At 41.2% G+C, this 112,046-nt stretch overlaps 2 protein-coding genes across 2 annotated transcripts; both read left to right on the forward strand.

The window, feature by feature from the left end:
* Nucleotides 1–8,469: 8,469 nt before the first annotated feature.
* Nucleotides 8,470–47,939, forward strand: ube2j1 (ubiquitin-conjugating enzyme E2, J1). Its single transcript, XM_075459693.1, has 8 exons — nt 8,470–8,849; nt 15,321–15,394; nt 16,641–16,772; nt 17,231–17,315; nt 23,744–23,849; nt 36,363–36,492; nt 42,503–42,631; nt 46,507–47,939. Exons 1-8 carry the CDS (start codon nt 8,819–8,821, stop codon nt 46,807–46,809), a joined length of 990 nt encoding a protein of 329 aa, XP_075315808.1. The 5' UTR covers nt 8,470–8,818; the 3' UTR covers nt 46,810–47,939.
* A 7,304-nt stretch (nt 47,940–55,243) lies between these two features.
* LOC142374965 (gamma-aminobutyric acid receptor subunit rho-2-like) lies at nt 55,244–84,098 on the forward strand. The gene is made up of 9 exons (XM_075458848.1): nt 55,244–55,469; nt 68,349–68,455; nt 73,428–73,495; nt 75,933–76,156; nt 76,233–76,315; nt 78,448–78,588; nt 80,863–81,015; nt 82,799–83,007; nt 83,097–84,098. The coding sequence occupies exons 1-9, from the start codon at nt 55,348–55,350 to the stop codon at nt 83,409–83,411; spliced, it is 1,422 nt and encodes a 473-aa protein (XP_075314963.1). The 5' UTR covers nt 55,244–55,347; the 3' UTR covers nt 83,412–84,098.
* The last annotated feature ends 27,948 nt before the right edge of the window (nt 84,099–112,046 follow it).

The following is a 112,046-nucleotide window of genomic DNA, read 5'->3' on the forward strand; positions in this document are numbered from 1 at the left end:
ATGGCAGACTCACCAGGTGTGGCCAATTGCTCATCAACCGTCCAGATCCAGATATAAGGCTCTCCTTCCTGGGCTCTCCCTGTTCGCCAGCCAAGCTGCATGCATTCGCTTCTCGCTCGTTGGTCGCACTCCGCAGACTTTATGATGTCCGATTCTGATTCTGACGCCTCTCAGGGGCCTCCGATCCGCCATTCTTCCGTTGCCAATCCTTCTTCCCTCGCTCCCTTCCGTCGGAGCGCCCAGCTCGCCCCTCACTCTGCTGCCTGCTCCCCGTCATCTGTTCTCCGGTCCAGGGGCATCCGCCCAGCCACCGGCCTCGGCTCCGATCAGCTCGCTTCTCTCGCAGAGCTTCTCCAATCCGGTGGTTCATCGCCTCCTTCCCCACCCACCGCTGGTAAAATATCCAGGAAACGATCCCCGCCTCCGGCTAAGCGGCGCCGGGGCCGTCCCCGCTCCTCCGGTACCTCCGCTCCGGCTTCGGGGCCCACCTCAGCCGCGAGCCGCCCGGATGATCCCGCCCCGGTTGGTTCCCCGCTGGCCTCGACTTCTGCCCCCCCCCCCCTCCTTGCTTCCCGACCTGTCTTCGGCTCTGCCTCCCCTGGACGCCCAGCTGTTCACGGCAGCTCTCATCTCCTCCATGGATATTCTTCATCGATCTATCTCCGCTCTATCCACCCACCGGTGGTTCAGCCGAACCAGCCAGCTTCTCAGCTCTTCCCGGGAGCGTTTTCCCTCGCCGACGCCCGCCCCGGCCCATCGCAGGGTAAGATGTGGTGCTATGTCTCCTTTGTTTTAATCTGTCTCGCTGCAGCACGCTTCCCCTAACCCCTTTCTTTTCCCGGTCTCACGCTTGCTTCTCTCTTCTAGGCCAGCCGTATGTGCCCGCTCACGCCCATGTCTCGCCTCGTCTTCGCTCCAAGATCCTGCAGGGGCAGTACATGGTCTCCCTGTTGCTCCCCTCTCCTGTGGTCGACCGGCAGGTCGCTTCCTCTTCTGATTTCACGGCCGTGTTCCGCTCGGCCGATCCCCGCCTGTCCAGGGATCTTTTCATCGGCGAGTTTGTAGCTGCATTCGGGGTCTACAGGGACGTTATTTGCTCTGTTTATCCCGAGCGCCGAGTCGAGCTGGACTCTTATCTCGCTCTGATTGCCGATCTCAACCTAAAATACGGCCGGTCCCTATTTTACCATTACCACAAGGCGTTCTCCTCTAAAGCCGCCTCTGTTCTGTCACAGTCGGGTGTGCGCCTGGACTGGTCCGTCCTGGACACCGAGCTCCTGGTTATGTTGACTCACGCAACCCCATGCTTCTACTGCTCGGCCGTCGGCCATCGTAGCGCACTCTGTCCCTCCATTCCGTTAAGCCGGCCCCCTCCGCTCCTCCAGCCGGCTCACCGTACAGTTAACAGCCCGCCCACAGATCGCTATGGCCGGAAGGTGGAGGTATTTAACGACACGCCCATCTGCAATAACTTTAACTGGAGCGTTTGTTCCTTCCCTAATTGCTCCTTTCTTCATGTGTGCAGCTTCTGCAAGGACGCGCACCCAAGGTTCATCTGCCCTCGCCGGTTAGCCCCCCCAAGGCCCTTCGCGGGTCCAAACGTTGATCTCTCGTTCTCTGTCCACCCCCATCGTAGTTTCTGAGCTAGCCTCGTTGCTTCAGACCCACCCTGATAGATCTTTTGTCAATTTCCTCCTCACTGGTCTTTCCCAAGGATTTTTATCGGTGTTTCCCGCCCTCTCTCCACCTCCCTAGTGTGCCCTAACCTGCGTTCAGCGCTTGGGAAACCAGAAGTTGTGACCCAGCTCCTCCTTAAAGAGGTGTCTAAAGGCTTCTTGATCGGCCCCTTTGCGTCCCCCCCCCTTTTCCCTCTTTCGAGTTAGTCCCCTAGGCGTGGCCACTCGGAAGTTTTCCGGTAAAAAGCGCCTAATCCTTGATCTTTCCGCCCCTCATTCCGGCCCTCATCCTAGTATTAACTCCCTTATATCAAAACCCCCCTTTTCTCCTCCTACATCTGTCCAGACCTTCAATCCGTGCTCGCTGCTCAGCGCTCGCTCAGTTTCTAGATAAGCTCTCGCATCACTAACTGGTGGTGGAGTCTTTCGGCTCTAACTGTCGCTTCTCTCTCTCTCTGGCAGCATTATCTCTTTGGCAGCCCAAGGGGGCTTTCTATCTCTATGGCAACCCAAGCGGGCTCACTCTCCCCTTTCTCTCACTTCCCTTGCAGCCCAGGCGGGCTCACTCTCCCTTTCTCTCTCTCCTCTGGCAGCCCAAGCGGGCTCACTCTCCCTTTCTCTCTCTCCTCTGGCAGCCCAGGCGGGCTCACTCCCCTGCAGCCCAGGCGGGCTCACTTCCCCTGCAGCCCAAGCGGGCTCTCTCTCCCTGCAACCCAGGCGGGCTCACTTCCCCTGCAACCCAGGCGGGCTCACTTCCCCTGCAACCCAGGCGGGCTCACTTCCCCTGCAGCCTAGGTGGGCTCACTCCCCTGCAGCCCAGGCGGGCTCACTTCCCCTGCAGCCCAAGCGGGCTCACTTCCCCTGCAGCCCAGGCGGGCTCACTTCCCCTGCAGCCTAGGGGGGCTCACTTCCCCTGCAGCCCAGGTGGGCTCACTCCCCCTTTCTCTCTCTTTTTCTCTTTCTCTCTAAAAATGATATTTCAGACTGGAAAGCCTGTCGTGAGGGTTTCTTTTTTGGGGGGGCAACCTTTCTCACAGGCTCCTTCCTCACCTTCCAGCCAGTCCCTCGCCAGCTCGGCCCCTATGCCGGACTTTCAAGCTCACAGCGGTTCAGCTTGCATGTCCTCCGCCGGGGCCCGAGCGCCAAAGAAATCTTGTCAATAAAACCTTTCAATTGTCTCCTTCTCTCTCCGTGTGAGTCTCTCCAGGTTGAATTGCTGTTGTTAGTTCAGCGAGATCAACTGGACAGAAGCCGTCTAAATATAAATCAGGTTCTGAAGATACTTCTAAAGCTGCTGTACTTGATGATACATCACTGATAATAGTGGGAAGGACTCCATCAATCTGATAGAAATAATTGTATTGGTGAAGAAGCTCATGAAATCATCACTATTGAGAGTTAAAGGGATACCTGGTTCAAAAGAGCTCAGACTCTTTGTCAGACTGGCTACAGTGCTGAAAAGAAATCTGGGATTGTTCTTATTCTCTTCTGTCAATTAGATTCAATTTCAATTCAATTCAGTTTATTTATGTAGCACCAAATTACAACAAATGTCACCTCAAGGCACTTAAATAATATGGTCCAATTCAAGCCAATTGGAGTTCAATTCATTGGAATCATAATGAATGAAATCCAATTAATTAATTTGAAAATGATGAATAGTAAGCAGTTCTAGCTTTATAAAAGGGCTTTCTTATATGTTATTAGACTATCTTTCCAGACTATTTGATTCTCTAAATGTTGGGCTGTCAACAAGACAATCAAGTTCTGTGGGGAGCAAAATGTAGGTAGCCGTCCTCTGTTGTTGCACATGGCAGTGTAGAAAATGATAACGGAATTAATTTATTAAATTTGGTTCCATAATTCTCTGATAGACACCTACTATACATACATTTCTTCTAATGCAAACTCAAAAGTATTAAAAAATGGTCAGATAAGACAGGGTTATGAGGGATCACTGTTAACTGTTCACTCTCAATGCCATAAGTCAGCACAAGATCAAGGGTGTGATTAAGGCAGTGAGTCGGTCTGTGAACACTCTGAGAAAATCCAATAGAGTCTAATATAGAATCAAAGTTAATATTTAGGCTGTCATTTTCAACATCTACATGAATATTAGGGGTGGGTATTGGCAAAGAAGTCACGATTCGATTCGAATCACGATTCACATGCCACGATGCGATTCTATCACGATGCATCACGATACGTGAATTATTGCGATGCATCGCGATGCATTGCGATATTTTCACTGAACATACTTTTAAAAAAAAAATACAGCCATTACCAGTGGCTGACTGGCTGTGTATGGTCTGGATAGTGTCTTCAATTGATACATAACTCAAAGCAAATTGATGCAGTAGATCGCGAAAATTAGAATCGCGATGCATCGTCATGACGATTATTTTGCACACCCCTAATGAATATTAAAGTCATCCACTACAATGACTTTATCTGTACTCAGCACTAAGTGAGATAAAAAAAAATCGGAAATTTCAGACCCAAAATCAAAATAAGGGCCAGGGGTAGCAGCAGGTGGAAAGCAGTGTGTAAGTCTGTAACCCTACAACTCTAAACTCTGGGTTGTCATGTTTTTGACACATATATGTATGTGTGTGTGCATATGGTAAGTGGACTGTACTTGTATAGCTTTTCTAGTCTAGTTGACCACTCAAAGTGCTTTAACACTACATGCCACATTCACCCACTCACTCACACACCACAGCACGTTTTAGTCAGTGCTTTCTTCAATGCATTCATTCACATTCATTTATCAATAGACACATTGCTAGGCAACATGGGGTTCAGTATCTTGCCTACAAACCACTGACCTTCTGATAAGCGACTGCTCTTCCTCCTGAGCTGCAGCCACCCCGTATACATGCATGTGTAACTAAGACTAGCAACAGACTGCACAGAATCGTCACTTCGTCTCAAACTCCTGTGTTGAGCATAAGTGAAGTGCAAATGAAAGAAAAACTCCTCTTTAACAGGAAGATACACGTAGCACAACCAGATGCAGGAAGGCTGGAAAGGAAACACATAGAAAGTTTTTTATGTGCTTCATAAAAGAAGAATTTTACATTTTATTCTGGATTTCTACCCCCTAATGAGCCCCAACACTGGCAAACTGGAACAGGAACTGAATTAAAGCAGAATAACCCCACGTTTAAGACAGAGGCACCATCTCTGATCCTGCAAAAAAGCCAGAAATACCAGCATTACAACAAATCCAAAAACAACTTTCAGTCTATAACATGGCAAATGCACATTTTTAAATATATTTAAAAAATACACATTTATTTGACCAGGTATTGGTCTTTTCTTTGAGCTGTTCTCTTGGTTACTTTGTCCAACACAAGTGCTTTTTAGAAATCCAGAGACATTTATTAATTATTATTATTATCTTGTTTTTTCAGATTAAAATGTTTTAGAAATTAACTCTCTTTAAATCCTATGATTCTGTGTTGGTATGATGTCTACAAAATGTTCATGAAGTAAAATTTAAGTGTATTGCTGCTTCGCTTGGAGAGACGTTTGCTTGACGTTTCATATTGAAAGACAAATTAGAAAATGAGATGGACAGTAATGATGGTATGCAACTTATTCCTATTCTCTTTCATCTCTAAGTATCTTCAGCACCATCCATTTGTAATGAAACACCCATGAGACGGAAAGCATACAGAGAATTATTTTTTTTTTCAGAGGACTGAATAAGAATGAATTAAACATGATTTCAAGTTACAAAACTGAACCTGGGATCTAGGTTTGATACCTTGATCTTACAAAATTGAAATCAGTTACTTAGATTTTGATTACTGGGTACTTGTATGCTCTGCCTGAATTTATGATCAGGTCTGTTTTGCCATACAAAAATTGACTTCTGAATTTTTTCAAATGGTGGGATTTAGATCACATTATTTTTATTTAGCTTATTTCCAGTTTTCATGATGTGAGAGAACTATCATACATACCTAAAATCTCTCAAAGAGGTTCACTTGAGTTGAGATATGATGGTCTTCACATATGAATTATACCATTCTCAAACACAGAAAGGATAGTTACTTTTTTTGTATAAATGTGTATGCGGAATCACAAAAAAACAAAACAATTTAATTGTCAATCTAAATTAGCTATTCTTCCATCAAGATAGAAATATTTCTTTGTATAGGCAGCATGGTGGGGTGGGGGGAAGCAAATAAGAAAAAAATATGTATGTTGAATAACTTTGATCAATGCTCATTCTCTCAAATAAAAAAATGTTTAAAAAAAAGGTAGAAATGTTTCATCACAAAACAAGATTGATAGAACTATGATTCTCAATTACTATTCCTATATACATATTTAGAGCAAAAAGTCATGCCTTGTTTAAGCATTTGGCAGACCCTATTATCCAAAGCGACTTACATGTAGGCAAATAGGGTAAAGGTGTCTTGCATAAGGACCGGTACTACCTTTCATGCAGGGGATTCAAACCCAGGTCACCTACATGAAAGGTGGCGATCTTACCACTACACTATCCAGTCTTTGTGACTGTATCGCAACATCTGAATACGTGAAAACATTTGAATGCCTTCAAAGGTGTAAATGTGTTTAGGTAAAATGAACTAAAATATGTGAATGTGTATGAAAAATCGCAAGTGTATCAACATGGTAATATGCAGCAAGATACGCTGTCAGGAAGTACCCAATGACATGCCAAGTTGTCTAAAAGTGCGGCTGTGCTCGAATGGTCCACTCGTTCAATAAACAGTGCACTAAACAGTGAGCCAGCCATTTTTGCTAGCTACTTCTTTCACTTTTTAAAAAACTTTCAAGCGGCCCTTTGCTGCATGTCTTCCCCCTCTCTCTGCCCCCTGCTTCCTGTCTCTCTCCAACTGTCCTAAAATTAAAGGCATAAAAAGCCCCCCAAAAAATAAGATATAAATGTACAAAGAAACATATGAAACATCATGCATATAAAATGCATCACTGTAGAGAAAAACATTATTTCAATAAAACTTTTTCCAAAATAAAGTTTGTTTTTAAAGCCTTAGGCATTTCTAAACCATTGATGTCGGTGCTGTATTGATATAGTTCTTTAAAATAAAAGTGTAAAATTTGGTTTGCTGTCAGTCCATTTCCTTTTGTGGATATGAAATGTACCTTAAAAATAAAACAAGTTGTACAAAAAAATTAAATCTTCTTACATTTGGTAATTTTCAAAGTAAAGAAAAATGTCCTTTTCGTGCAAATGTTCTGAATGTCCAGTTTTCTTTTCAATAAAATGTTGTACATTCAACCAAAACATTTGACAATAAACAGTGAAAAAATAATTGTGCAATAGATTCATCATACAAGCCACAAAAATCACAAGAGTATTCAATATCAAGTTTAAATCTTTCTAATGTTTTTTTTACTGGATATATTTTGTGTATAATTTTGAAAGATACTTCCTTGATGCTACTTCTTAGTTCACCACATTTCCGTCACGTCGTACACTAAAGAAATAGTGAACAGAAGATCTGCACTCCGTAGGCATCATGGAGCTATGAGCAAACAGCGCGTGCTAATGCTACCTAGCTAACAGTAGCTCGCGCTAATGTTCGCAGCTAAATGTTGCAATTTTCTCACCCACTGAAAACGTGTGGCGAACAACTAATAATAATCCGACTCTACGGAGTCCGAGACGGAGCCCGGCAAGTGCCACCAGGAAAAAAAGAAAAAAAGGCCCGGAGAAAAACTGTGCGCACGGATTATTCAACTGTTCTCATGGTTTAGCAACCCGTCTGCACGGATTATTAGTGCAAAACCGAGAGCATAGTTTAATAATCCACGTGAACGGGTTTCCACCGTTTTTTTCCCCTCTCGTGGTGGCAGTCCCTGGATTCGGTAACATTGTGTCCACCTTCGCTCTAAAATCTTTTTTACATTCAGCATATTTTCAGGCGGTGCGACGGCCTGTTGAAATGCCGTCATTCTTCTTATCCTTCTTCATTTGCCAAATAATTTTTTTTTTTTTAATTATGTCACTGGGGTGATGGTTCTGTGAGGGACAGGACAACCTTGCAAAGCATATCTTTGATTTCAGTGAGACTTATTCCTGGTTAAATGAACACAACAACAACTATGATAAAATACTGATGACAATAATATAATATTACTTTATTACAGCACAGCTGTCAGTGATTGTAAAAGTCGATAGTGCAAATAAAAAAGGTTACAGCTGCAAAGCTGATGGTGTCATTGTTTCATGTCAAAGTTATAAAGAGAGATGTCGATTAAAACATGTTAAAATACAGCGCATACTTCACATTTGGTGTGTACGCCTTCGCAGTATTTGTACCTGTAAATAAAAGGCGCATAGTTATGAAGTACCGCTGCATTCAAATAGTGACCGGAGAAAAACATTAGTAAATCTAACTCCATCCACTATTGAATCCTCTATAAGTGAAAAACGTAAAACGAGTGCAGATTTTGAATACGGCAAACATTTCTCTTTTTCCTTCTTCTTCTTCTTCTTCTTGTAATTTATTGGCGGTTAGCATCCGTAATGTTGCATTATCGCCAACAACGGTACAATTATGTAACTGCGGGTGTGGAGCGTCAACGAAGGAGTGACAAAATAAAATAAAATAAAGAAAGAAAATAAATAAATAGACAAATGAATAAACAATTCACGAAATAAACTAAAATAAACTAAATCCTTTCAAAAAGTCCTGTAGTCTTTAAGAAATTAAACACAAATCTCCAAGCTGAGGGCAACATTTCTCTTAATGATGTGTCTGGTATTAAAAAAGGAAGGACAACCAGTACTCAGCCACTTCCTGTTTATGTTCCACAAATGACGTCACGTAGATAATATTTGACAAGCTGTTTTGAAACCAAAACAGCGGATAAACTTCAGAAACAACAACCCAGTGTTTTACTAAAGACTAGATTAATTTATCCTCCAAACCCAACCACGTATTGGACCACCGGGGAGGGAGGAACACCTTCGGTTTCAAGTTTTATACGCGAAGTTGCTCACCGAAGCAAGCTAGCCGGGCTGCTACATTAAGCTAACGTTAAGAGGGTAACGTTTGCTGTGAATTAGCTAGCAAGCGAGGAAGCAACCGAGGGACTGAACAAAACTTGATAATTTACCATTCCCAGCGTCTGTCAGCATGGAAAATAAGTACAACCTTAAGAGTCCAGGTAAGCTGACTTTAGAATGTTATCCAGGTGTTCTTTAGTTATCAGCGAATTTCGACAGACCGAACGGAAACCCACCACCTTTTTACATTTCCCTATTAACGTACAATAACTCTTAACAGCTTTCTCTTAAATTAATTGAACACGCTCAAAGCCCATTGACACGTTTTCTCAGCGTTTGTCTTCGCTGGCTTCTTTCAGTTGTGAACTTCACCTGGATGTACTTTGGTATGTCACTGATATGTAGTCAAAACTGAACATTCAGCCTTAGTCTGTAAAATCTTATCCGCACAGTCTATGGCTGTTGTTGCCATGTTCTTATATGTTATGAATCAGTTTTTACTGATGCATTCCTGTTTATTTTAGTTGGAGAATTTAGTAAAAACGATTTAATAAGCGGAAGACACATGGGGTACTTGTAGTACTGATTTGGGATTGTACTTAGAAGTACAGTAGATTGTTGTATTTTTTTTTGGTAACAAACAGAACCTGTCAAAAAATTTAAGGCAGCCACCTATTTATCCAAACTAGTTACTTGTACTGCATGTGATTTAGGCATTATTAGGACTTATAATATTTTTTCAGTAAGCAGAATCAGAGGACCGGGTTGTTGAGTTTATTGTATAAACAGTGGAAAGAACGCTCTCAGGCCTCTTTGTCATTTAAATGGTGATTTTGCAAAGAGTGGAGGATGTGACCTATAGACATGGCTTTGTAACACAAGAGCAGCTGCTGTTAGGAAATCTGTTGGATACCACGATGGTCTGACAGACTATTTGAAATAAGCTGCTCTGTCAAAAAAATTAAATCTAGGAATCCAAGTAGGGCTAATGTGGTCAAATAAGACAACATTGTTGTAATTTAGGTAAGCACAGGCTCTCAGCAAAGCAGCTGTGGGTGGATTTTTAGACACTTAAAAAGCTTTTCTTTTTCTAAACAACTCTGTCAAATCCTTATTTTTGGGGTAATGAACTTATTTTGAGTCTGTTTGAAATTTTGTTTATTATGTAATTAACTTTTTTTTTTAACAAATAAAGTATTTTACAATTGAATTAGTTTTTAAGGATTAAGCCACTGATCGTGGCAAAGAAATTACAATTTAAACACATGAGTGCACTCTTCTTAATTTTTGTTACATGCTTTTTGTGTTCTCCGTTGTGTAAACAGGCCTGTTTGACAATTTGAGGTTAGAACTTAAAGATGTGGCATGTTCCATCTGTTTGAATATTCAGATTGTTTGAACATTTTATATTATTGTAGTATGTTAGAATTAGGTTACATAAGACACTAGATTAAGAAACATTGATAGCTTTCTCAAAGCCTCTTTCACATGCGGTGTTGTCTGGCAATATCAGAGGGTTAGCTTTCCTCAGAGAACTGAAACTAAGAATAAAACCGCTTGTAACTTACTGAACGACTGAGTTTATGCCACGTATCAACAAGCACTCACCAGTATGTTAGCTTAGTGCTTAGTGTTTGCTCTTCTGGCGAACAGCTCTTGTTCCAGTTAGAAATGGAAGGACACACACACACACACACACACACACACAGGAGTGCGTCCTTGTGCAGGTGCTCGATACCCATACCCATAAATAGAAATAATGTGTTTAAGGCCATTGCGTTGGAATGTTTGTGCTGTTTTTTTTTTTTTTTTTCCAGTTCCCATAAATTTCGGAACAGATCTCAATAATTTTAGGAAGAGTTTTTGTTTGGTGCTCATGTTAAATCACAACTGACAATTGACCATAATCAAGGGAAGAATAATTCATTGTTCATTACTCAAAAGGATACCTGAGAACAAGATTGCAGTAGAACACAATCACTCTTAAACCTCTAAGCTGTGAGTGAGCAGGCCCTGCTGCCTGATAAGGAAAAAACTATTCTGCTCTAAAAGTCAAAATAAAAGAAACAAATAATGCCCGATGCTGAAGTGTATATTATGAGGGTTTAATGAACAACAAGTGCAACAAATAATGATCCAAAAATCTATTTATATTTCAAAGTCTCTTGCAATTAAATGTTATGGTGTACAAGCCATATGCTTCCCTTGTACCTCCGGAGGTTTGACTAATACCTGGAGCAGTTCTTACCACCCCGTGAAGTGCTAATGTTTTTTTTAAAAACTACATTAGAATACTACAGTTTTTACTGGATTTAAAGTACTGTCACATAGAGCAGGAGCAGCTCTCTTTCATACTCCTGTCTTTACCTTTTATACCTGTTGTGGAAGCAGCGGAACAATTAAAAATGCTCCGACTTGGCAGGAATTTTCTTCCCTTCTTCTCTGCGTTTCCTGTCTTTGATGTTGCTTTGTTATTATGCAACATTATCTCCTCTCTCCTCTCTGGACCTGCTATGAATCCTTCCCCGTGGCAGACACTCAAAATGTGCATTACATAAGATGATTAGGCATGCAGAGATTATCACCCGTTGCTGTAGGCCAGAGACCTGATTTCTCCAAATTCAACAGAGGCCATGGGGACATTTGCGGAAAAGGGCTTTTCCTTGTCCACTCTGCTTACTATCAGTTTAAGGAACAGCCAGACATGGACAATGGGAATGGAAGGCAGCCAAGGATGTGAAGCACTGGAACTCATAGTGCATTTCGGCATGCGTACAGGCAGCAATGTGCTGAGGAAGTTGTGCTGAGATTTGGAATGCCATTTCTTTCCCTCAGCATTCCAGCTCAGCCTTCTATGGAATTACTGCAATGTTCAAATCTTCAGTCCAGTAGTGTTTGGTAGTATCAGTGCAGGAAGCAGTGCGTCAGTTATCTCATTTACAGTGTTACACGTTGTAACTCACTTAAGGCATTTTCAGTCATGAATACCAGAGATGCACATGAGAATGTGCAAACAATTTGATCTGATCTGTTATGCAGTTGCCTTTCACACGAGCACATCTTTAAGGAAGGTCCGCTCTCTCGCTGGTATTGCTGGGGGGGTGGGGGCTATGGCACATCGTGCAGAAATTATATTGTGGAAATGTCTGTTTTCTTTATAACACGTTGACAACAACAGACAAGACAAGTACATGTATTTGTACTTTTCTGCAATAGTAGGGAGAAATATTATTTGACATACTCTCATCTTCTCATTTATATATATATATCTTTTTGTCTCTTTCTCTCAGGCTTCCCCATTTGTTTTAGTAGGAGATCTGCAGCTGCACAGACTGGTGCACAGTTAAGTTTCGTGTCCGTTGCTCAGTTAGTCTAATCTTCTATATAGCCACATAGCAGTGAATTCAATTCAATTCATTTTTATTTATATAGCGCCAAATACAACAAATGTCATCTCAAGGCACTTAGATAGTAAGTCCAATTCAAGCCAATTGGAATTCAATTAATTAATAATAATCATAATTCATAAAATAATCCAATTCGTTCAAATAGAGCCAATTCAAAAACAATTTCCTAGCTAAGAAAACCAACAGATTGCACTGAAAACTTTTTGTTTTTCGGTCCAATCTCCCGGCCTGAGCGTGCCTGAGGTGACTGTGGAGAGAAAAGACTCCCTTTTAACAGGAAGAAACCTCTGGCAGAACCAGACTCAGGAAGGGTGGCCATCCGCCTCGACCAGCTGGGGTTTGAGAAGACAGAAAGGGGGGGGGGGGGCCGCAGCGGCCGCAGCGGCGGCGGCACTGTAACACCATTCAAAGGATATCTGTTGGAACAGGGAAACACGAGTTAATGACCACAATAATGTCACATATACATAAAGAGAGTAAAGTGAGGAAAGGTGTGACAGATGAGGCCCCCCAGCAGTCTAGGCCTATAGCAGCTTAACTATGGGATGTTTCAGGATCACCTGAGCCATCCCTATTCAAGGTAAACACAAGAAACTTGTGCTAACGAAAAAATGAATAAATAAATAAATAAATAAATAAAGGACCAGACTCAGTGAGTAATTCCCTATACTCCCTATATAGATCTGCTCCTCACACCACAACAACCATCTTTTACAGCCACAAGCTACCTCAGCCTCTCACCAACTGCACACCAGTCACAGCGGGGTGGGGATGCAAACCCTGGTTTGGGTAGTGGGAGAAATAAAAGAGGTAAGAGAGGCGGGAATGGGATTCAAACCCTGGTTCGGGTAGGGGGTAATGAAAGTATAGAGGGTGCCAGAGGTGGAGGCAGAACAAGAGACACTAGCAGACACACTATCAGATTCAACAGACCTAACTATAAGCTTTATAAAAAAGGAAATTTTTAAGCCTAGTCTTAAAAGTGGAAAGGGTGTCTGCTTCCCGGACATTTACTGGCAGCTTATTCCACAATAGAGGGGCCTGATAACTGAAGGCTCTACCTCCCATTCTACTTTTAGAAACTCTGGGAACCTCAAGTAAACCTGCAGTTTGGGAACGAAGTGCTCTGTTAGGAAAATATCTTACAATGAGATCTTTAAGATGTGATGGAGCTCGGTCATTAAGAGCTTTATATGTAAGGAGAAAAATCTTAAATTCTATTCTGAATTTAACAGGGAGCCAATGAAGAGAAGCTAAAACTGGAGAAATATGATCTCTCCTGTTAGTTCTCATCAAAACTCTGGCTGCAGCATTTTGGATCAACTGAAGGCTTTTCAGAGAATATGTGGGACAGCCCAATAATAAAGAATTACAGTAGTCCAATCTTGAAGTAACAAATGCACGGACTAGTTTTTCTGCATCACTCTGAGACAAGATGTTCCTGATTTTAACAATATTACGAAGATGAAAGAAGGCAGTCCTAGAAACCTGTTTTATATGCGAGTCAAATGATAAGTTCTGGTCAAAAATAACTCCAAGGTTCCTCACTGTAGGACCAGAAGCCAAGGAAATACCATCTAGAGTAACTATATAGCTAGACAATTTCTCCCTGAAACGCTCAGGTCCAAAGATAACGACTTCAGTTTTGTCTGAATTTAGAAGCAGACAGTTCTGAGTCATCCAGGTCTTTATGTCTTTAAGACATGCTTGTAGTCTGACCAACCTATTGGGTTCATCTGGTTTTATAGATAAGTACAGCTGAGTATCATCAGCATAGCAATGGAAATTTATGCCATGCTGTCTAATAATGTTACCTAATGGAAGCATGTATAAAGTGAAAAAAATCGGTCCAAGCACAGAACCCTGAGGAACTCCATGACTTACTCTGGTGTGTGAGGAAGATTCTTCATTTACAAGAACAAACTGAAATCTATCAGATAAATATGACTTAAACCAGCCTAATGCAGTTCCTTTAATCCCAATAACATGTTCAAGTCTGTGTAATAAGATACTGTGATCGACCGTATCAAATGCAGCACTGAGATCCAACAGGACAAGCACAGACACAAGTCCGCTATCAGAGGCTAAGAGGAGATCATTGGTAACTTTCAGCAGTGCAGTTTCTGTGCTATGATGCACTCTGAATCCTGACTGAAACTCTTCAAACAGATTATTTCTGTGTAAATGATCACAAAGCTGAGCTGCAACTATTTTTTCAAGAACTTTAGACATAAAAGGGAGATTGGATATAGGTCTATAATGAGCCAACACTTCTGAGTCAAGAGTAGGTTTTTTAAGTAAAGGTTTAATTACAGCAACCTTAAAAGTCTGAGGTACATATCCTGTCAACAAAGACAGATTGATCAAATCCAATATGGAAGTGTCAATTAATGGGAAAACCTCCTTGAACAGTCTGGTTGGGATTGGGTCTAAAACACAAGTTGATGGTTTAGAAGAGACTATTGCTGTCGTTAGTTCAGAGAGATCAACTGGGCAGAAGCCGTCTAAATATAAATCAGGCTCTAAAGATAGTGAAGAAAAGGATGATGGAATTAACTCTTTAAATTTTGTCACAGCATTCTCTGATAGACACCTTCCATATGTAAATTTCTTCTCAGAAGCGGTCTAGACGAGTAATGTAAACTAAAAGGTTATCAGTAAATGTTCAGATAAGACAGGGTTATGAGGGAACACTGTTAACTGTTCACTCTCAGTGCCATAAGTCAGAACAAGATCAAGGGTGGGATTAAGGCAGTGAGTCGGTGTGAACACTGAGAAAATCCAATAGAGTCTAATACAGAATTAAAGTTCATATTCAGGCTGTCATTTTCAACGTCTACATGAATATTAAAGCCACCCACTACAATTACTTTAATGTAGTGTGTTGCCTTTACCAACTATATTGAAGCCCATTTTAAAAGAAAAAAAACAAAATCTTTTCATTAATTCCCATAAATTCCTGTTAATTCCCATGGAAAGTTTCCAACATTGAAAATTCCTGGAATTTTGCAACCCCATAAGCAGTACATAAGCAGACCCTCTGCATTTTTAAATTAGAACTTTTTACCTTTAAAAGTACTTTAGTTGAAATGTATGCAAATATTTTGGTGGTAATGTGTACAAGAAATGCTGGTGGAGGGCTATAAAAACACAACTGTGTTCTCATGTGAATTTAAACCTTTAACCTTTTGTTCTTTTATGTTTTTGTTTAATTCAAATGGCCAGCGGTAAAGAGGCTGATGAAAGAAGCTGCTGAATTGAGGGATCCTACCGAGCACTACCATGCCCAGCCACTGGAGGTAAGCTCACAACAGGATAAACAGTGCTGCAGCAAATGGTACATGGTCTGTTTTTATGGAGTGCCTTTTAACCTTATACAGGCTCAACAGAAATATTTCTCACTCACCCATTCACACATACACTGATGCAGCTCTGCTTACTTTTACTGCTCTTACTCCCCCTCTAGAACCGACCAAGAATTACATTTTCTGTATGTGTGTAACGAACCAGTGGATAGTTCATAGAGATGTCCTTTTTATGCAGGGTTTCCCACAGAATTGTAATACTTTGGCAGACTTTCCAGGTTTATCCATGACTGCTTATGTATATCAAACCCACTTGCATAGTTAGGGACCGAGCAGTGAAACTGCAAGGACCCCATTGTATCTGTAGGAGTTATTCTTATTCTTTGCAAAAGGTACTTGAAATTTTGCAAGCACCTCCTGCCAGTCGACGACATGGCAAATCTGGACTTAATTTTTTTGGGAGTTGCTCATTGGCTCTGTAGCGCCCCCTACGATACTTAAAAATGGTCCCCGCATCGGGGTTAGTTTCGCGTGGGATGATGAAATTCGGTACACTCATTCATCATGCCCAGACACACAAAAAAGTCTCTTTCCGCCATGGTCCCACGTCCACAGGAAGGCGGCCATTTTGGATGGAAAGTGCGTTTTGGTGCCATTTTTGACCGATTCCACGCCTTGTATATGATCAAACTCGTCCTACAGATTTAATGCTACAAGCTTCAAACTTGGCCAGATTACTCTTAAGACATAGGGGGAAAAAAAAGGTGGAGAAACTTTTTCAGACCTCAAAGGGCGTGGCCGTGGCGATGCCTCAAAGTGCAATGACTCGCCATCACTCGCCACAAAAAATGAAGTCGCTTATAACTCCCACATACATTATTCAATCTCTCCCAAACTTCATACGGTGATTGCTGGACCCAGCCTGAAGGCGCACATATAATCATAGTGACAATCACCTGTAGCGCCACCTGCTGGGGGTTGGAAACGTCTTATTATTTTTTTTTCCACACCAATTGATCGAACTCCTCCTACAGATTTAATGGTAACAGCTCCAAACTTGGCCAGGTTGCTCTTCAGCGCCTGCCCCGACATGCGCACAGGCTCGGTCCCGCTCAAGGCTGCTTGCAGCTTTAATTTGAGTTTTTACTGTTTATTTAAATAGTGAAATGTACTACCGCACAGCGGCAAGTATTCACACTGTGTAATACTTGTTCAATGGAACATTGACTTCTGTCTGCAGGACAACCTCTTTGAATGGCACTTTTCCGTTCGTGGGCCCCCAGATTCAGATTTTGATGGGGGAGTTTACCACGGCAGGATTGTACTTCCCCCAGAGTACCCCATGAAGCCCCCCAGCATCATCCTCCTCACAGTAAGTCACAGATAAGGCCATGTCTCAATTGTATCTGATTATTTTTCTACTGAAGCAGAAAAGGAGGACATCAGCTGTATAATATGTGTAAAATGGATTTCATTTAACCCTTGCTGAGGGTTAAATGAAGGGATAAATGAGGGATTTTTATTGCACTGTGAGAGGGAATTACACTGATTTTGTGAGAACAGCAGATTGCCTTATAAAAAGGTAATTGTATGACACCTGCTCCGATAACAGTGGAATTAAGATGACTCTGAATTATTGACCTTTTCATTTTTCAGTTCAGGCCAGCTGCTTTTACTTTGAGAAAATTTTTTTCATTGAAAACTCTAAAATCTGTTTTTATGTTCTCGACTACATAAAACTTATTCCATCTGCTACTATTCAGAACGTATATTTTTTAAATTAATCTCCTCGCACAATCACCTACAGCTTGTCATTATCTTTGCTCTCAGCCGAATGGAAGATTTGAAGTTGGGAAGAAGATTTGTTTGAGCATCTCTGGCCACCATCCTGAGACCTGGCAGCCTTCTTGGAGTAGTAAGTACCATCAACATACACATCCACAGTTTATAGTGTCCTATTTTCCTTTTCTACAGTTACAGCCTGTGTTTGAATGCAGATAGAAATATACAGACCCCTTCATAATGTTTGCGACAGTCACCTTTTTCTTTGATTTACCACTCTGCTTCTCAGTGTAAAATTGTAAATCAAATAATTGAGATATAATAAAAGTGCACACAGGCCCCCTCATTTCAGGGTATCATAATGTTTGGGATGTTGTCTTCCCAGTTTCTTCTACAATTTGGAGTCTGTAGTTGCAATTGTTCAACATGAGGAGAGAAGCCTACATGAGGAGAAAGTCCATCCATTCATCAATTTTCTATACCCGCCTAATCCAACTCAGGGTCACGGTGGGGCTGGAGTTTATCCCAGCTGTCATTAGGCGAGAAGCAGGGTACACCCTGGACAGGTCCATCACAGGTCCATCACAGGTCCATCACAGGTCCATCACAGGTCCATCACAGGTCCATCACAGGTCCATCACAGGTCCATCACAGGTCCACACGGAGTCAAACGAGACAAACAACCATGCATGCTCACACACACTTCTAGGGGCAATTTAGAGACACCAATTGACCTAACATGCATTTTTTTGGGCAGCGGAAGGAAGCTGGAATACCCGGAGAGAACCTACACATGCAAGATGCAAACCACTTGTTTCCCCCAAAAACAGGATGGCCAGATTACAAGTTTTGCGAAAAAGTCCTTAAAGAACCTGTAGAATTCTGGAAAAGGGTATTATGGACAGACAAGACCAAGATGAACCTGTATCGGAGTAATGGCAAGATAAAAAGTGAGGAGAGGAAAAGGAACTGCCCAAGATCCATTGCTAAGTTATTGCATGTAAGGAATATGCAACAAAGTACTTAAAGCTATGGTAGGTAATCCTAGAGAGCTAGCAAGAGAGCTAGCAAGATTCGAAAGTGTCCACTCCTCTAAGCTCCACCCCCCCCTCCCCATTCCGTCAGTGCTTCATCCAAAGCCGGTGGAACCGCATGCGCACATGGAGCAGGGAGCCGGCAGAGGGGGGCATAGGCAGAAAGCAGAGGCATCTGATTGGTTTTTTGTAGGCGACCAATCCGAGATCAGGGTCAGCTTTTTCTCAGTCCTGCAGCTGCCACAGAGGTCTGATTATTTTCGTCCCTTTTTCTAAATACATCTTGTATAGATTTCTCTCAGGATAGACGGACCATTTCACCCAGTATTACAAAATGTGTTTCTGAACAGGATTACCTACCATGTCTTTAACATGACTTGAACATGAATTTTACACTTAGGAGCAGAGGGGTAACTCAGAAAAAATGTGATTTTATCCCAGACATTATGGAGGGCACAGTATTAAAAGACAAGACCGTTTTTTTGACATTGGGCCCTTGATTTCACATTATAACATGATGTTGTACTCACCCCTGCTTGTTGTTGGTCATTTGGAGCTGTTCCGAAGATATTCGAGAGGCGTCTGGCTGCTCTCTTGAGATATTCGGCCATGAAACGGTTTCCTATGGGCAACGTTATACAGGCACAAACTATGCTGTTTATAATTTATTAATTACTGTACACTAGCACTGATAACGTGGAGGTGCGTCGTTTACTTAAAAAAATCCGGGTTACTGTCATTTTGAATTTTTGTCGTAAAATGGTTGTTACTGACGTCATCATCGTGCTACTACCACAGACAGCCCACAGACAAACACACACAGACTTTACGACAAAAATTGTGCCTGTATAACGTTGCCCATAGGAAACCGTTTCATGGCCGAATATCTCAAGAGAGCAGCCAGACGCCTCTCGAATATCTTCGGAACAGCTCCAAATGACCAACAACAAGCAGGGGTGAGTAGAACATCATGTTATAATGTGAAATCAAGGGCCCAATGTCAAAAAAACGGTCTTGTCCTTTAAGAATGATTATCATTATTTGTAGAGCTGGAAAATGAAATCTTATCAAAAGAACAATTGTAATGATCTACTTGCTCATTGATCATTAGTACAGAAACAGATGTCAGCCTACTTGTCAGCCTTTTCAAAAATGTATTTTGTCAGTATGAACTCCTAACTTCATGTCCAAGAAAGGTAGCAATGTATTTAAACCGCAGGTATGCTTTTAATATCAGATATTTCTGCAGCAAACATTGATCCTTAAATGACTCCTAACTTCAAAAAGGGTAAATGAGAAAGGCGCTGGAGAATATGATGTGCTATGAAATTCCTAAACCTACCGAAACAAGAGATCATCCAAACCCTTGGCAAAAATGATGGAATCGGCAGATTTAGAAGATGCTTTTTTTCCCTACAAAAATAAGCAAAACACAGATGTTACAAAAAATAGTTTAATTTAATAGCTGAACATTCTGGCTTTCTTATGCATAACATAGTCAAACTATTTTTTTCAGATGTAGTACAGAAAAAGTTATGGAATCATCTTGTAACTGCATTTCTAATACAACCTGCACAAGTCTAAATACGCAAATGAGTCTGCACTTTAAAGAGTGTTTGAAGACCTCAACAAGGTAGTACACCTGACTGATTGGCAGGAAACATGGTCCCAACAAGAAAGCTAAACGCTACTAGTGAAAACAGTGGAAAGCAGGGCTTAAAGTATTCCAGCTTGTGCCGTTTGACTGCAATTCTGAATAAAAAATAAACAAACAAACATTAAAACTGTTGAAGCCCCTCCCTCGAACCATCGAGCACACGCAATGACGTGCATAGTTACGATTGTTATCATGTCTATAGTTGTTGTGACCATGGATGTACAAAGAAGATTGTGACAGACATGGCAACAGTAACCACGGGGTGCCAGCAGTAGTTTATGCTGCATTCCAGACAACTTGGGAAAATACACGCTGTGAATTGGGGAAAATGAATTGAACAGCGTCAAACTCGGAAATTATACATATATTCATCTTCTTCCAAAAAAAGCATAAATTGCTGCTGCATATGTTTTCAGTGTTCAGCTGATAGCGACAATATGCCACACTCCGACTTAACCTGTAGCGTGTACCAATGACTCTTGGTTACCTCCGAGTGGTCTTGAACGCAGCATCCAGGCCGGCGTTTGTTTCACCGAAATCCAACGATGGAGGGAAAATTCATGAAGCCAGGGGAAGACGTCCTAACTGAGAAAGGCATGAAGAATAAATGGCGCTGGGCATGGATAAATGAAAGGGGCGGAGACGGCAAGCCTTTTAGTAGCTGGTGCCAAAAATTAAGAGAGCCAGGTGCTTGTTTTGGTGTGCTGTGCCCGAAGAAGCTAAAATATGCTACGAGCGGCAAAAAAGTTCTTCGACGTCATGAAGAAGACCCTGGCCATAGAGCTGCTGTTGCCTTTGAATCAATCAAGTGTGACTAATTAAAAAAAAAAAAAAAAAAGTACACTGTAAATATCTAGGGTGAATTGATTATTAGAGAATTTAGAAAAAATTGAATTATAAATGTTCATACCTTTGTTTATACATATTTTCCATGATAACTGTGGGCTGGACAGAGTGGAGAAAAGGTTAGATAAGTTTAGAATATTAGACATAAAATGTCTTTAGAAGAAGTGTTGTGGATTTGATACCAAATTTCATTGACAGGAATTCATTATATTTATTCATCATCAACTTTGAGGTCACTACTAACAGACCTACAAAGAAAGAAAAGAAAAGATCAGAAGCTTGGCCTGAGAGCAAAGTTTCTTACTCAAGATCAGCTGAGCAGCATCACAGTAAAGCATGACAGTTTTAACAGGGTCCCATGTTCATTGGTCGACCAATCAAGATTTCATATGAACCCAAAAATAAAACAACTGGCCAGTTGATAAAAACATAAAAACCATGTTTTAGGACAATACCTGTACCAACAGCTTAGGTTTTTAGGTTAGGTTATTTCTTTATTAAATCCCTAATAAGTGATTTCAGGGGGGGTTGTGTGGGAGAGCAGGGCCTTGACACTGCTCAAACCACATATTGTTTAGGACCAGAATAAACTCTGTCTAGACAATGACAAACATGTAGTAGCATTCTCAGACAGCAGGTGCCAGATAGAGATTGGATTTGGGCCACATACACAAAGAATGATATCAAGAGGTATAAGAAGATCTCACAAACTAAGGCCATTGGGAATTTCCGTGCAGATTCTCTCTGTGTCGTTCTGAACAATAATTTCCCCATAAGAGGCTGCTAAGGTGAGTCCGACTACTCTTTTCTCTACAACAGTTGTCCCTTCTGTTCTGTCTTCTCAAACCCCAGCTGGTCAAGGTAGATGGACCGAAGAGAAGTTTCGGTCTAATTTGTTGGTTTCCTTAGCTCGTAAATAGTTTTTTTGAATTGTCTCTGTATGTATGAATTTGACTAATTTTGAATTTAATTGATTGTATTTGATTAAAATGAAATTACTCTCATTGGCTTGAATTGGACTATATCATTGAAGTGCCGTGAGATGATATTTGTTGTGATTCAGACATATATTGTTATATATATATATAAAAACTGCATTGAATTAGTTTTGCTCACTGCCAATTGATAAGTAATTAGGTAACCTGTGCAGAGGCACTGCAGTTGCACATGTGCACTTATTACCTAAAGAATTAAAACTGATATATTCAAACCAAGAACTCAATTTAGTTCCCAAGTGGCATGGCATATTTTTTCTTAGTCTTACTTTCATGTTACTTCATGGGACTTTAATCAAAGGGAACTCAGTGGGAGATGATACATCTTCCTCAAAGCATTTTCCCTTACTGGATTCCTATCTTAACTCAAAACGGGTTTGAATCAATAACAGAATTAAATCAGAGCCAAAGGCTGCTCTAAACTTCTTTTTACAAGCGTACTGCAGGTCACATGGCTACCCATGCCTTTGAGATTTGGCTTCCCCTGCTGGGTTCTTAAAGTGTTGTGGACTAGCTTTCTCTGATTCTGTTTGGCTTGACCACAGGAGGCCTGGCTTGATAATTGTGAGTGCTGAACATCACAGGCAGGCCAGCTGTAGTGATTCCAGAGTAATGCCCACTACTGTTCACTGCCTTTTTAGTTTATATGTTATGCCTGCATATTAAATAGCCAATGAAAAAAAAGAAAGAATAGAGTTGCAAACTAATTCAAACGTTTTCTCAGATATCACTTTAGGCAAGAGTTAGATTTTTAGATTTCACATATTCCTATCTATTTAGCTTTGTACACCTACAAATAGTTCACACATTTCACCACTGCATCTGATGCTTTGCGTTGCACTTGGCGATGTATGGCTTTGATGCAGCTGCTCTGCCATGGAAATCCATTCCATGAAGCTCTCTACGCACTGTTCTTGAGCTAATATGAAGGCCACAAGAAGTTTGGAGGTCTGAAGCAATTGACTCTACAGAAAGTTGGCGACCTCTGCGCACTGTGCGCCTCAGCCTCCGCTGACCCCGCTCTGTCATTTTCCGTGGGCTGCTACTTTGTGGCTGAGTTGAATTCGTTCCCAATCACTTGCACTTCGTTATAATACCACTGACAGTTGACTCTGGAATATTTAGTCGTGAGGAAATTTCACGACTGGACTTGTTGCACAGGTGGCATCCTATCACCGTACCACGCTGGAATTCACTGAGCTCCTGAGAGCGACCCATTCTTTCACAAATGTTTGTAGAAGCAGTCTGCATGCCTAGGTGCTTGAATTTATACACCTGTGGCCATGGAAGTGATTGGAACACCTGAATTTAGCTATTTGGATGGGTGAGTGAATACTTTTGGCTATATAGTTTACCTTTGGTGATTGTGTTCATAGATCCTAATTGGACCAAACCTTTGCACATAGCTTTAATCATCTGCTTATTTTGTTATCCAATAGCTGTTGCCCAATGAGATGTGATTTTCGAGTACCTGGTCTTTATTGTAATTGTCAACAGGATTAACAAGGGTGGTAGAAAAAAAAAAGGAGGCCCTTTTTATTTTATTGTGTGTATTCAGTAAGATGTGCAAATCACATTCAAATGTTCTTGTTTTGTAATTATAATGTGGGTAACCTTTAAAGTAGGAATATCTTTCAAATACAACCATATAATGGGCTTCCAGATTCTTTATTAAGTATGTAGGATTAACTGGGGTTAGACAAAATACAACCAGTCTGAACACAAACCACTGACCCTATTCACTACCCATATACCCATAGAACCTGTCCTGTTCCCCTGTTCCAGCTGGAGAATGTGTGAATACATATGCATTGTGGATGTCCTCATGGAAGGTTATTTTCAGAAAACAAAGATGATCATTGTCATTTATGTAACATGGGTGCAGAACAAGTGCAATCTGTTCTATTATCACCATCTCTGTTTTAACAAGCCATGCTGAATGTACTGTGTTTTTCTTTTTTTCTTCTTCTCTCAAATGTTTTTCCTTCTTTTTTTTTTTCCATTTGTCTGTTTCTTGTCTGTCTAACAGTCCGGACTGCCCTAATCGCTATAATCGGATTCATGCCAACAAAAGGAGAGGGTGCAATTGGATCTCTTGATTATACGCCAGAAGAGAGAAGGGCCCTTGCCAAAAAGTAAGTTGCTTGATGAAAATCTTTCCAGTTTTTACTCTCTGCACAGCATGTGTTTTATTTGTAGTCCAATGGATTGAGAATTATAATGAACTGAATCTGTGGAGTGCTGTGGAACATTGTGTATCATTTAAATGATACGATGCGTAATGCTGGTTTGATAACATTAAAACAGCAAATTCAGTGTAAGTGTGTATGTTTGTGTCATCAACACCAGAAACTTGATGAAATACGCTTCCTGGTAATAATTGTTTTGTCACAAAGTGAAAGGAATATGCCCAAGCCAGTCTTAGTATATCAAGTTGATAAAGTCATTATCGCCACATAGCATACCCTCTCCAGAGTGTACATGAATGGGCATGTTGCTCTTCATTTCACTTTACATTGGCGATGGAGAGAATCCAGCTAAGTCTCTGTTTTACGAACAAATGAGATGAGGGTCATGATCAGCTGGTTGTTTCATTAGCACATGGAGACATGATAAACAAGACTACACACGTTGCTATAAATATACAGCCACTTATATTCTTACTGGAAAACACAATTATTTTGGCCTATTGCTCATTCAGAGGGCCGAAGCAGAACCCTTCAGTTAGTTAATATGTTTTGTATGTATGACAAAAAATTTTCAGCTTGTCACATAAATGGACAAACACAGTGAAAGATTTGGTCCCGTAAATCTGGTAAATTAATTTAAAAATGTCAAGTTCCTAACGTTCACTGGGGTCCAAAGTGTTACATCACCAGTGAGGATACTTGTGTTGTTTTTTTGTTTTTTTTATTCAATTCAAATCTTGTATAAAATTTGTCACAATAAATTGCACTACCAGATTAATAATTTGAAAAGTTAATCAATAGATGATTTGATGACTGTCAGAGTTGTTAATAGAGCATCGTTCAAAAACCAGTATTCTTGATGTGCAAATAATTTGCTCATCTGGGAATTTACAATATAGACACATTATGGAGCAACATTTACAAAATATGCCTTTTTTGAGAAAAATTGTGATTTCTATTTAATTATATCAATTGTATTATGCACATGTATAATCTTCACTCACATTCATGATGTCCAGCTGCTATTTTTTCCAATCTGCCACTCAACTGAACAGACTCGGGTTGAGTTGTCAGCTGCCACATGTGCTTGGTCTAATTAATTGCCCCTTATTTGAAGGGTGCCCATATCATCATTATATCAATGTACCGATACAAGATCTGAATGAAGTTTTTGAATAGTGGAAGATTATAAAACAAAAATGTGAATTGGTTGCGAAATATATCCTTTTTCTTAGCATCTTTATTTCATTTGTTCTCAGTAAGTTCAGCAATCTAGAGGAAAGGCACTATACACAACTCCTTATATTTTCAGACCATTCTGTTTTTTTAAATGGCCGCATTGAACATGTAAAGTTGAAAATCTCTAAACTTTTTGCTGATATTATCACTTTTATCGGGAACCAATCCTGTCAGTTGATGATGATTATTAATAATGTGATGGTGACAAAGCTGAAATAATCTGTTAAAATGATCGTGACCCTCAGTCTTACATGTGACCGCATACAGACACTCTGCAGGGCTAATCTCCCTAAACGTGGTGCTCTGGTACCGCCAATCATCTGAAAGGCATCCTACTTAAAGGGCACATATTATGGAAAATACACTTTTTTCTATGCTTAAGAGCACTTATTTGGGTGTGTGAAGTCACTTCCAACCCCAAATTATGGAAAAGTCCCTACCCTGGCATTGTGTTTTGGGCCCCCTAGCTTTCAAAATATCTCAGTTAATGAGCCTTTCAGATTTTCAGTCAGTTGGGTTACATGGCACTGTAAAGAACTGGATTAATGGCTAAATTACAATAAGACTGAGTTATTTAGTTCATGTACAGTAGCTTCAGCTTGCTCTTCGTTCGCCATCTTTCTCGAATGGCTGAGTTTGTCGTTGTTGTTGTCGGTGATGAGGTCAACCGGAAGTGGCTCTATTACCACTAGTTGAAATGGGTACAGCGCCACCTATGACATGCTTTGTGCCAATGATTCCATTTATTCATCGCCATATATACAGTACTTGGATAATTGCCCTTTTTCAAATAAGGAGCATAACCCAACTATAGCTATAATCGAATTAATCTCATCATGTAGAGCCACTCAGTGTAAACTTGCATCTTCAAGTTCACGCCGCCTCCTCTGCTAATCTTCAGCCTATGAGCCCTGCCTGCTCACATTCAACCTGCTAAACTGATGAAGCTATCTTCACATGGAAATGTTCTCCTGTAGGTTGTACTGAAGAGCATGTCTCTTACATCTCCCTAAAGCCTCAGAGGATATAAGAGCTCAGTGGAAAAACTATTTGAGTGTAATGTTCCAGCAAGAACAAGAATGGACAAATACACAAAACAATCACTCTAAAAATCAACATAACAAATTAATTCCATCATCTCTATCTTTCTGTCACAATTGCATAATTTAACAAAGGCTTTATTAACTATTGCACTTTAAGGGCACTTCTAATATTGTCTTCTGGACAGTTCACAGCAATTTGTTGACTGAGTTTTAGATGTTTGAGCATGCTGAAGGAAAAAAAAAAGATATCCTTCTGAATTATATTTTTAACAGATCCCTGTTTATGACTTACCCAGTCAAAGTGTGACACCTTAATAAATAAAAAATATAAAAAACTCCCTGTGCGCCGCGTACCCCCTGCAGTACCTCCTCGTACCACTAGGGGTACAAGTACCACAGTTTGGGAACCACTGTCTTAAAGGCATATAAACAAAGATTCTACACAAGGGGATTATTATGTCTTTAAGTTATTAAAAAAATTACTCAATTGATTAAAAACAAAAACCAGGAAGAAATAGTCATTTGTTCTAGGGAATATTTAGCAACCTTTTTATCCTGAGGGCCAAGATACAGTAAATATTACCACTTATATAAAGTAAACATTTAGTTCGTGGAATTATTAATCAAATGGCAAACATTAAGAGCTTTGTTTTTCTGTCTATATTCAATGATTGTCAACTAAAACAGAAATGAGTGCCACTTCCTAGTTTCTTGTGAACGTAAACAGATCAACCTAGATCCATGATCTTTATTTGTTATGGCAATTGTTTATGACCATACCGTAAAGTAAAACAATGTCAGCCCCCAAGAACTCCAGAGCAGTTAGATTAGAAGTCCATAGTTTTTATGGTTGACAAACTTCTCTTATGTTTTAGTTTAACTTGAATACAATCCAGTTTCACTATGTCTCCAAAGCAAGATTTGGATAATTTAAAACCAAAATATATAAAAATCTGTTCGTGCCGCCTTTACTCAGACTAGCTGTACATTAGTGATATGGTTTTCTTTAGAGTATAATTCATTCCTCATCACAGCTGTAAAATCAACCTGCTGCTGTAAGGGATGATTAGCTTTTCTAAGACAAACCAAGAGTAAACGTGTTGAATTTTAATTTTTTCATCCGCATCACTCCACTAAGGAAGTGTTTTAATCCTTTCCTCAGCAACATTGCACTTAATCCCACTGTCGGGGCTGATTTGAATGGCTGAAGATGCATGCAACATTTTGAACCCTTAGCATGTACATAAAATGTTACTGGGACACAAATTTTGAATGCAAACATAAACCTGTCAGCTGAGAACACACATCAATGCAGCCAATAGAACAACCAGCCAGTCAGCACTATGACCACATCTGTATATGCACAGATTTGCACAACTTTAAAAGCTGGATTCTCTGCTGTATAGACGATTTCACGCATTCCCTTGTAAAACAAAGGCGGTAGCTCAGTCTTTAGAACTTGATCATAAAGGTGTTGCAATGCAACTGTATGTTAGGGTGGTGGTTAGTACTGTCACCTCACAACAAGAGGGTTCCTGGTTCGAAACCCGGCTGGGGCCTTTTGCGTATTCTCCCCATACATGCGTGGGTTCTCTCTGGGTACTCCAGCCTTCTCCCACCATCCAAAAACATGCATTGTTAGGTTACCTGTTGATTCTAAATTGGCCCTAGGAGTGAGTGTGAGCGTTCATAGAAAATGGATAGATTGATTGATTGATTGATTGATTACACATTTGCCGGATGAAAATCAATTAAAGAGCCACACTCCACATGGTGTTATCTGTAAGAGGTGTAATGTTAAATGATTATACGGTTGAGAATTCTTTGTGTAGGTTCTCTTTCTTATTAAAGGATAAGACCGTTTTTTTGACATTGGGCCCTTGATTTCACATTATAACATGATGTTCTACTCACCCCTGCTTGTTGTTGGTCATTTGGAGCTGTTCCGAAGATATTCGCGAGGCGTCTGGCTGCTCTCTTGAGATATTCGGCCATGAAACGGTTTCCTATGGGCAAGTTTATACAGGCACAAACTATGCTGTTTATAATTTATTAATTACTGTACACTAGCACTGATAACGTGGAGGTGCGTCGCTTACTTAAAAAAATCCGGGTTACTAATTTTGAATTTTAGCCGAATGAATTAATAGGCAGCAGGTCTGTGGGCTGTCTGTGGCAGTAGCACGACAATGATGTCAGTAACACCCACTTTACGACAAAAAAATCAAAATTACAATAACCCGGATTTTTTTAAGTAAGCGACGCACCTCCACGTTATCAGTGCTAGTGTAGAGTAATTAATAAATTATAAACAGCATAGTTTGTGCCTGTATAAGCTTGCCCATAGGAAACCGTTTCATGGCCGAATATCTCAAGAGAGCAGCCAGACGCCTCGCAAATATCTTCGGAACAGCTCCAAATGACAAACAACAAGCAGGGGTGAGTAGAACATCATGTTATAATGTGAAATCAAGGGCCCAATGTCAAAAAACCGGTCTTATCCTTTAACTATGACACACTCTCTGGCCTAGCCACCCAGCCAAAAGTTAACAATCAATCAATCAATCAATCTATCTTTATTTCTAAAGCACTTTTCAGACAAATAAAATTGCAACACAAAGGGACACGGTGCCCATCCGCCAATAGACGGCGATTGTGTTCAGCTGTGCGTAGTAGCACTTACCGTTCCCAAAACGGCAGTAGGGGGGGGCCTAATGTTGCATGAGCCTGGGCGATAAGCGATGGAAAAATTCAAATGGCCAAAAAACAAGGACCAGCGGGCTTAATGGGAATTAAGTCTACTTAGCACACTGAATGTAGGAGAGGTTTTTATGATCAGTCCACACGATACAAAGGCGCATGGGTGAAGCTTCAGTGTCTGACCTTTGCAACATGACAGCACCCACTCCAGAGTCCGAAGCATTCACCTCCAGAATGAATTGTTGATCTGGGTTTGGAGAGAGTAGGGGTGCTGAGGTGAACCAGTTTGAGCACAACTACAGATATGCCTTGTAATTAGTTTTGTTCAAGGGGACTTCTGCTTTTTTGTTGTTTTTTATTTAAATTGAGCTAGATATTTTATGCTAGAAACTCTATTTTTTACTGAGATATTGTTTCTTTCTATTATTTTATTTCTATTTCTCCAATGGAACACACACATTTTCCCTTGGATTATTTTTTAAAATCTGATTTTCCTAATTGCCATGTCAAGAAACAAAAATTTTTAAAACCATTGAGTAATGATAATACTCTGACTAGCCAGGATCCCTGTTCTTCAACAACCTCAGATTGTAGATTAAGCAGCAGCTCTGTTTTATCTCATCTGAGATTAGCCAAGTGATCTTCCACCTAGGGCTGCACGATTATGGAAAAAATCATAATCACGATTATTTGGATCATAATTGAAATCACGATTATTAATCACGATTATGGAACAACGATAAACAACTGAATTTTATTGCACTTTTTTCCAAAAAAAAAAAAAAAACAATTTTCAGTGCAGAATGTAATTTAAAATCACGAATTGAAATCTAGCTAAGAATGTACTATGTAAGGAATAAACAAAATAAAACTGAAATGCAATTATTATTGCACAGTCTTTGCACAACACCTGCTTTTGTTTGTCATCACTAGCCCTGAATCCGAAGTAGCTCCACACAGCCGAAATGGAGCCCCTTCGAGGGACGAGCTCGTCCTTCTCACCAGAGAGACCGGCTGTGGGCTTACCTTCTGCCGCAGCTTCAGCTTGGCTCTCGGTCATTTATATCATCCTCACCACCAGTTTTGTCTTCCCTTATATCACTACTACTCTGCTCTCACCACTTGAACTTGACACCACTGCTGGCTGCACTAGTGAGGAGCTGCGCGCTTAACTTGCTTGTGGATCAGTTAGGCGGCGTAACGAATAGGTCCATGTTCGCCCCCTGGTTGTTGGCGGACTACTGGTTAAATGCTTGCATGCTAGAGTATAATGCAACTGAACCTGCATTAAGAAAAATATATGTAAAAAAAAAAATATATGTATATAAAAAATTTTTTTTTAAAAATCGCGATTTTCATTTTTCATAATCGTTGCGGCCAAAATCGCGATTTTGATTAAAATTCGATTAATTGTGCAGCCCTACTTCCACCTCATATAACCTCACTGTACCTCGTTGACTTTAAATTCACTACACAGTCTATGTACAACTTGACTGTAGTAAGCAGCCCGTAACCCTTTGTTGTGGTGTGCATGTGAGCCAGGCATATACAGTCTACGGTACCAGGAAGTGATAAGTATGTTGTTTGTAGAAAAAAGAGAGCGATCAAAACACAACATAGCATGCTTACTTCAAGGCTGCAGGTCTGAACGTCGAGGCCTAACTATGCCTTAAAGTCCGTTGGAGTCATATCTGTCATTCTCTCAAGGAAAGAAGTTGGTTCATCATGCAGCATTTCTTTGCGTTCTTTTGCTCTCTGTGGTGCTGCCTCTGACTACAGACATGCGATGAACCTTATTAGAGTTTTTTTATGAGATTTTATCGCTTTCAAATTCCGGGGTAATTTCCAGCATTATAAATTTTACATTCGCGGAATTCCATGAAATAATGTGGGTTACCTGCAATCCCACACCAAATGTCAAGCCATGGTTAACAAGCACTGCAATAAATCTCCTTTTGATCCCATGAGCATCAAAGGAAGACATGTTTTAAACTTCCATCATTACTTCTTTCTACATCTTGCCTCCACTCTCATCCATTGTTATTCCTTTTTAACTACACAGGTTTCTTTTTTCAAGCAGTAGTTGGCTTTTGGAAAGCTCAGTCAGCTGCTTAATGAACTGTTAAGCAAAAAGAAGCTCAATGAATACATGCAGGTCTTGACTTTGACTGAGCCATTGCAACACCTTCATTGAATTGAATTAAAAGATACTTTATTCCTAAAGGGGAATTTCATTGTGGCAGTATTATTTTAACAAATGATAGTCAAGTCATTCATCATTACAGGTGTTGCATAGAGCTGTTGCTGTTGACAGGAATGACTTCCTGTGTCATTCATTGTTGCGAGGGAGCTGAAGGAGCCTATTACTGAACGTAATCACTAGGGGTGCACCGATTGCAGTTTTCTGGCCGATCACCAATCTCGATGGCCTGACCTGCCGATTCCGATTTTGGTTGATACCGATTTATTTATTTATTTATTTTTTTAATTTTTTTTTTTTTTTTGTTAAAAACTGACACAACTGACACAGTCATGTGTTATAAGGTCGGTCTGACAGCATACACCTTCAATGTCCCAATCTTTTTTTTATTGATAAACACTGAACAATACTCGTGAAACAATGCAAACTTGTTTTAATTGCACATTGGGTAGTGCTCTCAAAAAAGGAAAAGTTAAGAGCATTGCTGCTCAAACTACTAAATTAAACTAAAATAAATCAGTTCCTTTAGTCTTTCATTTTTCACATTTAAAAAAAACGACTTCTGTCGTGTTTTATTTGACATTTTGTAAACCCCATTGAGTTCTATTGAAGACTGGATGTTCGTTGATATTACTATCTTACTAGTATAGCAAGTCAGATTCAACTGCTGAGTGGAAGTTTATCCACGGCTTTGAGGTGGCTAACAAAATAGTTCGAGCATGAACGAGCTGCCAAATAAAACACGACAAAAGCAACTTTTCGCAACGAAATTTGATATGGATTACCAGTGCACACCACTCCGGTGAGTTGATGATTTTGAAAACGGACGTTTATGGTGCTTTTACGGACCTTTTTGGACATGCACATGACTTGCCATTCTGCAGCAGGTTGAGATGAATCAAAATTAGGCAAATACCGGAGACAGCAGTAAACATCAAAAAAGCGGTGAGGGGGGTTCTAAAACATTGCAGACGAGGCTTAATGTTGAAAATACCGCAGTTATCCTTTAAAGTCAAACATTCTTCAAAAAATAAGGTGCAGCATGTGGAACATTTTCAAAAGTCAAAGGGTAATAACAAGAATTAACATTGGCACAGGTAAGTTGTTCTCACAGACTTATTGCAGTCAATTTTACATTAGTGGCAGGTTTTTCTTGATGAACAAAAGCCCATCCATCCATCCATTTTCTATACCCGCTTAATCCTGTCGATGGGAACCTCAGATAGGAAGTTCTGTACCTGCATAACTGAAGGGATGGCCAGCTGTTGCTCCTTATCAATGTTCTCCTTCAGGATTTCATTGTGTACTGCAAACAGTAGACGACACCTTTTGGCTGCAGGTGCATCTATATGAGGTGCCACCAGGGACATAAATCAGAATTAACTTCCATATACACATATGAAATTAAACTCTTCCACATACTATACTCAAAACCTTGCACAAACACTAGTGAAAAGCTCTCACATAAACTAGTGAAAACATTTACCTCTTATATAACCTACTCAAAAGCTCTCATACACACTACTGAAAAGCTTTACCTTGCATATATACCAGTAAAAACCTCTCATACACATATGTCAAACCTCTCATACACATATGTCAAACCTCTCATACACATATGTCAAACCTCTCATACACATATGTCATTACTCAACTTTATTTTGGCTTCAACGGAGACCCTGCAGCTGGCAAAGGCATGCTGCGCTGGCAGGACGGAAAAAGAGATGCTAAGCGGCTATCCACCGAGTCCGGAGCTGGAGTTGAAGTGATCGGTTGCTGCCCAAGCCTTGTAGCATTTGACAGGTTCCTGATCGTCTCCGTTGAAGCTAAAATACTGTAGACGCGCGCTCGATTTTCAAGTGTAGATAGCGCGACCGTGCCTTTCCGAAGCGCAGATGGCGTGACCGCAGTCTGCTGAACACCTCACACAAGCAGTGGCATTACTCAACAACATTTTAGCTTCAACGGAGACGATCAGGACCCTGTCAAATGCTACAACGGAGACGATCAGGACCCTGTCAAATGCTACAAGGCTTGGGCAGCAACCGATCATTTCAACTCCAGCTCCGGACTCGGTGGATAGCCGCTTAGCATCTCTTTTTCCGTCCTGCCAGCGCAGCATGCCTTTGCCAGCTGCAGGGTCTCCGTTGAAGCCAAAATAAAGTTGAGTAATGCCGCTGTTTGTGTGCGGTATTCAGCGGGTGGCTGAGCAATTGTCGATTATTTTATTTCATAAAATACCGGCAGGAGATTGCACAAAATGCACGAAGCTAACCAGAATGACTTCTGTTTAAAACTACAACTCCCGGTTTAATAAAACACCTTCCTGTTTCACTGAAATGCCTTCCGTTTCAACTGAAGTCCACAAATATTTGACATGTGTGTATGAGAGGTTTGACATATGTATATGAGAGGTTTGACATATGTGTATGAGAGGTTTGACATATGTATATGAGAGGTTTTTACTAGTATATATGAAAGGTAAAGCTTTTCACTAGTATATATGAAAGCTTTTCAGTAGTGTGTATGAGAGCTTTTGAGTAGGTTATATAAGAGGTAAATGTTTTCACTAGTTTATGTGAGAGCTTTTCACTAGTGTTTGTGCAAGGTTTTGAGCATAGTATGTGGAAGAGTTTAATTTCACATGTGTATATGGAAGTTAATTCTGATTTATGTCCCTGGTGGCACCTCATACATCTATGTCAGGAGATCCCAGCTCACTGGATGTTCCTGCAACAGGTTTCTCATCCACAGGTGTGAATCTGGTCTCCCCCTCTGCAAGTTTGGCCAAAGGGAGCAGTTTCACTTCATCCTTCACCTCTGTTGCGAAGTAACGACTCTTGTACCTTGTTTTGCATAAACAAAGAAAGATAGGTCAATCATTGTGTTTTGTATACACTATCAATTTTTATGACTGGCATGTAAATAAAAAAATACATTTCAATAAAGCAATTTTCATTTTTAATTTGGTTTTTAAAATGTAGTAATTAAATTACCAATTACTAATGGTAATTATGGCTAGGAAACACAATATTTATAGTTACTTGCCTTGGATCAAGAATAGTGGCCAAGCTGTTCAGGGGCTCAATGTTGCTGAATCTTCTCACAACAGCCTCCAACAGTGTGGCTTTGGCTGTAGCCACACCATGGTCCGTGTTCGCTTGCCTCTCCAAAAGCCGTTTGAGTGCAGTGACAGCTGGGAGGACATCTGCTGCTGTTGCTGTTGATGAGCTGATCTCCTTTAGGAGTCCGTAAAAAGGTGCGGGGATGGTCAGCACATTGTCCATTAGCTTCCACTGGTGTGCAGTGAGTGTAGCTGGTAACTCGTGCTCAGCAGCATACACGCCGATAGCACGTCTCTGCTCCAACAGCAACTGCAACATGTAGACTGTACCGTTCCACCTCGTTGAAACGGTCTTGTTGCAGTCGCATCCTGGGCTGACCTAACTGTGTCTGTATGTCTGTGGAGTCGGGAATAGGCAAGCGATGAATGCTTAAAATGCCCAACAATTCTCCTTACCGTTGCCACAGTATCTGAGATGCTGCGCTAGCTGTCCCTTGTTTACAACGAGTTGCAGAGGTAGGGCAAACTTTTCAAGTTGGCATCATCCAACGCTTTGGCCATATTACGAGCGTTGTCCCGTAAAATAAAGTGAACTCGATTTCCCACTGATCCAACATCGCCTTAAACTGCTGATAAATTGGCAGCAGTGTGAGAACCCGACATTCTTTCAGTAACACTCAACATGGACATTAAACTTACATCAGAAGTCCAGATGTCTGTTGTAAAGCTGAGTGTCTTTGCATTGGCTTCTAGCAAGCTGCTGGTGTGTCTCGAAACTTGGTCGAACAACTCAACTCAACTCAACTTTATTTCTAAAGCCCTTTAAAAACAGCCGTGGCTGAAACAAAGTGCTGTACATGAATAACAACACGAAGTATAAGGCATAAAACATAAGAACAATGTGAAAACAACAATAAACAATAACAATATTAAAACAATAACAGAAACCGAGTCTCATGCTGGGTTAAAATTAAAAACCAGGGAATAAAAATGAGTTTTAAGACGAGTTTTAAAAATGGAACAAATGAACAACTCCGGTAACGCAACGTCTGCAAAGTGTCTCCGACTCAGCACATTATATCGTGGGCTCAAACGCTGCATCAGGTTTCTGAAACCTTGGTCCTCAACGACTAGAAATGGGGGGTCGTCCAATGCCATGAGCTCCCTAAGTTTCCTCGTAGTAGCTTTGCTCTTTTCGCTGCTTAAGAGCTAACAGCGGGCCACTGACTGGCTCTTTGCTTCCGCTAGCTTTAGCTTCAGCCTTAACCTGATTGCTTTCTTCAAATGCTGCATACTCAGCGGCGTGGTGTTTTTTTTAAATGGCGAATGAGGTTTGTTGTATTTGAAGTTTTGTTTGCGGCTCCACCACGACTTATTTCAGTCTTACATGAATTATGAATTGCAAATTCCGATTCTTTGCTCTTTTTCTTTAACCGCATAATACTGCCAAACTGACAAACATGGCTGGTTGAAAGTGCTCCGGGTGACCACGCACGTGCAGACGTGACCTGGTGGGCGGGTCTGGCTGATTTTCAGACCTTTGCGGAGGTAGATAAGATTGGTGGATAACATGGACATACCTCTAACACATGCAAGTATCGGCTGATCGCAGAACACCCAAAATTAAGGAAATTCGGGCCGATCGGTGCAACTCTATTAATCACACAATTCATTGTTTAAACCACCATGTTGTGTCTACAAGGTGTGTTGAGCGAGTTGTTTAGCCTTCTTCTTTGGACAAAATGTAATGCTGTCTGTTGATTGCTTTAGCTGGGAAAGTTCTTTAATTGATGTAGTATGAATTGGACTAATTTATATTTTAATTAATTAGATTTTATTGGATTACGATTGGATTCTAATGAACTGGATTGTATTTGGCTTGAATTGGACAATATCTTTGAAGTGCCTTCGAAGACGATTTTGACACTGAACCCCTCATTACTACCAATATCTTCAAAGATATGTAATGGTAGAGTAAAGTATGGTGCTGCATACTGAAAGTACTGTGCTAAGTACTGTCTGTGTGAATAGGTTTACTTCTGACCATTCTCCCAACTTTTTGTGAGTGTTTTGCCAGATTTTAGATTTGTTTAAATTTAAACAGAACACCATCAAAAGTTAAGACAGGAAGGTGTATAAATATCTGAATTATATCATTGAAAGATACATTTGAAAGAAGATAACCACACTGTATCCAACCTGTTGTCTGGCAGATCCCAGGACTTCTGCTGTGAGGCTTGTGGCTGTTCCATGCGCTGTGCCCTCCTGGCTCTGACCCCCAACAGTAACCCCAGCGCTGAGGATCACAAGGCTAAAGAACTGGCCCAGCAAATCAACTTCAAGGTACACACACACCAGCGGTTCATGTGAGGTACGTTTTATTCACAGTTCAGTTGGCCATTTAAATGAAAAGAAACTGACTGAGACCATTTATAGGCCTTAGTATTTGTTCTTGTTTAACTGTGTTACTAAAATGCATTGTTAAAAACACATGGAATATTAAGTGTTCATCGCATATTTTGAATTACAGTGCCACTCATCACTCTACGTACACAATGCATTATGGGTCATTCATGACATAAAATGGCCACAATTAACACTTATCATTTCAATAATGGCATTAAAGATGTGGATTCAGTCCTACATTATACTGCTTTTGGTTCTAGTTGAAAGGCAACGAAGGCAGTAGGGATGTAAACGGCTAATCGACTATCGATTAATTGTCGATAAGAATCTACTCGACTAAATTCAATTAATTGTCGACTAATTGAACATTACAATGTTCTAAGACCGTTTCCCACAGGACGTACTTGAACGTGACCCGAGAGCTAGACCTGACACAAACTTGAGGCGGCAAAAAAACAAAAACAAACATGAGGCGGTCAAAATGGAGTGGCGTGTGGGAGCATTTTAGATTAATTAACGATGAAAAAGACGCACAATGCAAACTCTGCGGTGCTACATTGAAATTCAACAGCTCTACAAGTTTGTTAAGATACCACCTGAACAACTTGCATGTAGCCATTCCGTCGCCTTCACAACCTACAATCGCTGCTGTGGTGGGAAGGCGAGTGTGCGACCAAAGGAAAGCAGAGGGCATTACTCAGAGAATTTGCGGGATGATTGAAAGAGAGATGATGCCAATTAGCACCACCGAGGACGAGGGATTTCAGGAGCTAATACAATTCACGGAGCCAGGATATAATATGCCTTCGCGAGCGACCGTAACTTCCCACTTGGAAGCACGCTACGAAAATAAGAAGGCTAAGCTAAAAACATGTATATCCGCAGCTAATGTGGCTCTGACAACGGATTGTTGTACAGCACTGACAACTAGTGATGGGAAGTTCGGCTCTTTTCCGAGAGCCGGCTCTTTTGACTCGGCTCCCAAAGAAGAGCCGGCTCTTTCGACTCCCGAACGGCTCTTTAATTAGGATCTTTTGTAGCCTATATTTTACCTTAACTTTGCAAAAAAAAAAATCATGGTATATGTGTTGAAAACCCTTTTGCTTTCAGTGTTTTTATGAGATATCTTATATAATAGCCTAATTCTTTGCATTTATTCTGTGACAAAACCACTTTTACATTTGTTTATTTCAATTAAACCTTTTTATTGCACAAATTAACAATAAACTTCAAACAAATCCACAGAACAGAACCAAACTCAAGCTAGCATTAATAATGTCCTCAATTAAACTTTTTTTATTGCACAAATTAACAATAAACTTCAAACAAATCCACAGAACAGAACCAAACTCAAGCTAACATTAATAATGTCCTCAATTAAACTTTTTTATTGGACAAATGAACCAAAAAATTTCAAACAAATCCACAGAACAGAACCAAAACCAAAACCAGAACCAAACTCCTTAATTCTCACGTGAATACCGCATGCTGGTCCCATGCTGGCCAATCATAACAAAGCTCTGTCGTAACCAGAGCTGGAACTGAGCACTGAAAATGAAACCTAAGCAGCGAATGGAAAAAAACTTGGAGTCGGCTCGCACTTGATGCAAGCCGGCTCTTCTGATTCACTACAAAGAGCCGGCTCTCAGAGCCGATGCTTGTGCGCATGACCCATCACTACAGACAACAGATAGCTACATCAAGATTACCTCTAATGTTACTGTCACCTGCCTCAGGGATGATTTAAATTGTGTTCAGAATATATTTGAAGTTTTCAGGGCTAGAAATCTTACTGTTACCTTTCTCAGACCAAGGGGGATTATAAATGCTGCTGCTAATGTTTCAAGTTTTACATATGTAGTTTACCAGATTATTGTGTGTAGGCTTAATATTGTGTAGGCTAGCCCTACCTAGCCTAGAAATCTAGACGCCCCTAGCGACCGCAAATTGAATTTGGTCCCGGGCGCAGTCTAGTCACTTGTGGTCGTTTTGCGAGGCTGCAAATCGAAACTTAATCAGGCCAATCAAATCGTGAGGAGAGGGGTCGGAGGCCGGGCTACCTAGTGACGACAGAGGTGCGATGTTTCAGTGTGTAGTTCCAGAGAGAGGTAACAATGGCTGTGCCCAGCGAACATTCTTTCGATTTGGCTTTGGCAGCGACTCTAGAAAATTTAAATATACAGTTTTCTTTACAAGACGAACAGATAACTGCACTTAAGTTTTTTTTTAAAAAAGAGACGTTTTCGGAGTTTTGCCCACCGGGTACGGTAAAAGTTTAATTTACCAGCTTGCTCCATTGGTCCGTCGCGCTGACTACGTAATCCTTCTTCATCGCTCTGATTGGTTGTTGCGCCATCCTATTGCGTGGCGTTGAGTGCAGAGGCAACTTAACAGACAATCGTTTATCCCGCCCACACTGCTATCCAGTGTTGGGTAAGTTACTTTAAAAATGTAATCCGTTACAGTTACAAGTTACCTTGTTTAAAATGTAATTGTAGTGTAACTTTTTGGATTACTTAAAAAAGTAATGTAACTAATTACTTTTGGATTACTTTTACCTATTTATGGTAGCCTATTATCTGTATGATTCCATCTGTATTTATCACATTTATTTATACCATGCTATTTTTCTTTTCATTGTACTGCCATAACTACATTATACATTCTCTGCACATACATGCATTTTCCTAGGTAATTGATCTATTCTGCACATATCTATTAACCATCTTTCCTTACACTAGCTGTAAATAACTGCATTTTATCTCTAAATACTGCATGCTATACAATCTGCACGCGTTACACTTGATAAGATGACAAACTGCATTTCATTAATACATGTGCAATGACAATGAAGTGCTCTACTTTAGTAATAAATAAGCAAAGTAAGACTTTTACATCACATTTTATTTTTCTTTGCACACCCTTGCTTGTGTGTGTGCGCCAGTACTTCCGGTGAAAACTTCCGGTGATTTGACAGCTCGCGCGTCAGGTTAGGGCCAGTGGCCGTAAACAAAGGTTAACTTATAGCCTAGAAGAAAGATGATAATATAACGTAGCTAAAAAGACTAGCTTTCTTCAGTAGCCTAATGCTTACCCATTTAGCAAGCCTAGCAGCCTCGTTGCTAATGCTAGCCGCCGTAACGTTACCAACCATACCCAACGTCAAGGAGTTGGCTGAGCAGGGGCAAGAGTATGGGGCTGGCAGAGTTAACTTCATAATGGGTGAGTGCAGGTTTCATTCACTTGTTTTCATTCTTTCACAGGTTTAATTCACTTCATTGGTTTATCCGATTGCTGGCCGCCGAGCCATTATGTGTCTGGGTTTGTGTAGGTTACTGATCATGGTTGTTAGCAGTCGATAGTCAGGTTGTGTGACGTGTGTGTGAGTGTGTATTTTTTCTATGGGTACATGCCATTGACTGTATGAGCGGTCTGTGCTCGTTTTTTTATTTTTATTTAATTAGATTGGAGATACTAATTAATACTGAGGGGGGGCTGGTCCCGGGGAAAATTGCCAGGGCCGATTTTTTTTTTTTTTTTTTTTTTCCCCAGTCCGACCTGCCGCTCTGTAGGCTACTTCTGTCACTGCAACCTTGCACAAATTGTAATCCTGTTAAGTAGCCCCCATTCTCACTGAATGTAACTGTAATCTGAGTACATCGTTTTTGCTTGTACTGTAACGGATTACAGTTACTTTTATTTTGTATTCCTTTTACCGTAACGCCGTTACATGTAATCCGTTACTCCCCAACCCTGCTGCTATCCAGTGTCACTAGACCCCTGTACAGCTTTTTGCTGTACGGGTCTGGCTTGCTAGGCTAAAGCCTACCCATATTGTTTAGATTTCTATTTAGTATTTATTTTATTTTGCTTAATGTTTGAAATGCAACAGGTGAGCCAGTGCACAATTATTTTTTATGTATTTTAATTTTCTGTGCATAATTTATTTTGTTAAACTACATAAATGCCATTATCTGCACAGGTCTAACTGGTACAATAAAATATCAATTGTGCAATATAACATGCATTTTTATTTAGTAAATAAGCAATATTTTGCTTTTTATGTTAAAGACACTATTGATACTGTGAGAAATTTACATTCTCAGGAAAAAAGCCGCTTATCAGTTAATCGTTAATCTATCGATAAGGTCAATCAACTAATGATTAATGAATTAATCGATAATTTGCATCGCTAAAAGGCAGTAATGCAAGTGTTCACAGCTTTACTAAATTACAGAAGTTGTAAATACAGTTTCTAATGACCTGCTGTCATGTTCCCCTCTAGTCTTTCCTGATCTATTCAACAACTTTGTCAATCAGTGCAAACAGAAAAGAGATCATGAGTTATTCTTGTCATAATGGGGGGAACTATAACGAAATGTTATGTTGTCAATATATTATTTCCCACTCTGTTTCTGTTTACAATTGACAGACAAGCGAGCCCTGCTTTTAGAGAAGAATCATGAAATATATCCTTAATCCTTAAAGATCACAACAATCAAACTACAAACGCAACAAAGCAGAACCATAATTTAATTATATGTTAGAAATTTGCTGTCGAATATAACAAGCCCATTTGTTTTTGCACAAAAAATGTTAAATTCTTTTCAGTCAAAAACACCCCCTCCTATGGTCCTACCTCAGTCAGCTGTTGACAGAATGGGCAACACCTCCATTAGCATTGAATGGCAGCTGTTGAGCAGACACTTTGCCCCACTTCTGCCTTCCCACCTCTCTTATCTTGTTTGGCTTGTACGTTTTCAGTAATGTCTCCTAAATTTTGTTTTCACCTGGTATGCTGCACTCAAGTTCAAACTCGGGCTGAGTCTCATTTTAGGGACCGGAGCTGTGTCATGGCCATGTAACATCACAACTACCTATAATGCATAAAAGGGCATAATTCTTCAACTTCCCAATCAGTAAGGTGGGTGTGTGGCTCCACCCACATCTCAGCCTCTCACCACTTCTTTAAAGCATCCTCAGGTTTAGCAAAATGCACTCTGCAGCATTAATATTGTAAAGAATAAGAACCAATAGAAAAATGATCAGAACTGCTTACTGTCACTCAGTGAGTTTGAGAATCAGGGCCTTTTCACAGAACAGATGCTTATATTGATTCAATTTTTAGCGACAGTCAGTCAGAAATGCCTAGGTTCAATTACTGTGCCTGCAAAAGATTTAGTCTCTGGCCAAGACTCATCACTTCAGAAGACCATGTGAATTTGTTAGGGACAGACACGGCAAGTTTTTTTGCCAGTGAAATGGTGAACATAGCTGGGAAACACAGCTCGTGTCACAGACTGGGTTGCTGGCAGGGCTGCTTGTGGCTCATTCACCAATGACTTTATTTCCAATGGCTGCAATTGCAAAGGAGTGAAAACACATTTAAGAATATGAAAAACAAAAATTGCCAACAATCATCTCATACTTTTATAGTCTTCTAGATAAACAGATCTTCATATTTACACCCATTACTTCAGCTTGTCATTGCATGGGTTCCTTAATAGCTGTACAGCCCCACCCAGCAAGTACGTTAGTTTTACGTAGAACATTTAGGCTGACATCACCTGTCTGAGACAGTGATTTTGTTTGTGATATTTCCTGTAACACATAAATAACATGTAAATAAACATCATATGGACATCTGAATAGCTGAGTGGTGAGTACAACATGACAGTTTCTCATTCCAAATTCCTCCCTCACATGATTTATTTAAAATGACCTTTACTAGCACCTGACTTTGATTCAACTGGCCACATCCTGGAAATTGATTAGCAGCGCATTCTATTTTAGGAGAATGATAGTTAAAGATCCAGCCAGAATTTCACTCATTCTATCGGCTCATTGTCCAGTGGTAAATGTCCACCATTTATTATTGTATTATCCAGTACAATGACAGGTGCTAATGTACATTTAAGATGACTGTATTGCCTTTGTGTCCATGCAGGCAGAATCCAGCTTACCTAGACAAGCCAGTGCAAGCACAGGTGAAGATCCTGAGCCTTCAACACTCACCCAGGAAAGCACCTTTACTTCTATGGGCCAGGAAGATGCTGAAATGCCCCAGACTGAACAGGTAGGTGTTGGCTAGGGTCACAGGGGACAGTAGATAGCCCCCAGTCAGTTCCTGGTATAGAGAGCAAACATTTGCAGTAGTTTATGTATTTCTCCAACCTATATTTGTATTTAAGAAATTATTTAGATTAGCCTCTTTCACATAGGACTTTCCAAGCCAGGACTGATTGGACTGTATTGCACATTATGTCATGTGTGAAAGTACAGATTCAAAGCAAGGGTTTAAGTTGATCTGCCAGTGATGCGCCATCTTCAGTCATGTGTATAAGTATCCATCCATATCTGTGGTCGAGTTGCCGAGGCAGCAGATCCACCAGGGAAACACTCCAGCTCCTCCTAGGGGTTCCTGAGACGTTCGCAGACCAGATTTGATTTGTAATCCCTCCAACATGCTCTGGATCTGCCATGGCACCTCCTCTTAGTTGGAAGTGCCAGGAGGCATCCTAATCGGATGCCTGAACCACCTCAGCTGATGCCTTTTAGTGGGGAAGATCAGCGGGTCTACTCCAAGCTCCCTCCAGATGGTCAAACTTCTCACCCCGTCTCTAAGACTGAGCCCAGCCACTCTCCGAAGCAAACTAATTTCAGCTGTTTGTATCCGTGACCTCATTCTTTCGGTCACTACCCAGATCTTGTGACCATAGAATAATAGGGTTGGATTGAAGATGGACCAGTAAATCAAAACCTTCATCTTCTGTCTCAGCTACCTATCACAACAACGGACAGGCGCAGCGCCCCCATTATACTGTTGACAAAGGCCCAATCCATCTGTCCATCTCACTGCAACTTGCCTTCACTTGTGAACAAGATCCTGAAATTTTGGCATTTTATTATGATTAGCCAAAGCCAATAAAGGCTTTTTATTTATACCATCTTCCTGTTCTACTTTTGAGTGCCTGGGACTTATTTCTTTTAAGATCCTGAAATACTTCAATTCCTCCGCCTGAGACTGAGACTGATCCTTGAACCAATGGGAGCACCCTAACTTTTTCCAGTTGAGAACCATGGCCGTGGATTTGGAAGAACTGACTTTCATCTTGGCCACTTCACACTCAGCAGCAAACCACACCAGAGCACGCTGGCGGTCATGATTTAAAGAAACAAACGTAACCACATCGTCTGCAAAAAGCAGAGATTCAGTCCTGACCTTCCCAAACCAAACACCCTCCTCTTCTCGACTACGCCTCGATATCCTATTCATGAAAATCACAAACAGGATCACACAAGGGGGAACACAAGGAACAGCCCTGGCCGAGTCCAACATGCACCTTAAACAAGCTTTACTTTGTGTCAAGAATGTGATTGCAGCCCTTGTTTGGTCACACAAGAACCGAAGAGCTTGCAAAAGCAACTCCAGTACCCCATACACCCACAGCTTGCCCGACAGAATCCCTCAAGGGACAGGGTCATAAGCCTTCTCCAAATCCACAAAACGGATGTAGATAGTCAAATTCCCATTACCGCCTTAGTAATTCTGCAGGGGTGAAAATTTGGTGCACTGGCCCACCGCCTGGGTGAAAAGCACACTGCTCCTCCTGAATCCAAGGTTCGACAATCAGTCGGAGCCTCCTCTCACACTGGAGTAAACTTTTCAATGGAGGCTGAATAGTGCGATTCTCCCTACGGTTGAAACACACTTTCTAGTCCCCCTTTTTTAAAGATGGGAACCACCACCCCAGTCTGCCACACCACAGGTTTGGTCCCAGAAATCAATGCAAAATTAAAGAGGTGTGTCAACTGAGACAGCCCCACAATGTCTAGAGCCTTCAGCATCTGAGGGCGAATCTTGTCCATCATCGCTGGTGTCCACCAATGGCTCCTCGAGTTACGACCACGACAAGCACTGACGACCTTCTGGTCACAGCTCCTGGAAGACGCATCCTCAGTGGAGGTCCTCATTTCCAGTTCACCCTCACTACCCGTTGTGGCCATTTTTCCCGACCAATACATCCAGATGGTGATCAGTTGACAGCTCTGCCGCTCTCTTCACCTGTGTGCCCAAGACATATGGCCGTAGGTCTGATGATACGATTTCGAAGTCAATCATTTCTAGAATGGCGCTGCCCTACGTTGCACCCGACCTTGAACACTGTGCCTTGGGAGACCTTACCAAGGGCTAATGTCACAGACAACGCAACTCTTGGGATAATATGAGTACTCAAACCTCTCCTTCCATTAAGGTGGCAATTTTACGAATGGAGGTCGGGGGAAGGGGGGAGGTACACAGGCAAAATGGCCCCTCCTCACGTGTACTGCAGTAATTCTGCAGGGGTGAACCTGGCATCACAGAAATCTCTACTGTAACCAATGGTGCTGAGGCATTAAATTGTGTCTGAAGAAGTGTAGTACACAGGCTAGATTTCTATATTTTTATTTCTATATTTCTATTTTATTGAAGAATCCTGTTATAATATTGTTGTTGCATGCTTATTTTATCTTATCTTTTATTATATTTGGACAATCCAGTGCAGGCAACAAAGCAAAGAATTTAATTGTACAAGGAAATATGTTTCTAACTGCACATATGATAATAAACCTTTGAATCTTGAATCTAGTGGAGGGTCAGCTTTGGATTTGTAATTCTGTTTGGAAAAACCAAGTGGGGCCAACATAGTACTCACCCTCTGTGTCTGATGTTGTAAGGAAAAGTCTTTAAAATGCAGAATGAAACTCATCTGTTCACTTTCTTGCTCCAATTTCTGTAGTCTTCCTCCAGACATTCTCTATACTGTTCTCTATTCTCTAAATTTACCCATCCAAACTGCCGTTTGGTTACATATTGCTATTGTGTCCTGCCTCTCAAAGACTTCTGCTATTTAGAATTTTTAAAACCATTTTTATAACCAGTAGATTATCATATTCACCTTTAAACTAGAACTCAACACCAAGTTTTGAAAGTGAATCATAGTTTTGGTTTTTAATGTGCAAATTATTTCATTGTTGGGGCTGTAAAATACCGGTACTAAGTGAAAAAGGGGTCTCATTTTTTCCCAAAGCTTAACTGTCTTGTTCTGTGCAACCAGAAATTCAAAGATATTCAATAAGATCGTTAAGAACATATTTAAGAACTTAAGGGAGTTCATATTACATAAGGAAATTACGGAAATTAAAGATTTTGCTTATCAAAATTGCAAATTAAAAAACATCAGTCAACATTCATTAACATCATGAACATTGACACATTTTAACAAAACACAATATGTACATTAGATTATGCTGTTTTCAGAGATGTGAATATAGCTCCAACGCATATTATCCACATGGGCTGCTTTCCCTTTTTGTCATGACCTTTCCACTTTGCTTCTGCGGTTTATTAGTTTGTGAGCAAACGTGTTTGTGTCCAAATAATGCACTTTTGATTAATTGATTTAAAAAAAAAAAAAAAAAAAAAAAAAAAAAAAAAACAGATTCAATTGTGAACTCTCGTAAGTTAAATGTGCATTTGCTTACCGTTGTTTAGACAGCTACACATCTATGTGGCTCCTCACAAACGACAGAGTTCACAATTTGCATACATGAGAGCAGAAGTGCCATAATCCCTGTGAGAACCTGGAACATGATTTAATGTCATCCCCTGAAGGGGCTGAAATTGAACTCCCAGCAGTTGTATTTAAAGTATATTACCAACAAAAGCAGATCTAATATTGGCTCCAAACGGCAGTCAAGCTGCAGCAGTCTCACGACACAGCCGTAGGACAACCTGAAACACTCCAGCAAGTCAAGTGGACATAAAATATCCATCCATCCATCCATTTTCTATGCCCGCTGAATCCGTCGGTCGGGTCGCGGGGGGACATAAAATATATCTAATTAAATTCTGAATTGTTTCTCTCAGCTTTGCCTGAGTCATTTTCTCAATTCCGTTCTCCTCTGTAGGCAGAGACGTCACCAGCACCAGGAACAGGAGCAGAGCAACCCCAGACCCCCAGTGACACCAGCTCCAGTTGTTCCCTCAGCCCCCGGCAGCGCCGGGCCCAACAACACAGCCAACAGGGCCAGAGAGACGGCAGAGAAGCGCCAGCTGGCCGAGCTCTTTTCGTTCCTGCTCCTCACCAGCCTCAAGACCAAAGCCACGCAGGATCCGTGGCCCTCATCGTAGTGCTGACTCTGGCTTTGGCTGCACTTATCTTCCGCAGGATCTACTTGGTGAACGAGTTCAAGTTTAACTATGATTTGTGACATCAGCCCCTCCTGCTACAGACGGACCTGGAATCGGCTGAAGCGGAACTAGAGTTAGAGTGGATAACACTTTTCTTTCTACCCTTCCTGTTCAGCCGCGAAAGATTCAGCCTCCACTAAGGGGGAACTGTCATGCCTGTAGACGAGGCACTCCACTCACCGTGACACCTCCAGGGTGTCTTTTAAACAATGTGAATTTTACTCCCCAGAGCTTTGTGCATTTTTAAGAACGGGAAGCCTTTTTGTTTGTGATGAGTTCAGCAGTCACACACGCACCTTCCATATAATCGTCTTTGGTCGTACTTGTTCCCCTGTTTGATTAAAACTGTAAGTATAATATGTGAACATGTGTGGAATATGTGTGGATTTTTCTCACAGACTTAACTGTTTATCATAAAATTATTTACACCGAGTGCATGAATTGTACTGTCTTCACGTGTTAATCATTTCCTGCCAGTCGCAACCAAATTGCATCTGTTTTAATGGTGTTGGGCAAACAACCAGCAAGTGAGTGTGTTTCTTTTTAATTCTACTGTAAGATCAGCTTGTAAATTATGGAATTGTAATAGATTTTTTTTAAGAAAGAAAGCAGCAATGCAGAGGATTAATGAGTAATCTGACATCAATCATAGAGAGAATCCAGCATTATAAATGTATGTAGAGGTATGTGTGTATGGCAGAAGCTTTTAGATCCGGAGCTGAGGATTTATCAACGCAACGAGCCTTGATGGACTAAATTGAAGCTTTTCATATAGTCTTGGGCAGCTGTGGATAACAGCTTTTAAAAGAGTCACTCATAGTCATTTATAGAAACTCAACTGCTTTCACATATGTGTGCTTACACATATGCAAAAACACATGACGGCAAATATCTGCAACGTTTGTTCTTCTTGCGGAGGTTTTCCACACAGCCCTCTTGCAGAAAATCAGCAGGTGAGAAAATGTAAAAATGTGTCTGCAAATATTCCCGAGCATCTGCTGCCACTGTGCCAATGAGCATGTGTGTATGTGTGCTGGTGAGTTTCTGCTCGCTGCTTGCTCCCTGATATTTTGGATATGTGCAGATATAAGCAGTATTCATATGGAACAATAAAGAGGCTCAGCTGGTTATTGTCAAGGTGTAAAGAAAATGCATTGATTTTTCCAGAGCATTTTTTCTGCGTCTCGTGCCGTCTCCCTGGCGTGCTCGTCCCCCCTTCCCCCTGCTGGGATGGGCTTGTGTGAACAGCAACTTGGGAAAAAAAACGTATCAAATTGTGTCCCGAATAGCTCGAGTGTTCATGTGTGAACGTGGCTGCACGGAGTGCTTTGCTGCTCTGCCCCCTGTTCTTTGATCGTTGTCATGTGTGCTCACAGAAGTTCTACTGCAGGGATGTTATCGCACATCGTAAACGTTTGCAGTTGATCTTTTATCATTCACTTGCAAGAAAAGAAAAAGACCAAATAGTGTGAGTTACTTTACATTCTTTTTTTTGCTTACAACTTTCCCAACAACAAAACATTCTTTCAACTTACAGGGGGACAGCTCTGACTTTTTTTAGAGACTATTGCTTGATCACTGCCTTTTGTGGCTGCTGTTAAATCATAAAAGTGTGACAGTAAATCCTTGGTTCCTACTGAGGGCAAGCATAAAAGAGCATCCCCAGATTTTGTACATCATGGCGTTATAGGATATTCGGGAATACAACAATATTAAAACAATATTAAAAACAAAGTTTTGTGTCTCTAGAAGGAGGCGTGTGATCAGTCAGTGGGTCTCCGTGATGAGATTAATTCGATTATAGCTATAGTTGGGTTATGCTCCTTATTTGAGCAAGGGTAATTCTCTTTGGATATATGGCGGAGAATGAATGGAATCATTGGCACATAGCGTGTCATACCCCGGTATGATAGGTGGCGCTGTACCCATTTCAACTGTTACTAATAGAGCCACTTCCTGTTGACCTCTCCAACAACAACAACAACAACAAACTCAGGCATTGGAGAAAGATGGAGAACGCAGAGCAAGATGAAGCTACGTCCCTCTACATTTGGTCTGTGATGAGCTGCTTGTTGCACAAACGCAATGCACAACGGAGCATTTTCTGTTTCTTTCTGACGGCGACAACAACAGGAATATCGTCTCCTTTGACTTCCGGTTCACAATCCTGGCAAAGTCCAATTCACCATGTGCTTCACCGTCTACAAGCACGTTTAGTGTGACTTTCAACCGAGTTATTTCGGGGTCTTAATCTGATCGCGAGTAATCCGATCCGATTCAATTTCTTGTCAGATTAAGGTGTCTACATGAATTTAATAACTCTTAATAAGTCAATAAGTCTTGTTGTAATTTAGCCCTTAATCCGATTTTTAAAGTGCCATGTAACCCCACTGAGTGTCCTGTGATTTAGTTTTAGTTCTCAAACCTACCTGCCCCAAACCTGTTAATGGTTGGTCTTTCAATATTAAAACAAGGCCTCTTGAAGCACTGGAAAAGTTTTGGACCCTTCTGACTTGCTTAGAAGTAAAATGACATTTGTTATGCACATTTCCCGACCTGAAACTGCCCTAGAGTGCTCTGGGACTGAGATACCATGGTTCATGACTTTGTTTCCAAGCCCTGCATCATGCAGTTTTGCTTTAAGATCACTTGATGTATATATGGGCTGTTGGTGATGTCTTTGTTGCTAAGGGGAGCCAAAGAGTTAACATTTGCCAAATTCTAGAATTGGGGTTGAATTCTAGTTAAAGAACAAAACAAAGCTTGGCAGGTTTCTAAGGAAAAGGAGGTGCTCTGCTGGTTCCATTTCATGCAGCAGCTGCGGCCACCGCCATTTATTTTTACCACAGTTGGACAAAAGCCAGAGATCTTGGTTAAACCAGTCATTCAAGTCAAAGAGACACGTACTATATGAGTATGTTGTAAAAACCAAGTCAATACATAGTCAATGTTCCCCTTTAACTTTCTGTGTATACCTGTTATAGAGATGATACCCTGAATAGACTTACACAGCTGTACATGCTTAATAGATACACCTATGATCATTTGAATATGTCCCTTTTGGAGTTAGTTTTAAATGCACAACTTGGTTGGAGTATCTAAATAAAGATTTTAGGAATGTTTTTTTTCCTCTTCTATTTTTTTAAGAATGTAAATGTATTTTATTTATACAGCCCTTTACAGACAATCCTTACGATGTACCAAAGTGCCTTACAACGGGTAATAAATAAAGAGAAGAATAAGTTAAAACAAATAAAAACAATAAAAGAATAGTGAAAGCAATAAAATACAACATAATCGAATAAGATAAAAGTGTCATCATACTACTGGGTATTAAAAGCCATCCTAAATAAGTAGCTTTTTAGCCTAGATTTGAAGAGGCCCAGGTCAGAAATAAGACGCAGCTGGACGGGGGGCTTATTCCAGAGCCTGGGGGCAGCGACAGAAAGGCTCGGCCACCCCAGTGTTTGTATTCTGACCTGGGCACTTCCACCAAAAAATGATTTGTTGACCTCAGAGCTCTACCAATATTAGATACCAATACAGATGCAGAATAGCCAAAGACAGATTTCTTGTTTGACGCATCATGGCTGCTTAAAAAACAAGTAGATCTACTTTGTGCTGCTTGTGATCCCACACACACATGAAGTGTAATGAGCTGATTAAACCACAGTTAATTAAATACTTCCTGGTTTCCAGAAAAGTTGGAATGCAGTGTCAAATGTAAATCGAAAAATAATTGAAACCCTAAATTTAACCCACGCAAACATGATTCACCAATTGCTTGCTTTCCTCTCCCTTTCTTCCTAGATAGTGATAACAATGAAAAAGAAAAGAAATCCCAAAGGGAAACTATGATGTTGCAGCAATAACAGTCACAACAGCAATTTGAGCAATAACAGTCGTTGGTATTAAATTCAGAATTATTCGTCAGAATTCAATTCAGTTTTATTTATATAGCGCCAAATACAACAAATGTCATCTCAAGGCACTTAAATAGTATAGTCCAATTCAAGCCAATTGGAATTCAATTCATTGTAAGCAGTCATTGGGCATGGCTGCTTATTACAAAACTTGTGTAAAAACTTGAGAAAGGCCACACTGGCTGAAACGTTGTTTGTGAAATAAAATTCAGCATGATGGACAAGAGTGTGCGGTATCTTCCCCTTTGAAGTGCTTATTACATCTGGCAGGAATTTTCCTTTACTTTTCTTAGTTGAAGGGGAGCTGAAGAAGCTGAACAAACGCCATTTTTCATTTCCAATCGGCTCCAGAGCAACCCCAGCACAGAGCCAGCTTAAAAAATTGTCAATATCAGTTTGTTCGGTGTTCCTCCACATAAATAAATAAATAAAATATAAATAATATAGTCCAATTCAAGTCAATTGGAGTTCAATTCATTGTAATCATAATTAATTTCAAAATAATCCAATTCGTTCATACAGAGCCATGCCTCCTGGTCAAGTTTTCCAGTCACGTCCAACTGGGGGGAGACCCCGGGGCATACCCAGAACTTGCTGGAGGAATTATATGTCCCTTCTGGCCTGAGAACACCTTGGGATCCCCAGGAGGAGCTGGACAGTGTCGCTGGGAAGAGGGATGTCTGGGTTTCTCTCCTGAACCTGTTTCCTCTGCGACCTGACTTTGGATAAGTGGAAGACAACGGATGGATGACATTTGTTCACAGATTTATAGACTATATGCAACATCATGGTGACACTGAGGAAGCTACGCCTCCTCAAATAGTACAGGTATCTTGTGGACAGCCTGAGTGTTGTATTTCCACATTAGTCGGTTGTCCAGGTAAACTCGTAAGTATCTGTTGTCCTGCACCACCTCCACCTCTTCTCCCAGAGTGGAAATAATGTTTGACTTATTCATGATTCTCCCAAAATCCACAATCATCTTTTTGGTTTTGTTTGTGCTCAGGAAAAAAAAAAACATTTCACCTCTTTGTTGGTTTTAATGCTTCCAGTTGTTTCAAAGACTGAAATATGAAAGGTTTTCGTTAACAGTTTTTAGTTTTGCATAAAACTCTCATAAGCCAACGTTTAGTTCGTCGTTGGTAAATCAAAAATGGTGCAAAGACAACTTATCAAATGAGAAACCGAGACACATTGTTGCTGTTGGATTTTCGTTACCGAAGTGTTTCATCATAAAATATAAAGTTCTGTGTAAAAATACATCCGCAATAGTGAAGTGTCACTTGTTTACCTTCAGCTCGGCTGTGTGCTGCACCTCATTGAAGGTGGAGGCAACGTTTCGATGACAGACATAGGATGAAATTAGCGCTGGGCGAGTTAACTCGTTATTACCGCGTTAACTCGTTAATTATTTAACGCCGATAAATATTTTATTGCACATTAAAGTAATACTATGTTACTTCTCAAAAAGCCCATTATGGAGCTCCCCCTACAGGCTTGGAAGTAATGTACGATTACGGCACTGTCGGCCTCTCTCTCTCTCTTCCTTGCTTCATCAAGCCTGATTTATACTCGGAAACCAGGTCGTCTGCGTGTGTGTCGCAGTTAACGCAGACATGCCCCCCCCCCCCCCCCCCCCCCTACGCAGACACTACGCACTACGCACTACGACACTACGACACTCTGGTGCACCTCCTCAAAATTGTAACTCACCGCAGACATCGCCGCAGGGAGGAGAGAAAGGAGGCCTCTGATTGGCCAACTCTACATCCGCTCTACACTATGCGTATTTCCGGTTTGCTAACCGGCTGACGCTAACTGTGCTAACCATGACGATTCTTTCCCTCTCTGCCAGCTCCAGTAGTAGCAATATTTCTTCTATTTCTAGATCGATCAGCTGCATCTCAATCAAAGTGCGCATTCGTCCAGTCGCCATTGTTGTTGAATGACCTCCGTAACCGTAACACCCACAATCCTAGCTTGTTCGTGATTGTCCCTCTTGCGTTGTGGCGTGGGATTAACATAGCGCAGACAGCGCTTCAAGGCATAAATCAAAAATAACTGCGTCGTGTCTGCGACAAGCTCACGGCGACACACTGCTGCGAAGTATACACGAGCCTTAAGTCAACGTCTTCTTCTGTTTCTTCGGTGCCTCTGCCATGATGATCGTACTGACAATGTTGCGCTAGCTTAGCCTTATACCTGGGAGCGTGAGAGGGGTCTATTTGTTTTTGCGGTAGGTGTGCCAGAAAGCAAGTTGAAGTACTTCCGCTCAGCTCCCGGGCCGGTCCAGCAAAGTTACATAGCGCAGTTATTCCAACTCAGACCCCCGAAGGGCATAGGAGACAGGCCGATCGTAATATTAAAACTCATTCTAGACACACAATTTTTTTCAAACTGTTATTTTAAGGTAGAAATGTTACATAGTATTGCTTTAATGCAGGTTTTATTTTTTTTTAAAAAAGTGTTTTTTTTATTTATTTTATTTAAAAATTATTATTATTTTTTTTAATTTAAAAGTCTGTTGCTCACAGGCTTTTATTTTGTAAAAGTCTGTTGCCGTCTGCTGCGGAACAGGAAAAGAAAGTAATCGGCGGATCCACCAAACATGGAGAAGGGTACGGAACTTTTACTCGGCCATTTTCATTTTAAAGTTCTTCCAGACGGCGGAGTCGACAGAACCAAAGTCATCTGTAAACACTGCCAAGTTGAATTGTCTTCTCAGCGTAGTAGTTCCAGTCTAAAATATCACTTAAAGGCAAAACACACAACTGATAGCAGCAAGTCATTCAAGGAAACAGACAGTGGAGCGAGGCTTCTACATAAAAACTACAGAAAGATGCTGATGTTAAAAGTGTGTTTGCACAACAAATGTTATGGCACTTTCATTCATATGGCAGCACATTTAAAATAAAACTAAATGCTAAAAGCTATACACTACTTTTGGATTCATTTTTGGATTTTACGTACAAATGCGATTAATCGTGATTAATCAGGGAAATCATGTGATTAATTAGATTAAACATTTTAATTGTTGCCCAGCCCTAATTCATACGTACCTTGAACTGATGGGACATTTGCAATTTTCTTTGATCTTTGCACGATGTAAAATCCATTTCAATTTATTTATATAGCACCAATTAATTAAAAAAGAAAAGTAATCTTAGAGTGCTTTAAAGAGAAATGAAATAAGTTCAGTACAAACAAATCAAATATAACCTAGTTCAATATATTCCAATTTAAGACAATTCAGCAGAATTCCTTGTAACAGTTTAATACCATGCAACTTCCTAATAAGTTCTCCAGCTAAGGAAACAGGTGATTGGCAAACACATTTATTTCACATTTCATTTATCCCAAAGGGAAATTATACAAAATTATATGAAAATGATATTCAACACTTATCAAAATATGTTTACACATGCTACACATTTACAACACTTATTAAGATATCTTTGATAAAAGTAACTTTTTTTTTTTTTTTTTTTTTTTTTTTTAAATCTGATTCGTACCAGGCATCCAGCTGTCCACCATTAAATCTGTTGGGGAGCAGAATGTGCCTAATCATCCACAAAGTCAGATATAGCTGTTTGGGCTGGCCTGGCACCAGGGGCGAGGTTAGGGTATTTTTAGTGGTGCCAAGGCCCCACCGTGAGATAGCTCGGCACCCCCTGGCTCATCACATTTTTTAAAATATTATATTATGCAAAAACACATTTTCTTTGCTTAAGGATGCATTATTTTAGTGACCATTTTATTTATTTTCTAGCAAATTTTTTTGTTTTAACTCTTTACTCCCAAAATAAATGTTGAGTTATCTTCAATATTTGTCTCAGGCTCTCTGTTATCCCTGTCAAGTCACAGTCTTTTGAAATGAAGAGGTAAAAATTGATAGGGGTAAAAACTACTCAAAGCAAAACTAATACGGCTCCAAAATTTATAAATGTACTAGTTCGCCTCAATTAGTGAGAAATAATGTGCCTCTGTGAGCACTGGGGGCTGGGCACCCCTAAAGACCAGATCCTAAAATCGCCCCTGCCTGCCACAACAATGTGCACTCAGTGAATATTAAACTTGGTTTATCTCCAGAAAAAAAGGTGTGTTGTTTTGCTGGTTTCTTAAGTAATGCCACAGTTTTAACATTGTACTACAGTTGAGTTTTGACAAACCATGCAGAGGGCATGAAGCATTTAATATCCTCTCGAAAGAATCTTTTCAAAGGATTTGGCAATACTCTCGTAATCAACAATAAAATATTAATAGGCTACAACTAAATTAATTCAATAGATAAAAAATGAGATTCGAAGCAGCGGGGATATATAACATCATCCAGTGAATCACTAGTCTCTGCATCAGGACTGGTCAGTGGGGACAGATGATTATTTCTGCTGGGGCTGCATGGGTGCTGAAGCTGCGCGCTCTGGCGAAGAGAAAGCCTCTCCGGTCTGAGGACCAATCAGAGCGCTTCTCAGACTTCATCCCATCTCTCTCTGCAAAGACAAACCGGCACACTTGTTACCACATTCCTTAGACTCACTCTCGCCTCTGAGAAGAAGATGGTACAAGGCTCGGAGCATCCTATACGAGGACTGAAGGCGCTGCGAATCGAATTGCTGCTGGAGTTCTAAAATCACGATGCCGCATTACGTCAGAATCCTGCTTGTACTTCTGTGTTTCCTGCTGATCGGGGAATGTCGGAAACACAGAAGTAGGAGAAAGCGGTGGTCTGCGCCGGCGGAGATTCACAAGACAGGAACGTGAGTGTTTTTTTTTTTGGTTTTTTTTTCAATCATCCAAACTGTGATGTGAATTCTGACTTCCAGGGATCGCCTCAGGGGAAACATCCGACAGATCGAGGAAAATCCCTTGTCCTTAGTCCGGTCCGTTGAACCTTTAAGAACTCCAAGTTGCCTGCGCGAAATGAGGAATAAACAAAACAGGCTTAGCACTTACATAAGTTTGATGCGAAGGCGCGGTGGCGCGCGGTGGAGCTGCAAAAGTTAATGTCAGCCGACAAAAGACAAAAAAATAGGATGTTGTTGGAACCGAGCCGTGCAGCCCGACACCACATTTCAGTTTAATTTAATTCCTTATCAGGATTTTGGGTAAAGAGAGACCAAACGGGGGGTAGAAAAGTGGAGGGATTTCAGGATTTCATTTTTCATGGGCTGGATATTTTCTCCTGGGTTTACTGCTTCGGGAGAATTGTCCCTGCTATTTTTACTGCTTTGAACAATTGTTTCAGTAAATTGTGGTGATATAATTTCTTATTCTGCTTTTCAAAAGGAACTCCGCATAGAAAAAAGATAATCCCTTTGTTTTCCTTTTTAATCTATCGTCTAAATTTTTTTTTTTTAATTTTGCATTCAAACATGATCACATCAATTCAATTTGATTTATTAACAGGACAGTGCATATTAATAACAGCACATCTGTAACATGTCAGAGTTAGCCAAAGACTAGTTTTCATCTGTGGTCCTGGTGGCCAGTTGTACACGGCACCCTAAAAAAAAATATAGAATGTTAAACAATAAAACCATCAACAATTAAGAACGACATATTAAAACAATGTTAGTTCATAATAGAGAGAGCAACAATGATGGGAAATAGAATTATACAAGTAGAAGTAGTTCTGAGGATCAGCATAGCTATTCTTTAAGCACAGGAAGCAGCAGCAAAGCGTTTAATAAAAATATAAAATCATCACTGAGTATCAAGCATTGATTAAACCGATTAAAACATTTGGTAGATGCATGATAATTTAACAAGCAGTGCTGATAAAATCATAAAAACAAGAGGTTTAGACTAAGTCAAAAGAGAATCACACAAGTGAAACACGTTATGTCAGCAGCAGGGTTTAATGTTGACAAGTCTGACTACTGATCAAAATGAGCCATCATTTATACGTGTTGATGTCTCTAATTGTTGTGGGAACGGTATTCCATTCGTGAGACGCTTTAACAGAAAAAGCTGACTGACTAAAGGCACTTTTTCTTAATGGAATAATACAGTCACCCCGAGACACTCCTCGAATGATTCTATGTGTAGATGTTCTTAGACTGATGAAATCACTAAGAGGAGGTATGAGGCAGCTTTTGATCTTAAGGTTGCGTGCTCTGTAGCAAACAGCCCAAAGCTCAGATACTTTATTATAGTCAGAGGGGAATAAGCCAACAAATCTACGCCTATGTTTACAAGTGACACCAGAATATTTGGCATATTTTTGATCTGTTGCTGATTAGTCAACTAATTGTCTCAGAAGTACCCAAAAGGTAAATGGTTCTGGTTATTATTTTCTTTAACTTCAAGATCAATTTTGTAAACGAGGGACAACAATAAACTACAAGACTTGTAATGTAAACTTGTGAATTTGCTGGACAACAATCTCCAACAACGTGTGGAAATCATGGAAAGAAACTAACCTACTGGGTGTGGGGAACAACTAACAAACACCATTAAGGTAAATTAGCGTGGGAATCAGGGCTCATTTAGGATGTTCATGCTGTCCTTATCTCCACTCTCTGAAATACATGTCTGGTGATACAATTTATGTAAAAAGAAAACTATAAGTTCATCACTGAGGTACACTGCAAGACTGATAATTAAACATGACGTAGTTTGTTTTGACTCATTCCCTCATACACCATCGTGGTGCCTTAAATATTCTTTCTGAATACGTATTAATCTAAGTTCCCAATAAATGTACTTTAGATTTTTTTCTCTGTTAAGAACTATAGTGAGAGAGAGAGTTAAAAAAAAAAACTGAACTTGTGAGGTATTTTTAAGGATCCATATCCTCAAAAAGAATCAATGTCAGTGGAATCATATAAAGGATAAATATGATAAATCCAGTGGTTTATGATGATTTGCATTTCATACACAAATGCAGAAAATGGGATGTGATTTTAAAGAGAGTCAGAAAGAAAAATTCTCATGTCTGCCAGGTTGGCTTGTTGTTGCATTGTATTAAACCTATATCACAAACACAAAATGGATCCTACCATCTAGGTAGAGTAGTTGGGATGTGCAAAATGAACAGTATTAAAATGCTGCTGGGCTAGAGGGTTGAGTTGTGTTGAGAAGCCAACAATGTGTGGGGGGTAAGTCAATGTTCATAAATGATATAGCTAATATGGGATGTCATCCATCCATCCATCCATCCATTATCTTCCGCTGGTCCGGGGATCGGGTCGCGGGGGCAGCAGCTTAAGCAAAGAGACCCAGACGTCCCTGTCCCCGGCCACTTCCTCCAGCTCTTCTTGGGGGACCCCGAGGCGTTCCCAGGCCAGCCGAGAGACATAGTCTCTCCAACGTGTCCTGGGTCTTCCCCGGGGCCTCCTCCCAGTGGGACGGGCCCGGAACACCTCACCGGGGAGGCGTCCAGGAGGCATTCTCACCAGATGCCCGAGCCACCTCATCTGACTCCTCTCGATGCGGAGGAGCAGCGGTTCTACTCCGAGCCCCTCCCGGATGACCAAGCTTCTCACCCTATTTCTAAGGGAGAGCCCAGACACCCTGCGGAGGAAACTCATTTCGGCCGCTTGTATTCGCGATCTCGTTCCTTCGGTCACTACCCACAGCTCGTGACCATAGGTGAGGGTAGGAACATAGATTGAGCGGTAAATCGAGAGCTTCGCCTTCTGGCTCAGCTCCTTCTTCACCACGACGGGCCGGTGCAGAGCCCGCATCACTGCAGACGCCGCACCGATCCGCCTGTCAATCTCCTGTTCCATTCGTCCCTCACTCGTGAACAAGACCCCGAGATACTTGAACTCCTCCACTTGGGGAAAGATCTCATTCCCGACCCGGAGAGAGCATTCCACCCTTTTCCGGCCGAAGACCATGGTCTCAGACTTGGAGGTGCTGATGGTCATCCCAGCCGCTTCACACTCGGCTGCGAACTGCTCCAGTGAGAGCTGGAGGTCACGGCCTGACAACGCCAACAGAACCAAATCGTCCGCAAAAAGCAGAGACCCGATTCTGAGGTCGCCAAACCGGACCCCCTCAACGCCCTGGCTGCGCCTAGAAATTCTGTCCATAAAAATTATGAACAGAATCGGTGACAAAGGGCAGCCCTGACGGAGTCCAACCCTAACAGGAAACATGTCCGACTTACTGCCGGCAATGCGGACCAATCTCTGACACCGGTCATACAGTGACCGGACAGCCCATATCAAGGAGTCCGGCACTCCATACTCCCGGAGCACCCCCCACAAGAGTCCCCGAGGGACACGGTCGAATGCCTTCTCCAAGTCCACAAAACACATGTAGACCGGTTGGGCGAACTCCCATGCTCCCTCCAGGATCCTGCGGAGGGTATAGAGCTGGTCCACTGTTCCACGGCCAGGACGAAAACCACACTGCACCTCCTGAATCCGAGATTCGACTATCCGGCGGATCCTCCTCTCCAGTACCCCCGAAAAGACCTTACCAGGGAGGCTGAGGAGTGTGATCCCCCTATAGTTGGAACACACCCTCCAGTCCCCCTTTTTAAAGAGGGGGACCACCACCCCGATCTGCCAGTCCAGAGGCACTGCCCCCGATGTCCACACAATGCTGCAGAGGCGTGTCAACCAAAACAGCCCTACAACATCCAGAGCTTTGAGGAACTCAGGACAGACCTCATCCACCCCCGGGGCCTTGCCACCGAGGAGTTTTTTGACCACCTCGGCAACCTCAGCCCCAGAAATGGGAGGCCCCACGTCCGAGCTCCCCAACTCTGCTTCCTCATCGGAAGGCGTGTCGGTAGGATTGAGGAGGCCCTCGAAGTATTCCCCCCACCGACTCACGACGTCCCTAGTTAAAGTCAGCAGAGCCCCGCCCTCACCATACACGGTGTTGACGGTGCATCGCTTCCCCCCTCTGAGCCGCCGGATGGTGGACCAGAATCTCCTCGAGGCCGTCCGGAAGTCGTTCTCCATGGCCTCCCCGAACTCCTCCCAAGCCCGAGTTTTTGCCTCAGCAACCACCGAGGCCGCGTTCCGCTTGGCCTGTCGGTACCCATCAGCTGCTTCCAGAGTCCCACTGGCCAAAAAGGCCCGATAGGACTCTTTCTTCAGCTTGACGGCCTCCCTCACCACTGGGGTCCACCAGCGGGTTCGGGGATTGCCGCCACGACAGGCACCAACCATCTTACGGCCACAGCTCCGGTCGGCCGCCTCAACAATGGAGGCACGGAACATGGCCCATTCGGGCTCAATGTCCCCCACCTCCCCCGGGACATGGTTGAAGCTCTGCCGGAGGTGGGAGTTGAAACTCCTCCTTACAGGGGATTCTGCCAGCCGTTCCCAACAGACCCTCACAATACGTTTGAGCCTGCCAGGTCTGACCGGCTTCCTCCCCCACCAGCGGAGCCAACTCACCACCAGGTGGTGATCAGTTGACAGCTCCGCCCCTCTCTTCACCCGAGTGTCCAGGACATACGGCCGCAAGTCCGACGATACGACTACAAAGTCGATCATCGAGCTGCGGCCTAGGGTGTCCTGGTGCCAAGTGAACATATGGACACCCTTATGCCTGAACATGGTGTTCGTTATGGACAGTCTGTGACGAGCACAGAAGTCCAACAACAAAACACCACTCTGATTCAGATGGGGGGGGCCGTTCCTCCCAATCACGCCCCTCCAGGTCTCACTGTCATTGCCCACGTGAGCATTGAAGTCCCCCAGCAGGACGAGGGAGTCTCCCGGAGGAGCACTCTCCAGTGCCTCCTCCATGGACTCCAAAAAGGGTGGGTACTCTGAACTGCCGTTCGGTGCATAAGCACAAACAACAGTCAGGACCCGTCCCCCCACCCTAAGGCGGAGGGAGGCTACCCTCTCGTCTACCGGGGTGAACCCCAATGTACAGGCGCACAGCTGGGGGGCAATAAGTATGCCCACACCTGCTCTACGCCTCTCACCGCAGGCAACTCCAGAGTGGAAGAGAGTCCAACCCCTCTCGAGGAGGCTGGTTCCGGAGCCCAAGCCATGCGTCGAGGTGAGTCCGACTATATCTAGCCGGAACCGCTCAGCCTCGCGCATCAGCTCAGGCTCCTTCCCCAGCAGAGAGGTGACGTTCCACGTCCCAAGAGCCAGCTTCAGTAGCCGAGGATCAGACCGCCAAGGTCCCTGCCTTCGGCTGCCGCCCAGCTCACACTGCACCCGACCCCCATGGCCCCTCCCATAGGTGGTGAGCCTGTCGGAAGGGGGACCCGTGTCGTTCCTTCGGGCTGTGCCCGACCGAGCTGACGTGGTCACCGGGGCCTCCAGGGGGAGGCCCCGGTGACCCACGTCTAGGCAAGGGAACACGGTGTCCATTTTCTTTGATCATCATAGGGGTTTTTGTGAGCTGTTCTTTGTCTGGTCCCTCATCTAGGATCTGTTTGCCATGGGTGACCCTACCAGGGGCTTAAAGCCCCAGACAACATAGCTCCCAGACTCATTGGGGCACGCAAACCCCCCCACCACGGTAAGGTGACAGCTCAAGGGGGAGCTTCATGTCATACAGCTTCATGTCAAAAGAGGCAAACTATCCCTTTAAGTCACTTGGAATACTTTAGGACCTGGGTGACTGAATTTTCTGCTTACAAATTCAGACAAAACTAAGGCTGTTGTCTTTGGGCCTGAGGGCTTCAGGAAGACACTGTCTGGCTGTATAGTTACTCTAGATGCCATTACTTTGGCTATAACAGTGAGGAAATGGGGAGATATTTCTTATTCGGATCTGTCCTTTAACTCCCACATCAAGCATATTCCTGTTCTCTCAATCCTCAACTGGTCAAGGTTGAAATGATTATGAACGTATAATACGTTCATACGTTCAGCAACTTATCTGACGGACCTAAGCAAATCAAATGTGACCCAAGAAGAGAGTTATTCAGTTATTACTTAGTTATTACTCTGTCTTACATCAGGTTTTCTTCTCTCTGAGCTCTGCAGCAGTAAAATCCAGTCTGATGCTTATTCTTGTACTGTGTCTTGCTTGTAAACCTTATCCTCTTTCCTTCCTCCTGTAGCATTGTCATTGTATTCACTGCACCTGCCACAGTGTAAAAATATGAAAGAATGGAGTTGCCTTTTTAAAGACGGCGTAAAGCTTTTCAGCTGACAATGCTCCACCTTTATGCACCAGATAGGAAGGATTTCCATCATAATACACTCATAATACACACAAGTAAAGTGATGGGGGCCAGAAATTCACAATCCTCACAAAAATGTGTTCTGTAGAGACACGTCAGATACATTTAACATCTTCCTAAAACAAGTAAGTACAGTGTTTTCTTGTTGACGTCCAGTGGATATTCACTTTATTCAAGGCTCATATACTGATTAGATAAAACAACCTTTGACAACCTTGGTGTAATATGTTGTTGGTCCTTCATGTAACACAAATAAGTTTTGATCCACCAAAGCCAGGATTGAAAAAAAAAGGTGATTAGTCACAATCTGGCATCATTATGTTTGCCACAGAAGGCTGGTCTCTGTGCTGGGGACTACCCTGGAGCCCCCCGGAGCTGAATGTGCAGAGAAGAATGTTGCAAAAGCTGCATAACATAAGGGACAATGCTGCATACACTCTCAATAAAATAGTGATGAAACATTGAAGTGTACTCGGTGAAAGGCTTCTTTAGCTCTGTTGCAACAAACAGGGTTACAGTAGGTCCTTGCTGTCCACCGTCCATTTCTCTGAAGTTTGACTGATGAGGATGATGTAGTATCAGTACCACTTTATTAATGCCCAAATGGAAATGATATTACTGTGTATAAATTGTTATAATTTAGAGATTTGAAGAGAATAGATTTAGTTTACCAGAGAAAGAGAAGGTTTTGTTGAATTCTTGTGGCTGTTTGCCATGAATGGATTTGAGTGACTTTTAGCATGACAATAACTAAGCTAATGATGTTACACATAGTGTTTACAGTTAACTCTCTAAATAGCCAACATGGCCCGTTTTCACACATGTATCACACATGTTCCGAAAAATATTCTTGAGATATTCCAGAGCAGTGTCATGTGAGAACGCAAATATCTGCAACATTTGCTCCGGACTATTTGGTGTGGTTTTCCTCCCAGCCCACTTTTAAAATGTCTGATGTGAGACCATGTATGAACATGTCAGCAAATATTCCAAAGAAGTAGCTGTCACTGTGCAAGTGAGCGTGTGTGCTCTGGTGAGAATGTGACAATTCTGCTCACTTCCCCACTATTGTGGATGCAGACAGTTTCTACATACATGCAATACTCAGATCAACATAATAAGGAGCCTAATCTGCTCTTCTCAAGGTATTGGAAAGAAAACGCAATGAATCCCACTGCTAATTTCTTCATCATATACTACCCAATGCACCCTCCCTGACATCAAATTGTTCCGCACATCTCCTGAACATTTCCAGTGTTCATGCGTGAAAACACGGTGAACAGAATTTCAGCCAACTGTAAAACATCTGGTGTGCTAGATCATCAGTTGTTAACAAGTATGTCATTCCATTCTTCTGTACTGTTACCTCTCCGTTTGACTCTTTGTCTGAGGTGTTGAAGTAGTTTCTTCAGCCTTGTGTCAGTGAAATAAATGAATGATATCTAAATATTGCAGCCACGCCTTTGTTAGATTTCTAAGCTTGTCGATTTTCTTTAAGCTTGCGATCTCACATTTCCCATGATGATCAAATCAAAAGCACCAACTTCCTATTTTTTTCCTCCATTTTCTTCCTGCATCCTATATCCTCTACATATCCTCTTATTCCAAGCATTACTTTGGCTTTGAAAATGACAATCAGCAACTTCCAGATGCAAGCAACTTTCTTGTTGCCGAGAGTTATCAGCAGAAATCACTCTAGTTGCACAACATCCAAATTAGCACAAAATAAAGCTTAACAGAAAATCTCAAGAGGACACAAACAAATACACAGTTTATCTGGAGCAGGGGTCGGCAACCTTTAACACTCAAAGAGCCATTTGGACCCGGTTTCCAAAAGGGAAGAAAACACGTTTTGACATCTAAAATGAAGATATTGTTTTTTTACCTTTATGCTTTGTATAAACAACTATAGTGTGTTTCTTGCTTGGATATTTTTTTAATTTATTGTCCCGAGCCACGCGGAGCCGCAGCATAAGGATGAAAGAGCCGCGGGTTGCCGACCCCTGATCTAGAGCCACAGCAGGAGGCAGGGTGTGACACCCTAATAGAGTAGTTATAGAACATTGAACAATTCTAGAACACAACGTGCACTCTTGTTACCAAATGATCAGCCTGTATTACTAAGCAGTACCGTGAAAAAGCTTTGAGCCACCCATAGTTTCTTATTTAATGCCAGGAACATGTGAAATATGGGCAGCTATTTATTGAAACATGCAAACATAGATGGAAATATAGTATATGACATAAACAATTTTTGTACAATTAGTCATTTAGAGTCTTAAAGGACTAGTTCTCCAGGCTTTTTGAAAATATTACAAAGCTTTTCTATGAATGTTGCCTTTATATTTTTCCAATCTCTGTCAAGATAATCCCACACTTCTTCAGTAATGCTGAGGTCTGAGCACTGGGAAGGATTCATCACTCCATACCAGCTGTTGCCACCTATTTTCAGTCTAGTTCTTGTGTAATTTCGCATACTTCTGCCTTTTTGCTTTTTGTTAAATGTTATTACTATATTACTATGTAATATATTAAGTCATTTATTAGCTCAAATCAACTTATTCATTCATAAATTAGTCCTCATTGGTGTAAAATTATCTCTGTAAAAAATCTCAATTATCCTCCTGAGTGAAGAATAACTTGTCTGTATCTACATAGAGCGGGCAAGCTCTATGGAGGCTGCCATGTGCTTCCGGTCTATGAAAAAGACGAAGTGCCGAGAGGGACATAAAGCACTTCGAATCGCGTTTTCCCCATTTTGACGTCATGTTTGCACGCAGGTATAAACAGAGCCAGTCTACGCCATTAGACATTCTCTGGTATAAACCAGCCTGAATGGCTGCACTTTTGTTCGCAATGGAAGACCATAGTTATGCCACGCCACAGGAGAAGGGATCCTCGTCGCCAAAAAAGTGAAAGAGAGAATTGAAAAGTCAACGTGAGCTTCTTGAAAATTGACACATACCGCCTGCCGTAGTTCAAAGCACATTTGAAAACGCGAGGCACAAGAGAGCAAATTCATTCGACTTTGCAAAACAAAATTGCACCACTAGATGGGGGAAGAAATTACACAGTGTCCCTTTAAGGCTACGGCTACACGAAAACGAAACGAGTTTTTTTTTTAAACGGGTACGAAAATTCTTGCGCCCACACGGCAACGCGCTGCTGTAAAGAATCAGGTCCAGACGAAAACGGATGAAAACGATGAAACGATGCAGTACACTCGCCACTGTGTCACGCCACGCTGTGAGACAATAGAGAAGTGTTAAAATTGGCTCACAGCGTCAACGTTTGACTGACGCAAAAACGTTTTAGCTGTAACAATGGAAACGAAACGAGGCCGTTTTCAAACTTTCCCACTCTGGAACCCGTTCTCAAAAACTATCGTTTTGGGGTAGTGGGAACGCCGGCTCCGTGTGGCCGCGACAGCGAAACGATAAGAAAAAGTATCGTTTACAGTGAAAAACGTTTCCGTGTAGCCGCAGCCTAAGAAATGGCTTCTTGACAGCAATTCTCCCATTGAAACAATTTCTCGCGAGATTTCAGTGAGCAGCAGATTCTGTGTCAAGAGCAATACCCAGGGCCCCCCAACCCCCCCAACAGAGGCCCCTCCCAACACCTGGGATGTGTCAGAATCTCACACTGCTGGTAAACATTGGAGCTCTTCTAGAAAAGTGAGCATTAAAAATGAGGGGTAGGCACAGGGAGAGCGGCCTTCTGGACATTCTTGCCCACCAGATAATACTCACCATGCCCACCCCCCAAAGCCTAGTGTGCATGTGTGTGGTGTCAGTGTGTGATATGTAGTAATGGTGATGTTGTAAGTAAAACAGAAGAGCAGCAAAGGGGGCCACCTAGATAGCTTCATCCACCACACCCCTCACAAAATCCTGTGTGCAGGTGTGTGAAGGGGATGGGGATGTGTAGTAGGACCATCCTGGACATCCTTTGTCCTGTATAATGTGTTCTGTGAATAATCTTACATTGTGTAAATTATGAATTTGAATTTTTAGACATTCTGAAAGTGTTTCAACATATTTGCAACCAGAAGGTTTAATTAGAATTGATAGATAGATAGACAGACAGACAGACAGACAGACAGACAGACAGACAGACAGACAGACAGACAGACAGACAGACAGATAGATAGATAGATAGATAGATAGATAGATAGATAGATAGATAGATAGATAGATAGATAGATAGATAGATTTATTAATCCCTTTTGGAGGTTCCCTGAGGGAACTGTTATGTACAGAAATGCACAAAGGACACAAAAGTAGAAAAGACCCAACACCAGCACCCGTATAAAGATAATAATGATAATATAATAATAATAATAATGTTATAGTAGTAGTATACTAGTTATAGTAATGAAAATAGTAATAATAGTAATAATGATGATAATAATGAATAATGAATAATAATATGTGTATAAAGTAAGATTAAAATTATTAAAGGAAGATTGTTGCACCCACAGAGATTATTGCACATCTGTTAGACTGACTGACTGACTGACTGACTGCCACCTGTCCTCTGTTGGCTCCCCAAATTGGAAGCTGTAGGTGTAGTTGGTTGAGGAAATATTTCTTACTTATTATGGACTTGAGTTGTTGATACTCTAAAATGTGTTGCTGCTGATCCCATATTGTGATATTAAGTTTCTACTTTGGATTATATGTTCATAATGTTTTAATTCTTTGTTGTTCCATAGATTGAAGTTTGGCATTTTTTTGTTTTGCAGGATGTCAGGGTTGTTCCAGATAGGTGTAAGCTTACATGGGATAAGTGAAGACTTGGTTATTATAAGACATTCCAACCAGGCTGTCAGAGAGTGCTGATGTTAATGTTTTTAAAACTTTTAGGATGTTTGAAACTTGAGCTAATAAATGGCAGGTCAGAGATTTCCAGATTATCGCATAGTGCTTGCTCTACATCCAGCCAGGGTTCAGTAGGTTAGATATGAGGTCAATCTAATCCACTGCTGTCTTTGGTCTTCTGTAGAGTTTTTAAATGAACGTGGTGGTTTGTTTATCCAAAGAAATTTGGAGATGTATGAATATAGTGACTTAAACACAGTAGAGAATGGTTTGATAGGAATCATTGAAAACAAGTAACTTACTGTCTGTGAATGTCTGTGCATTAAGTGTGTGTGTTTGTGTTGAGTGTGGAGGTGTGCTGGTGTGTGGAAGCGTGCTGTCTTTGTACAAATCTCTATGTGCCATGCATTTGAACATTAATATAGTGTACTTACTCAACTCAACTCAACTCAAAATATAAAGCATAAAACACAAGAATAATGCAAAAACAATAATAAACAACAACAATATTAAAACAATAAAAACAATAAATCAATAACAGAAACAGAGTCTCATGCTGGGTTGAAAGCCAGGGAATAAAAATGGGTTTTAAGACGAGTTTTAAAAATGGGCAGTGAAAGTACTAAGTAAGTAGTAAGTGAAAATACAGTGAAAGAAAAGAAAAACAAACAAATATGAAACAATATCACCAACATTTCTACTATTCCCTGAGAACACAAGGTTGTCCCTCATACCTGGAGATCAATAATCAAGTTTTGGTGCAATCTGTTGGTTTCCTTAGCTAGGAAATTGTTTTTGAATTGGCTCTATATGAATGAATTGGATTATTTTGAAAATAATTATGATTACAATGAATTGAATTCCAATTGGCTTGAATTGGACTATACTATACTATACTATTTAAGTGCCTTGTTGTATTTGGTGCCATGTAAATAAAACTGAATTGAATTGGTTTCTTTAATATTTATAATGATTTTGGAAATTGTGAAAAAGCAGTCAATGTCAAAATAAAAACTTTGACAGACCGTCAGTCGTAAGGAATAATTAGAGTATGCAAAAGATTAAGATCAGATTTATTGTCATGCGTATGCAAAATTTCTCTTCTGCCTTAAACCCATCCAGGTTGGACACACACATGCACACACTGTTGGACACACACATGCACATGCACACACTGTTGGACACACACACGCACAGACACACACTGTTGGACACACACACGCATATGCACACACTGTTGGACACACACACGCACATGCACACACTGTTGGACACACACATGCACATGCACACACTGTTGGACACACACACGCACATGCACACACTGTTGGACACACACACGCACATGCACACACTGTTGGACACACACATGCACATGGTCACACACTCATGGAGACAGATGCCATATACACTGGAGCAGCCCAGCACCCAGTGATATACATGGTCACCTCGGCACCTTGTGCCAGGCACAAGGGCACCTGGGCAAGCAGGTGGACTGACACCCCTCCAGCTGTCAGTTTCATGAGGAAACTGTGGCGAGAGTGGGAATCGATCCGCCAACCCACGCTAACCACTGAACCGTCTATGCTAAAAAACTGTTTCGGTGTTCATATGGGTGCTTTTCTATTGTCTTCTAAAAAAAGAGACTCAAATGATGGTGATTCAGTGTTTTAGAACTCTCCCTTCTCTGTTGTCAGTCCTCTGTCAAAGAAACTTCCGGATGGCACCAAATCCCGGAAGCTGAAGACCAGCCACCTCTTGCGCATTGATGAACAGGACTTCACCATGAGGCCTGCATTTGGAGGTAAGGTCTATGAGCTGCCAACAATCAGCAGTCATTTTCAGGATAATGAAAGAACACGTTAATCGTTTAAAGAAGTGTATTCTTGTGTTATGTCACATACTCAAGGGAGCTTAGAGATGTACCAGTTTAGCAATCTGCTATCATTGGCACTTCATCACAAATTCACCTTTTGTGCAAACTAAAAAAGCTAAAGCAAGGTCATTTTTTCTGCTTGACTGCAAAATCCTAATGAGGAGAGAAACTGATGATATGTAGAGCTAATAAGTCAAAGGTAAAGGAAAAAGTTTGAAGAAGCTATCAATTTTTCCACCTTGTTTGATTAGACTGTTGATCGAGCTGAGCGGATGTCCCACTGCATTACCTGGAGTAAAAACTCTGCGACTCGTTTAACCGCTTCAGAGTCACTGCTGTAAATCCGATTACTTTGCTGCCAGGCCTGTCTGAGGCTGAACTTTCTTAAATGTACAGTTCAGCTCTCTGTTGATAGAAGAAAAGGTCAACTTAAAATTATTGTGGGTCATTGCTTTACATCATAAATGTCAGGAACATCAGGAGGAGGACTTTAGGTGGTAATTAAAAATAAGAAGCCTATTTTTAAACTAAAGAGTCTTGTACTAAATTGAATGTCCCACAGCAAATTTCATGCTTCCCAGGGACTATGGTTGCAGCCATAGATGGATGCATGAATCCTACGAGGAAGCCTTTTTAACTGGGCTCTTGTTTGTTGGATCTTGTGGAAAAAGAACAAGAGGAAAAATGTTATCCTCTTACACGAAACATCATCAGAAGCTGACTTGTCTAAGCACCCTGCTGCAGCTAGTGAGACTTCCTGTGATCATTTGGCTGAGGAAGAAGGGTGAGTGTTTAGCAGCTGTTGGCTCCTCGTAGCGTCAAAAGCAGCAACTGTTACTAATGAAAGCCACTTACACAACCACTTTCTGTGGGTTGATTTAACAATATTCAGAGGAACCCCTTTTGTAAGAGTGGACGAGATTCCCAAGTCATCAAAGTCTGACTGTACAAAGCACAAAAAAACAGCTTTGTTGTGAACTAATATTTCAAAGAACAAAGATGTTGAAGAGAAAAAGTGCCCATTTTTTATTCAAATTCTTCTGCCTATTAATGTATTATTAATGAATTGATATTAATAATGTTTCTATCATCTTATTAAAGTACCTGCTCAGCTTTCTTAGGCGATACCCCATAGTGACTGGGCAAATCAAACAACTGAAAAGAAGTAGTTAGTTATTTGGATGTAATATTTGTCATCACATTAACTTGTCATTTCCGAGGAACATCTTTTTATAGAACCCCTCCACCATGTCTGTCTTGGGTTTTAAATGTATCTAAAATATCTAACAGACCTGTCATGGATTAGTCATATTTGTGTTGAAGAGATAGAAGAGTGAAACTCTAAAGAAACATTCACTAAATCTATAATCATTGGGATTTCCCTCTTCACTTAGTGGTTGTAATGCATAGTCCTAGCTGTCTAATCCAACAGGGGACTTACAGTTGCTAATACATGAACAGTGGAGTACGGGATGGATGGGTGTTTTCTCTTTATATGAGGACAATTCATCTGTGAAAACTGAGTCTAATTGAAGGAATAAGCAAATAAGGCTCCTTACAATGGGCAGCTGTAATCAGAGATATTTGACTGTCTCTAAAGCTTCTGATGAATAATTGGACTGGACTGCCCGGAGAGAACCCACATATTTACAGGGATAACATGCAAACTCCACATAGAAAGGCCCCAGACAGGTAAGGTATTTATCTCATATCTAAAACTTCAAGTTAAGACAAAACAAAAAATAAAAACCCAGGTCCCTTATGAGCAAATTTGATACCCCCCAAATATCCATCTAAATTAAACGTTGTCATGCAACAAAAAGGGAAAATGTCAAAGGGGTGAATACTTTTTTGCAATGTTTTAAACAGAGACCTTACAAATGTTAAGAATTTTGTCAATAGTTTGATGATGCAGGATGTGCGGAAATATTATTGAAAACCTACACACATGACATTTTTACATGCAGGACTGTCCCATCTCAACACAAAAAGTGCTTTTACATCTTCAGTGTGCTGAGGCAGGGACAGCAGGCCTTTCCCCCTATAATCTAGGGGCAACACAGCTATATTCCTCTCGAAATCCTTTTTTCAGTGCTGCCGTATCCTTGCTGTGCAGATCAGTTGTTGAAAGAGTTGAAGCATGAGGAAAAACATATCTGACCCTGCAGCAGAGGCACTTCTGTTATTTTCTCAGCAGGTGCCTGATGTTATGTCCAGTGACAGGGCATTTCAGCAGAATCTCAGGGTTTAATGAGTCCAGCATGTGAAACGTGGCATATGGCGAGAGTAAGAGTAGGAAGGACACTGCTAACAGCTTGAACTGGGCAGTAGTTAATATACCCTCTTCCAGGTACCAGCTTTGTTTTGCTAGCAGTTATGTAAGGCTGGCACCCTAACTGCTCTGCAGATTAACAATTCAACAGCAACCAATGGGACGTTTACAAACAAGTGACAGAAGGGTATGTGAACTTGTTTTCTGTTGATGATAAGGCTACTGGAATAGAAAATCCCAAACAGCTCTTAAATATAATCCTCACAATCAGCTAAGCAACACAAATCAAGAAAAATGTGATTAAAAAGACATCTCATCTGATTATTATTTGTCATGGCTTAGCAGGATAGCCTATCCTGCTGATTTAGGAGTGTGTGTTTGAGAGGATGACTTCATAACAGGGATGCAGGTCATACCACTGAATCTTTGAAATGGTAGATGCAGCACTTTCATTGTCTAGTTGTAGTAGTCTAGTCGACCACTAAAAGCGTTTTTCACACTACAAGCCCCATTCACCCATTCTTTACAACACTTCTTAGTCTATAGCAGTGATACTATTTTTTTCACAAGAGCCACATGGGCAGAGCAAAATCAAGGGCAGAGCCACTTTTACGACAACATACTAAAGTCCCCTTTTGCAAATATGCATTTCTACATATAAAACATCCCACAAAAAAGAAACAACACAGCCAATACATTTTCAATTAAGACCACATTTGCCTTAATACTGGGATGACATGCATGTCCTTGCCTTTCTTCATGTTGTATTTGTAGTTTGTTGTTGTAATCATAGTGAGACATTCAAGATCAGCATGGTTTTTGTGCTGGTTTTCACCATTTTATAATTAAAAACTGATCCATTGCGCCTGCATCTCGCGCTGGCTAAAGGAGCTAGCGGTCAAGTGTGAGGTTGTTTAAGCGGACTGCGTTGCCAGGTTTAACAGTCCCCCCTTTAGGAAACACCATTAAGCCTTAATTAATACATAATAAAAATACTTAATGCTACAAAAACACAAACTTAATAAAAATACCTAATACTGTGCAGTACTCGCTGTATGTTATTTGAAAAAATGTATTGTTATTGTTACCGTATTGTTATAAGCTACTATGCGAGTGCGAGCCGCCAATTAAAGCGTGAGGAGCCGCATGAGGCTCGCGAGCCGTGCAATGAGTATCTCTCTCTATAGAGTTGTAGGCTATCCATTGCTTTAGCACAACAATGGACACATCAGAGGCACCGTGTCTTGCTCAAGGACACTTTGATATGTGTTCCAGAGAATTTATGTTTATGCATTTGGCAGACGCTTTAATCCAAAGCGATTTACAGGTAGGCAGGGAGGGGTAAGGGGGTCTTAGTCAGTATGGGGACCCCTACTGGATGCAGGGGATTTGAACCAGGGTCACCTGAATGAAAGGTGGCAATCTTACCACTACACTATCCAGGCCCCATGTGTTTGTGAACTGAACCAACCAACCTTCCTATTGACAGATGACTGCTCAGCAAGCTTCATTGTGGAGTTCTCTTCCTGTTTGGGCGTGCACACTTCCATTGGGGAACAGCAATTCTTCTGTGAAAAAAAGTCGCAATGATGATTTTATCATGAGAACTATATTACATTAAGATTAAGATGTTATAAAGTTAAATAAGAGTTTGGAAGAAATGACAACTCTCAATATTCCCCTTAGCTTATAGGTGAGCTATACTGTTTTGGTTAACTGTTGAAGGGCTCAAAGGGTCCTTTTGATTATGATTGGCAGCTGTTTTCAGAGAAAAATCTCACACAAAGCTTGTCAACAGTTATTTGTCAATAGCAAACAATACTGACAAAAACCAAATGTGAACCAAGTGGAAAATTCATCACCAAAGAGAGAGTTTGTAAGGACCAAAAATAAAGCTAAAACAGAGTGAATATTGGACAAACATTTATCCGATGAACATATTCCATCACCGCCATGATATTTCTCACTCTTTGGTACAACCCAATGTGACTCTAGCTCACATTTGTACTATAGAATATGTTACAGTTAGAGTAGAAACTGAAAATGAGGCTTTGATGACCAGAAGCAACCTCTCCTGACAGTTGAGAATAGGAGCTGGTGGTGTTGAATGCAAACCATAACATGATGAAGTTTGTTGATGACACCAACATCATCGGCTGCATTACAAACATTAATAAAACGTCTTAGCAGAAATCAACACCATCCCCATGTCAGAGTGTGTCACACAAACGGCCTGCTGCTAAGAGAAAAAAAATGGAATGATTTTATTTTAGATGGACTGTATACACACATGTACAGTAAGCAGGTGAACATTTCACGGTTCTCAAGAATCAATATAAAACAGAATGTGGAAATTGTGTTATTGTATGATCTCAAATCTTCACACTGGTGAAGAGACCACAGAATTTAGAATGCATAAAAATCTGTAAAAACAAGCTCAAACCGGCATTAGATGTGTGCAATGCAAGAAGAAAGGCTCTGCAACCGGAAGTGAACACAACAAAATACTAACTTATTCTGCATGTACTGTAATAGCAGGTATTACTACTGCAATTTAGAGTTCTTGTACCCAGTGTTGGAATAAATATGTTCAGACATTCAGTCATTGTGACTGTTGTTTATCTGCAGGTCCTGCTGTCCCTGTTGGTGTGGATGTTCAGGTGGAGAGTTTGGACAGCATATCAGAGGTGGACATGGTAAGTGGCTTGTATGTGATAAGTGCCACAAAATGAAAACAACATAAAGTGATTAAGTAAACTGCTAAAAAAAACAACCTCTCCAAGGTCTTTTAAAAACACAAAAATCTTCAGCAGGTATTGAAAAAAATTCATTATTTCAGCTGGCAAATGAAAATCAAGAATAACATGGATTGTTCAGTCAGTCAAACTTAATATCAACCAACAACAACTGAAAGAAACATTTATGTAAGAAGCAGTAGCATGCTATCCTTATTAATGCAATGATACGAGTAGTGCCATGTTGGAAGTAGTTAACAGTGAATACTGCTTCAATACATGGTGGAGAAGTGTTCCCTCAAACAGCACAGCGAATGAGCAGAATGAGCCAGTGCAGGGACATACTTCATTAACAGCATGAGACTGGGCTTATGAGTAACACTGTGAAACTCACTTTTTATCACAACTTCCCATATGCAGCCATTTAAACTGCCAGGACAATCAAGTCCAAGCATTGACTGCACTGCCGTTGCATCTCAAAGGCCCCGTGGAGAAGCAGGGGGCCGTGACAGGACACACTGAATACAATATGAGCCTGAACAGTTTAAAACAGAAATCTCTGTTCCTGTAAAGGATTTTTTTCATAAACATTTAGATAGTGTCTTCAATGTGATACAGTGCTTACAGTGACAATGAATAATTTACATAGGTAATATTGATATGACAGAATGTGGATATGAAATTAGACACTTTATTTATGTACTTAGGGGTACACACTAGAAGTTTTGTTTGTTTGATTCTTGCTATGGTAATGATCCCAATCAAAATCAAGTCAGATGACTGCAGCCCACTGTTTTGATAGGTTGACTGTATCATATTCCCCCCGGATGGCTTAGTTATTCAGTTATTGAAACATAACTTAATTTTCATAAAACTATGTTTGAGCCTGCCAAAGTCTGGAAACATGTAGAGAAATAGAAATAGTTTGGCCCTATATTTGTCATATGCCTGCGTCACTCTCAGCCCCCACAAATGTGTATATATATTTTAATGTAGATCTACAAACATGCAGTCATACAAAAAAATGAACAACATGTAGTCTTCTTAGATAAAGCTCTGTGTTGATCAAATGCAGATTGACTTCAAATCAGCTCAAGGTCAGGTGTCAAAACAGATAAATAGCAAAGAAGCAGTGCTTAAAAGAACAGACTACAGCTGCACTGGACAATCTTCATTATTTTCTCCATTTCAAAGTAAAGTATCACAACTGACAACTTTTAATTTGCATATGTGAGATGTCAAATCTTACCATTATGAGAGCAGTTGAACATCCATTTGCTGTTGAACATCCATTGAAGATTTACAGCGGTTTATTGGATTGTACCACTAAAGCCAATAGAACCATTTTGGTTCAAAGTTACATGACCAGCTGCTATAGCATGACCTTAACAACTCCCCTGATGTCTCAGCCACGGCTTAAAAGCCTGAAACTCCCTACCAACTCATTAGAACTGAAAAAGACTTTTTAAATGAAAAGTTAAGCGTTTTCAAAAACCAAAAAGAGAAGTCCAGTTGTCTCTATTCAAGGTACGAGCATGCTATAGCTTATGGACAACAGCTGGTGTTCTACCACAGCTTTTCAGATGGAGCTAACACTATAGACTTTTTAGGACTGTAAACATGTAAACTTACAGGAATAAAGGTTAGGCTCACAGGACACATTGAACCAAGACAGTAAAGCAACTACATGTCAAGCCAGACCAACTGTGTCTGAGAATCGAGCACAGTGACCTTATGAATCGAATTAGTAAGATCCTGACAGTGCTATTTATTCTTTCAAAAGTTTAAACTGTGTAGATTTCAGTTATGATTAATTTACCAATGAGATTGTATTAAATACCATGAAATATAACACTTGAAGATACACACTTTAAATCTACATTTGAAATTAAGTTTAATTAGTAAGCCTGTTATAGTTATTACTCATTTGAGGGCTTTAGAAATGTACATGGATTCCTCTTATACAACAGTAAAGGTACTTTTATGTTTTGTTTCAAGAGCACAATGTGTTGCCGCAGCCATTATTCCAAAGTTATCTAGTCTTATGTAATGCCATGATGAGAATAGGATGAAGGATGATCCATGGTGCATGGCAGCAGGGCTGAAGCAGGACTATTCCTGCATGCATAGCAACAGAGAGAAATGAGGCAACAAGGCAGGGGTATTCTGGGTATATTAGGACCAGTGGAAACTGTGGTTTCATTTGGTTAACATATGTTCAACACTTCTGTTGACTTTGTACATTTATTCGTAAACAATCCAAATAATCCAGCTGCCACGTGTCACAAGGCTGTAATCCTAGAGGAATTCAATAAACCAGAGGAGGCAAGCAAGTAGTGTCCCATAGTGACACTTAATCCAGTGGCTGTTTCTGTTTCCCCTCCCCCTGCTCCCTTAGGACTTCACCATGACTCTGTATTTGAGGCACTACTGGAAAGATGAGAGGTTGGCCTTCCCAAGCGCCACCAACAAGAGCATGACCTTCGATGGGCGCCTGGTGAAAAAAATCTGGGTGCCTGATGTGTTTTTTGTCCACTCCAAGAGGTCCTTCATCCACGATACCACTACTGACAACATTATGCTGAGAGTCTTCCCAGATGGTCATGTTCTGTACAGCCTGAGGTAAGGACTGACAACTATTGAAACTTGGCAGGCCCAAGAAGAGCTGGTGAAGTTGACTCTCCTTTCATCTTCATAGGGTTACAGTTACTGCTGCTTGCAACATGGATTTCAGTCGTTTCCCTCTGGACTCACAGACATGCACCCTGGAGCTGGAGAGCTGTAAGTGTTCCTTTACCTTAATATTCTGGGGAAACATTTGAAAAAGTGTGCCTCTAATAATTGCTTGAACATACACCACCCTGACACACAGGACAGCATTCTCTTATTTATCGCAATTAAGCTGATAAATGTAGTTCTAACATGTTTTACAATTTTGCTTAAGTACACTTCATGCTTAAGTACACTTCATGATAATTAAGTGCTGTCAGGGTGAGGTGGGTAGGTAGGACACGGATGCTTACTTTCAAAAAGAAAACAGGGTTTATTTCACACAAAAAAAACAAAGTTCAAACAAAAGCGCGGCAGAGCCGGATGACAAAAACCTAAACTGAGGAATAAATACTTAATACAAAAAAAAAAAAAACTCTTGACAAGGCATGGATAAATACTTAGCTTATTTTTAGCGAGACAACGTGGCGTGGCGTGGCATGGCATGAGGGATATGACGGATAACACGGGTAGGAAGGTAGGTAACATGGGTAAGGATCTGACAAACCTGGAAACTAAATAGAGGACTGGGAGTGATTAGTGAAGGAGTGGAGCTGATGGGGAAAACACAGGTGAAGTGAGTGAAGCTAACGAACTGAGTGAGTGAAAAACAATGGCAAAACCTAACTAAACATGAACTCAAAAACCAAGACCTAAAACATGATAAAACACAAAACATGGGAAAAGTGACGTGGGCGTGACAAGTGCTCTTGCTTTTATTCACTGTTTTCTAATTTTCAGTGTTTCTGTCTTTACATGTCATGTTTACCATGAGTATATTCCCTCTAATGGAAACAGTTTTCATTCGCTTATCATTCCCATTAACTCAAGTATCCTTGGCTGTTAATATACCTTTCATAGATCAAACTACAAAGATCGTTTTAACTGCCTTCTAGCATCTACAGATACACAATTTATTCTATTTCTGGTAGGCTTTAAATCTGAATAACAAGTAGAACGACTTTTACTTGCTGTTGCCCAATAGCCGTGTCCACTTCTGCAGAGATTTATCTCTTTTAAGGATATTGGAACCTAAACTATTCTTCAAACTTTAAGCTTTACTTATGTCCATCCATCCATATATGTGCTTAGTCCAGTCAGAGAGGGCTGGAGCCTATCTCAGCTGCCATTGGACAACAGGCAGGGTATATCCTGTACAAGTCGCCACTCCATGACAGGGCCAACCCAGAGACAAACGAGACCATCAACCATGTGCTCACACTCACTCCTAGGGTTAATTAAAATGACAAAATAATCAAATAACCTAACAGGCCAGAGTACCCGGAGAGAACTTACTCTTACACAGGGAGAGCATGAAAAATCCACACAGAAAGGCCCCAATCAGGATTCAAATCAGGAGTCGATTTGTTGTGAGGCGACAGTGTGAACCACCACACCACCGTACAGCCCCTTTATTGATATTAACTTTGGAAAAGCATTTAATGAATGAGCCCACTGTATTGAGCATATTTATGTTAAAATTAGACTGGGAGGGGTGAGACGCCCCATGTATAGGCTACAGTCCTCGATGCAGCTGACCCCGGTTCGAGTCCCGCATCGGACGGCCCTTTGCTGCATGTCTTTCCCCCTCTCTCTGCCCCCCGCTTCCTGTCTCTCTTGATCTGTCCTGTCCATTAAAGGAATAAAAGCCCTAAAAAATAATAAAAAATAAAAATTAGACTGGGTGCCTATGACAGCACATGCAATATCTGATGTCCCTTTATGGCAGGGGTGTCAAACTGGTCCATGAAGGGGCCGTGTGGGTGCAGGTTTTTGTTCTAACCCTGCAACAGCACAGCTGACTTGTTTCATTCAATCAACTGAACTGTCTGCACTGAAGGTCTTACCAGTTCAGTTGATTGGGGGAAACAAGTCAGCTGTGCTATTGCAGGGTTGTAACAAAAACCTGCACCCACGCGGCCCTTTCATGGACCAGTTTGACACCCCTGCTTTATGGTTTGAGATCACATGCTCAAATTTGTGTTCATTTTTTTCTAGCTGGCGTTACTTTAGTTTGCTTTCATTTGCGATTGGTTGAATAATGCTGACTTTTATTTTAGAATTTGTTTAATCGTTCAATCCCAGACCCAGCTGCAGCTACAAACCAGTTCACTTCTGTACTCATTCTGCTTTCTGTCCCCCAGATGCTTACACCGATGAGGACTTGATGCTGTATTGGAAAAGTGGTGATGAGTCCCTGAGCACAGATGACAGGATTTCTTTGTCTCAGTTCCTCATTCAGAAGTTTCATACTACCTCCAGACTGGCATTCTACAGCAGCACAGGTTGATGAACAAAACAAAGTCACACTGCACTTGTAAATTGATTTATGTATGACTGGATAGCTCATAAATTACACAGGGCAATTGCATTACTTACCCAAGGTAAGTAAGTGATAATCAGTGTGGAGGCATTTAATCTACTTCCATCTGTCTGTCAATCCATCCATTTTCTGCCACTTATCTGGGATCAGTGGGGGGCACAGTCTATGCAGAGATCCACAGATCCCCCCTCTCCACTCATCCAGAGGGACACAGAGACATGCCCAGACTAGCTGAGTGTTATAATGTCTCCATTGAGTAATGAGTATGCCCTGTGGCCCTCCTCTGGTGGCATATGTCTAAAACAGCTGCCCTGGGAATCGTCCAGATGGCATCCTGACCAGATGCCAAAACCACCTCAGTTGGCTCTTTCATGATGCAGAGGAGTAGCAACTCTACTCACAGCCTCTCCCTGATCCTTTTCCTATCCCTAAGGTTGACCTCAGATACCCTTTAGACAAAGTTAAATTAAGGCACTTCTATTCGTTCTACCCACAGCTTGTGGCCAGTGGTTGGAATGTCGAGTAACTGGTAAATCAACAGTTTCGCCTTTTTGCTCAGCTCACCATGACAGACCATCACAGCGTCCCCATCCCTGCAGACACTGCCACAATCTGCCCGTTAGCGCTTTACTATTCGCACTTTAGGTGTAATCCACCCTTTTCAGACTGAGGACTGTGGCCTCAGACGAGTCCACAAAACGCATAACGATGAAGTTGGGGAACTTCACGAGCACCTACCAGTATACTTACAATGGTAAAGAGCTGGTCCAGGGTTTCATGATCTTGATGAAAACCCCTTTGCTCCACTTGAGTCAGAGGTTTGACACTCTTCTTTCTGGCACCGTGGCAGACTTTCCCAGGGAGGCTAAGGAGTGCGATTCCCTTCTATAGTTGGAAAACACTCTCTAGTGGCAATCTAGTGGCACTGTCCAGATATTACAGAGTCAGAAGTAAATCGTATTGACTTAGTAAAATCTCAACTAAGCCCAGTCACAGAACCCTATTGAATGCTTAACATTTCTTAAACAGGTTTTGAAAAGCACTAGTTAACTTTTGGGGCTGTACGGTGGTGCAGTGGTTAGTACCATCGTTTCACAGCTGGAAGGTTCCAGGTTCAACTCCCTTTCTGTGGGCCTTCCTGTGTGGAGTTTGCATCTTATCCCCGTGTATGTGTGGGTTCTCTCCAGGTACTCCAGCTTCCTCCCACTGTCATAAAAACATGCCTGTTAGGTTAATTGGTCCCTAGGAGTGTGTGTGTGTGGTTGTTGTCTTTGGGTGGCCCTGTGATAGACTGGTGACCTGTCCAGAGTGTACCCTGCCCCTCACCCAATGACCGCTGAGATAGCCCCCCCACGACTCCAGCCCCCCCGCGACCTGACTGATGGTATAGAAAATGGATGGATAGTTAGCTTTTACTAGCAGGCTTCTCCAGTAGCAGATTGCAGATGCATTATAATGTTTTGTTTGGACTCTGTCTTTATTAAATCTCCAAACAGCTTGAAACCGAACCTTTTTTTAGAGTAAAGTGGTCTTGGAAAACAAATATGTGCCGAGTTCTGAGAATTGGCATTGTGTCTTTGTTTACATAACAACAAATGAATTTGATTATTTTTTATTGTAAATGGGAATTTGGGAACCATTTGTGATAAACACTTGCTGTTCCATTTACTGATGTTTAGGATGAAATTTGCAAAACAAACAGAACTGTTACCTTGCATTACTTTTACAGTCGCTAAAGTTTAAAAGTCACTCAAATCAGTCCAAAATACCCCCAAGGAATGCTTGTACAAAGGTTGCTGTCACATTTATCTATTCAGCAGACCTTATAGAACATATAGTTATATCACAATAGACGAAGCTAAATTGTAACAAATAAAGGTAGTTTTAACTGAATTATATCAGTAAAGTTTAATTTAGCTTGTTGGGTCAGCTCTGTATGCAGAGTAAAGCTCTACCTCAGAGAGAGACAGTTTCAGTATAATTCATATTTTCTCCCTGCGCTATCATTTGCCTGTGTTCTATATTGCTTTGCTATGCTGTTACAGATTCTGTTATCGAATGCACTTGGAAAAGAAAATATATTGCATAACTTTGCTTTTCCAACTTCTACTATCCAATAGTTGTTCGTCTCAGCTCTTTGTTCATCCTGGTATTTTAACACATTATATATCTGTTTTACATCGACTCATGTAACAATCAGCAAACATTCACTGTGTTTTACTTTTCCTGTCTACAGGCTGGTACAACCGTCTGTTCATCAACTTCACTCTGCGACGTCACATCTTCTTTTTCCTGCTGCAGACATACTTCCCTGCCACTTTAATGGTCATGCTGTCCTGGGTGTCCTTCTGGATTGACCGCAGGGCTGTCCCTGCAAGAGTCTCATTAGGTAGGAAAATGATCATGATTATTCTGTCTGTTCAAATTACATGTACAATTTCTTAAGTACATCACAGTGGACAGAAAGTATAAGTCAGAAAGCACAAGATAACATCAAAGGAACTAACATGTCAAAGAGAAAGTTCAAAATTTGGGAAATCTGCTTGTTTATGATTTTTTCGGCATGAGATGAGATCAGTAGGTTCGAGCCAAGGTGTGGGTGGCCAAGTGCTTCATGAGGACTGTGCGAATATTGTTGCTGACCCTGGGCGATTACCACAGATGAGAAAATTTGGTCTCATTTGATAGGTGATTTTAAAGAGGTATCATGAGCATAACAATTCATTTAGTGTATTTTCGCCTCCAGATCTGAGTCCAGTGGATATGAGTACATGATAGAATGGGAAATTAGCAGCACAAGGCCTGGTACATGATTTCCTTGTCCGCATCTGCAGAGTCGCGTATATATTCTATTGAAACTGTCTATTGGGTCAGCTGTCCCAAAGCTTCCCATGTGGCTTACATGAACATGTCGACAGTCATTTTTTTGCACAGTGTCTCCAGAGTCTAGGATGTTTCTCTTCTTCACATCCTCTTTAGCGATGATGGTTTTTGTTGTTATTTTTTTTCTCTGGATGGCAACTGATTATAGCATATGTGCAGCCGGCACATATGACCCCTAGACCCTTAGTCTTCATGGTTCCAAATATTTGGACAGCAAAAGGTCCATGGCAGATGTAACTGGCAGACCCTTGTGGAATGCTGGTGACACAGTTTATGTCAAATGGACCTTATGCACGAGTGGACATGGAAACTGTGAATTAAGTTAAAGTATGTTTCATCGAAACGTACCGATAAATGAAATGATCTACATGATTATCTGATCATTTCTGCCTGTAGATCAGAGTGATCATCTGTCAGGTTTAGGTGAGGGGATGGTGAAGGTAGGACACGGATGCGGACTTATGAAAGGAAAACTGGATTTATTATACAAAAAACAAAACAACGTTCAAACGAAAGGCGCTAAGCCGGATTCAAAAACCAAACTGTGACCAAATAAACAAAGAACTTGGCATGGCATAAATAAATAAACAAATACTTAGCTTAGTGAAGTGGATGAAGATCATGGGAATAACAGGTAACAATGGAAACAAGGCATGCAGGTCATGTAAGTAAGGCACAAAACGAAGGCAAAGATCCAACACACTGAGAGGGGAGACTGGAAACTAAATAGGGAGTGAGTGATTGGTGACAAGGTGCAGCTTGTGAAACTGGACAGGTGAGGGGAATGAACTAATTAACTGAGTGAGGGAAGTGAGGGGAGAAACAATGGCAAAACACATGACATAGACTAAAAACCAAAATGACGTAAAACCTAAAACATGATAACTAAAAACACAAGTCCCATGGCGTGACATCATCCAGCAACAGAAGGTTTGTTGTTTGATCCCCAGCCCTTCCACATGTCTGAGTTATTTTGGGCAATACACTGAACCATGTGTTCCACCCATACAATCAGAAGTGTGATGGAAAGGCACTCTGCACATAAAGCACCAGAAGCACTGCATGAGTATGTGGTGAAAAGGTGAATGAGGAACACTTTGTAAAGTGCTTTGTAGAGCCTAGCTAAGGTTAAACAGCACTCCATAAGTGGGACCACTTGCCTTTTAAAATGTGCTTTTTTATGCATGAAATTATTACAGTATTTTAGAAATGATTTTACGTTAGTTTACACCTAGCTACATTTTTGCTGTGCAAACACAAGATTGTACTGTGTGTTCCCTTTGCTTCAGGAATAACCACAGTGCTCACTATGTCCACCATCATCACTGGAGTCAACGCCTCTATGCCCAGGGTGTCGTATATCAAAGCTGTGGACATTTACCTCTGGGTCAGTTTTGTCTTCGTCTTCCTCTCTGTGCTTGAATATGCAGCTGTCAATTACCTGACAACAGTAAGAGATGGGAAAGACCGCAAGCTCAGGGAAAAAGCGAGACAACAGGTATGTTGGGAATCACAAATCACTTCCAACTAAAAATGCTTATAGGAGCTCTTTACTCAGTCTTGACTTCTTTCCTCTCTTTCGCCCAGTCCCAAACACTTTCCTGCACTTGTGGCATGCCTCACACCAAGACCATGATGATGGATGGATCGTACAGTGAGGCAGATGCAAACAGCCTGGCAGGGTATACCAGGGCCCCCATGGCAGCTGAGGATGCATCAGACAAACAAGAACGGATGGTGGTACATCTTGCACTGGACAACGAGTCCACGGGGACCAAGAAGAAAGGCATTCGTGGCTTCCGGATCATCCAAAATACACACGCAATTGACACTTATTCTCGCATGATATTCCCAGGGGCTTACATCCTTTTTAACCTGATCTACTGGTGTGTGTACTGCTGAGTGTGTGCATTTTTGCCTTATTTCTTTGAGTTTTAAAAAGCGGTCTCCATTCTGCATGCTGCGTTGGAGTTTCACAACGTGGTTGATGAATACAGAAGGCTTCTCCCATGTCACTGCTGGATGGATTACATATAGGATTTAGAGAGGTTCTCCTCCAAATATGGAAAAAAAAAACCCAACCGTACCTATAATTTTATCACTCATACTTCCACATCCTCTTTGGGCTTGTTGCGCACTCATTCTGATGTCAGCTGTACAGAAATACAAACAGACTAATATTAATTAAAGAGCTCGCTATCACACCCTATGTTAGCGGTGGTATTACTTTGGAAATTCTACTATCAACAGAGGTGATTGCCAATCCGATAGCATGGTGTTCTAAAGCTTTGTGTTGCTGACCACTTGTTTTTTGCATCATGCTGTGTTTTTGTGTTAAATTCTGAAGTAGTACCAAATCAATGAATCACATCCTCCAGAGTTGCGGAGCCACAACTGGATGACAAGCTTGGAGCAGCTTAGCTCAGTTATTGAGTTTACATAAAGTGTTAAAGTCATGGTGAATAAGATGTGCTTAAAGCTTAATGTCTGGACTCTTGGTTATAGCTATCTTCATAGCAAACATTTTTGTTTGTCACAGATAACGGAGTAAATTCGTCTTTTCATAATATTTCAGTTTATTTTCATTTATTCATATTGGCTCACTTTTATAGTTTAATGTGGTACTTAATGGAATTAAGACATGAGTATAATAAAATCGGTTCCTCTTGTGTTCATCTCTCCATGGCATGTCAAAATGTCTTCCATGAAAAAAGTATCTTTGAATAAATTGCCATTTTATTTTCATAATCTGTGGTGTTCAGCTAGTTAGCAGGTTTTTTTTTTTTTTACATGTGAGTATCCCACTGTTTTTAGTCAGTATGGGAGCTGTGGTAAGCATAGCTAGATGCAAGACTGTACAGCAACCTTATGATGTCCCCATTTATAGTCTCGCCTGCAAAATCAGGCCTCGAGCTGTCAGTGAGCGCAATATCTGACCTTATTTATTTGCCAAAAAATGTGGAAATGTGGTGGCAATTCATTGGAGAGGCAACAGAGAATCTTCTGTCAACAAGCTGAAAAACCCAAACCTTGGACATTACACCGAGTACAGTCCATTTACCATTTTTTTTATTGTAGAATCACATTACATTAACAATTTCTGTTTTCTCACCTTAGAAGGAGCCATGTACTGTAAATCTTCAGTTGTTCCTCTTCCACACAGTCTACCACTTTGCGTCACCATTTCTCACCAGCAGGCCAGAACAGACAAATCACACTGACTCAAATGATGGCCTTTTGTAGTATTTGCATTTTTTTGTGATCCCAATAGTTTCCCCTATTTTTCAGTTCAATTTACAGTTTGATCTATATTGCTACAAGTGTCATCTCAAGGCACTTGAAAGATACATTCCAATTCAAGCCAAATATAATCCAATTCATTGTAATCCAATCACAAGTCAATTAAATCAAAAGAATCCAAATCCAAATGAATCCAAATCATAAGATGGCAATTAAAAAGAAGTTGCCAAGCTAAGGATATATGGTTGGAAAAGAAAAGAGAGGGGCATATTTGGTTATAATCTACAACTATTTTGATATTCTACACATTGCTTGTTGTTAGTAATAAGTGGTGGAATGATAGAAGAGAAAGAAGGGAAGAACAGAACTTAACTAAATGCATTTAGTTACATAATACATCACCAATTTGAACCCCCCCAGACATTTTCTATTTTGTTTTTGGATTTTTGGAATGAACAAAAAAAGAAATACAAGCATGTTTGGGTCTACAGATTCATCGCTCCAACTTTTATTTTCAGATATTTTTTAGAATATACTGCTTTTATAGTTCATTTGATAAACTAAGGCTTCCTTTCACACTTTTTAATCTTTCCTTATTTTCATTGATGAGATTTCAAACATGTCAACACATAATATGAGGATTGCCATACTGCTGTCATGTTCCTCAACTTTGTGTTCTAGTGCCTAAGATGCAACTTCTGCATGCATGGTTTATAGGCATAAAGAATTAGACATGTTACTGTATGGTGCATATCCATCTTTAATCCACATTTTTACGAATACTGGTGATACAACTAAAATGCAAATGAAAAAAGTAATTTCCACTCTCATCTGTATCATGTATGAATGCAGCTGCAGCTTTAAGGTAACAAACTGACTCATGCTTCTCTATGTCTGGCTTTGGTTTATCACTGCTGGCAGAGCCTGAAGGACTAATTGTCCTGAAAGGACACCTCTGCTTTGTCTGGGATACATTAAATGCACATTTTTCTGAAAAGACAAAAAAAGGAAACATAAAATAAATAGTTTTAGAAATCCATGGTGTGCAAAACTACCACCCCTGGGGAATGTGGAGAGATTTGAACAGTAGGGAAGGGCATCTGGTTTGAATTAATCGTGACCCACATAGTGAAGATTTGGGTTTTTTATTTGTATTTTTTTAGTAAAGGCTCAAAAAACACAAAAAGTCCACTGCAAGGACCCTTATCAGCAACCCTTATCTAAACCCTCAGAGGCTATCAGGTGGAATGTTACATTCTGGAAAATATACACGTATTAATATTATATACACATACTAAACCGTGTATATGAAAGACAATAACATGTCCTTGACTTATAAAGCTGAATGTTATAACATGGTTTACACAGACTTTGCAGGTCTCTTAACAGGATCGTTTCTCTTTGCATCCAGTGCTTCCGTTGCTTTCAGCGCTGCTAAAGGTCACCTTGTGTGTAATGGTGGGACACGGGCAACATCTGACAAAACAGCATTCTGTCACCCTAAAATTATAACGTGTTGCAGAAGCAACAGGGATTTTGTGGTATTTCAGAAATAAGTGGTGGAATGAAACTTTGAAGAAGCAAAAAACAGAAGACTGAGTATCTAAGCACTGCACCGAAGTTTTGAAAATCCGTGTCCAGGGAAGGACAGCAGTGAGGCTTCATCAGAAGAAGCAACAGGGGTCTCAGCTGGAGCCGCAGCTAATTTGTGTAATATGGTGACCAAAAGAGCTCAGAGTGCCAGGGAGATTCAAAAAGGGCTTATTTGGGGAGGTCTTGGAAATGGGTCCAGCTAAACCTTTTAAAATCTAAGGCTGCAAAAAGAAGAGAAAAATGGAGAAAAATGGAGGGCCAGAAGAGGCTGACAGACTCAGTCACACGCCCACCTCAGCCCGAAATGCATTCAGAATAACCCACACAGACATGAACTACAGAACATTCTCAACATTAACACATTCATAACTGAACATAGATGCAGGAACGCTACAAAATATATATAATTTTTCTTATTTTTACAAATTGCTCAAATTCCATAAAATTGCTTTTAAGGAATTTGAACAGTTGAAATTGAATTTTCGACAGGAAATAAAGGTCTTAGTACATTATATTATGTTAACATGCACGGCACACATAGAGATTTGCACAGCACACGCAGCACCGTCTACAACACGTCTACACCACCGACAGTGCGCGTACACACAGCAGCACACACTCAAACTGCATGCACGCCAGCACACGCCCACACTCTACCCAAACATACACACACTTAACGTATGAACACTCACACACACAAAAACTGTCAACATACAGGTAGCTGACACACATCCACATGCTCACGCACACAAAGACACGAGATGCATACACATTTTGAGCATGTCCACATTAAGATTTATTTCATGGAATGTGCGTGGAGCTGGGTTTAGGGAGATGAGTTAAAAAATTTCCAATCGACTGTATATGTATATGTAGCAGGATCTATGGGCAGACGTTGTTTTTCTACAGGAGATTCATTTATCAAACACAGCAGCTGATGTTTCCACCACAGCAGTTTACTCATATGTACTCAGCCTTTTAATTCAATTCAATTAATTTTTATTTATATAGCGCAAAATACAACAAATGTCATCTAAAGGCACTTAAATAATAAAGTCCAATTCAAGCCAATTGGAATTCAATTCATTGTAATCATAATTATTTTCAAAATAATCCAATTCATTCATATAGAGCCAATTCAAAAACAATTTCCTAGCTAAGGAAACCAACAGATTGCACCGAAACTTGTCTTCAGTCCAATCTCCCGTCCTGAGCGTGCCTGAGGCGACTGTGGAGAGAAATGACTCCCTTTGAACAGGAAGAAACCTCTGGCAGAACCAGAACCAGGAAGGGTGGCCATCCGCCTCCACCAGCTGGGGTTTGAGAAGACAGAAAGGGGGGGACAACAAACCACTGTAACACCATTCAAAGGATACCTGTTGGAACAAGGAAACAGGAGTTAATGACCACAATAATGTCACACGTACATAATATCATTTGAGAAATTAAACAGGGGAAAAAGTGAGGAAAGTGAGGAAAGGTGTGACAGATGAGGCCCCCCAGCAGTCTGGGCCTATAGCAGCTTAACTATGGGATGTTTCAGGATCACCTGAGCCATCCCTAACTATAAGCTTTATCAAAAAGGAAAGTTTTAAGCCTGGTCTTAAAAGTGGAAAGGGTGTCTGCTTCCCGGACATTTACTGGCAGCTTATTCCACAATAGAGGGGCCTGATAACTGAAGGCTCTGCCTCCCATTCTACTTTTAGAAACTCTGGGAACCTCAAGTAAACCTGCAGTCTGAGAGCAAAGTGCTCTGTTAGGAAAATATCTTATAATGAGATCTTTAAGATATGATGGAGCTTGGTCATTAAGAGCTTTATATGTGAGGAGAAGAATCTTAAATTCTATTCTGAATTTAACAGGGAGCCAATGAAGAGAAGCTAAAACTGGAGAAATATGATATTTGCTGTTAGTTCTCATCAGAACTCTGGCTGCAGCATTTTGGATCAACTGAAGGCTTTTCAGAGAATATGTGGGACAGCCCAATAATAAAGAATTACAGTAGTCCAATCCTGAAGTAACAAATGCATGAATTAGTTTTTCTGCATCATTCTGAGACAGGATGTTCCTGATTTTAACAATATTACGAAGATGAAAGAAGGCAGTAGAAACCTGTTTTATATGCGAGTCAAATGATAAGGTCTGGTCAAAAATAACTCCAAGGTTCCTCACTGTAGAACTAGAAGCCAAGGAAATACCATCTAGAGTAACTATATAGCCAGCTAGTTTCTCCCTGAAGCGCTCAGGTCCAAAGATAACGACTTCAGTTTTGTCTGAATTTAGAAGCAGACAGTTCTGAGTCATCCAGGTCTTTATGTCTTTAAGACATGCTTGTAGTCTGACCAACCTATTGGGTTCATCTGGTTTTATAGATAAGTACAGCTGAGTATCATCAGCATAGCAATGGAAATTTATGCCATGCTGTCTAATAATGTTACCTAATGGAAGCATGTATAAAGTGAAAAGAATGGGTCCAAGCACAGAACCCTGAGGAACTCCATGACTTAAGGCGGTAGCATGGTTGCCGCGTCTGTCACGGCGGTGTCGCACCGTGACGTCAAAATGACGTATCAGGCATGGCGCTTCCCTTGAAAAGACGGCGCAGCGCGTTGTCGTGCACCAGTCGATTTTTGTTACTTGGCGGCGCCGAGCACAACGAACCGGATGGACTGTTGTGAGACCAGGCTCAGTGAGGAGGTGCATTTATACAGGCACCTGTACGAAACTGCAGTGAAACAGCACAGGGAGTACGTAAACTCCCAAAACTGGTGCACAGAGATGGGCAGAACTTTGGGGAAAGAGGGAGAGTTCTGTAAGAATGTGTGGAGGAAGCTACGGGACAGATACGTGAAGGCAAAGAAGAGGGCAGAGACTCTGTTGATGCCGGGGGCTTCAAACCTTCACCTCTATTAACTGAATTAAAAAATTAAAATGATTCGAAAACTGCTGCAGTATCATTAATTACAGTATTCCTGCTCTTGACAGCGGCATTGTTTTCTTCTCCACTTTCGTGGTTGTAGAGGTAACCTTCACGTAGCTGCGCCACCTCTGTGACGGAGAAAATTGCAACGACTGGCGCAACGACTTGCGCCACTATATAGGGTCCTATGGCGGGCACGAACTCGTGACGTCATCAACACCGCTCGCGCGAGCGGACGCAGCAACCATGCTAGAGCCTTTACTCTGGTGTGTGAGGAAGATTTTTCATCTATCAGATCGGTGGGCATTTTTGACACATCTCCAAAAACACATCTGTAACTCTGTGAGTTTTTGTCATTCAAACATATAAGTGACACCATTAAAAACCTTGAAACTTCTAGTTTTCAAATATATATATTTTAAAAATAAATTATATAGCTGGCCCTTTTTAAAGAGAGTGAACAGAAATCTTTGGATTTTCTGTACTCTCAGACTGCAGCAGCTTCCTCGGCCACACCTATCGCTATTCACATGTAAAGTACCAGGTGATTGAGTGGCTATTCACAGGTGAGAACACGCCCCATTCAGCCAGCATGTGGGGGAAGGCAGCAATGTCCTGCCAGTGACAGACAATTATCACATGGAGAGTGACAGGGGGGTGGGGGGAATCAGGGGTGTTACACACCCATCTAATTAGTATTCAACTAACAGGGACACTGCCTGGAGTTACAAAAACCTTTTTAGTTTGTGTGAAAACAAAAAAACATTTCTGACGGCACTTTTTACTTTTATGCAGCCAACACTTTTGTTTACAAGGTTCAACCTTCAAAAGTCTTGGCTAGATATATTTATAGTGCGTTTTCTTGCACTGTTTGAAGTAGGGTTGTGACGATGGACGACATCATCGTCCATCGTCATTTATGACCCACCATCACGATGGATGGTAACCATCGTGATGCCACGCCCACTTTTTTTTTTAAACCGAAACACAATGGCTATGGCATTTACCTTTTTTTTTTTTTTTTTTTTTACTGCAAAAGCTTTAAAATAATTCGTCATGCACTTCACTATAGGCGCATGATATCACAGCAGAACACCAAAAGGAAAGAATAATAAAAATATAAGCGCAAGAAAAATAATAAAACAAACAAACATAAAGCATGACTTACCTGTACCGAAACGCGCTAAACTGTAATAACTTAAAAGGTTAAGAGGGCGGACACGGGTGCAGCCTATTCCAACATATTTACATGTCAATGTTTCTGGCCAAAAAAACCAACGTATTGACCTCGTCTGGCTTTAATAAGCTGCGGACTGGCGTGACCACACTGCCCGCGGTGCTGAAAACTCTTTCCGAAGGCGTGCTGGTAGCGCATAAGCAGAGATACTTTCTAGCGATTTTTCCCATCAAAGGAAACCTGCTCTGGTTACTTTTTCCGGTTACTTTCCATAGTTTGGGAAAGTTTCCAAATGCTTAAATGCACTGAGTTGCGGCCATGCGATCAGCTGTTTGTGTTAACGAGCGGAGCAACTGAACAGCCGGATAGTGACATTCTGGCACGGGCCATTCAAACGCAATGGAAGGATGTTTTTTTCCCCCTTACAGCTAAAGCCTGGGAAGTCTGTTTAGAATCATCACCATATAGCTTATATACTACCTTTTTATTATTATTATTATTTTATCATAATTTTATTATTAGTATTTGATCACAAGTCGTAACCCCCCCCCCCCCCCCCCCCCCCGCCGACGACGATATCATCGTCCATCACGATGTTTCACTGTAAACATCGTCTTCTGCCAATTAAGAAGACATCGCCCAACCCTAGTTTGAAGACCTCTAAAACTTGTTTTTTTTTTGTACAGTTGTGTTTCCCCTCAATTTAAATAAAACTTGTTTGTATTACGTTCACTTCACTCTCATATTGTTTTTTGTTGGGCTTTTCAGAATACAAGCTTCCAATTCAGGTTATCTGAATTGGAAGCTCGGCTCTGCACTGTTGAAAATCAACCGATAGCGAGCCAGGTCCCTTTTGCCAGTGTGGAGCCACCTAGCGTAGCTAGCTCAATTAGCCTCCCCCTAGCAGAACCTGAGCAGCCAGGATTACAACGTGGCTGGGTGACTGTCAGGAAGAGGCATAGCTCTAAAGTCAAGCCCGTTGTTCACCATCGACCTGTCCACGCTTCAAACAGATTTTCCCCACTCAGCGACACACCCGCTGAGGAAAAAACCCTGGTAATTGGCAGCTCTATAGTCAGAAACGTGGCATTAGAGACACCAGCGGCCATAGTCAAATGCATTCCAGGGGCCAGAGCGGGCGACATAGAATCCTATTTAAAACTGCTGGCTAAGGATAAACGTAAATACGGTAAAATAGTTATTCACGTCGCATTAATGACACCCGGTTACGCCAATCGGAGGTCACTAAAATTAATGTTGCATCGGTGTGTAATTTTGCCAAAACAATGTCGGACTCCGTAGTTTTCTCTGGACCCCTGCCAAATCTGACCAGTGATGACATGTTTAGCCGCATGTCGTCCTACAATCGCTGGCTGTCTAGATGGTGTCCAGCAAACAACGTGGGCTACATAGATAATTGGCAATCTTTCTGGAGAAAACCTGGTCTGATGAGGAGAGACGGCATCCATCCCACTTTGGAAGGAGCAGCTCTCATTTCTAGAAATATGGACGAATTTATTTGCCACCCTAAAACATGACAACCCAGGGCTCAGAGCAGGATGCAGAGTTGTAGTCTTACACACTTCTCTGCAGCTTCCCACCTGCTGCTACCCACCCAATCGATTAACACAAAAGGAGCAAATCCTCTTGTGCAAAAAGAAATTATTAAAACAAAAACTTTAACTGAACAAAAACATCAAACTATTAAATGTGGTTTGCTGAATATCAGATCTCTCCTTTCGAAGTCTCTGTTAGTGAATGAGTTGATTTGTGATCATCATATTGATATATTTTGTCTTACAGAAACCTGGCTGCAGCAGGAGGATCATGTTAGCATTAATGAAGCAACTCCCTCTGACTGTTTAAATGTTCACATTCCTCGAACCACAGGCAGAGGAGGAGGAGTGGCAGCTATCTTCAGATCAGGGTTACTCATCAGTCCCAGACCCAAGATTAGTTTGAGCTCTTTTGAATCTCTGATTCTCAGTTTTTCCCACGCAAAGTGGAAATCACAGAAACCTCTTGTGTTTGTTGTTGTGTATCGTCCACCTGGCCCTTATTCTGAGTTTCTGTCTGAATTCTCAGAGTTTTTATCCCAGTTAGTGCTGAGTACAGATAAAGTCATTGTAGTGGGTGACTTTAATATTCATGTAGATGTTGAAAATGACAGCCTGAATATGAACTTTAATTCTGTATTAGACTCTATTGGATTTTCTCAGAGTGTTCACGGACCGACTCACTGCCTTAATCACACCCTTGATCTTGTTCTGACTTATGGCATTGAGAGTGAACAGTGAACAGTGTTCCCTCATAACTCTGTCTTATCTGACCATTTTCTGATAACCTTTGAGTTTACATTACTTGACTATACAGTTTCTGAGAAGAAATTTACATATAGAAGGTGTTTATCAGAGGATGCTGTAACCAGATTTAAAGAATTAATTCCATCATCCTTTTCTTCACTGCCATGTGCAGATATGACAGAGGACGACTACCTAAACTTTACTCCAGCAGCACTTGACTCTCTTGTTGACAGCACTATAGTTTCAATGCGTACAACACTGGACAATGTTGCCCCTCTGAAAAGGAAGGTAATCAGTCAGAAGAGGTTGGCTCCTTGGTATAATTCACAGCTGCGTGCTTTAAAGCAGACTGCAAGAAAGCTGGAGAGACAGTGGCGTTCCTCTAATTTAGAAGAGTTTCAATTAGTCTGGAAAGATAGTTTAATAACGTATAAGAAAGCCCTTCGTAAAGCTAGAACTGCTTATTATTCATCATTGATAGAAGAGAATAAGAATAATCCCAGGTTTCTTTTCAGCACTGTAGCCAGTCTGACTAAGAGTCCGAGCTCTGCTGAGCCAGTTATTCCTTTAACTCTCAGCAGTGATGATTTCATGAGCTTCTTTATTAATAAAATTGTTTCTATCAGAGAGAAGATTGATGGAGTCCTTCCCACTATTATCAGTGATGTATCATCAAGTACAGCAGCTTTAGAAGTATCTTTAGAACCTGATTTATATTTAGACGGCTTCTGCCCAGTTGATCTCTCTGAACTAACAACAGCAATAGTCTCTTCTAAACCATCAACTTGTGTTTTAGACCCAATCCCAACCAGACTGTTCAAGGAGGTTTTCCCATTAATTGACACTTCCATATTGGATTTGATCAATCTGTCTTTGTTGACAGGATATGTACCTCAGACTTTTAAGGTTGCTGTAATTAAACCTTTACTTAAAAAAACCTACTCTTGATTCAGAAGTGTTGGCTCATTATAGACCTATATCCAATCTCCCTTTTATGTCTAAAGTTCTTGAAAAAATAGTTGCAGCTCAGCTTTGTGATCACTTACACAGAAATAATCTGTTTGAAGAGTTTCAGTCAGGATTCAGAGTGCATCATAGCACAGAAACTGCACTGCTGAAAGTTACCAATGATCTCCTCTTAGCCTCTGATAGTGGACTTGTGTCTGTGCTTGTCCTGTTGGATCTCAGTGCTGCATTTGATACGGTCGATCACAGTATCTTATTATACAGACTTGAACATGTTATTGGGATTAAAGGAACTGCATTAGGCTGGTTTAAGTCATATTTATCTGATAGATTTCAGTTTGTTCTTGTAAATGAAGAATCTTCCTCACACACCAGAGTAAGTCATGGAGTTCCCCAGGGTTCTGTGCTTGGACCGATTCTTTTCACTTTATACAAGCTTCCATTAGGTAACATTATTAGACAACATGGCATAAATTTCCATTGCTATGCTGATGATACTCAGCTGTACTTATCTATAAAACCAGATGAACCCTATAGGTTGGTCAGACTACAAGCATGTCTTAAAGACATAAAGACCTGGATGACTCAGAACTGTCTGCTTCTAAATTCAGACAAAACTGAAGTCGTTATCTTTGGACCTGAGCGTTTCAGGGGGAAATTGTCTAGCTATATAGTTACTCTAGATGGTATTTCCTTGGCTTCTAGTTCTACAGTGAGGAACCTTGGAGTTATTTTTGACCAGACGTTATCATTTGACTCGCATATAAAACAGGTTTCTAGGACTGCCTTCTTTCACCTTCGTAATATTGTTAAAATCAGGAACATCTTGTCTCAGAGTGATGCAGAAAAACTAATTCATGCATTTGTTACTTCAAGATTGGACTACTGTAATTCTTTATTATTGGGCTGTCCCACATATTCTCTGAAAAGCCTTCAGTTGATCCAAAATGCTGCAGCCAGAGTTTTGATGAGAACTAACAGGAGAGATCATATTTCTCCAGTTTTAGCTTCTCTTCATTGGCTCCCTGTTAAATTCAGAATAGAATTTAAGATTCTTCTCCTTACATATAAAGCTCTTAATGACGAGCTCCATCATATCTTAAAAATCTCATTGTAAGATATTTTCCTAACAGAGCACTTCGTTCCCAAACTGCAGGTTTACTTGAGGTTCCCAGAGTTTCTAAAAGTAGAATGGGAGGCAGAGCCTTCAGTTATCAGGCCCCTCTATTGTGGAATAAGCTGCCAGTAAATGTCCAGGAAGCAGACACCCTTTCCACTTTTAAGACCAGGCTTAAAACTTTCCTTTTTTATAAAGCTTATAGTTAGGTCTGTTGAATCTGATAGTGTGTCTGCTAGTGTGTCTTGTTCTGCCTCCACCTCTGGCACCCTCTATACTTTCATTACCCCCTACCTGAACCAGGGTTTGAATCCCATTCCCGCTTATCTTACCTCTTTTATTTCTCCCCCTACCCGAACCAGGGTTTGCATCCCCACCCCGCTGTGACTGGTGTGCAGTTGGTGAGAGGCTGAGGTAGCTTGTGGCTGTAAAAGATGGTTCTATATATGGATCTATATAGGGAGTATAGGGAATTACTCACTGAGTCTGGTCCTTTATTTATTTATTTATTTATTTTTTCGTTAGCACAAGTTTCTTGTGTTTACCTTGAATAGGGATGGCTCAGGTAATCCTGAAACATCCCATAGTTAAGCTGCTATAGGCCTAGACTGCTGGGGGGCCTCATCTGTCACACCTTTCCTCACTTTACTCTCTTTATGTATATGTGATATTATTGTGGTCATTAACTCGTGTTTCCCCCCCTCTGTCTTCTCAAACCCCAGCTGGTCGAGGCGGATGGCCACCCTTCCTGAGTCTGGTTCTGCCAGAGGTTTCTTCCTGTTAAAAGGGAGTCGTTTCTCTCCACAGTCGCCTCAGGCACGCTCAGGCCGGGAGATTGGACCGAAAAACAAAAAGTTTTCAGTGCAATCTGTTGGTTTTCTTAGCTATATGAACGAATTGGATTATTTTAGGAATTATGATTATTATTAATTAATTGAATTCCAATTGGCTTGAATTGGACTTACTATCTAAGTGCCTTGAGATGACATTTGTTGTATTTGGCGCTATATAAATAAAAATGAATTGAATTGAATTGAACCATATGTGTCACTTTTGCATAGATGTTTACAGTTAGTTGAAATACTTGAAAATGTCAAGGTGGTGACAACTGCCTCAAAGTCTCTGAAAAGGCCTTAGACTCCAGAGGGTTAAACCAGCCTAATGCAGTTCCTTTTATCCCAATAATATGTTCAAGTCTCTCTAACAGAATACTGTGATCGACCGTATCAAATGCAGCACTGAGATCCAACAGGACAAGCACAGACACAAGTCCGCTATCAGAGGCTAAGAGGAGATCATTGGTAACTTTCAGCAGTGCAGTTTCTGTGCTATGATGCACTCTGAATCCTGACTGAAACTCTTCAAACAGATTATTTCTGTGTAAATGATCACAAAGCTGAGCTGCAACTATTTTTTCAAGAACTTTAGACATAAAAGGGAGATTGGATATAGGTCTATAATTAGCTAACACTTTTGAATCAAGAGTAGGTTTTTTAAGTAAAGGTTTAATTACAGCAACCTTAAAAGTCTGAGGTACATATCCTGTCAACAAAGACAGATTGATCAAATCCAATATGGAAGTGTCAATTAATGGGAAAACCTCCTTGAACAGTCTGGTTGGGATTGGGTCTAAAACACAAGTTGATGGTTTAGAAGAGACTATTGTTACAACTCCAGACAAAGAGGTGTAGCCATTCTGATAAGTAGAAAGTCAATTTTATTGTAAACAGCACAATTACAGACCCAGAAGGTAGATTTCTAACAGTCAACTTATTTATCCAAAATAATGATGTATGCAATGCTAATATATATGGCCCAAATGTTGACGACCCCTCATTTTTCACTCCTTTTTCACTTCACTCTCTGATCACTCAGATAACACACTCATTATGGGAGACTTCAACATCGTATCTGACTTAGGAGTGGACAGGCTCAGCATCATAGGAAGTCAGCGGAACTGGCAGTCCACAAAAAGCAGGAAAAGCAGAAATGTGGTGATAATAATCTCTTTTTCAACGCATCAGAAAAACAGGGAGAGTCCAAGAATATCGGAATTAGAACTGAGAATTAAATCATTAGAAAATGCCTACGGTGCTTTCCAAGAGGAACACGTACGGAATGAATTAAGGAAAGCTCAACTTGAGTTAAACTAAATTACTGACAAGAAAACACAGTTACAAAGACTTTTTGTGGAGAACTTTGAACATGGTAAGAAATCTGGATTCCTATCCAATCAAAGACAAACAAAGAGAAAACAACAATCACTTCTGTTAAGGACTCAGAAGGAAATATCTCCCATGACCCTGACGTAATCAACAACACTTTTAGGGACTTCTATAAAACCTTAAATTCGTCACAAAATGATCCACCCGACTGTAACACTGATCTGTTTCCTGGTAACATCAACCTTCCAAAATTACAACTTGAACAGGCCACGGCTCTGGATTCACCTCTCTCAACAGGAAAACTCCATGAAGCCCTTCAACATATGCCTAGTAATAAACCCCAAGGACCAGATGGGTTTCCAGCTGAGTTCTACAAAGAATTTTGGACTGTTTTGGCACCTACATTTCACAAAATGGTATCACAAATGTGATGGAGTGACCATCACTAGGGTTGTGGGTGTGTTCTGACTGTCACACCAATGAGCCTGGCTCTTTGGTGTAGTGGTCAGAGCCCCAGTTTAGTACCCAGAAGGCCGGGGTTCGAGTCCCGGCGGCGCAACTCTACTCCCCTTCGCTACAAATGGTGCCAGAAGTGGAATGGCTACCGTGAGGCCATCGGAAGCCTACCCATTGTGTGTAAGCTGTAATTCAATGTGAGAGACCCCCAGGATTGGTGACCCTGGTGTGAGGGACCCCAGTGATGGGTGAAGCATTGATGATGGGGCACACTGGATGGGAGAAGCATGATGGGCCTCTGCGTGAGGGACACCATGAGTGTGTGAAGCGCACCGGTGCGCTTCCCGAAGGGGAAGGCAGTGTGATGGAGTGACCATCACTAGGGCCCCGTACTTCCATCCAATATCACCAATAAATGTAGACCTCAAAATAATTTGCAAAGCCCTCGCCAAAAGACCAGAAAAAATGACTCCTCTAATAATATATCCCGACCAGACAGGTGTCATAAAGGGTAGAGACTCATCCACTAACACACGCAGGCTATTTAATCTCATAGACCAACTTGGAAACCACAATCGTCTCTCTCGATGCTGAAAAAGCATTTGATCGAATTAACTGGAAATTCTTATTTGCAACTTCAAATCAATTGGGATTTGGGTCATCCTTCATCAACTGGATAGTTCTCCAAATGCATATGTCAGGACAAATGATCAAACTTCCACCCTCACTTTTTGCCACTTTTGTTGAACTTCTAGCACAGAGATACTCATTGCACGGCTCGCGAGCCACATGCGGCTCCTCAAGCTTTAATTGGTGGCTCGCACTCGCATAGCAGCTTATGACAATATGGTAACACAGACAATCAATTTTTCAAATGTGCTACATAAACATACAGTGAACACTGCACTACAAAAACTCAAATATCTGCATCGTACTTAATGCAGTTGTTTGCGTTTTTGTAGTATTAAGTATTATTATTAAGTATTAATTAAAGCTTAATGGTGTCTCCTAAAGGGGGCACTGTTAAACCTGGCAACGCAGCCCGCTTATGGCATTGTTTACAACACCGTCACACTTGACCACATTGCACGCTAGTTCCGCTAGCCAGCCTGAGATGCAGGCACAATGGGTCGGTTTTTATTAAAAAAGGGCAAAAACCAAACGAAAATAAGCATGAAGACGCCGGAGAGGGGACGAGCAGGTAAACGTTGTGTGTACCCAGTAAAAAACTAAAGTTACAAAGCATACAAGATGAGCACAGGAAATTTCAAGGAAAGTGGACAGACAAATTCATATTTTTTCTTCATGGCAAGAACCCTCTGTGCTTAATATGCAAACAAACCCGCGTCTGTTTCAAACGAAGCAACTTGGAGCGGCATTTCAAAACTGCACATCCAAATTTCAATGAAAGGGAAATAAGAAATAGGAAAAATAGCACAGCTCACTGCTTCACTTTGAAAGCGTTAAAGTCTTATCCACAGGACAACTTCCACTGCAGAGCGTTTAACAGAGGCATCTTTTGAGATAGCTTGAGCACTAAACCACAGACAGTTCAGACAGTTAATTCAAGACTATAGCCGCTTTCGGACTGTAGGAACCTTTGGCAGTTCTAATAACCTTTTAATCCGCTGGGCCGTTTTCTCCCGTGTTCGGACATACAGGAACTCGGGGCTATCTCCCTCAGTTCCTATAACTATTTAGCTCCTTCTCCGAGGTCGGGTCTTTTCATGGTTCTATCTGACGGAGGTGTTTGGTGGTCGGTAGCTACGCCCCATGTCATGCTGAAATGTTTCCTCATAAGACACAGACACAACCGGCGGGTGTTTAATAAGTTAAACTTACACTTGTGTCATTTGTCTGCAGCGCTCTGCTCTCCTTTCTTCCTTCATGAAATGAAAAAGTATCGTCTCCTGACTCTCTCTCTGTGAGCTCTTCCAGCCTCGATATTAGACGCCTGATGTGATCGTCCATGATTAATATCACCATCATGCAGACCATGAACACGGTGGCCTCCCCGCTCTCCATATTAGCTTCTTTGTGGTGTTTTTTCTTCTGTCCTTACTTTTGCGGGTTTTGTTTTGCGGTTGAATGTGGCGCTAAACGGCTAACGGCTAACGCTAGTCGTCCATTGTTCCGTCAACGCAAGCCGTATCCAACGCATTCAGTTCATTTTCAATGAAATCCGGCCGATCGTTGTCGCCGTGCTCGCAAAGCATGCTGGGATTCCGGCACGGCAAGCCCCCCGCTTGTCCCCCACCTGCGGCACGTCAAAAAGTTGGGCTCGCTCGAAGTTTATGCAAATTTGCCACGGCAGCCGTAGTGCGTTACCCAATGATCATGTAATTTTTTTTCCCTTTGTTTATTCACCCCTGAACGTTTCGGGTATTGCTCATGTCATTGCTATTGCGGGCAAAATGAACAGCAGTAGTGGCCAGAATGGCTGTGCTAAAACAATTGTAGGCGAATAAACACACCTAAAACATCAGGCAAGTGAGCATCTCCACTTTTGCAGTAAAGTAATGACCATCAAGGAATAGAGGTTCAATCCAGTGCATCAAATTCTTTCATGGGCAGAGGTGGAGTAGTGGATTAAACGTTATCAATAATTGTGATAGTCATTCATTTCAACAAAAGAACCAAATCACACCCATGGCCATGTTTTCACAAGATGTCTTGGTCATGTTTCATTTTTAAATCAGAGAAAAGGTGCAGGACAGGTGATGCAGCGAGAAGGAGATCTCCTGTGTCGCAGCAGCAGCACAATAGCAGCTCTCCTCGCTCGCAGATCCAGATCCATGGTGCAATATGAAATAATGTTCCATTGCTGACGATTTATACACATTAATTTCCCTCCAAAACTTCGAAACTTCGGTTGGTTAAAATCACAAGTTATATACTTTCCCCCGGAGCCATTCTACCGTTAGCCTGACTACGTCATACTCACGATTCTAGTCAGAATGTGAGTCTGATTCTCGGTTAGTTGTACGCTCGCGCATGTGAAAGCCCAAAAGAGTCAATGGACGATAATCCCATTTACAAAGCAATTATCTTCTCTAGAAAAACTGCGTTTTTCAGTTTTTCAGAGCGTACAACTAACCGGTGAGTTACATGCTGTTTATAAAGTTGTTTTGTAACGTCCCCATGCCAGTAATGTGAGAACCATGCATATGGTTTTGATGGTAAGGCTTGTGACTTTATTGTCGGATGGTTTATAAAGTGGTGTGACGTTTCTGCAGTGTGCAAGTTGTTGTTTTACGTGGAAGGGTTAGCGCTTGCCCCTAGCCACCATGTATTAGCCTCGCATGACAGGCTGAGCGAACAGCGCGATCTCCACACAGGGAGCGCAGATTTGCACCTGTCTGTGTCCTACTATCAGTATTTGAAAACCTCTAGCAATGGAAATGCGCTTCAAATGCCCCGGAGTTCTCCTTTAAAATTAATGCAATGTGGAGATCCTGTAGAACAGACTCGATGGCAGAATCTACACACCCTAGCTCTCCAGCGGCAGCCATGTTCAGCTCTTTAGTGACGTAGTCGATAATGTCCCTGTTGATCATCTGTCCATCATCGTATAAAGCCCGCCCTGGCAACCTGGTCAACCGATTCTTGGTCGGGCATAATGATTTCCCAACTGAGCAGAGCCAGACCGAACTTCCCGACCAAAACTTTTATGGGCGGGGCTAAGTTCGGCTGGCACCCAGGCTATTCTACCGTATGTTCTATCTACAACTTCGTATACACGCCCCTCTGTAGTAGCAACACGGCGACACTAGGCATCCAATCCGGCGAGTTAAGTTGACGTGACGGAACAATGGACGACTAGCGTAACACGTCACTGACGCAGACGGCTACGTGCGGCGCATCAGTCCCGACCTGGTCCCGATTCATGTGCGAATGCAGACTGAAACAGAAGGACAGTTATCAGAACGAAATTCGAGTAGGACAGTTCTGATAACTGCGTTCCTATAACTACTCTGTCCGAAAGCGGCTATTGACACAGAGTACAGCGATTTAGTGTTACACAGTGAAGTGAGATGGTTGAAAAGCTGCTGGAGCAGTTCCTGAGCCTCCTTCCTGAAATCAACACCTTACTGACATTACCTGTCACCTGAACGCTTTCAACTTGCAGCTCCAAGGGAGAGACAAGCTTCCAAGTGACATACTGAGGGCAGTCAGAGCATTCCAAAAACAAAATAACTGCTCTGTGGATACCTGACAGAGAACTCATCCCCTTCCCAAAAACTCAGAGCAACAACCACAAGTGACCCATCTCTGCAGCAGCACTTCAGCTACAGAGGATTTGTTGACGTTTTGGAGGAACTGAAGGGTGGTTTGTGTCCAGATTCAGTCATGTGACTGAACATAAAGAGATTATCAATTTTATTGAAAACCCCTTCCATGTGGATGTATCATCTCTCACTCCAACCATCACAAAGCTCTGCCCTGGTAATCGTGCCACTCTGGAGAGTGAAATAATAGAGCTGCAAACAAATACCATTCTCCAAGCTGAGTTCAGAGCAGGTGTTGGCCACTTCTGGAGTTTGGTCTCTGAGACAGACTTTCCCAGTTAGAAACCACTTGCACAGAAAGTGACGTCTTTCTTCATGAGCACATACACCAGTGAGTCAACATTTTCAACAATTTTGAACACTATCAAGAGGAAACAGAAACCGACTGACCCATGCTCATCTTGAATGCCTCACTGTGATTTCAACAACAAACTACAAATACAACATGAAGACGAACATGGGGACCTACTTAACACATCCGTAGATGAGGTTTACCATTTTTTTGGTGCCTGTATTTAGATGTCCTGCGTCCAGGGCTTCATTTGTGCTGGATCCTGCCGGAACAGGATTCGGCACGTCTTGGTTTTGGCCTGCCCGTGTTCTGGGACTTATTTGGGCTGACCTCTCGTATAGAAAAAAATACTAATATTAAAAAAAAAGTTTTAAAAATGTATAAAAGAGTCAATAAATATTCCTAACAAATCCCATGAATTTCATGTTGTTTATTAATATTAAACTACGTCATTTGAAAGACTCGGAGATTGTTGATGCACTGAAAACTACTGGTCATCAAAAAACTTTTGAAATTTGCGGCATCTGGGGAGCAAGCAGCAGAGAGGAACAAAGAGTTACCTTTTCAATGCAAACATGTCAAAAAGACAGTTGAATTTACTGTCTTTTTTCAAAAAGAAGGAAGAGTTGCATGATGCTACGAAACGAGTGCGAAAAGCGGCGACAAGGGCAGTTGCAGCGGTCATGCTGACGAGCAAAACCGGCTGCAGCAGGAGACTAGCGCCGCAGCCGCTAGCCAACTTCCCCGACAGCTAGCCAAGCCAGGGCAGCAGCAGGGCAGGCTGCCCACCAGCCTGTGCTGTGCAGTATTGCCTAAAATAATTTTAAATTATTGTCATAACATTTATACCATGGATATTATTTGAAATTAAGGCTTGTAAGTCCCACAGCATTGTCAGTGGGCATTTGTATGTTGTTTTCAGCACCGTTTTCTGTATGCGTTCCGGGACCTGTGCCCGTCTCGTCATCCCTGTGCTGTCATATGTACTTTGCGTTCCGGCACCTTGGGATTTACAAATTAAGCCCTGCCTGCGTCCGATCCCCAAAAATGAGGATGTACTGGTCCAAAGCCTTGAGATTCTTCAAACTGAGGCAATCATTAAAAGTGCTAATTGATGATGATGTGCCTGAAGACCTGAGGAAGAGTGACAAATTCTGGTGGTGAGGCCTTTTCTGGATCGGATTCTGTAAGGCTGCAGGTATCACACTCGATCTGAATGCATATCAATTGATGAGCAGATGATCCCTTTCACAGGAGCCTGTCCATGTAGGCAATATCTGCAAATGAAGCCAAAGCCTGTTGGCAAGAACTTTGTTTGTGCTACAACAGATGGCACTGTGCTGGACTTTGATCAAGGTACAGGTGCGCTGCTTGAGCAGGTCGAAGAACCAGAGGGTCTGGGTTTAGGAAGCTTAGTCCTGGCTCGTCTGTGTCAAACTCTGCATTGTGGCACAAAAGTGTATTGTGACCGGTTCTTCACAAGCATCCAAGGTGCGGAACAATTGATGAAGGATTTACTTCATTCTTAGAACTGCGTTCTTAGAACTGCTCTGTCCGAATACGGCTATTGAGGAGGCAGTTTGAGGACTTGGTAGAAGTCTTGCCTATCACCTTGGCAGAGGTGGTTGTGGTAGTTGAAAAGATTCTCGGCGGTAAAGTCTTTGGATTTCTGTGGAGCTGTCATGGCTATCAGACCTCTTCAGTGTCACATTGAAGTCTGGACAATGCCTGTGGAGTGGCAGACCTGGGTGGTGGTTCCCATTTTTAATTAGGGACACTGCAGAGTGTGTTCTAACTTCCAGGTAATCACACTACTTAGCCTCCCCAGGAATGCTTACCCTAGGCTATTGGAGACGATTCTCCGACCAATTGTTGAAGCTAGGATTAAAAGAGGAGCAGTGCGGTTTTCGCAGAGGTTGTGGAACAGTGGACCAGATCTTTACCCCTGCAGTGTTCCGACGGAGGTCATGGGAGTTTGGCGATATATTGTACACGTGTTTTGTGGACTTGGATAAGGCTTGTGATTGTGTCCCTTGAGGGATTCTGTAGGGGGCGCTACGGGAATATGGGTAGTTGCTTTTGTACGCTTGCTATCCATTCCCGTTATAACCAAAGCAGAGGCAGTGTATGCATTCTTAGCACAAGGTTGAACTTGTTTACAGTGCGTTTTGGACTTCGCCAGGGCTGCCCCTTGTCACAATCCTGTTTGGGATTTTCATGGACACGATTATTAATGCTATGCTTGAAGCAAATGGCTCAACACAGTATCGATCTTTCAAAGCAGAAGTATCACAGCAGGACCTTTTGATGGCTCGCTTCACCATGCAAAAATATTTTTGAAGCTTCATTTCGTCACACAAATATTTGCGACATGTCGCGCTGGTTTTGAATTCAGGGCTATTAAACAATCAAAATACTTATAAACGGACACAATCCCTCCAAAGTTTGTGGGTTTTTTGAGAAGATGAGAGTTTTTCATGCATTATTGTAATCATTTTATTGATTGACAACCAGAGAGAGTGAGGTTTAGCTAGGATTAGCATAAGATTAGATAAACTGGCATACAGTACACTCAAAGTGGCACAGACATTCAAATACAATACATATTGTTATACATACTTAAATACGCGTACGTGTTCATATAACATACACATATTAAGTACACATACAGAGAAAGATTAACAGGTTAGTTTGCAAATTAGTGCAATATGAATTTGAGAACATTAGAAAGTGTTCAGTGATAATCGGTGTTGTGAGTGTTTGAGAGTGAGGGGAGAAGAGATCGGGAGAATAGAGGCAGGTCCCCCTAAAAGAGCAAGATCTTATCATATGCCAGCTACCTCTGTGCCATGTGAAAGTGTCTTCTCCAAAGTGCCCCCCCCCTCAAATCCCCTTCCCAGTTTAACCAGCATTTTGTACGACTATTGTCAAAACAGTCCATCACTGCAAAGGCCTTTCCCAATTTTATTATGTTGTTATAATGTTAATCCCAATGTAATTATTATTATATTCTTTATTTCTATCAATCTTGCAAAATCATATCTCTATCACAATAAAGGTGCCATGGCATGAAAATAAATGGAGGCTTTTATATATTTTTATAGGCTTTAGTGGTCCCCTAATACTGTATCTGAGTTTTTTTCCCCAAAATTCTGCCGTGGTGCAGAATTACAGCCAGTCCCAAAAATCAGCTTTCCTTAGGATCCTCAGAATGAGCTGTTTAGGGTCTGCAGCTTTAAATGCAAATTAGGAGGAGAAAGGCGGGGCAAAGATGCTAGCGACTAAAACGATGCACGTAGCGCTAGTCATTTCAATCAGGGGAAAGGCAGATATCGTGCACGCCATAACACCAACATCAGAACGGCTATCAAAACAACAAATAAGTACACAACACTCGCGTTACAGTAAATGAGGTGTCCACTCGCATACCTCATGCTATTTACCGTTACATTAGCGACAGTGACTGAGCTATTAGCTGCAGAGCTAACGACACAGACAGACTAACCGTTTTGACTCTGCAACCATGAATAAATCATTATCCTGATGAAATGCACTGAATTTGCGGATTCATTGTTCTTCAGGAAGCTTGAAGTAGGGGGTTTTGGTCTAAAATGAGCTCAGTTGGCAGAGATAAGAGCTTGTTAACATTACACACGCATACCTGATGCTATTAGCTATATAGCTAACGATACAGACACTTTCTTGTGGTAACAAGCTATTTAACTATACTGTACATACAGGAAAGCAACACAATTATAGAGTGTTAAATTACTTACTTGTCCGAGGTCTGTAGTTGGGGCAAAGAGAGTTGGTACTGATCCAGGGTTAATTTTCAGACGTTCGGCAAGGCCAGCTCGGTATTGGCCCGAAAGAATGAGTTTGCGAATACAAGCGGCCAAATGAGTTTCCTCCGCCGGGTGTATGGGCTCTCCCTTGGGCTCGGTATTGGCCCAAGTTCTGGAAACATTCGTCGGTGAAATGTTTGGCGCACACATACACAAATCTCTTCGGTTCTGTCGTCACTTTCCCAGAAAAAACAAAATCTGTCCACTGGCTTTTCAGAGGTTCTGATGCAGGAGCTCTAAACAGATTTTTTACATCCATGTACAGCGCAATGAGCTGGCCAAAGAGCTGTGGGCGGGGAAAGGCAGTTTTGGCATAGCCATATATGGGCTCTGGGGTGAAATAACCTCCACGTCATTAGAGGCAGCTTTCCCGATCAGGCCATCTGCATGAAATTAGCAAAGGCGGAGAATAATTTCCAGTGCATGGTTTAGGTCTATCGTCATTTTTAGCCACTGAACTCATATTAATGTTAAACAACCTTAAAAAGTGAAAATTTCATGTCATGGCTCCTTTAATGTCTTTAAAAAAATCAGTCAAATATTTCAAGATGTACCTAGAACCTTTATTGTTATGCATAACAGTGCCTTACTGTTTTATAACACCTGGCCTTTTAAAAATGCTATGTTCAAGGTTGTCCAGCAGATGTTGCCGTATACAAATTGTATCAAATGCTTCGAAACACTGAACCATTCAACACAATTACTTCATATTGAGCTTTGATTGAGTGAGCGCCCCAAGATCTACTTTTTCAATGATGACTGTAAAAGAAATATCTCAAGCACTGTAAAGTAGTTAAAGAACTTCAGCCTCTGTATCCGGGGTGCCTGCTCAACCAGTTGAGCTATCGGGTGCCCCAAGAGTTACATTTTTAATTATGACTTTGTCAAAATTTCAAAATATTTCAAGTACTGTTAAGGCTAGAGTCCTAAAACATGTTAATCAGCTGGCCCATGGTGATATATTTCATATGGCCAAAAACCTTCTTTAGAGCTAGTCACATGGCTGGTGCAATGCTATAAAAAAGTTTTTCTAATGTGCTTTTAGCTTTAAAATGCTCATAAATCTTATTTGCTCAACAAGTTAAATCTACAAATGCAATAGTTGAGAGCCTGTTTGACAGTTACTGAAAAGTTCAAGAGATGGAAGACAGCTGCACAATTTTTCAACTCCATTTAAGCAGCAAAAGCATTTAGCAATTAAACCACACTCTCCTTAGGAAAAGCACATTTTAGTGACTGTTGATCAAACACTGCATTGATACTTAGAATTGTGACAGCACTCTGCTGACATCTACTGGTTTTGCTGTGGTGATTACATCCTGGTTGTGTCGAAGTCACAATGTGAAACCTCAGGTCATAGGAAAAAATAATTCAACCTAAAACTTCAAATGCGATAATGCTGTTCAATTGAACAATCATCTTACAGAGAGAGAGGAAGACATACTTTTATTTTTTACAGATGTATCGGTCACAAAAACTAAGATGGCAAATGTTTCAGAATAGATTGTTGTTAACAGAGTAACTCAGAAAAAAAGTGACAAATAATCTCAGTAATGCAAGTTTTAATAGTCCATTTAAGGATGTCAAAATTGTATTAGAAAAATGCTACAAAACCACGTAAAAGAAGGAGGAAATCTCAAAACATAATGACATGGTTGTAAAACATTTCTGTAACAATATGCAGACAAAACATGGTGGGAAAAAAGTTGCCACTGTGAGTAAAGATCCACTCAGTTAATGCTGCATGTGTTGGGGAATGATTACAAAAAAATTTTAAAAAGCAAAAGAAGAAGAATCTCCTTCAGTGAGCGTACAATGGAATGATCCAGAATGTCACATTTTGAGTTATGCGTTTTGAGTTGGTCCCGAACCAAATTCATAACAAATATTTGCTCATTTTGGATAAAAGAAATCATGATATGGTTCGCAATTGTTTTTTGTGCTTAGTACCAGGACTGTAATAATACCTACCATTACTTTCCTGTTACTGGTAATGTGATGGACTTACGTCCTGTCCAGGGTGTACCCTGCCTCTCGCCCAATAAAAGTTGGGATAGGCTCCAGCCCCCCTGCCACCCTGAGTTGGATTAAGCAGGCATAGAAAATGCATGGCTGGATGGACGTTGCCAATATTTCTGAGATGACAGAGTAAGTCAGTCCTTCTTTATTCTCCCTCCTTTCTCAACTGGCAGTTGCTACCATTGAAATGGCACAAACATTTTGGATCAATCTTTGGTAGCAAAGAGAAGAGGGTCAGCGTTGGTAAATATCTTGAGACTCGGGCCCTTACAATCACTGACCAAGTTGGTAACCTCGGAGTGTTGATAGACTCAGATCTGACTTTCAGCAGCCACATCAAAGCTGTCACCAAGGCAGCTTTTTACCATCTCAGAAACATCAACAGAATTAAAGGTTTCCTCTCCCAAAAAGACCAGGAGAAACTCATCCACGCGTTCATCTCCAGTAGACTCGATCACTGTAACGCTCTTTTAACTGGACTTCCCAAAAAGAGCATTAAACATCTGCAGCTCATCCAGAACGCTGCTGCTGGAGTTTTAACCCGGACTAAGAGATCTGAACACATAACAGCAGCTTTAAAATCTTTACTCTGGCTTCCAGTCAGTCACAGAACAGATTTTAAAAGCCTGCTGATGGTTTACAAATCCCAGAATGGTTTAGGCCCAAAATACATCTGTGATATGTTCAGAGAATATAAAGCCAGCAGAGCTCTTAGATCCAAGGACTCAGGTCAGCTGGTCCAGTCCAGAGTCCAGACTAAACATGGAGAAGCAGCATTTAGCCGTTATGCTGCAAACAAGTGGAACAAACTGCCAGTGGAGATTAAACTTTCACCAAATGGAGACATTTTTAAATCCAGGTTAAAAACATTTCTGTTCTCATGTGTCTATGCATGAAATCTGCACAATATCTTTTAATTTATCTGGACTGTTGCTTGTTTTTAAATTCATTTGAATTAATTTAAATAATTTTATTTGTTTCTCTTTATATTCTTTTATGTATTTTTAATGTTTATTCCACTCCCTGCTGCAATTCTTTTATTTTATGTAAAGCACTTTGAATTGTTTTGATTTTGATTTGAATCCTTTGTGAAAAAAGTTTGTTGTGCTTGCTGATGAGTTTGCAAAAAAAAACACATTTGATCAAGTCCTGTTTAAACCTGGGCAAATGACTAATGTGGAAACACTGAGGAAGGAGTACTGTAAGTTAAAAAAAAGACCTCACCTAAACATGTCACATTTTTAGACGTATTATTTGAAAGAAGTTCTGCTCAAACTGTTGCATCACAAAAATAGGATGAAAAACATTAGAAACCTAAAACCAATTCAGTGACAGAAAAAAAAATTTTTTTTACTTTGGCTTTAGAAATAAAGAGTTAAAGCCATCAGAAGGTACGAATTAATACATTCTTCTGACACTGGTGTTATTCAACCATAAGTGAAAACGATTTGTGTATTCAATAAGGTGTTACCAAATAAATATAGTTTAATACAGTACAATTAAATACAACCTGCTGTTAATGAACAGCTAAAATTGACTAATATACAAATATGTAATAAGAATGTCTAATATGACTTTGACTGCGACCCTCTTAAGCCCTTAGCTTTTCTGATCCTCGTTATAATGAGAAGGTGGTGGATGAGCATCTTATACACCATTTCGCAAACTGAACACAAAGCTGCTTTGTTCTCTTTTTGTCCCCATCTGCTCATCTTTCCATAATTCAATTTTTCTCTCTCTTTTGGGTACCAAATTTTATTTTTGTAATGACATGATTACTTTAAATTCACAAGGTATTTTCAATTATAGCATGAGCATTTCATTGCTGTACACCCTAATGCGTTTGCAATAGCTTAGACCTTTTTTTTATATTGCATTGAATTTTTAATAACTTTAGGCTTGTTAAGTCAAGTATCTCAAGGCAGCAACACACAGCATCTTGAAACATATGCTTATATATGTTGCGAGATTCAGACTAACATGGACTCTGAAAATGATTAGAGGTCATGTGGCCAATAAGACAACAGCACATCACATAAACACCTTCATCACTTTCTGATTTGGCAAAGACAATATTACTTGGCTAGGGTTAGAAAATGATCATGGCTAAGGCTCGGATATCATTTTCACTGTGTGGCCTTCACCTACATAAGTACATCTAAAGACAACTTGTAACAATGAAAGTTTGTCACTGCCTTGCTGGCTTTATGCAATGACATCACTTGGTTAGGGTTAGAAAAAAATAACAGTTAGGGCTAAATTAATTTTTTATAAAATGACTGTCACCGTCATGGACGCTATTTTTGGACTTGAACTGTAGGTGCTCTCAGAACTGTCAGAAGGCCAGACTGCAGCGTATCATTCGCTCTGCTGAGAAGGTGATTGGCTGCAACCTCCCAAGTCTCCAAGATCTGTACTCCTCCAGGACCCTGAGGCGTGCAGGCAAGATGCAGCTGACCCAAAACCTCACGCCACAAGAACAGTTTCTTCCCCTCTGCAGCTGGCCTCATAAACAAGACAAGAGACCCCCACTGACACTGACCCCCCACCCCCACCACCCTCTGCACATTAATGTGTACTATCTCCTCCATGGACTGTCTACACAATACCTGTACATACTTATTCCATTGTTTCACTTCCACTTTTACCTACCGTTCTTATTTATTGTTTTTATTTAAGTTTTCAGAAAACAAAGCACCAGCACACCACAACAAATTCCTTGTATGTGTAAACCTACTTGGCAATACAACTGTTTCTGATTCTGAGTTACATTGTGTTGTCTAGGTGTTCCCTTTAAAATTTTTGAGCAGTGCATTTCTTTAACTATCAGTAGTGGTGACTTCATGAGCTTATTCACCAATAAATTCTATTAGAGAAAAGATTCATGGAATCATTATCACTGATCAAGTACAGCAACTTAAGAAGTATTTTTAGAACCCGATTTGTGTTTAGATTATTTTTAGCTTCTTAGCTTCATCAACTTGTACTTTTGACGCAATCCCAACCAGACTCTTAATGAGGCGCCAGATGTTCTCCTGAGGGATCTCCTCCCAGACCTGGATTAAAGCATCAGTCAGCTCCTGGACAGTCTGTGGTGCAATGTAGCGTTGGTGGATGGAATGAGACACGATGTCCCAGATGTGCTCGATTGGATTCAGACCTGGGGAACGGGCAGGCCGGTCCATAGCATCAATTGATTAATAAAAATATTAATTAATTAATCTTTGTTGAAAGGCTGTGGTAATTATCAACCTATATCGCGCATCTCTTTTATGTCTAAAGTTCTTGAAAAAAGTCATTGCTGCTCAACTTCATGATCATTTACACAGAAATAATCTCAGATTATGAAACAATTTCAGTCAGGATTCAGAGCACGTCATTGCACAGAAAGGGCACTGATTAAAGTTACCAATAATCTCTTGGTGTCTGATAGCTTACTTATGTCTGTGCTTGTTCCTGTTGGATCTCAGTGCTGCATTTGATACAATCATTTGCAAGTGTCACGTTTCGCTGGTGGAGGTGAGGAAGGACAGCCCAAGTGTAGACACAGAGCGAGAGCCAGGAGGCAAAAATTAATTGAAACTATTTATTTTGAAAACAAGGGCTGTTTCTGTTTCAAAGCCGGATACAATTACGAAAAGAACACAAAAAAAAACCCAAACCCAAAACCCAGGAATTGACAAAAGCTACTAGCAACCGGAATGAACTGGGGAAAACACTAGCAAGCAGTAACGGCAATATGAGTGGACAATCTAAGGAAAACAGAGGATCTGACAAATGCTGGGAACAAACCGGGAGACTAAATACTGTGGGGAGAGTGATTAGTGACAAGGTGCAGGCGATGATAAATTAACGCAGGTTTAAGGGAGTGGAGCTGATGACTGGCAGGAGGGAAACTGAGAAAAAAGTGAGGAAAAAGTGAGACCAGACAGAAAAAAAACACAAAATCACAGATCGTGATAGCAAGTCTCTATTACAGAGACTTGAACATATTTTTAGGACTAAAGTTACAATTAAGTTGGTTTAATTCATATTTCTCTGATAGATTCCAGTTTAACGTGTAAACTAAGAATCTTCTTCGCACAACATGGATTTGTGCAGGCTTCTGTGCTTGGACAGATTCTTTCTACTTTATACATGCTTCCATTAGTTAAT

This window comes from Odontesthes bonariensis, chromosome 24, assembly GCF_027942865.1.
Source record: "Odontesthes bonariensis isolate fOdoBon6 chromosome 24, fOdoBon6.hap1, whole genome shotgun sequence".
Classification (NCBI taxonomy): domain Eukaryota; kingdom Metazoa; phylum Chordata; class Actinopteri; order Atheriniformes; family Atherinopsidae; genus Odontesthes; species Odontesthes bonariensis.

Excerpts from the sequence above, each read along its gene's own strand:
- ube2j1 (XM_075459693.1), top strand. The coding sequence starts at position 8,819 with ATGGAAAATAAGTACAACCTTAAGAGTCCAG. Across the intron at positions 8,850-15,320 it reads GTACAACCTTAAGAGTCCAG|CGGTAAAGAGGCTGATGAAA; the intron begins GTAAGCTGACTT and ends TCAAATGGCCAG. Across the intron at positions 42,632-46,506 it reads AAATGCCCCAGACTGAACAG|GCAGAGACGTCACCAGCACC; the intron begins GTAGGTGTTGGC and ends TCTCCTCTGTAG.
- LOC142374965 (XM_075458848.1), top strand. The coding sequence starts at position 55,348 with ATGCCGCATTACGTCAGAATCCTGCTTGTACTTCTGTGTTTCCTGCTG. Across the intron at positions 78,589-80,862 it reads GGCATTCTACAGCAGCACAG|GCTGGTACAACCGTCTGTTC; the intron begins GTTGATGAACAA and ends TCCTGTCTACAG. Across the intron at positions 83,008-83,096 it reads GGGAAAAAGCGAGACAACAG|TCCCAAACACTTTCCTGCAC; the intron begins GTATGTTGGGAA and ends TCTTTCGCCCAG.